Source organism: Embiotoca jacksoni, unplaced genomic scaffold, assembly GCF_022577435.1.
Source record: "Embiotoca jacksoni isolate LCO1_2020_lvr unplaced genomic scaffold, fEmbJac1.0.p SCAF_2, whole genome shotgun sequence".
Taxonomy (NCBI): Eukaryota; Metazoa; Chordata; class Actinopteri; family Embiotocidae; genus Embiotoca; species Embiotoca jacksoni.
In genome coordinates this window covers 6,107,144-6,223,142 of record NW_027185340.1, presented here as the reverse complement: position 1 = coordinate 6,223,142, position 115,999 = coordinate 6,107,144, and the positions used below count along the sequence as shown (strand labels likewise).

The 115,999-nt window shown below is 41.8% G+C and overlaps 6 protein-coding genes and 1 long non-coding RNA gene across 24 annotated transcripts; 2 read left to right on the top strand and 5 right to left on the bottom strand.

Moving 5' to 3' along the window:
• Positions 1–27,883: 27,883 nt before the first annotated feature.
• kctd12.1 (potassium channel tetramerisation domain containing 12.1) lies at positions 27,884–30,221 on the bottom strand. Its single transcript, XM_069154241.1, has one exon. It carries the CDS (start codon positions 30,155–30,157, stop codon positions 29,291–29,293), a length of 867 nt encoding a protein of 288 aa, XP_069010342.1. The 5' UTR covers positions 30,158–30,221; the 3' UTR covers positions 27,884–29,290.
• A 2,441-nt stretch (positions 30,222–32,662) lies between these two features.
• On the top strand, positions 32,663–35,985 carry acod1 (aconitate decarboxylase 1). The gene is given in 6 exon segments (XM_069154237.1): positions 32,663–32,714; positions 32,890–33,051; positions 33,564–33,653; positions 33,750–33,949; positions 34,643–35,118; positions 35,121–35,985. Coding segments are annotated over 6 exon segments (1,422 nt in total). The 5' UTR covers positions 32,663–32,702; the 3' UTR covers positions 35,603–35,985.
• LOC138201092 (uncharacterized) lies at positions 33,856–35,235 on the bottom strand. The gene is made up of 3 exons (XR_011178463.1): positions 35,148–35,235; positions 34,068–34,160; positions 33,856–33,931 (listed from the first exon to the last, which is right to left on the bottom strand). It is a non-coding gene; the product is annotated as an uncharacterized lncRNA (long non-coding RNA).
• LOC138201090 (glutamine amidotransferase-like class 1 domain-containing protein 3, mitochondrial) lies at positions 35,955–38,558 on the bottom strand. Its single transcript, XM_069154240.1, has 4 exons — positions 38,328–38,558; positions 37,294–37,465; positions 36,896–37,094; positions 35,955–36,485 (listed from the first exon to the last, which is right to left on the bottom strand). The coding sequence occupies exons 1-4, from the start codon at positions 38,520–38,522 to the stop codon at positions 36,290–36,292; spliced, it is 762 nt and encodes a 253-aa protein (XP_069010341.1). The 5' UTR covers positions 38,523–38,558; the 3' UTR covers positions 35,955–36,289.
• An 830-nt stretch (positions 38,559–39,388) lies between these two features.
• Positions 39,389–44,021, top strand: cln5 (CLN5 intracellular trafficking protein). The gene is made up of 4 exons (XM_069154239.1): positions 39,389–39,583; positions 40,506–40,680; positions 41,268–41,493; positions 42,084–44,021. Exons 1-4 carry the CDS (start codon positions 39,480–39,482, stop codon positions 42,572–42,574), a joined length of 996 nt encoding a protein of 331 aa, XP_069010340.1. The 5' UTR covers positions 39,389–39,479; the 3' UTR covers positions 42,575–44,021.
• A 764-nt stretch (positions 44,022–44,785) lies between these two features.
• Positions 44,786–51,993, bottom strand: fbxl3a (F-box and leucine-rich repeat protein 3a). Its single transcript, XM_069154238.1, has 5 exons — positions 51,679–51,993; positions 50,629–51,007; positions 50,372–50,494; positions 48,736–48,907; positions 44,786–48,246 (listed from the first exon to the last, which is right to left on the bottom strand). Exons 2-5 carry the CDS (start codon positions 51,004–51,006, stop codon positions 47,606–47,608), a joined length of 1,314 nt encoding a protein of 437 aa, XP_069010339.1. The 5' UTR covers position 51,007; positions 51,679–51,993; the 3' UTR covers positions 44,786–47,605.
• Positions 51,994–53,449: 1,456 nt separating this feature from the next.
• mycbp2 (MYC binding protein 2) lies at positions 53,450–113,444 on the bottom strand. Of its 18 annotated transcripts, none has more exons than XM_069154217.1 (85): positions 112,663–113,444; positions 110,065–110,140; positions 102,337–102,552; positions 100,249–100,402; positions 99,768–99,964; positions 98,389–98,631; positions 97,946–98,017; positions 97,726–97,822; positions 97,544–97,617; positions 95,764–95,902; positions 95,477–95,553; positions 93,853–94,057; positions 93,564–93,728; positions 93,242–93,400; positions 92,942–93,146; positions 92,652–92,797; positions 90,879–90,989; positions 90,413–90,517; positions 88,781–88,900; positions 88,540–88,621; positions 88,321–88,438; positions 87,849–88,207; positions 87,439–87,611; positions 86,950–87,075; positions 86,563–86,690; positions 86,095–86,186; positions 85,851–85,985; positions 85,627–85,710; positions 85,425–85,521; positions 85,145–85,337; positions 84,560–84,834; positions 84,228–84,449; positions 83,844–84,035; positions 82,511–82,717; positions 82,237–82,374; positions 81,915–82,093; positions 81,686–81,828; positions 81,489–81,589; positions 81,178–81,396; positions 80,851–81,073; positions 80,027–80,145; positions 79,793–79,880; positions 79,633–79,682; positions 79,354–79,526; positions 79,000–79,144; positions 78,654–78,860; positions 78,171–78,226; positions 77,980–78,095; positions 77,688–77,785; positions 76,526–76,642; positions 75,618–75,758; positions 74,232–74,309; positions 73,012–73,236; positions 71,917–72,049; positions 71,679–71,804; positions 69,890–70,075; positions 68,296–68,400; positions 65,957–67,594; positions 65,699–65,868; positions 65,334–65,581; positions 65,070–65,234; positions 64,731–64,888; positions 64,435–64,634; positions 64,101–64,250; positions 63,858–64,018; positions 63,567–63,723; positions 63,248–63,472; positions 62,791–62,856; positions 62,230–62,469; positions 61,998–62,087; positions 61,816–61,896; positions 61,456–61,722; positions 60,551–60,834; positions 60,312–60,408; positions 60,077–60,196; positions 59,882–59,983; positions 59,650–59,778; positions 59,290–59,422; positions 59,088–59,191; positions 57,888–58,076; positions 57,689–57,796; positions 57,245–57,454; positions 57,047–57,154; positions 55,982–56,147; positions 53,450–54,841 (listed from the first exon to the last, which is right to left on the bottom strand). In XM_069154217.1, the coding sequence occupies exons 1-85, from the start codon at positions 112,980–112,982 to the stop codon at positions 54,726–54,728; spliced, it is 14,412 nt and encodes a 4,803-aa protein (XP_069010318.1). In that variant the 5' UTR covers positions 112,983–113,444; the 3' UTR covers positions 53,450–54,725. The 18 variants fall into 18 exon arrangements, with proteins under 18 accessions (XP_069010318.1, XP_069010319.1, XP_069010325.1 ...); XM_069154218.1 differs by having other exon boundaries at positions 64,435–64,631; XM_069154224.1 differs by having other exon boundaries at positions 73,120–73,236.
• Positions 113,445–115,999: the final 2,555 nt, after the last annotated feature.

The following is a 115,999-nucleotide window of genomic DNA, read 5'->3' as shown; positions in this document are numbered from 1 at the left end:
AAAGTGCTGTTATACTCTCAATTAACAAGAGGGATTAAAGAACATGCACTTTAAGTAAATCCGTAAATTTCCGGCACATCGGGATGAATCTGTTGAGGCTCTTCTTCATTCACAGTAGGATAGTTTTTAACTTTAACCTGAAAAAGGTGCAGCAAATCAATAAATCATTAAAATGTAAAACAAAAAAAGGCGTGTGGTTTCAAACATGTAGATGACATGACTGTAAAAACACAACTTTTACAGTAATTGTAATGCCTTCATGTAAGCTGTGATTAAGTTGCCAATTACAGCTCTACAGGGTAAATGATGACTGCCCTGGCTTGGTTTAATCACAGCACACATCTGCAGCTATTGGAAATAATTTGAACACATTGAGGCTGAGTGTGGTGTAAATGTAATTCATAGTAAATGTCCAATATCTTGAAAGGCCATCATGGCTGTTTGCCCTGCCACCCTGGAGGTCCATTCACCGGAACCAGGCTGCAGCTATCGTTTATAAAAACGCAACCAGCTGCATATTTATGAAGGTTGTCACGCGTGGCATGTTCACTGAAGAGGCTGCAGTACTGCTGTGACTAAAATGGATGTAGCGTTTGTTGTGCTTCATTTCTGTTGCATCAGATTTGGTGGGGTTGCCCCTGAGGTTCAAACAGGTTCAATAACATCAGCAATGACCGACTCGAATTTACAGTCTTGATTAGGCAGATTAGTAAAAATGTCAGATTTTGCTGTCGTGATATCCGTCCCATCAGTCTGTCTAATGTTCGTGAACGAATTATCTCAGGAACCCTTTTCTTCAATTTGACATAAACATTCAATTTGACTCAAGAATGTCCTGATTTGATTTTCGTGATCAAAGGTCAAAGATCGAGGTCACTGAGAGCTCAGGTCTATCCCATTTTTTTGAAGTCCATAACCCAGAAATACCTTCAAACTTTGCCACAAATGTTCATTTGAAATGAAGGATGAACTGATTAAATTTTGCTGGTTAAATGTCAGGATCACTTTGTCCTTATGTCTGTTCCATTATTGTAAATGTGATTTAATAACTCAGGAACAGAAAGGGAGATTGTGAAGGAGAGATACTGAATTGGTGACACTAATCTTTGGTATACAACTTTACACTGTGGTGATTGTATATATCTGTGGAGTTGAAGATGTATGTGACGTGCCCACCGTTTAGAGTTTGCAGCCTTGTTTTCTGTGGTGGCTACAACTTTATGTCTTATCTGAATCTGCTTTATTGGCCAATTATTTGAACAGTATGGATTCCTTCAAAGTCCCTGCCATATACAGGATATAATATGAATCAAGACAAAAATGGATATCAGCCGCAACTTGACTGGCTGGCAGAGGCGTACAACCGCAAGGTGGTAACTCTAATTTAAAACTTGTATAGAGCTTATTGATCTGTGACCTTTTGTTAAATGAGGAAATGATCAGCCGAGATCCCTGCTTGTCTTCATTATAAATGCTGACTCTAATCCCTGACTTACAAAAGGGCAAAGCTCATTCAAAAGTGACTGAACCCGATAGCAGAGGTCTGGTTTTTGTTTGTTTGTTTGTTTGTTTGTTTGTTTGTTTGTTTGTTTGTTTGTTTGTTTGTTTGTTTGTTTTAACAAGACAGGATTCCTTTGATGACTGAAGGCTTTGAAGAGGTCTGCGCTAAATTTGACACATTCACCAGAGCCGGTTCATTTTCCTCCACATGATCATTAAGCATGACTCATCATGAGCAATGCTGTCCTTTCTTCTGATCCACTGTTACAGTTTGGACAATGAAGGACATTTTTCTTCCATGTTTTCAATAGAACTGTGTCTCTGCATGGAAAGAGTCCAACAACCAACATAATTATTCATCCTAGTGCAGAAAAAAACCAGAGGAAAGCACTTTATCTTTCCTCCCGAATGCACAGAAAGACTCCATGCAGCCATGTCACAATCAGGAATAAGAACATCTGTGATTTCTCTGAACACTGATTTATTTTGTTTTTTTCTACGCAGGGGCTGAGGAAGGAAAAGTATCACTGGCGACAAGATGCATTTGAGTAGCTTTTCCAGTTGGCAGGGAAAAGAAAAGGAGCATAGAAAGGGTTACAAGGTTCTGAAATGATAAGACTGCATGGTCACAGCTGGGGCACCCTGATATGCTTGAGACTGCATTACGCCTGGGGTGACAAGGGACCAAGTTTTCTGTCCTCAAATTAATTCACCCTGTTTCAGTATTATAGCCAAGTATGAGATGGAATACTGATTCTTAGTTAAGCGTTTTCTCCTTTTTATCTGGTGGGTTTTTTTTGTGTGAGGAATAAGAACAGTGGAAAGCAGTAATTTGCAGAGACTGAATCTATCAAATTTATCCACATGTAAGACATTTTACATCCCTCACATTTTCTATTTGGAGCCTGCTGGATACTGCAGCACTATCCATTAAAGCACCTTTCAGTCTGTTGCATCTGTTTGAGCATTATCCCGACAGGAATACAGATGTGTGACAAAAGCTGCTGCAGCACATTTGGTTGCATGTCACCTTTCCACAATTATCCCTGCTCTTTTCCATTACCTTATCCTCACTTGTCACCCAGGCCTGAAGTTAATTAGAATTTTATCATAGGAAAACATAAAAAGAAAAGATGGCACACACTCAAGTCTGCCCTTTTTTTTTATGTCAGGTGATTCATTTTGACGTTCATGGACTACACACATTGCTTAACAGACAGACAGGGTAGCACAGAGGTCATGTTTGTACCGGCTACCCACAAACATCCAGACCACCGTCATACTCACATTAGCTGATGCAGAAATGTCTTTTACCACTTTAAGGTAATTATCATTTTGGCTGTTTATTACATTACACTGAGAGTGCACTGAAAAGATTATATGTGTCACAACAAAAAAATATGTAACTGCACACTAATATCTCACGTTTAACCTAAACCCTACCACTGTAGTCACAGTCCTTACCGCCTACAGTGTACCACGATAGTCTGCCAGAATTTCTACAACGTACATAGTGATATAAGATTTTGTTGGATTGCACTGATGCATGTATTTCCGTTACAGTTTATATTAGAAATAATCCCACTGAGGATTTACAGGTTCATTACATGGTTATATTAGAATTGATTAACCCTACTCTGCAAAATAAAATCAATGCTGCTCCTTGATCTCCACATGAATCAGCAACAGGTGAGGATGCTGACTTTTTGCCTGATACATGCCTGAGCTTCAGCCCCGGTCTTCCCTTCAGTCAGTAGTGGGGTAGGTAGCATAATATCATGTACAAAGCCGTTAAATGCAAATTTAAGATTATCTTGCTGGCTGATTTGAGCCAGGTGGAAACATTATAAAGTCAAATAATTGACATTTTTCATTAAGAAGGAGAAGCCTGCTTTGTTTTCACCTTTTGGCTTAAAACACATCTCCAGAAAAGTTTTATTCTCCGTGAGTTTTCTGCTTAGTGACTTCTCTGAAGAAAGAGATGTGATGATCTGTGGATGCATTCCCGCTGAAACCTAAAGATGATGACCAGACAGATAAGGTGACAGCAGCTGAAATAACTTTACTACACTGTGCAGCTCTCCCAATCACACAGGTCAGCAGACTGTATATAGTAAGCTAACACAGCACTACACCATTCACTGGGAAACTTAAGCATCCTTTGATGCTCACTGTATCTACTTAGTGTGGGAGTTTGGAAAGTTGCATTAAAATAAAAAAATATATATATTTGTTTTGTCCTTCACATGCTAAAGGCATACACAATAACCTGCATAGTATGTGTGTATTTATTTTCTAAGTTGAATACACATCTAAATTTTAGACTTTTAGCATTGGTAACGTGACCCACACAAAATGACTCTTTGCCCTACATTTGGTTGGTTGTGATCTGGTCACGCTATTCTTAACTGGGAGCAGGCAATCAACTGAGACGCTTGTTTAAACACTTTAGTTTTTGTACAGGTTGTTGAAATGAGATAGATTGTTAATTATTCACCTTTTGAAGTGCTGATAGACAGATTTTGTTACCTTTGCACAGAGTTAGACCAGCTGTTTACCCCTGTTCCAAGTCTTTATGCTGAACTAAGCTAACTTGCTGCTGAGTGTAGCCTCATATTAACAGATATGAGAGTGGTATTGATCTTATTGTGTAACTCTGGACAAGAGAGTATACGATACGATTTGATGCGATGCGTTACGATACCATACTATACCATACCATACAAAGGTACAATATTACACAATACGATACTATATTATAAAGTATGGTTTACGGATTCATGTCTTTTATCATTTCTTTACATTGAAAGTAATTTTGCATCCTTAGATTGTTCATAAGATTAAACACACAGCTACATGTCATAAGTGAGAAAGTATATATCTCCAAATTTCTAACTTTTGCTGTAACGCTCACCTTAACCTCTCTTCAGCTTGAAGCTGGGTGTCTCAGATGAAGTCTCATTAGGCAACGTAAGCGAAAATGCCTGCGGTGGTACACCAGAGACGTTAAATATTGATCTATGCTGGATATCGTAATATAAAAGTTTGAAGTATCTCAGGTTTTGTTATGCTCCATTAAAGGTTAATAGAGCAATGGAAACACTGCAATTCCAAACCTTTAGAGAAGCTACAGAACAAAATTAGTTTCTCAATGAGAAGAGAGCTTTAGTGAGACCTTGAACTTTTGTGGAAATCGTTCACCAAAGATAACGTCACTGCCACCCCCCGGAAGAACAGAGTGCATCATTTGTAAACACAGGATGGAGTATCATCAAATGAAATTATTTTCTCAGGGTTTGGAAGCGGTGCAGGCTAATGCTGTTCATATTGTCTTCTACTGTAGAGGGGGTTTTTTACTGGAAGAAAGGAAAGGACCAATTCATGTTGTACACATCCAAGTTTCTGTAAGGGAAAGTATGATGTAAAACCCATCATCCGTCCTAGTTCACGATGGTCCGTGCATACCCTCCAGTGGATGTCCAGGCACAGTCCAAAATTTGTGACTATGTGGACTGCAGGCCCTGCAAGGCCACTGACCGTGGATGCACCAGGGAAAACCAAATGATTGATTATTTTGAGATGACCCTGTGCGAGGAGATTTGCTTTTTAAATTCATCATTAAAAGAGTACAATGAGACAAATAGTGTTAAACTCCCAGCAAAACCACTTTCCTTGAATATGCCATCGTCACTTTCACAACTGCAGGTACCCACATCCACCAACCATTGCGCATCACACCCAGCGATGAGAACAATAGCACAGGTCCGTTTGGGATTGAAATATTCACTGCAGGATTTTGGAAGTGGTTTGATTTGTACATGCTTTTAATCAAAGGCCCCTTAACACAGTGGGAAGTTCCAAATTCTCCAGAAATCCTGTGCTGCGTTCGTTCACTGGGCTCAGGATGGGAAGGCAACAAACTCCAGCTCACGTCCACATAGCAGATTGTTGTTTCCCCTAAATTGTAAATTAGATTATAGACATAAAGGTAGTCTCATAGTCTTTTAAATTATTTGTTATTGAGATTTGTTTGTAGTGATTGTGAGTTTACTGCAGTTAAGCAGATGAGCACGACTGACAGAAGAGAAGCTGAGCTGTTAAATTCGTCTCAGGACAATGTCACACTCCACAAGCCTTGGGGAGATGTAGAGCGTGTTTGTGACTGTGCATGAGTGCTGCTCATTCACCGCTGGATGCAGTAATGCCAGGACCCAGCTTTGTTCCACTCTCTCTCTCTCTCTCTCGCTCTCTCTTCTCCTTTTTCTGAGTAGCCATATGGGCAACTCAGTAATCCCGTGGATAGCCTGAAGTCAACCTGAGACTGAACCATTCTGATTAACACCCACCGACAGGAAAACATTTACTGTCTTTGTTTCAAATTATTATGTAACACAGGGGAATGAATCATGACATACATTGAAGAGTATTTACTTTGCCAATTGAAGAATGTGGTCTGTGATCATTTTGCAACCTGTTAAGAGATTATGAATATAAAGAAAAAGGTCAGTGTTCACTTGTGGATTCATCTACTTTGTTCTAATCCTTCCTTTTATTTGGCCTAAAATAGGATCTATTTGTGGAGCTCCAACCACTTTAGACAGAACAGTCTGTTTGCAGATTATAAAAGCGAACTCTGCGTTTGGTGTGACAGATTTGGTTGCCAGGTTTTGACAGCCCTGATAATGCACTGGGTCATGTTTTACAGGTCTGATTACCCAACTACTTTCATGCAGAATTACAAATTTGGATAAAGATCAGCAGACATGGCAGGTATTTTAAACGAGAGGCACAGAGACTGGGAGAAGCACAGTCAACTTTACAGAGCTTCGTAGCAATTTTAAGCTCATTGTTTAGCTGTCTCGCCTGCAACTTCACTTATTTGATTCATTTGCTGATGTAGCATCATTTTGTTTCACAGCAGGAAGCTGTTTACAATGAAAAAACTCCAAAAACCCACTGCACAACTAAACAACGGGCAGACACATACAAATCAGTCTGTGAACATGGTGCAGCATTAAAGAGCTACATAGTGAGATATTTCCCTCAGGGGTTGGTAGAGACCAAAAACAGAGCTGTATGAGAGTGAACATTAGATTTATTGTGCCTTTATGCAGCTGGGAATTGGGAAAGTTCCCATTTGGGAACATCCCGCTTCCTTGTTGAGACGGTTAACATAAGGACAACAAACAGGAAACATGGTAGCCCCATGAAAATGTGCTCAGTTTTCTGCTGTCAGGATACAGAAAAGTGACAAACAACACCGTCATCATCCATATGACTCAGGCTCAGAGCCGGTAGCTCACTAATTGTTAGGTTGGTGGTTAAATCCTCGGGTAAGACACTGAACAATGAATTGCTCCTGATGGCAGCATGGCAGCTCTGTGCCATTGGTGTGTGAATCTATTTGTCTGGGTCCATGGGAAACACTGTAAAGCGCTTTGAGAGCATTGAGGTTATAAAGCGCGATATAAGTGGAGACCATTTACCATATACAGTGATGAAATGGAGCTCAGAAGGTCAATATTATTTGTACACTACATTCCCACATGGTTTGATGTACTGCCCTAACAAAGCAAGCAAACTAGTCTAAGCTAAACCAAGTCTGTTTTTTTCACCTTATTTTCAGAGCAAATACATTTCTACCTTTCACCACAAACATTCCAATGTGAAGTGACATTAAAACTTCTTAAAGCTTTAAAAAAAAAAAAAAAAAAAAAAAAAACTCGCACTTGGTGGGATATTCAGTTTTACCTCTCGAAGGTCTGAACTTGCTCATGAACTCATGACCATATATTCATCAGGTTTCTAGAGACACAGCTGAAAGCAATGATAAAGTTACTCAATAACTGCTGAGCAACTGTTTGCAAGATATAAACTTAAAAAGTGATAATGCAATGTTTTGCTCACAATTGGTTCCTGTTGTCCCAAAAGTGCCAAAAGAGGGAAAAATCTCAGCTATTGCAGGTTTAAAGCACACTCAGTCACACAAGAAAGAACCCAACTCCCCTCTTTTTTTTTTTCTTTTTTTTTTGTCTTTTGATAAAAAGCTATTAGTCACTTAAAAAAGAAATGTCTCAATCTTGATTCAGATGTCTTTTTTCAACAACACAGTCAGAGCTCCTTGTAGGATTATCCCTACAGCGACGCTCAGTGAAAGATAATGCTGTGGAGTGTGGGACAGATTAGTTTGATTTGCGATAAAAGGAGCACACAGATCAGATTGTATTTCTTCTTTCTTCTGGTCTAAAAAGCTCCAAAAACCCGAGAAATGCAGTTTCGGTCACATTGTTCCACGTCAGGATCCGAGGGATTTTTTTTATTTTTAAAGTTTTGAGTTAGCGTGGAAAAAAAAATGTTTTGATGGTGTGTAAAGACCAGACTGATGACACATCAGTTTGAACCATATTTTTACTTACACAAAGCAATACTTTATGTGCCTGACAGTGACTCTGCTGCCTGACATAGATGAGCTGTCTACACCACATGTACGGCCGTTTTTAGACATCAACATGAACTTTGTTCTCTCTATTCCACTCTAGAATGCAGCACCACGTCAGGGTTTGACTCTGGTTGATGCCAGGCTCCTGCTCTTTCATCTTTGACATATTGATCCTTTCAAAGTCTCTCTTTTGACCTACGATTGGTTGTACTTTATACCTTTTTTACAGAGCTTTAAATGCCCATGCCCTCCAGGTAAAAAAGGATTTCTTCCTCTGACAATAAAACTTTATTTTCTGTGCTGGCTGTCCATTTTGTGGAAGAATCCTCACACAAACGATACAGATATGGTCACTAGTTAATCGGTCATGGCAGTCAATGATTTCTGACCGTGTGAAATAAAAAGTAAAAAATCAACATACTCAATTGAGCCACAGGTACTGATTTCAGGAAAACTGTCACAATGTGTGTAGATAAAAGCAGATACCTTCTTCATCATGTGCTTAATTCTACTCCAGTTCTTTAAACGATCTCCTAACTTGCTGAATTTGCCTCTCATCGCATTGACTTTGCGTCTCCACGTAGAAACATGAGCCTGAGGAGTGAATAGACTTCTGAAAAGGCGACAGGCCGGTCGAGATGGGACTTTATTGTTGCCACTGCTGCAAGCGGGCAATATTTTATCTGAAAAGCAACACTAGAACGTGAAGCTGTCAGTCCAGTCTTTTGTTTGTGGTCCATTCAACACCATTATCTCCTTTGCAGAGCTGTAATTACTGTATGGTGAATAGCTTTCCAGAAACCATCATTTCCTGCACTGTAAGCTCCTTGTTTTGTTCGCCCTACAACAGAGGAGCAGAGCTATTGTCAATATATTGATATTAACAATTTTCATGGGGGCATCACTGGAGAAGGGTTTGTGCATGCGCCATACACAAAGAATGAAAAAGGACATCAATGAGAAATTTGGGGATGAAAGAGTCGAGGCGGTCTCTGGCATATCGAACAAAAGGAGACCGTATGATGAGCATGATAGTGCATGATGTGCACCCAAAGGGTCTGATTTAAGACTTATTTTATTTGGAAAAAAAACTATTTTTTTAGACATTTCTACTGTCAGACCTTCTGTAATTTCATTTGGAGTTACAGGCTACAAATGGGTGAGTCCAACCTTCCCGGGCTTTTGCCCTGCAGTCCCAGGCGTATGGGTCGATGATACGCCAGCTGCTATCTTCTTCATACTTGACTGCAGGCCCAGGGGGAATGAAGATGGAGCTGGAACAGAATGCTCTTCAGGGATTCCTCCACAGCTAAATCCCAGATCGACAATTTGTTTGTTTTGGATGAATGCTCATCATTCATTTTGACCCTCTGAAGCCTCTCTGTGGAGATAGGAAATGAAATTCCAATAACTCATATCCTTTGTTATTTAACATAAACACAAAAGTTTTGCCATTCTCCAATGAATGCGAAACTAAATGACAGATTTTCCATATTCAGGGCAAAGGTAAATCATGTGCCCATTGTTGTGTTTTATTCATATGGAATGCCCTGTCTGATGAATTAATGTTCCCAAGATCATGCGTCTTAATTAACCCTTTAATTAACCCTTTAACTAACCCTTTAAGCCCAATTGGGGGCCAGGGACTAGACTATTATTAAAATATGGACATATATACTGATATTTACACATCTGAACAAATCTCACAAGTGTTCCCTTTATTATTAATTTTTTTTTAATTATTATTATTTTTTATTGTGGTTGCAGAGATATACTCTTTTTATAATTTTTGAGCAGAAGCCTAAAAAATAGGTGTGTTTTTAAAGGGTTAAACCCTGGTGCAGACACGAATTCATGTTAAAGCCCTCTACCAGACTCACTCTGTTTGCTTTCTTGCTGATAGACTTGACCACAAATTCCACAGTTGGGAAATGACAAACAAGATTGTGCTCAGACCACCAGTTGTCCTCTGGTTATATCCTTCTCCGTTATTACCTGTTTGCAGTTCAGCCATTACCTCTGTACACAGAGCAGAGAGAGAAGCTGAGCTTATTAGAGTGTTTGGTTTGTTAACTTGCTAATGGCCTGGGTGTTTGCTCTAGGTTATCATGAAAACATCACTTATGCCCATTTGTCTCTAAACTTAATTTCATGCTCTCCTGAGCTGATACTTTATGTCCTCAGGAGGTGGAGATATGAGGGATTGAGCAGAGTGGATCATTCGTGTGCCACGCATGCTACATGTGGATGTACTGTTTGTGGAAAAACACTTTGAAGAAAGACCTGGACCAACAAAAGTATCCTCGAAGTCGGTTATTGTGGTAGAAATTGTATTTCTTCCACTTGTATCCTTGACACCCAGTACTGAACACAGTATACCAGTAGCCAGCTATTTATAGAAGAGAGTTGTGTACATGATGTACAGTGCTTACTATCTCTTTATAGGATGGGACTTCATGTGGAGATCAATAGAAATATGTTTCAGTGATATTTTACATCTGAGAACTTAATTTTGTGTGCAATTTGAAACTGGGAGTTTGATTTTATATTTGTTTCATTAAACAGTTCATTTAATAAGCTGATGTACCGATGAGAGGGTAAGTTAGAAAAATGAATGTGTACCATGAGACATGTCCTTCATTATGGAATTTTTTTTCAGTTTTAAATAAATGTTCTAAATGTTATATGCTTTCCGGTTCATCATTACATGCATCTCCTCAATGGGAATTCAGACTGCACCACTTTAAATCTTCATACTCTGCGTAGCTTCCTCATAGGTGTTGTGGTTACCATAGATGCAATGTTTCAATCTTGGGAGATTGTTTGACTTTCCATTTTTAGCAAAATATTAACAGTTTTTTTGCAATCCCTCCAGCACTATTTCCAGTATTCACCACCTCAGCTGTCTGACAATCTGCAGGCTGCAGTGAAACATCTCTAACTTCAGCTGGATTCTCGCCCTCTGATATTAGTTTCTGTCGAGAAACATTCCCGTGGCTCAATTCAAATCATTTTGGAGAATAATCCCTTTTCCTTAATTAACAACACCACCAAGCTTGGCAGTTTTTTTGATAAACACCCGTGTCTCACTGTAATGCAAGCCACTTGAGGATGTCAAACTGAGCATTTTTCTCTGAACCACTGATTGATTTCCAGGGGCTTTGGCTCTTTAGAGCTTCACAGCCATCACACTGGCTATTTCAAGCTTTCAGATCTCACTGGTCGTGGACATAATTGGAGTTATATATTTCCAGTACTTCTCAAACAATGAACCCTTATTCACAGAGGATAACTATTTGTCTGCATTGTTTAAGTAACTTTTGGATCATAACTGTTCAACCTTCGATTAAAATGTGCCCATTTACATGTCATGTCATTTAGTAAATCCAAAATTTAAAGTTTAAAAGTTTACATGTGTGGTATTACAGATGGGTTATGTGCTGGACTATGTTTTACCTGATTGCAGTGACTTCCCGAAGCCTTCAGTGGTTGCAACCTCGTGTTGATGACAAAACCCAGCAAAGAAACAGTCACAATCAAACTCTGAAATCACAAGCTAATGTATTTAGACTTTCAGTTTTGTACACAGTAAACATATAAGATTAAGGGTTAACTGATGAGTGGTCATCATATGTTGTTACTTTCAGACAGAGTCAGTTTGTGTCTTTATGTAAAGCCAAGCTAACTGTCTGTAAAAGCTTAGATTTAACTTATAGATATGAGAATGAAGTCAATCTTCTCATCTAACTCCCAGCAGGAAATAATTATTCTCAAATTGTCAAACCATCCCTTTAAAACACAAAAAGAAGTCATGTAATCCATATTTTATTGTGTGTCAGATGTACTCTTTTTTTCTTTATTCAAAGTGTGCGGATGATCTTAGGCAAACTGATGTTGTGTTTTTATGTTGCTTCTTTTTTGTGCTCATTAATCCTCCTGTGCCCTTTAGTAATCTCTCCCAGCCAGTCTGATTTCCTGACTAAGGAGTGGCAGCTGTTGACCTCTACTACAGAGATAGATTTAACTCTAACTGATTTAAGAGCGGTTGATTTAAAAAATGTTTTGCAGCTGTAAGTCATGCCAAAGCAGATATCTGATGATTCACCAGTTGGATCACAGCTGCTGTATAGGCTGCATTTCCTACGAAACACCACCCTCGGTCTTTCTGTCAAACCCTCTCCAATATAATCAGTAATCAATATCACTAATATGCTATCCCATCAGGACTCATCCTGCCTTCAGAATATCTTACACTGGGTCTATGGCTGCCCAGGTGGGGGGAGATTAGCTGCCAAGTGAGCAGGATGAGGCTACCCTGGGTGAAGCTGGTTCTTTACTTGAGTCCTTTATGGGGTGGTGGGAGGCTGAATGAAAAACCTGCTTTTGTTGAAGATCAGAGCACAACTGGGGCATCAGGGTACAGGCACGATCTGCACTCTGGTACGAGTGAGAAAGAAAGAACAAAATACAGGAAAGAATAGATCCTCTTCCCACAAATGGGATTTCTTTCACTCTGTTGCATCTGAAACCGGCATGTTTGTCTGCCAGCAAAATGATTGCTTTCATCTCAGAAAGGTTTTGCCACCTCAAAAATTGCATCAATATCTTTTCAAATCATGTTCAAAGCAGGCATAAATCAATATACAATATTCAGCATGTACCAAACCGCATTACAACTGCGCTTACGCGCTGAGTGTCAATTACTTTCCTCATTTGTTGGCACTACCGTCAGGCCCTTACATAATTTCTTTATTATATAATTGTTCTTGTTTCCTAATGGCGTTACAGGAGAGGGAGCCAAACTGGCAGCCAAGTACCAGTCAGCTCCGATTATACCTGTAATTTAAATTCAGCATAAATATCCCATCATGATCCAAAGACAACACACGATATCATTGCTCATTGCTGATATCATGTCGCTGCAGTATAGGATTCGGTTCTGGATGACTCATTTAATCTGAACCCACCTTTGCATTTCAGCATCATGTTTTGGAGTTATCGCCCCACCATTCTTAATCCATATTTCATGGCTGAGTGTGTGAAGGATCAAGACTTTCTCAACATGAAACGATTCCTTGTAACTACCAAAAGAGATGCTGGGAAATGTGTTAAATATAAAAGAAGAGGGATTTTTTTCCCCCCTCATTATCACAGGACTCTCGCTTTAGAAGATGATTTTGAGATTCCCCCACCTCATTTAAAGAAAAAGAAAGACTAAAGTGGCTTTGAATTAGCAATGTTGCTAACAAAATGTGTCTGGTAGAAATCTTTGAAGAAACTAAATTTAATGGCAGCAATATGAGCGAAAATTTGAAGGAAAAAAAAAGAAAAGAAAGGAGATGAAACAACATGACATGATTGTCTACAACTATCCGGGAGGATTGTCGGAAGCAGAGGCCGGTAATTAGGTCTGCGTAAATTCAATTGACTTCCTCACCAATTCAAGCAAGCATTAGTTGTAAGGGTTGAACTGCACATCACATGGGTCAGTCTATTGGAAGTGGATATTCATTTAGGTTGAAACACCAACTGTCTCCTCTAACTGAGCTGTTGTCAACACTTAAACAGGGCCAGAGTTCGAACGAGGACCACGGCTCCTGCAGGAGCTACACAGTACACAGTTTGCACAGTCTACCGCCAAACAAACAACAACACTGCTGCTGGATGCACACGTGCACAGAAATGCAGCAGTGTGCATACATTCAGAGTAATATGTATGTTGCTGAAAATCAGGTGACATCACCAAAAAGTGATATGAAATAGCTGATATGAGTTTATCTTAAAAGAAAAGTGTCACACATGACATAAAACAATCACTTTTATATTTATTTGTTTTTGATTGAGGTTTCATTTTTAGTATTATATGTCTTAAAGAAATAGTTTATTGGGAAGTACGCTTATACTTGCTGCCCTGTTGAGAGTTTTTTTTTTTTAAGTCTTGGCTCAAGATTTTAGCCTGTTTAGATATATGCCGAATTAGCTATTGGAGGTTTCTGTTTGCAGTTTATTAATGGATGTACAGACGAGTATAACAGTATCACTTCAACACTAAAGAAAGGTTGCAAATGTGAAAAGTTCTGGAGTTATGAGAAACATCTTTTTTCTAAGTGGATGTATGGAGTTCATAGTTGACCGACGTCGGAGATAAGGACTCACTTTGAAAGTGTAAGTATTGAAAATATGTATGTTATGTAGTTGTGTTCAGATTCACTCAAGTACTATAATACACTGACATGTAGTTTTAACTTATTTATATGGGACGGCAACTGAAGACTACTTTCTGCTGATTATTTTCTTGATTAATCAATTCATTGTTTATTTTTTAAAAGGCTCAAAACATGGTGATGAAGCCACAATGTTTATTTTGGTCCAAACTCACAACTATTAAAAAATATATTTGAAAAGGAAAACATGCAACATTTCTCACATTCAAACACAGATGCAGGAACCATGAAAGTATAACATATCAATATTTCTAGACACTGTTTAGTCATTTCATCTACAACAAAGCATAATATTTAATAAGCTTATGATTAAGTCTGTATGAATAAATGTAAACCTCGGAGTAAAATGTGCATTTCCCTCTGAATTATCGCAAATATAAATTGAAAATGAAATACTTATATACTTATACCTCCAATCACCCTGCAAATGTCTCTTTAAGTACAGTAACTGAGCATATATTTAGTTATCTTCTACCACTGATGATAGCACCCTATTGTTATCACCTCCTTGCCGCCCCTTCAGCTCTCCCCCATCTCAGTGAATAAATTACAGATCATACTGTGAATAGCTTTCATTGGGACTCTTTTCTCAGTGAAACATCCCAAAGACTGAGTCAAAAGAATCTGAATCGCCACCAGCTCAAGACGAAGTTACAATTTTGGATGAGCCTTGTAGAAATGCAGTGATATGGAGTCGGTGTAAAAAAAATAAAAAAAAAACACTTCAGGATTGCTGTCTCAATCACTCATGTCAATCGTGAAGGACCATATAGATTAAGTCTATATTTTCTTTAATGTCCTGCTTGCAAACTGATTCCTACAGAATCCGCAGGACCCCGATGCTTTTTTTCCTTTGAAAGCTGTCAGAATAGATTCTAGCAATTAGTGGACCTTTGTGTCTCTACGTTTGACTGCTTCTTTTGATGAGAGAGTGAAATCACACCCTCCACGGCCCACTTGGGTGAGTAGAGAACAACAAAGGCGAGAGCTAGACGTAAATGATGAAAACCAGTGGTGCCTCAGTAGCAATGGATTTTCTGTTATTGTTGAATGTACAAAAAAATCTGGTCAAGTAGAGTTGTTCTATTGACCTAATGGGCCTGAAAAGAGCGGCGGCTGACAGACATAATTGATTCCCCATACTGGTAAGAGAAGCAGAGTGGCTTGTGACTTTTCAAAGCGAGGCTGTTTGTGTCTATTTATGGCCCCTCATCACGGTTTGCATATTATCGAGCCTCAAATCTGACAAAAAGCAATAATAGTTTTTCAAAAACATCTGTATATATCAGTGAATCATCAAAATGGAGCACATAAAGTAAATTAAGGCTGTGTTCCTTTCTTTATCTGTAATCCGAGTCTTGGCACACATTTTATCATTTATCTCCTCCCAATTTTCCCCACGCAGAAAATTTCAATTTTCCCCCTGCAGTAAACATACGATAATGGAAACACAGACTAGAGCGATCGTGAGGAGTTTGTGTTATGCTAGCTTACTTGAAATTGCTGATCGCTTATCACATCGAGCAGCAGCTCTTTTAGTTAGATACCGTAAAACTACAGCAGCTTGTGCAGGTAATGCATTCATATACTGTTTACTCCTGAATTGACAGTTTCAACAGTAACCAGCATTTTAGTTTGCCGTCTAAAGATCTTTACACACCAGGGGGTGTTTTTTTGCGTACGATTACACATGTCAATACATTTTTTTTAAACTATTGTTTTTGTCATGACTCCTTTAACACAGAGTCCAAAACCAGTCACATTTTGCGCTCCCCGTTTTCCCGCCGGGAGATCTGAGTCGATCTGATTGGAAACCCGACAATACTACATCCCGCCCACCTATGGCCATAACCTGACCGCATCACAAACCTGTCAATCAAACTGACATACCTCCAAAACACGGCTTTTTGAAGCTTGTTTTCCAAATAATGACGGGATTATTTTCAGATGGACGGACAGAAAATTATTTACAAGGTGTGACTCTAGCTAATAACACCAAAATATCTCATGGGGAAATTTTATTTTTATTTTATTTTATATGCGAATTTGAATGAGAGTAGTTGAATGGGAGTCTATGGCGCCGGAGTCTTTTTGTAACCAACCTCTAGTGGCACTCTGTGGTATCGCAGTTTAAGGCACTTCCACATCGGCCTTATTTCTAAGACCGGGAAGCTATGTCCACTTTTATATACAGTATGGCTGTAGGGCTGTGCGGGACTAGTTTTCATGTTGTTCGGCCTGTTTCTCCCATTGGCCTCGCCCACATGGTCCCTACTTGGCCCCTAGACTATACATTTAGGACAGATGTGATGCGGGGGGAAGTTTTATAAATATAAGAATTGATAGTACATAGACTATAACCCTGTCAACAGTTTTATACTTAATGTGTGACGGACCATGAAGAAAAATAAGTTCAGCTGTCACAATTTTCCGGTCTGTTAAAATAGCAGACTGATTGAAGGGGACAATACAATAATTAAATCTCCTATCCTTTTAAAAACAAAGACATCCAGTCAGGTTATCACTTCATGCCAGAAAAAAACAACCATCTCACTAGTATTTTCTGCCGCCCTGGCGTAATGTGACATTTACTCTTTCAAAAAAACCTGCCTCGACTGTGGTGTCATTTAAATGTCACTTGTCTCAGTGTGACCCCTGTTTCTTGGTAAAACATGAATGTACCGAGTGGAAGTCTTCAGGCCACCTGTCGTGCTGTCGTCATCAGCCTCAATCTGATGAATCGGTGTGCGACAAACATTTACAGCTTGGCAACATCTTCCTATTCACCTAAAGCCTATGTTAGAAAAAAAACAAGGTTCTGTTTAACTGATGTACTGAGATAATACATTTTTTTTTTTTAATTTTAAAAAATCGGTACAAAACAAGGCAAAGCCAAGAAACAAATTGATAAATGAAATAATTTAGCATTGCTTTCAGAAGAGCAGCCCTTCAAATAAAGAGTGAAATCCAAACTGGCAACGTTAATCCACAACTGGATCGAATTGGATCCAGTTGAAACGATGAAGGAGACTCTGCCTTATCGCACTCAACCTTTTAAACTTGCCACCATTTTTCATCGTGGTATTTTACTTTTGCTCCCACTTTTCATGTTACTGAGCTCTAAACAAAGATTAAAGTTATTAATTTACGCTTTTAGCCGCTGGTGTAACACAATGTCTTATTAGTGTTGACTTCAGCAGGGCTTTAGCTGTGGTGATCAATGTTTTACTTTATCACAGTCAATCACTTCGTCGGTTTCAACAGCAGCCGTACGGCTGTCTGACAGACCCGAGCTGCTGTTCTGGTGCTCTCTAGGAGATCCAAACAACACACTATTGTAAACAGGAGAACTTACAGCATCACAGTCAATACTCAAGGCTGAGCTCGCTGCATTCATGGACAAGATTGACATACAGTTAAAAGTTTCTCTGTGAGAGACGGCTCGGGTGCTGTAAAATAAGAAACACCATGATGTCTGCGGCTCGACTTACGAAACCTCCAAAGATCCAAAGTCCATTAATAAAAAATAAGACTAGCATTATTCTATGTTTTTATGTCAATTAAATGCCAGAAAAACACCTCAATATCTCAATACTCTCAACTTTGCCAAAAGCCCACGTATTCTGACTTAAACCTTTAATAAATGATCATACATCATGCATAGAAGGATAATTTAATTTTTTTGTTTGGTCTTCACTGGGTTCTTTGTAAAATATAGAATATCACCACCCTTATCCTTTAACTATTCAATCCTTGATATGCCAGGAAATGTTGCTGATATCCAGCTTTTAGATTAATAAAGACATTAAATAGTGCAAAGAATTTTTTTTGTCCAAAGAAAAAAGAGAGACACATCAATGAAATCTCTAACTACTGAACATGCTAATAGCGTTGTGAGTCCCATGTGTTGGCACTTCTTAAATCGTTCTTTAAATATTTTTGATCATTTTTAGTCATTTATTTCTCTCTTTGTATCTAACATAGGTTATATAAAGGTTTTTATTTATCAGTGTCATTATAATATAGTGATACTGTTATGCAAGCTAAAGCTGAAATTTCCACGCTTGCATTTCAAAAATGCGGAAGAAGGACAACTACTGTTGAGACTGTGAAAGAAAATTGCATTTATTATTCGACTATACACTTAGCAGATGGAAATAACACTTGAATTACACAGGGAAATCACTTGTCTCTTATTTTCCAGGACACGATATAATTTACAGCTACTCACAGGCATACTCACAAGCCCAGGCCTGTGTCACTCATCATGTTATACCCCTCATTCAATGAGTTTCAGGAATTATTTTGGACAAGGGAGAGAGAATATTGAATGTGGCACATGCATTATGTGGAACATGCCATCCAAATATATCCCAAAAAAAGGAAAAGGTTCCCTGGTGTGATGCTCCTCTGACACGTCAAAATAACTCCACTGATGCTTGCCAGAACAGGCAGTCTAAGCTTTGCCTCGAGGATGAAGTTTCAGTGGCAGAACATTTGATTTGGATTCTCTGTCGAACCCAAAATCGTCTCTATGGCTCTTTCGAAATCTCAAAATCCAGCAACATTGATAAGCTTATATGTTTGCATTTTGTCTGAGGAGCGGCTTCGACAACGTCCTTCGAACTGATGATTTTATATCTCCTTCTGTAACCAATACAGGCCGTGTCATACGTGTTAATTGGCGGAACAAAAGAAGACTGTTATTGCAGTATGTGCATGTATGAGATACGACATTTGAAAAATAAAAGCTGTGTGCATTGAAGGGAGCCTGTTCGACCTAGTTGTCTAATCAAGCTCTAACCTGTAAACAAGTCCTGCAGAAGAGGCGGACAGCTGTCAGGAAAGAGTCAAGCAGATGTTAGATGTTTGCCATTTTCTAAGCCAGTGTTTCTGTAGCTCTTTTATCATCGTCACTGCTTGTTCCAGAACATAGAAACAGTCCCTGCTGTGATCTCACATGTGACACCGGGTACTGATGCATTAGTGCAGCTGAAAACAGTTCCCTTCTTTTAATGCCGGCTTTGATGGATGTCTCTCGCCTGTCTGTCAAAACACAGGTCCTCCGAGGCAACTCTTCTTTTTACCTGGAATATGTGTAAAAATTAAAGGGAAATATCCCCCAAAAGAATCTAGATTCCACCTGTATTGTGTCCCCATTGGCTGATATTGACTCAGCGTGTGTTACATAATATCTGTAGGGGCTTCCATCAACTCCTACAATGTTTATTCTGCTGCTACAAATAGAGGATTGTCAGCCAGTGTGTAGATGAACAATGCAGCACAGCTTAAAGCACGCTGGATGAAATCACCTGTGAAATGGCATGTACAAATTTTTTTTTTTTTTTAATTTATTTATTTTTTTACCGCTGTTTCTTGCTTTGAATCTGTTATGACAGAAACAGACATTTATTTCTTTTTATCTCTGAAGCCCAGCTGTCTCTGTGGTTGTATGGGCTTCTGAGAGTGCTGTTGTGGTTTGTACCCGTAAGACTCATATCCTCTTAATGTTTCCTCATTTTTATCTATTATAGTTTGCAATAACATGCGATACCCCAGCCTTTCTGTTCTGACTGTTGACTGAAGCGAACTCTACATGTTACAGGGAAAGAAATTGATAAGATGGTCCTAATTTGTTTAGCCCTGCAGCCTTTTTCTCTATAGTATTTATTTCACTGTGTTTATTTAGAAATACAAGGAAGAATGGCCATTCAATAAAATCAGAAGAAAATAGAGTGCAACGGTTTGGGAAGAAATTTCAAAGAAAAACACCCTCTGCAAGAAATGTGCTTTTTCTGACAGCTTTGAATTATTTACTTTAGTCAAGAATGTATGTTGTATCTCTGAATGACAGCTCTGCTGCAGTTCTGAGATTTGAGTAGTTTTAGTTGAGGTCACAAATCACTGCAGTCACAACCCGTTTTTTCCCAAGGCATCAAATACTACAGTTTTGTCAAAGCCCAGAAACACACAAGCCACCTCATGTTTAGGCTCCAAAACTACTTGGTTATAGTTAGGAAAAGTTCATGGTTTAGGTAAAGTGATTTTATGTAACTCACTCGTACTTTACTTAAGTTAAATGTGTTACGTAACTCACTTGAAAAAAAAAGTTGGCACACTTTAAAATGTACATAAAAACAGAATGCGTTGTTTTGTAAATAATGTAAACCCATTTTTAATTTAAAATAGACCACATACAACATATCAAATGTTGAAACTGAGAAATTTTATTTTTTTTAGGAAAAAATATATCCTTATTTTGCATTAAATGAGAGCAACACGGCACAAAAAAGTTGGGACAGGAGCAGGCTTACCACTGTGTTTCATCACCTGTTCTTCTATCAACACTTTGTAAAGGTCTGACAACTAGTTGCCGGAGTTTTGAAAGTGAAAAATATATCCATGATAGCTTTCTCATGGACTCACACACCAGTCACCCGGTTGTAAGTCGTTTGATTCATCCAACCACCCCGATCTCCTCCGTACACAGACTTTGTTACTCTTTTTACTCCGTCACATTACCACCTGCTATGACTCTGATGTTCACAGTACCAACACCAAAAGGCACTATGTGAGTATCTCTCCGATGCTAATGGCTTTGACATAACACCAGTGTTTGACTCCCTGGGAATGAGAACTGCCAGTCCAGCAGTTGTCCAATGAAAGAAAATAATCCTGTGGAAATTCCCTGGAAAACAGAAGTACAGCTATAGTACATGCTCACAGGATTATATATAGAGACAGGGTTATGTTTGTGTTTGAATCCAATCTGGAAGTTCAGTTTTTGGCCTTGTTTGTTCAGATGCAAGTAATCTCCACACAATATTTTCAACAAACTTATTGCTGAACGGCTTTTACTTCACACCACAAATAATCAGTTTGCATCTGTCAGCTTTTGCGGAAGATTCTGGCCTCAGCATTCTGCCCGACAGAAATGTGCAAACCCAAACAAAACAGAGAAGATGGCCGTTCTTAATCACATAATAATTATATGTTTCCTCTCCATGAAAACCAACCAGATTTTGGCAGTGTTACATGTCAAAATTATTTGGAATCAGTGCCAAAATGATCATTTGGAATCTATGTTAACCACCCCACATTACATCCGTGGGGTTTTTGTATTTTCCAGGACACTTCTGCTGCTAGAATCCATCTATACAGGCCGTTACAATATTTTATTTTATCCAATTCATTGAAAACGATTTAGCAGTGTAGTGTCGAAGAGCGGGAGCTCAACAAGTGACTGATTTAAAGACTCTAGACCCCTGGTTATTTACTCGTGGTTTTGTTTTAAAGGAATAGAGTGAATGATGGCTCTGTCCAAAGGAGAGAAAATCTACCTCCCAGCACCTTGAAGCTCAGTGATTAGTTTTACTCTACACATAAAGTGCTAAATTAATGCGTAATAACATCGCAATGGGCGACTGACTTTCTGACTTTGGCCCACGACACCTCGGGAAGGCTCAACAGCAGTCCTGGTGTCCCACAACTACTCCCCTCAGTACTCACGCCACTCCTGCGCTACCTGTTTTACATCTAATTGATTGACGTGCTGTATCTTGTTTGTTTTTCTTGTACAAAACCACAATGTATAAACAGCAATTGTCTGGTTTATGGGGTGTCATGTTCTGAAATATTCCTCGGCCGACTCCAGGTATATTCGAGTTATATCTTTATGCTAAGCTGAGTTAACCAGCAGCTTGTACCAGCTACATGTGTACTATGCAGATAGAAGAGTGGCATTGATTATGTAATTTAACCCTCAGCGAGACAGAGAATACACCACTTACCTCAGTCCTTGGTACGCTGTCTATGCTTGTTTTCAACTTAAATGGCTGTAAAGGAAACACAGGATACTGTGGTTCCTTTAGCAACCTGTAATTTGAATTATTTCTGCCAAAGTATCACATGCGGCGAATGTTGAATTGGGCGCAAAGTATAGTTGACAGTCCATTTCAGAGTAGCTGTGAGCAGCTCAGATGGATTTTCTGAGGTGAAAGAAAAGCTTTTCAGAACATATTGTAATGTATGCATATAGAGCTGTTGCTGCACTGCTTTACTCATGTGTCCTGTCCTTGCTGTCCTTGAATCAAGGCTATTTCTAAACTCAGACGTAAGCATCTGACTTGATCATTTGTCCCTTTTAGAGTTATTATTTGTGCTTCTGCACCCTGTAATTCTCTCTCTTATACACAAAATTGCTTCCTTCCAAAACCAAGCCACATGTGGAAAACCTGAAACCAGACCAGTGGCGAGGAAATAACCAATCCTCTGAGTTCATGTAAATACCAACGGAATGGCAACCACATTCATGCAGACATAACTCTGTCATTGTGGACTGATTCTACTCACACAAGGTGAATCAAACAACTTCAAACAACCTCCCAGATTCAAAGAGAATCATATTGTACTGTTTCCTAATATTACATGATACACATTTTTAACAGTACATCATGTAAGCACCATTTTTGCTTTTTCCCCAAAACAAGAGAGGGAAATATATTCAATGCCTCCTTGCACTCAAGAGAAGACATTTTATTTGAGAAAATGAGTCACATAATTATGACCATAGTTAAAAAGTTTACACAGTAAATTCAACATTTACAGACGGTAGAAATATAAAGCATAACGGGTATCAGCAATAAGGTGCAGCCTCACATGAATTCAAACTGTGCAGAACCTTGAGCAGATAACAAACACTGTGCCTGGTTAAAAGGAAAACATGATTTGTATTAACCGAGGGAAAGCAGAAAAAACTGAAATGAAAGGCCACCATGAGTCGATTGGCCCGTGTATATGTAAGGAGGCTTTTACAGAAGTGTATAGCAGCTCTTGAAAGAGCATTTTCTCTTTAATGATGGCAATTTTCTAAAGAACCGAGCTGCCATGGAAGGTGGGAGGTTTAATGGCCGTGCGAATGAACAGAGCAGCACCTCAGCTCAGGTGATCGGGGCACAGTTGCATCTGCTGATCAGAAATTGTGGCATTTGTAATAATGTATCAGGAAAAAGAGTCTAAAATTAAAACAGCAAGCAGTGATGTACGGGCCCTCGCACTCCCGCGCACCGCCTCCCCGAAGCCGTCTCCCCGACGTGCAGCGCGTGAGGGGCCGCGTATCCCCGCTTAAAGGTGCTATTTTTTGTCTCGTTTCCAGTCTCCAGCAGGGGGCGCTGGCGAGCCGTTTGGCCACGCCCACTCGCAAAACACATCAGATGTATCGTCTCACCACGCCGGACGTATGTCACACGTTTTGTGAGGTTTCAAGCATCCGTTGACCTTGAACATCAACTTCCTGTGTCACTGTGAGACATCCAACTTTGCCGCATCTTCACGGCGACGCCCATTGACAAAGTCCAACGAATGTCTCAATATATCATCAACTATGATTAGGTTATTGTGACCTGTTCATGTGATCAACCAGCTCGACGTAAAATGTGAAAGTATGAAAAGTGTCATTTCCAGTGGCCAACAGGGGGCGCTATGACTATGAGCGAATATTACCCCACAGGAGTCTTCAGGGCGGGGCTGTTATCATACCTGTGATGTTTGGAGAAGGTCGGTCCATGTACATAAGATTTAAAGCAACTCGTAGTTTCATGGAGAGACGCTCAAAATGGCCGCTTCTTACGGGCACACACATCTACGAAAACGAATTATTTTGATAACTTTTAATCCCAAACATTTTATCTATCCATATAACCTAAATTCAAGTCGGGGCGACAAAATCCCTCGGAGGAGTTCGACAAAGTACAACGTGTCAGAATCACCCAAAATGGCGACTAAATTCAAAATGGTGGACTTCCTGTCGAGTTGACGTAACGGTGCAATGTAACTTTTTTGTGCGTCGAGGTGTGATACACGCGTCCACCGGATTTCGTGAATTTAGGTAAATGTGGCCGCTGGGGCATCTCTTTAGGGGGCGCTCTCGAGCCATTTGGCCGCGCCCACTCGCGACTCCACTAGAATACGACATTTTTCGCCAGGAGACATACGTGTATCTACTTTCATGAGTTTATGAATATGATAAAGCCTCCAAAAAGGCAAATCACTTTACGTAAGAGCGACTAGCGACGAACGACTAAGAACATTTTTACGAAAAACAATAGGGCTTTTGCACCGATGCTCGGGCCCTAATAAGACTGCCTCGCACATTAGAAATCGATATTCTATGCAATGTGCTGTAAGTGACATCATTTGCCACATGTGAGATGTGCTTAGTCCGGTGCTACCGGTGTTATAGAAATAACCTGTAATAGCCTCACGTTGCTTTTTAAACTATTGGAGCAGCTTTTAACCAATTGGCATTGACCGCCACATGGCGTATGTTGCGTGGCAACAAGCTACAAACAACAGCTCCGTCTTATATTTCTCAATATTTGCTTGCTACAACTGTTGGTATCGCTTCATTTAGCTCCACCACCATCAATGAACTACATTTAAAACAAACGCTTGACTTCAACGTTATCACACAGCCACTCCCGCTGGTCACTGATCGGCTAAGCAGACCTTCAAAGGGTTTCCAGACTATAATCACAGCAAAAACTGAAATTGTGAGCAGCAGGTGGGCGGAGCCAGGTTATGAGATTGAGGTTTTACATGAATTATTCATAATGAAACATCCTTTTTTTTTTTTTTTAATTAGTAATTTACTGACTAAAGTTGATCAACTTTTTTCATCCTTCTGTATTTGCAGAGCATCCTGGTGACCAGGTGTTTGAGGTGCCCGTCATATAACCACAATATCCCCAGTCTGATTTAACAGACCTTTGCTGCATGTCATATCTCCTCTCCCACTTCTCATTTCCTGTCTGCATCTCCTCAGTTGTCCAATCAATGCTATAACGCAGTGAAAAATATCATGTTTGAGTGTGTACACAAACAAGTGAACTCTATATAAAATATACACATTCACATACTTTTGCTCCTCTCTGCGCTGATTAGAGAGAACATTGACAACATTTAATGATTTCGTTTTTTAATAAACGGTTGATGCACATCGTACATTTAAAGCTCACTGTGGTTAAAACGCAAAGTAAATGTACAATATATTTGATAGATTACCTAATACTGAACTCACTGATGGATTTTCTTGTTGCTCCTGGGCTCCGTTACCACCATCCACAGCCTTTTTATTCCGTGAAACAGTATAATGTTATGCTTTTACACACTGTGGGAACTATCCTCCTATGAGCACTGACTGAAGCATATCCCCCGTTGTGAAGTCAAGTTTAAAATGTATTTCAGACTCCGAATTTAATTAGAATAATGAAGCCTTTGGTCTGGAGTTGCTGTTGTGATGTGCTAATGAAACCGACTTTGATCTCAAATAACTCAGGGAGCTGAAACGCATCCTGGACGGACGCACCGAATTCAAACAGCCGTGATGTGCTGGGGTTCGTGACAGGGAGCTGAATGCAAAGCATGCGCAGAGAGGAGAGTAAATATTACCAGAAGAAATATTAGGAATATGAGATAAAGAAGAGCAGCAGCAGTGGTTGACAATCAAAAGTCAGTTTGATGAGGAGTTTGACTCACACAGCCACCTCCTTTGTTCTCCATCATCACCCACCCTGAAATACCCGACAACCAATTTATTGTATTTCCATTTTACGGTGTTAAGGTAAAACACTCATGGGACTTGTTGTCATTCATGTTCGCTATATCATCCTGTCGTATTTATTGTCCTCAGCACTCAAGGAACTTACAGTCAGAACAATACATTTATAGTCAAATGTTGTGATTTATATATACAAATAATTACCCATTTAAAAGTTGCGACTAAATATTAAAGCAGTCCAGCTTGAATGAAGTTTCAGAATGTAAAGCTACATATATAACATCACAGTGGAGAGTAGTTAAAAAAAAAAAAAACTTGTCCTGTTGGATTCTCATTCAGTTCTTATCATTTAATTCAAATTACAGCTAATAGGCGTCCCCAGGGAGGTATTAAATATCTCTCTCTCTCTCTCTCTCTCTCTCTCTAAACAGCCTGAAATGTATTTAAGTGAACAATAGGATTGGATGTGCATGTGTTGCAGCAGCTTGAACGTTCTGTTCAGCAATGAATGAAAGTCTTTACTGCACATGTTTGAGTGGGTTTCCACCCACAGTCCACAAACAGGCAAGTGTTGCAGAGCCTCTAAATTGCTCATACCGCACCGTGTGTAAATGTGGGTGTCAGTCGGTCATTGTTTATAGGCTGATATCGGTGACGGACTGGTGACTAATCCAGAATGTTTCCCTGCAGTCAATCTAAAGAAAGCTGGTTCAGACAACAACAAAGTAATCTTTATTGTCTGGTGTGTTTTCTACACTTGTGACTACTTTTAAATTTCATCAGGGAGAACTGGACCTTGCAAGACCATTAGTTGCATTCAAATTTAAATCGTTAAAATATTCTTCCATTGAACAAAAGTGGGATTGTGTGGACATTTTTTAGGATATATCTTGTCCTGATTTTTTTCAGTTTTTTTGGACAGCGATGTTCGTCGGCTCACGAGAAGCGAATGCCAAACAAAACATCTCGCCACGCTCAATTCTTCATTGCCGTAGATTTTCTGAAGCATTTCAGGGGACTCTGTTTCAGATTTTCTAAATTTGACACAAAATCTGGAGTGCACCCTCTGCGCGAGTCCATGGTGAAATTGCAAATGCGCACAGACCACTAGCCACAAATACGTGTGTAACTCAGGAGCTAATGTTGCTCACGCAATGTAACTTACTTACTCCCAAAGATTGTAGCTTCCTTCTGCTCCGTGCATTTCATTGTTCTCCACTTTGTTCAAGCGCAACAGAAACAGTCTCAGAACTTTTTGATCCACCCTCGTACATGAAGACATGTGACAATATCTAGGCTACTGAGTCACAAACGTGAGTTATATAATGTCACTGCAGATTTCTGTGAAGAATCATCTCAGTTACTGCAACTGTTGCTTCCGTGTTGTGTCGCTCAGCTGGATTATGCACAGTCATTTAGGCTGCCTCTTGTCTGTTCATTCAAATTAGATAGGCCAACATTTCTAAGCTTCCTGAATATACTAAAACAATAAGACCAGTTCAAGATCCCAAGTAAAGTAAGTCCTTAAGTATTAGACAGCTAAACTGGAATTAGGCAAGCAAACATAAATACAAAAACTTGCATAGATCCTTTTCTTCTCCATTTATCAATTTGTTAGTTTCAAATAAGCTCGCCAAGCCTGAATTTAAGATGGCATTGCTTGGTTATAATTAGGGTGGGTTCACATCCTCTATCACGTTCATTTCCATCTCATTTGTTGTCCTGCTATTGATGTGCATGCAAAGCTTAATTTAACTCAATTAAAGTGTTTAAATATAATTTTTTTCACAGGAGACCTTTTGACTCCTGGCTGTAGGAAAGGCTCAGCTGTTAGTGGCTTAGTTCTGTTCGCATGCGTCAGTAAGCAGTGACAGTGAGGCGACCTGCAGGAGCCTCAGACTGAGGCAGCTAAATGGAATCCAGCCATCTTTGATTTTTTTTTTTACATTTTTTTTTTTTACATTGTGTTTTTCCAGCTGTGACATGTCTAAAGAAAATGCCTACTTAGATCATCATCAGTTGCACTCATTCTGAGCCATTTATCTACTTATAAGTGATCCCTATGCCAAATATCATTTTACGACACATTTTTTTTCCAACTTTGTAAGGCCAAATTGAACCAGACTGATGCCTTTAGCACATGAAACCCAGAGATGCTCCCTCTGAGAGGATGTACCCGGACCCCTACTGAGGTTGTGCCACTTTAAGCCCCTGATGTCCTACAATCCCACAACTGGCTTTGAATGTAAAACTCCTATTTTCCATGTGTGTTTAGAATGAAAGGCATAATCCAGGACTGGCTGCACACTGACCGGTCAAATAATTCTGCTCTCACAGCGCAGAGGTGCACCAATCGCCTCTCCATTCATTTACAGTCCCTGGCAGACTGAACCCTCCTATTTGTGTGCAGCTGGACCCTTTCATTATTTACACTTGAAATGATAATGACATGATGTGTGCACAGCTGCACTATTTGCATCCACGCTGCATGCAGCCGAATTTGTATGACAAACTGGATAGGTGGAGACGGCTCCTCCGGCAATATTTACATGCTAACTATATTCAGTTTTGGAGGTTTTCTGCTGGTGTGATTTAATAACAGGGCGATGGTGAATACAAAATAGGCGCAATGCCATGAAATGGCATTTTACAAGACTGATACACTGAATCGGAGCCAAGGAAAGTTCACAGTCGGGATTTTGCAAGTCATTTGCCGGCACAATGGCGAGTACTGTACAGACACTACTCTGTAATGTGTAGCTTCTCCGGCGTTGAAACAGTGTGACAAATTTTGTTGAGCTGGCAGCTGCAGTGCCAGGATAGGGTGAGATTTCTGGATAGGGCAGCTCTCTTTGAGGCTGACTCTTTGATTCCCCACTGAGTGAGGTTTAAAAGGTTGGAGGGAGATGAATACCAGGATTTTGTTCTTCTGTAGACTTTGTACAGATGTTCGGAGGAATGCAGGATGATTGGCAAAGGGGCTGAGAATAACAGAGTAGAAGATTTTATTTTCGTCCGAACAAAGTTTATAACAAACACAACTCTACCAACACTCTACGTATACACGTACAATCATGTCAGTGATAGAACTGCTATAGGAGCCTATTAGATAATACAAAACTCTGCCAAACGACTGCTCAAGCGAGCCTAGAAGTTACAATGACACTGAATAATAATCGCTGCTTGTCTGTTTCTGGATGCCACTCAATTCACACAGCGCTGAGTCAGATATGACTGAAACATTGACATGCAGTTCAATGAGATGGAGATGACAGCATTTTATTGGTGTTCACCACAGAACAAGAACAGGGTTTTGGATCAGTGTGTTTACTCAAACTATGCTCTGCTCACTTGCAACATCCAAACTGCACATTCTTCTCCTGACACTTGGTGAAAATGTTGGTTAGTCTATACTGGGGCCATTTTGTCTAATTGGCTATAAGGGGTCACTGTTTTGCAGCCACTCCACCTTAAGAAAGGTTATCAACACAGCAAATGCACTACTTTTTTAAAGACATTCCCCTCTAGATTATGAAGTGTATATTTACATCAGTATGACATGAATATTGGTTATTCCCGACAGAACACATATTCAGTGTAGCTTGTCCATATTTTGTCCTCGTTTGGGTCATTGCTGGTGTAGGCACAGGTGCCTGTGGAGCTGCAGGCCACCATGTGGAAGCCCGCCTCTGTCAGCTTGTCAAACGCCTGCTCTAGAAAATTATACTTCAGGTAGTAGCGGGACGTGTACCTCTCCGGCGGCCTGTCCGGGTCTCTGCTCTCATTCAGCGTGTCCCCAAACACTTCTTTAGCCAGAGACGTCTTCCCGCAAACCGTGATGCGCGCCACTCTCCTGAACTTGGCATCAGTTTGGATGTCTCTGCCAATAGTGTACGAGCCGCGGTATCCTATCGTGATATAGCCCGACTTTCTAGAGTCCAGAGAGGGGGAGCGCATGGCCCCGCTGACAGACATGGTGCGTAAAGTCTCCATGGCGCCAGAGGAGCCGCACTGCTGCGCGCCTTCTTCTGTGTCGCTCTGGATGATCTCCTCACTGATCGAATTGTCTTTACTCACCCGGGGACTGAGGCGTTTTGCAAGGTCCCGCAGCTGGAAAAAGTCAGCCTCCCTCTGCAGCCGACTTTTCTCGGGGAAGTAGTCCGGGAGGACCAAGTTCAGGTCTCGGAGGTAATCGAGGATGTAGCGGAACAAGAAACCGTCCCTGTCCAAGAAGAAGCGCCCTTTGCTGTCTCTCGCCAACTCCTTCGGTGATTTCTTGATGAACATGTTCCACAGGAGCGAGTCAGGCACGGCGATCAGAGTTTTGTGTCTGGTGACATAAACCTGTCCGCCAACATTCAACTCAATAATCTCTGAAAACGGGGCGGCCGGGTCGCCGCAGGTGGACACTCCGCGCTCTGGATCAGCCAATGCCATGTTCTCTGAGACGCTGTACTGATGTGGGATCAGTGGTAACACTGAGGAACTGAGTGGCAGCGGCACGCTTATGAAGCCTGGGCTTATCGCGTGCGGATGTGCGCGTGCGTAAAGGGGGAGGTTGACTGCTAAATTAACATTTAACTATTAAGTGACTGTCTTGTCAAAAGTACCTTTGCATCTCTCTCTCTCTCTCTCTCTCTCTCTCTCTCTCTCTCTCTCTCTCTCTCTCTCTTTCTTACATGAGCACGTTCATAAAAATGGAAATAGAGAGAGAGAGAGAGAGAGAAGGTGTGAAGGTGGCATTTACTTCCTCGTGGCCGAACTGGCATCGATATCAAAGTAGCACATCCTCTATTGATTGTTTAATTAATCAGATTAATTCTGTTGGGATTTTTGAATACAGATAGAAAAGTAAAGCAGAGAGCATGCAGCTGGTCGAAGTTATTCCTTTGAACAAATGGCTGGAAAATATGGAAATAGTGACACCCATTGCAAACCAGATGGAAATGCAGCCAGTTTTTAACACAAACACACACAAAAACACACACGCACACACACACAATGGCTGTAATTAGTCCTCTAAAAGATAAATGAATAAGCGCATGCACCCTGAAGCAGTTCACTGACCACTTATTATTTGTTTCATTTTGTTATTTTATTTTATATATATATATGTATGAATATATATATGTATATACATGCATATATACATATATATATATACATACATACATGCATATATACATACATACATACATACATACATACATACATACATACATGCATATATACATGTATATACATACATATACATACATATATGTGCAGTCGTTTCAGACCCCTTAACTTTTTATTTAGTTCTCATTGATTAGGTTTACTTTCAAAATATACACTGTCATTTTTCCATTTATAATACATTCAAAAATCTTCAACAAACAAAGTGGTTTGACTTTGGCATTATGTGTAACTGAATGTATATTATTGGGGAGAAACCCAATTTTATCCATTTAAAATTAAATCAACAACACTACAAAGATACAAACACAATATAAAAAAACATAAAACATAACTACTAATCCTAAATCTCACTTTAACCTCGAAAAAAGTCTTAACCCCGAAATATGTTTTACCTTTTTTGTCCACAAAGATCTCATTATGTCTCATTATGTGTTATGAATTTCTAGAGCTTCTAGATTATATTGTGTGAAATACACTGATCAGTCATTATGAAATGTGATAAAAACAAAAAACATACACACAAATCTAAATCATCAATTGAGTGTATTAAATGTAGATATCAGTTCAGTTGAGGACAAGGTTCATTGAAGTCACATTCTGTTGTTAGTTTGGGAGTTAGACCATGAATTTGATAATGTTCTTCTCCACTCAACACAAAACACCAGCTGACACAGCCTGGAGGCTGTCCTCCAGTCAGGGTTGATCTGTGCTTCATTAGTATGGCGTAACTACTTTTACCGTTACGGGGAGCTTTTCTGCCTGAATTGGAGAGGAAATGCCAGACGGGAACGAGGGAGGCTGACAGGACTTTTAACAAGTCACGCTGTGATTACACGGTCAACTTCTTAAACTCTTGGGCAACAAGGATGCCACCAGAGAGGATAACTGACATATATTATGTCACTTTCAGTTGAGAAATACTGTTTGAAAATGAGTTGATAAGTCAAATGAATACATTTTAGGGGTTTATGTGTGGTTTCAAAAACACAAAACAAACAGTTGAGAGGAAACAAATTGTGAAAATTATGAATGAAGGCTCTGACGTGCAACTAAGTGTAATAGTAGGATTAATCTTGTTTTACTGTGGGTCTTTTTAGAAGATCTAATTTACCACTTAATTTCACTGGAATATTTATTAATAATTTTCTGTTTGCATGCAGACTGGACTGGATGCAGATGTGGGTTTGCAGATTTTTAGAACTTAGTAAACTCTTTGTAATATCACAACTGAGGTCAGAGCTGCTGCTTTGTAATTATCATTTTCTCTGCTGTTTAGTCAGACGCTCTTCATCATGTGATTGTCAGTTAGGGAGTTGTTTGAGAGCCATGTCATTTCCCTGTTCAAAACTCCCCATTGCAGAGAGCTGAAATTCCCTAGTCTGTCATCTTAATCAGAAACAGGTTGTGAAAGAGAGACGATAAACATTTTAACCAAGATATTAGACTCAAAATAATGTTCTGTGCCACTTTTGGAATGTTAATCTTACCGGATGAAGAAAAGCCAACAAAATACGACCGAGATTCACCATTTTTAGACTGGATTTGTACTTCTTATTCTGGGATTTTCTTAATAACACACAGACCCTCCTTAAAATGAAAAACCTAGAGGTTTGGTGGATTGCCCAATCCAGTGAGAATCAGTGCAAATGGGAAGATGGCATGCAGTCATTGTGAAAGTTCCTACTTCTCGTCATGGTGACTTTTAGCCACTTTGGAAATTTGGTGCTCAGACAGACAAATTCAGCTATAAAATGCAACTGCACTTGGATGTTTTACCACTTGGAGAGCTTGTCGTGATAGAACAATGCTGCGCAAGGTATTGCCGTTTTCTTTTAATGCTGAAATGTTTTCACTTTACTGTATGAGATTTTACTTAAGGCGCCTTTTGGAGAGTATTTTTTAGATATAAAGACATGCAACTTTTGTTGAGGTCTTTTTAGAGGTTTGCATCTTCTGGCGTCATCCTGACTGTCCCTGTTTCACCTTTGCAGGGTATTACAGAGAGCTTTGGAGCTGCGATTTATACCCTCAACACCGCTCAGCTGACAGATGGTGTGATTAACAGGAGCAAAAGGATGATGCTGGACACACTTGGTGTCGGGCTGTTGGGAACCAGGACAGCTGTCTTCAACAAGGCTCTTCAGTACAGCCAGGTACAGTTAACTGGTCGACCGGATTGGAAACGCATTCAAATGCAAGCACTTCACATCATTATACAAAAAGAACCGATGAAAGATTGAATTTTGACTCAAGTAATATAAAAAAAAGAAAAGAAAATATCATTTGTTAAATTAATTGCAAATACTAATAATATTTCAGCGCTACATATACTGCACATACATCAGTATTTTCATTGTTGGTTTGACATCTTAAGGAAATCTTCATTTGTCCTCATAAAAAGTTGTTTGTTTGAGAAATGCTAATCTTGTGATTGAAAGATTTAGGTGACAAATCCTCCTAATTGAATTAAGCCTGCCTTAGGTTTGGACATTGTTTGCAACCGTGATTATTTAAATCCTTCTCTTGACAGGTTGATGATTACTCATGTGTGTCTTCTTCACAAGGCCAGTTTGCACATATAATCCCCTTTATGCTGCCTTTTGTTTTTGATGGAAATCAAACTCCTCAGTACAGAGCACACTCATATTCATTTGTCTGTTGGCAGATGTTCACATCCGACAAGAGGAGCAGCGTTTGGGGAAAATCTGAGATAATTCTCCCTCCTCATTATGCTGCATTTGTCAATGGCATCGCAGTAAGTTTGGTCAAATAAAAGAATCATAATATGGGAGAAACAAACATGATTCAGCTCCAGTTTGATCCCCGGCTTTGTCTCACTGTCTAATCTCAGGTACATTCGATGGATTTTGATGACACTTGGCACCCTGCGACTCATCCCTCAGGAGCTGTGCTGCCTGCGCTGCTGGCCCTGGCGGAGACGCTGCCCAGCCAGCCCTCCGGTCTGGACCTGCTGCTGGCCTTCAATGTCGGCATCGAGGTGCAGGGAAGACTGATGAGGTTCTCCACGGAGGCCTACAACATCCCCGAAAGGTGAGAAACACAAACAACCATTTGAGCTTTGGAGCAAGTTAATGTGTCATGTGTCTTGACCGGTTGTACACCAGAAATGCTTGAGCATTAAAGAGCCAAAATAAAGTACAACACCTACCTCTAGTGGTATGAAGCCACGAAGATCGTTTCGGTTTTGGTCCATTCATTTTTAAGAATGAACATGAAGCTCTCTCCTCTCAGCTTTCATTCACTAGAAAGTTGTTTCAGTGAAAAACAGTCACAGCAAAGTGTGAAGGTTATTCAAGAAGAGAGAAGCAGCAATTACATTTTTCAAAAATACAAAAGAAATGGCGAAAAAGTTTAGGTAGAAGTGAATAAAACAGGTTAACCATAAGTATCACAAGTGAGACTCTTACTAAAAGTATTAAATAATCTGCATGTTATTTTCTCCATTTATTAATTACTCGTTCTATAAAATGTCAGAATAATTTTTTTTTTTTTAAATAAGTCACTGTTCCTCTTCGACACAATGTGAAGTCTTCAAATTTTGAGCACCAACTGCTCCAAACTCAACAGATCTTGTTTATGTGGAGCTTATTGGCAATTTTTCATGTAAAACATCATTAATAATTCACTAATTATTATCTGTCAATCAATTAATTAATTGATGAAGTAAACCATCATTAAACATGATCAGATCCTAAAGTTTTGGTCCTCTATTTATTCTCTCAGGTTCCACCCTCCCAGTGTTGTTGGCGTGATGGGGAGCGCTGCAGCCTCGGCGAAGCTCCTCGGTCTGTCCCCTGAACAGTGCAGTCATGCTCTGGCCATCGCAGCCTCCTCTGCTGGGGCTCCGCTGGCCAACACGGCCACACAGACCAAACCTCTCCACATAGGAAACGCTGCTCGGAGAGGCCTGGAGGCAGCCCTGCTGGCCCAGGCGGGACTGGAGGGAAATCCGGCCATACTGGACATGAACTGCGGGTTTGGGGTTTACTACAAAGACTACAGCCCCTCAGCGATGGCAGATTCTACTTCTGGTGCCTTTAGGTGGATCCTGGAAGATCAGGATGTGGCGTTCAAGCGCATCCCAGCTCACCTGGGGATGCACTGGGTGGTGGATGCAGCTCTAGCAGCCCGCGCAAACCTTCAAAACACAGCCGGGCACTTTGACTCGAACCGGATCCGACGCGTCACGCTTCGAGTGCCTCCTCCAAGTACATTAACTGCCCCTTACCCGCCACAGAGCACCAAGCCAGGCACTCGTTCCAGTTCAACGCCTGCTCCGCTCTGCTGGACGACAACGTGACGGTGGCTTCCTTCAGCGACGCTCTGATCCGGCGGCCTGCTCTGAAGGAGCTCCTCTCCAAAGTGACGGTGGAGACACCCGAAGACAACCAACCCAGCTTCGACAAGATGTACTGTGAGGTTGAGGTAGAAACAGACCAGGGGCTGAGTTATGCAGCCAGGTGCAATACCTTTTATGGCCACTGGAGGAAGCCACTGAGTCAGGAGCACCTGGTGGAGAAGTTCAGCGTTAACGCTTCCTCTGTGTTGTGCACAGACGGGGTGGATGGGGTGATCGACGTGGTCGGAAACATTGAGAGGCAGAGAGGATGCTCAGTGTTGAGTTCCTATCTGAGGATGACAAGTCATCCACATGAGCAGCACCACCGCACGATGATGTTGTAACTTCATACAGTATTTCATGAAAGCGTTGTATATTTCAAGAGATGAAGGGTGAAGTAACTGTAATGTGGAGCGGTGCAGTGATGAGCACTGTGGCAGCACACCGAGAAGGTTGCGGGTTCGAGCCTGGGCCTGTCTGTGTGGATGCACATGTTCTCCCTGCCTGTGTGAGTTCCTTCTGGCTTCCTCCTATCTGAAGACATGCATGTCAGGTTAATTGGTGATTGCGAAAGACAGTGATGGGCCTTCATTTATGTACTTGACTGATGACCTGTCTAGATTGTACCCTGCCTTTGCCCAAATTGAGCTATTTTACACAAGTTTTTTTTTTCTTCTGTGGTACTGAAATAAAGTGACCTGAAAGAGGGAATTTTTTTCACACTTTATTACATTGTACTTTTTTTTTGTACAATACTATCACCTGCTGCTGATTCTGTAAAACTTGATTAACACCGATATCATCAGACGGAGCAACTGCGTCAAAATGTAATGCAGTAAAACAGATTTTAGTCAATTATTTGATATAGCTGAACAAAAAAAAATCGGAACATACAAACATGTCTATTTCAAGGTGAATCTAAGTGCTTTTAATCACGGTGTTATCAGCTGAGCAGGCAACTACAGCAAAGCTTTCTAAAACGACAGCTCGCAGTTCTTTTTTTTCTCGCCATCTTTTGAGTTTCAGTTGAATCAGGCAAGTTTCAGGACGCCCTGCACCATCGTTCCGATTCCATCAAATATCTCGTGGATCGGGGCGTTGCACATGAAGGCAGAGGTGGTGACCAGCTTGTTCTTTTCATCCACGTGGCTCTCAGAGACGCTCTTGTTCACGTGTTTGCAGCCCAGCTGGTTGATGGCTGCTGCAGTGTCAGTCGTGTCTGGATACCTCGAGAGAGGGAAAAAAAACAAAAAACAAAAACAACACCAAACAATGTTTAGATGCTTGAATAAAATTTAGCAAATTCTGGTTTTATTAGCTTTGGACATTGGTCATATTGACGAGGTAAGACTGTAAAAGGAAGCTGAAGGTGAGATTCAATTTTTTTTAAATGACTTGAAAACTTGAAATGTTTGCTTCTTGTTCACACACTCCTTCACACTAAAGCATCGGCCAGGACATGTTGCCAGGAGCATTTTTTTAAGCGCTTGAAGATCCAATAATCTTTAAAGCGTGTGTCATGAGAGAGAGAGAGAAAACAAAAACAAATGGAGTGGTCAAAGTTGTCATATTGACACAGGCTGTAATAAATGGGGAGACTTAACAAGGGTGCTTAAAAAAAAAAAGTTGAGACTCACTTGTCGTCCTTTTCTATGCCGACGGTGACCTCGCACCCTGGAAACACCTTGGCAGCCAGGACGGGGGAGATGCAGCAGAGGCCGATGGGTTTGCCCTCACTATGGAACGCCTGCAGAGCGGCCTTGACCTCGTCGTTAACAGAGCAGTCCTTCCCCTGCACCGCCCACGTACAGAGGTTCTTCGCTGCCCCGAAACCACCTGAAACAACACAAAAAATGAGGAAGAGCCCAGATTTAATCTTACTTTCACTTCCTGGACAGACATCTGTTTGGAGGGTAAAGAAATGCAGAAGTCAAGCGCTCGATCAGATTTAGGTACTTAACGGTCACCGAGGTTCACTGAACGAGTGAAAGACGCAAGAACACGAGAGGACGACGGCGTGTCGTCATGAACAAACCTGGCAATATGACAGCGTCGTGGTCTTTGACGCTGAGTTTGGACAGATCCTGGATGTTTCCACGGGCCAGCCTGGCGCTCTCCACCAACACGTTCCTCTTCTCCTGAGATGGTTCGCCTTTCAGGTGATCCACCACATGCATCTGGTCGATGTTGGGGGCGAACATGTTCACCTGCAGGCCATGAAAGCAGAGCTCTTTTTATAACAGTAAAAAAAACATTAAAAAAAAACAACGTTTAACACAAATAATTCAACATTTATGTGCCGACGTGTTTTCACATCCATCGGCATCATTTCTTCACATTTCATAGCGGGACTGGATACAGTTTGCACATATCTGTGATTCAATTCTTCCAAGTCAAAAAGAAACCAGTGTCATCTTTCATAAGACAAATGACATCACTTCGGGCCTTTCACAGGAAAGTGAACGTTTAAGTAAAGTTTACTAGCAAATATCCACAATGTGAATTGGATGAAAACTCTCATTTAAAAAAGACATCTGCGATTACATTTTGACTTGGCAGAATATAAATTTAATATGTTTCCAAGTTTCTCTGGAATTATTTGAAATTAGTAGTTCAAATTTTGATTCGATTTTTTTTTGCATGTTTAACCATTTTTAACCAAGTCAACTTTTTGTTTGTTTTTAGACACAAACTATGACTCGAAGCAGAGAACCTTTTAAATACCTTAAAACATATCTTTGCATTTTTTTTTTTTAATCAACTGCTTTGTGTATAAGCCTTCAAAGTGCAGGAATGAGGAACCACTTAGAGGTCAGAGGCCTGTCTGACGGCGCCCAGATCCTTGCAGCATCCGTTAAGAATAACGTCACGCTCTCTCAATGAAAACCGTGAGAAAAGAAGGAAAAACTACCGAGGATGTTGCATTTGTAACAGGCAAACACTACTCATCATAAAGTTTTACAGAGGATCTCACGCGCTTTCTTCAGCTCCCCTCCCTCGCGCACACCAAACTACGCGCGCGCGCGCCGCACCGCGTGCGCCTTGCAGATCTGAGCCGCCCGGACTTACACTGGCACCTCCTCGGCTCAGGTGGACCAGAACAGCGGAGGCCTCGTGGATCTCACTGCCGTCATAAACTCCGCAGCCCGCCAGCACCACAGCCACGCGCTTAGCCATCTGTGCCGAGTAATAACTCTTCTTCACGGTCTGAACGCTGCGCAATGTCAGTGAGTTGCGGCCGCAGTGGTGGAGCAGGGTGAGCATGGCGGACTGTCAGCTGAGAGGACGCCTCCCCCTTGTGTTGTTTTTTTTTGTTTGTTTGTTTGTTTTGCTGCTTCTTCTTCTGCCCTTTAAAAACAGTGTTCAGGCTTCTCAGTGCGTCACCGCCATCTGGTGGCTGAGCTCGGAGCACTGCAAGCATCCTCACAGGCCAGTCCGAGTTCCTAAAGGTTCATTCAAATGAGCAAAAACAAATGGCACCAGATTCGATCATATTTTTTATTTTCACCTAAACTGAGACATATTTTGTCTCAACTTCAGATAGCCGACCTTCGATCTTCTTGAATTTATTATCTAAAATAAATTCACAATTTATTTTTTAACAAATTTCCTGGATTGAATTATGCCATTAAAATATCTGTTGTCAAGATTTACAATATTGTGGCTTCAATTTTCAATAAATAGAATGACAAAATGGTATTTATATTGTTGTAACTATTTATTAATCAACAATAATTTATTGTTACTGTTATTATATTGTAAAGATTGTTATTCAGTTAAAGGAATGGAAAAAAAATAATGAAAGGAGTAAAGAAAAACATGTTGATGAAGAAGAATAATGTGACTTGGTAATGCATACATACATAAAATAAAATATTTATAATTTGAATTTGAATAAAGAAGCATTAAAAATTAAATTGTACTTGAGCCTGTATTGAATGTATTTTCCTACATTCATTTATTCCCGTTTATTTATATTACGATATATTTTTTTTAATATTTTTGTTATTACGCTTATTCCCGCAATTATACGATAACTTATTATACTTGTTATATTGACATCTTCTTGTCTGTCGTTGTCATGTGATTTTTTTTTTTTTTTTTTTTTTTGCAGCAACAAAACCACGTGACCAGAAATGACTAAGTCACTTCAGAGGGGAGGAATCATGTGAAGGCAATCATCCTAACTTCTGCTGTTTTGAGTGTCTCGGAGGCTTCAACATGTCTCGCAAGGACATTTTTCTGTGTTTGAACTTGCTCCTGGTTCTCGGTGTCGCTGCAGCGTTCAGGGTGGAAGGAGCGCAGCGGTGGCCGGTGCCCTACAGGTAACAACACGACACCTGGTCCCGTGGAGCCCTTAAATCACGTGACGGAACATCAAATCGTCCGTCCGAAGAAACTGAAGGTGTTTGCGATCGAGTCTTAAGAATATGAAGCGCGTTTAGTTTGCAATGTCTACAACTGTTTCAGCGAACTGATCGAAAGAAACGGGCAACTTGCGGACATGCGTCCCGGTGCATTCACGTGACTTTACAAACGTTGGACTCGGGAGCTTCTGGCTGCGTGACCGTGTGAGAAATCTAACTTCAGAGCTGTGTGGTTTTGTGCAGCAACATTTTTTTTTAAAGATTACAATAGTTGGTGTTGTTCGTAATTTTTAATATGACAGATTTGATTCCCATTAAAGGATGTAAACAATCGTTTTGATTCACAAAATAGTTACACTAAGCTATGTATACTATATAAATATGAAAATGTCACTTTCTTTTTTTAAAAAGCTGTTGTCATGGGTGTCTGGGATCTTTTATCACCACGCTCTTTTCATCAAATGTTTTAAGTACAGTCTATTTTCTTTCTTTTTTTTTTTTTTTTAATTTGTACGAAAATACATTTTAACAGACAACAAACAAATAACTTTGCACGAGTGATCAGTATCAAAATGTAGCTTCTGCTTGTCAAACGTAGGCCTTAAATATCAAGTTTCTGTTTTGTTTTCTCAACCCTAAGACATACAGCAGAAACGGCACATGCAGACCACGAAAACATAAAAACATCTGAAGCGGTGGTTTTGGAGGAAAAGCTGCAATAAAAGACCTGAACTCCAATAATGTGCACGTGACGGAGAATAACTGAGTCGCATTAAGGTTTAAGGGGAATAATCGGTGTAATTATGTAGGAAAAATATTTGATTATGATCATTGGAAAAACAGAAGGGTACTTAAAACGTACTCCTCGTGTCATCGGCAGGCGCTTCGACCGTCGGCCTGCTGCGGACCCCTACTGTGAAGCTCTCTACCCGTTCTGTCCCACCGGGGACGGGGACGGACGGATCCCCGACATGAAAGACGGCGACGTCGTCTCGGTCTATCGGCTGCAGACGCCCGTGTGGGAATTCAAGTACGGAGATTTGCTGGGGAAATTTGTAAGTGCGTGAATCCTTGTCGTTTTCAAATAAGGACCGCGTGACGAGGTCGGGGAGGGTTCGGCCTCCCAAAGTCCGGAGAACCGCGTCAAACAAACCCGGTGACGCTGATGTTCGACACACAACACCACGTTTGGCTTCATCATTATGAATGACGCGTGTTGCAGTTCAGACGAAGACTCTGATCTTTTATTTTGAAGATCCTGTAAATCTCTAGATTACTTTTGCCCATTATTTTATTGGTTGTTTTGATTTAAAAGAACTGTGGTTGCAAGGTAAAGTAACACACTATTTCTGGATCAGGATCCTGCTCTAAAAACCACATAAGTGAAATATAGTAAATCCCGCTCCGTTTTGTCTGAGAACATTTTGACAGATTTTGTCAGAGGGAAATAGATTTAAAATCTGAAGATGAATTGGGACAGACATCCGTTGTGGTGTTTGATATTATCCTCTGAAAGTGAAATGTAGACACTTCCGCGCTGCGGGTAATTAAATATAGCGCGACTGTTAAAATGGCAAACGCAGCTGTGTGTCGTGCGCACACGCGTACGAATGCCAGCAGAACGTCTGTGTTCGCTTCACAGCACATCATGCATGATGCCGTCGGCTTCGGCAGCGCGGGGACGGGGGCCAACTACACCGTGGAGTGGTACGAGCTGTTTCAGCTGGGCAACTGCACCTTCCCTCACCTCAGACCGGAGCACGACGCACCTTTCTGGTGCAACCAGGGCGCCGCCTGCTTCTTCCGGGGCATCGACGACCTCCACTGGGCGCAGAACGGCACCTTGGAGAAAATAGGAGAAGTCAGTGGTAAGATCTGGCGTCTTTGCTCCTAAAAGCCAAATATCTCGCCTAACGTCATCAAGAGGACGAGGATGATAATTATCTGCATTTTTTTTTTTTTATATATATATATATATATATATATATATATATATATATATATATATATATAAAATTGTCAAGAAATCCCATGCATTTTTTTTTTCCACACTGCGTGTTGTTATTCACTCGGGCGCTGTTCTACCGGGGTTCATCTGATTCCAGGACTACAGGATTCACACTGAACCAACTAGCCCGCCAATCCTATCTCTCTGTACGCAGATGACGGCTTCCTCTATTTGCACGCTTGGTCTTTCTCAGTAACCGCCTGTTTGTGGAATATGAAGCATTGTCCAAAGCAGCCAGTTTAAAAGCGGTTTTACATTTTAGAATTTAGAAATCCAATTAGCTTCGAGAAGACCTGACAGCTAAGGCGGCTTCACCGAGGAATTCATGGCTTGGGTGTAGATAATGGATCGCCCTGTTGCTACGGCAACGTGAACGGACTTACTTTTCTCCAGAAAACGCTTTTTTTTTTTTTTTTTTGGCATTGAAATCATTTTACGTTTCTCCTCCAGGGCGTCAGTTCAACGACGTGGCCCGCTGGATGCAGGACGACAACGAGACCGGAATCTACTACGAGACCTGGACGGTCCGCTCCGACCCCGGCCCCAACGCCACGGTGTGGTTCGAGTCGTACGACTGTTCCCAGTTTGTCCACCGCACGTACGGGAAACTGACGGCGCTGGGAGCCAAACTGTCCAGCCGGTCGCAGACCAACTACACCAAGATCTACCTGTACAGCGGCGAGCCCACGTACCTCGGCAACGACAGCGCCATATTTCAACAGCCCGCTCTCAAAAATCTGGCGGCGGACATCCGTAACTTCTACCACGCGTTCAGGCCGCACCAGTCGCTCGTAGACTTCACCATCAGTCTGCTGGAGGCTTATAAGAAGGTCGTGTTGGACAAAAGCTTCTACCTCTACTACAACTTTGAGTACTGGCATCTGCCGATGAAACCTCCGTACGTGCAGATTACATACGAAGAGGTGCCTTTACCAGTTTAAAGGGGAACGTGGTGGGTTTTTATTTGCCGTCGTTCTGTTTTTTATCACCGAAACACTCGTGTTGAAGCACGTTGGACACACTTCTATCCTCGTCGAATATTTGAAAAATGGATTTTAAAAGAAAATATTTTGACGTTTGCTTCGTTCATATCTGTGTTTTTCTTAGCTTGCGGTTTTCTTCTTCACTGCCTTTGTTGGTGCGTTGTTAAAATATGATCCTCAAATTGTGAGCCAACATGAAGCAGAACTCCTTAAAATGTAAAACTTTAACATTCACGACACTGTGACAACTTGGCAAACTCCGCGTGCTGGTGAAGATCATATGATTGAAAGCTGCGTGGGACCTTGTGATGAGATTATTTTTTACCTATTGAACAAAATATTTGTTAGATTTTGATATTTCTTTCTGTCGATTGCGTCGTTGACTAATTCCCTGTCCTTTTCTGTAAGTGCATCTTTCAAATGTGTCCGAGGTGAATGTCTTTCTTTATTAACATTCATGATTTCTGCAGCACAGTTTAAAACAACAGAGCTTTTTAAAACTGTAGTATTCTAGTGGAGCCGCGAGTGGGTGTGGCCAAATGGCTCGCTGGCACCCCATAAACGGACGCGGCTACGTTTTTCTACACGCTACGAAATTCGGCGGACGTGTGTGTCACACCGAGATGTGCAAAAAAGTTCCAACGCGCCATTACGTCAGCTCAGCAGGAAGTTCGCCGTTTTGAATTTAGTTGCCATTTTTGGCGATTCGCACATGTTGCACGTTAACGAACTCCTCCTACAGATTTTGTCGGACCGACTTGAAATCGAGTCTGTGCCCTCTTAACATGTTTGTAATTAAAAGTTATCAAAATAGTACGTTTTCGTCGATCGCTGCGCCCGTGGCGTGGCGGCCAAAAAAGTGACCCAAAAGTCACGCCGTTCAAAAAATGACTTGATTTATTTAAGCTGAGAGGCAGCAGTGCTACCCGCTTCACCATCTATCTTCCCAGGAGTTGGACAGCATTGTGACAAATCTTTGGCTCAGTGCAACCTATAACTCCACCGCCCATAAATGTTCATTCAAATGCGACCGAAACTGCGGCCGACATTCTTTGGATAGCAGATATACGTGTTTTCAAGACCGTCGGTTGAGTCGCCGGAAAATCTGAGTGAACTCCGTGAAATACTTTCTCCTGCCGCAACTTGCTTCCCGGCACCGAAGATAGTCCAGTGACACCTCTTCAGAGCTGGAAACGACCTCGTGTAAGACACGGTTTCGAGCTCCGCTCAGGTATTACACACGGTTTATGGAGGGAGAGTCCCCTTAATAATCCACACGGTTCACGGTGGGTGAATCCCTCTCAGGGTAAGCCACACGTTTGGGTTTGTACATGCAGTCATACTAATATCAAACCAAAGGTTAACAACAATACAAAATAAAAATTATTATAAAAATCCCCCAAAAGAGACTTTTTTTTTTTTCACATTTCAGACAACATGCTATAGTATGACAGTGGTGCAGTGGTTAGAGCAGTTGCCTCAGTGAGAAGTAACTTGAGGCATGAATGTCTTTTCAGAAAAAGGTCGTACTACAAAAAGTGATAAAAAAAAAAAAAAATCATCCAAAACATCCAAAGTATGTCGTCCAAAATATTCAAAGAAAAGTCATACTATAGCATGTCCAAAAAGTGACCCAAAATAAAAAAAATTTACATAGTATATAGTACATAGTATATAGTATAGCCAGGGCGATGGGGCTAGGTTTGACGTTTTGCCGTGACACAGGAAGTTGATGTTTAAGGTCAAACGATGCTCCAAACCTCATGAAACATGCGTCAGGCACCAACTTTCATGAGTTTCTGAAGATGTTAAAGCCGCCAAATAAAGGCGATTTTTTTTTTTTTTTAAGCAGACTAAGGAACGAGATCGAGAAAAAAAAAGTGAAAACTGCAAGCGGGAATACGCGCATGCTGCACGTCGGGGAGCCCCGATCCCCTGGATCCCCAGCGGGCGAGGGCCCGCATATCAATGCTTGCAGTTTTAATTTTCAAATATGTTTTTACTTTTATTTCCAATGCAAAAACGTTTTGAATTCAAATGCATAAAGTTTAATTACATCTTTAAAACTGCATAGACTTCATATATTTTATTTAACTGCCCCTTATATGCATTGCTTTAACTGTTAAATTATGGCAGGGGAAATAATGAAATGGAAAAAGTACAAAGAGGTACATTCACAAATCTTTATTACTGTATAAGATTGCATGTCCAAAACAATGATTTGAATTTCGAGACGGGTGACCGGTAAATCAAAGCAGACAAAAGCATTTGTCGTACAGAAGCACAACTAAAGGACAGCATCTTCAACACCAGTAAACTTGGAGCACTCTCTAAACAAAAGGAGGTTAAAACAACAATTACTGACAAGAGGCATGATTTATGATGAAAAATAATTTCCCCTCTCAACCTGCCTTTGTTGCGCGAAACATGTTTTACTGATCCAGTTCAATCTGCCAATCAAAGACAAGAGGAAAGTGATTAAAGCCGGTGTTGATACACTCTCGGTGAACATAGGTGAAGAGGCTCCGCTTCAGAGCGCCCGTTTACCGCACGAACTCCGACAACTAAGCAGAAGATATGTAACTGCACCGTCACGATGTTGACGTACACGGACGCAGCACAGGTAGATATCTACTTCAATGATAAAGAGACCAACGCGAAGAAGAACCTCGGTTAGTTCAAGCCAATAATGCGAAGGAACATTTGCGCATCCTGCGATGAGTGTTTTGCTTCTAAGCCGGCGCGAAACAACTTGATGAAAGGAATGAAGTCTGGCAGAAAAAAAAAAAAAAAAAACATTGACATACAGTGTTGTTGTATATTTGTGCTATATTTTTTATGAAAATATATGTTTTGACAAATTGCTTACCTTAAATACAATTAACTATTCAAAAAAGGTTTGATTGTTATTTTGAAAGCAGTTGCTGAATATTTGAAGTGTCTTCCAGCCGTTTTGGCCAATTTTGACATTTCTTAAGTTCACGCAGGTTTAGCGTGACCCCTTAAGGCTGCAAATTCTTTAGTCTTGCTAGAAAATAAATCACCTAAAACACAATTTAAGACAGAAGACATGATTTGTTGAAACAAAAACCCCCCAAAAAAACACGGGTAACAAGAGGTGTACGTCCCAAAACAAAGAAATACAGAAAACTCTTGCTGCTGGTCTGCTTGCTGGTTGCTTCTTTTGTATAAACTGAAAAACACAAATCAATTACAAAAGCAGTATCCATATCAATAAATTACACACCTTAACTTCTCTAGTGACTACAGTATGAAAAAGATCCATCTAGTAAAGGATCACTCGCGCTCTGGTTTTATAAAAGACGCAATCCATTGATTAAGGAAACTTCAAACCCTAGCAGGGGGTGAAATAAAGAAATAAGTACATTTCTATTCATATGAAATCAAACACACAGCGTTTTATATACAGATGTATTTGACTTCCTTCTTACACTCATCTGACTTGCCAAATCTCTTTTGATTGAAATGACTGCATGTTTCAGGGACAAGCCGCAGCTGGAAAGACGGTTGTTGATGGTGACAGCGCTGCCCCCTCCTGGACGTACGACGCTATGACGCCATACGGGCCATAGGCGGGCTAACAGGAGGGCAGATAGCGGATGATACAAATGAAACCTATATAGGAAATATATTTATTTAATGCACCTGAGGAAAAAAACAAAAGGGTGAGCTTTGTGTTCCCGGCATGCATTGTAAGCCAATAGCCGCAGAGACGAGTCTGTTGAACGATTATGAAGCAATCTGAGCACGACGGGTGGAGACTCACTGACGTCTACCTTCAAATTCAGACATTTCTGTGCACTATTTATATTCACGTAGAATTATTAATGATTGTTTTTCCTTCGTAGATAAAGCTCTATTACTTCCATATTACTTGGTATCTGACTGAGCAGAGCCCCCAGTGCAGTATAAATATCCATCATTCGAGTCTTTGTTTTATTTGGCTATAAGGACTCATTTGTCCTGACTATCATTTGGTATTCATATAAGGTGCTTAATAAATCTAGGACTGTACAAAAAAAACCTTCTTTTGCTGAAACGGAGACAAGAAGTTGTTCGAGCCAATAAATGTGTGATGCAGGAAAGAAAGAAATCGATGATATCAATCAACACTGTACACCGACACGTCACAAATATAGAGACCTATGTACAGATTTCTGTTTCTCTCCGACAACTTCTAACATTACCGACAATCATGTTCTGCGATGTACGACTGAGGAGGGAAAGCACGATGTCGTCGACACTACCGCTGATCTCCTGTTTAAATTAGAACGAGGTGTAGGGCCCAGCCACGTTTCACCTCCACGTTACACCCGGCAAAACCCCTTCCGTCACGTCCTATATACAAATAACAATGCGGCCATTTGGAAACCTCCAAAGCCGCATCGTGTTAAGAGTGCAGGAGCCGCCATCTTCGACTGGATTGAAGTCGGCCAAGTGGTAACAACATGCAATCGTGCACCTCGTCGTCCCAATTTACTCCGTAATGTTTTCTTTAAAAAAAAAAAAAAAACCTGACATCAAAACCCATGCATACACATGTACGTACGTACACACACACACACACACACACACACATAGAGATCTTTCGCAATATGGTTTATCATAACCAGGCTACAATGTCAATATAACTCAATGGGCAGTTATAAAAATTGCTTCTTTTTTGTTGTCAGATATTTCCACCTGATGAAGGAGGAAGCCGGCTCGCTGGGTTTTGTCTCCGGATGAGGCGAAGCAGATTTCCAGTCCATTTTTTCTTTGTAGTGTTTGCGTGACGTGATAAAAGTATACAGGTGCCACATTACATCCCTGCCCTAAACTCCACGGAGGAGATCAGCGAGTTTATGGCCTCCATGTTGACATCAAAACATTCCACCGCAGCTGAGCATTTAAAGGCTTTTCAACGCGAACACGGAGGCCATGAAGATTCTGCACCGCAAACTTCGTGTGCTGAACTCTGGCTTTGCTTTACCAGGTCGGCATCATGTCCGGGAACCAGACCCGGCCCAGGTGCTTCGACACCTCCCAGTGAATCTCATCCAGGGAGTATTTGTGATCTGGAATCAGCACCTCCTCCATGATGGACAGCTGGGACAGCCGCCGGCCACACATTTTAACGAACTCCACAAACGCGCTGCACGACACCTCGCACTCGCCCAGGCCGATGGCTGACAGCTGAGTGCAGTGCTTCGCAATGCGGATCAGCTCCTCGTCCAGAGGACGCAGGCCGTTGGCGCACACGACCAGCTCCACCAGACGCGGGCAGTGCAGGCCGACTCGGCCCAGGACCTCCTTGCTGACCGAGCGGCCGAAGTAGAGGTGCGTGACGGGGACCTCCTCGTTGAAGAAAGGGCCGAACTCATCCTCGTAGACGAAGAAGTACATGACCAGGTTGAATTTGGGCGAGTGTCGCACCATGGCGTCCCAGCTGCTCTTCTTGATGCTGTGGAAGTGCTGGCCGGGGTTCTCGTTCACCACGTCGATGCGCAAGTGTTCCAGGTGGACGTGTTTTTCCGAGGAGAGGGCCAGCAGGAGCTCGTCGCTCAGGAGGTGGTAGTTCAGCGCGAGCTCTCGCAGCCCGTGACACTGGTCCGCCACACACAGGATCCCTGAAAGCACGGACAGATCGTTTCTTTTAACGCAAATCAGCAGCAAACCCCGTTCTTGACGATCCAAAAATCAAGTCCAAAAAAATATGTGGGAATATTAATGAGGGGAAATAAATGATTGCCAAAAAAAAAAATGGTCCACTATATTTGTATGACAAGCTGCGTGTGAATCACCAGTCTTAATCTTAGCTGACAATTGAAAGCTGTTCCAGGAAAATGTTTGTAAGACGGAACAACAGCGTAACCACATAACGGCTAATTCTTCAGCGTAAGAAATGAAAACAGAAAAATTACAGGTCAGTGAAGGGAAAACAAAGTTTTATGACTTAAAAGAGGAAACATTTGTCTGAAACATGTAGGCATGACTTTAAACTATTTTCTTCTGAATGTTAACAAACCGCACAAAAAGGAAAGGAAAACAAAACAAAACACACGAGACCCGCTTCCACCAATTTCCTCAAATCATCATCAACGCGAGTCTGACTGTACCTGCGGGGGAGACGTGAGGGCAGCTGCTCATCTTCAGCAGTTTCAGCGTGTCGCTGTTGTTTGCCACCAACACCTTCAGAGACGGATCATCAACCGGCGTGTCGTCGATCTTCAGCGAGGACAACGATTTGGAGTTGACAAACACCACGGTCAGCGCTGAGATGAAATGAGACTGCGGAGGGACGAACAAGACGGCGAATTATAATACGCCAAGAGCCCGTCAGCACTTCCAGACATGTCTGTTGACGTCAGTATGGTTTGTGCACACGACCAACCATTTTTTTGATTTTTTTTTTTTTTTTTTTTTTTTTTTTTTTTTAGCATTTAATCATGAAGATGTAACATTATCAGTAACAACAAACAATTCTTGGTGCCATTCCTACCGATATGTAATGACCGGCACCAGATTAGAGACTTTTTTTTTTTATCAGATGTGGTAAACAAGTTGAGCATGGAGAGCTATCAGGGTGTGTTGAGCCTCCGTGCACTGCATGAGGACATCCAGTATGATAATTGCAGAATGCATAATCCATGTGCGTTAAAAACTGTACCTTGATTACAACATAAACTGTATGTAAATATTTGGCCATGTTGCTTGAGCATCAGCTGCTGACTTAACAACCAACTGCACACCTAGACCATCATATTTCTGGGTTTAACGGAGGAATCTAACAAGTTAATGACCATAAAATGAGATTAAAGCACACTTCTACCTTAAAACTTGCGTATGTACGTAAAACTAAAGATAACATAGTCGAACTAAACGGCCCTGCGATAAAATCTGCCTTCATGCAGTTTTGAATGGAAACTGTTCGCTTCTGGAGTGTTTCTGGAGAAAACATATAGTGAAATCTCCAGTTTTTTCCCATAAACGTAAAAAAAACTATGTGTCCCTACTGTTGACATCCTCTTTGATTTGTATTTGATTAACTGTGTCCTCTGAGACAAGTGAGTTGCTTTGGAAACATGGCATAAAATGTGTGAGGTTTGGCTTCATTACATTAAAGGAAAATAGATCATTTTAAAAGCTTTCATTGGGAGAAGTCACAAGGAAAAGTGCTCGGGACAACTGATTAGGCCAAATGATGTTTAGTCAATCTGCAGCTCCTTCATCAAGAAAGAAAGAATCAGTAAACTACACAGAAAAACATGATCAGTACTATCCTGGTACAACATTATCACTTGTTTGCAGTAACAGATAAAGCCTCTAAAGACTGCGTTAGGCTTATGTTGACCATGTCCTGCCTATTGTGGGAGCGCAAAGACTGTCCACACGTACGTGTCAAGTTTCCAGTGTCTGTGATGACAACATTTTCAGTCATTAAATAAGTCTTCCCAGGTCACTGTGATGTTCAAGAGTTCCTAAAACAACCTCAGTTTTCCACAAAGAAAGACAAACTAGCACTTGGCTTCGGAAGTAATTCCAAATTTGTCCTTGACCATGCAGAAGGACAAACACTGCGTTTCAACAAAAATGCTCACACATAATTTGATAATAGCACAGTGGGATTGTATTAAAGCTGCATGAAAAAAATGAGAACGTGAACTATAACAAGAAGAACTCTTCTTATTTTCCTTGCAAATCGAATGAATGGACTATAAAGACCCGCAGCCCTCGTGTTAAAGTTAATCATACCTTTGGGACCTCCATGAAACTGGGCCTGGCCGTCGAGATCAGCCCCAAAGTCTTCAGGGAGCAGTTCACCAACTGTGAGAGAATGTCACATGCCGCCTCTGCAGACTCGGTGCTGCTGTCCACCTGACAAGTGCAAACAAAGATTTCGTATCATTTCAGGAACGTTAAAAACAACATTTAAAAACCGGACGGTGCCAGTAAGTTGTAAAGATTTAGGCCCAGAATCGGGACGGAGACGGCAGCTCTTCTAGCTTCACCTTGAAGCTGACGTACTGCAGGTGGTTGGAGTGCCTCTTGATGATCTGCTTGATGAGGTCTGGGTGCGTGGCTTTCAGGTACGAGCTAGCTGGCTGATTGAGCTCAAACTCAAAGCATCTCCACAGCTCCGGCATGTGAAAAGCCTGGTTCCACCGGCGGCACACCTCGGAGGCGTAGGCCCGGTCCAGCAGCGGCAGGTACTGGAAGATGTGCAGCAGGAGCTCCTGAGGCACATGTGCCCAGTCAATGTCGGGGGACTCGCAGGCCGCCACTTCCTCAGACTCCTCGCTCATCTTCCGCACCTTCTTGCAAGCCTCCGGTGGGCTCTTACTGGAGGAGCCGTTGCTGCCCTCCTCTCCTCCTTTAATCCGCTTCATCCTGAAAAAAAATGGACATAACAAGCTTTTTTTTTTTTTATAGTCCAGCATGTATAATATTAATTGATAAGTTGTTTTGTTTCGAGGTTCCTGTTGTTTTAACTCTGTTGAAGGCAATAAAGCATTATTTCTTAGGTGCAAATTTAGATAGATATAATTACTTTATTAATGCCGCAAGGGGACTTTTTTTATTATTATTATTATTTTTTTTTTTAAATGTATGGATATAAAGTTTGGACTTTAAGATAATACAATTCATCACGTCTACAAGAGTGTTTTTTTTCCCTGGAGACCAAACAATACATTATTTTAATTGAAGGTAAATCTTGCGTAAATCACATCACAAATCACGTTTCTGGACGACGACCACCACAGAAACAGAATATCTCTTCAAATGTTTTACTCAAACTAGTTTTTACCGGACTAAGATTTATGAATGAGTTAAAAAAAAAAAAAAAAAAGATATACACACATTATGCAGCAGGACCATTTGAAATCACGTCGAACAGCTGTGCGTGAAGAAGAAAGCGTTTACATAACTCACCAAGTTAACCAACGTAACTGTCAGCTAAGTTAACGTCGGCTTTTCCTTTTTCTTTAATTATCAACGTAAACTGCCCATAAAGCGAGGTGAGCGACACCGTTATTCGTGCGGAGCTCTCGGCTGCCTACCTTGTTGTTTATACACCGAGCTGTTTGCAGGGAAAAATAAAAAAAAATAAAAAAAATCCGACCGCTGACTTCCAACGCTTTCAGCCCGGGCCCGCGCCGGAAAAGCTCATCCGCACCAACCGGGGAACACGCATCGGAACACGGGGGACGGAGCCGTTCGACGGTCGGGAACGAGTAGAAAAATAAATTTAAAAAAAAATATTTTCAATGGAAGAAACTTGACAGGAGCTGGCACCTCCGCCCCGGGTTGACCTAATTCCCTCGCGGGAGTTGTGGGCTCCCCCCCCCCCACACCTGAACCTGAAATGGCGAAGTGTTGTTGTGTTGAAAGCGGTGCATCATGGGAAACGTAATGTGAAATGGCTGTTTGGTCGGTCAAGATCGTCTGTGTGCGAAGAAGATTCACCAGACAGTTAAAAAATAAAAAATAAAAAAAATAAATAAAAAATACACACATCCTGTCCTGGTTTTGCTGAAGTCTTTTTAAGATCAACATAAACATATATAAATAGGTTTATTCCAACGAATGGCTCATAACATTTAACCTAAAAAAAAAAAAATTACAAAAAATTAAAAACTACTGTATATACTGTGCATTTTATATTTAATATTTTTTACTGCTATTTTATTGCTTTTTTTTATTATTCTATTATTATCTTATTGCTTCCTGTATGCTGCTGTAGCGAAAAAAAATTCCCCTTGGGGATTAATAAAGCAACTACCTAACCTAACCTAACCTAACATGCGTGAAATATACTCACAGTTCAAATGATAAAACAGTCCGAGAAAAATTACCTCTTTTTAATTACAAGTTACCATGTAATACAAAGGCCTTTTTTATTTTTGTATTTGCCATGAACCCTACAATGTGCCTTGGATTGTGTTGAAGGACACTTGCATTTTACATTTTGGACTGAGGCCATATTCCAAGCCTGCAAAAATCTCTGAACAAGATTAAATAAGCACAATATACCTGGAGTATCCATAGAGCATCTGAATGTGAACACAAGAAAGACCTAGCAGTGCTTTCACGCCTTTGGCTGTATAGAAAAATATTTGGAGATTTGTATGATTAAAATGGAAAGAAAAAAAAAAAAGAAAAAAAATGTATCATCTACTTTAAACTCTCAAAACCAAAGAAATACTTTGCCTCATGCCTCAGTTGCCATCATTTTTGTAAGTATATGTAATATTATTTACTGTGTATCTGCATCAACCTGCTGATTATGAAACTATTCCCAGCTGCAAACTGCTGCGAACCTCAATGCAGGAGAAACTAACCAGCAGTCTAACGTCTAAAGTATTAAACTACAGGAGAGGCTGAGATTAAAGATGTATGTCTGTATGTATGGCTGAAATTTACCATCTGAGTACGAGATATCCCAAACCTGTGTGTCAATTACTTGTTTTACACATATGGTTTCTACAACAGCTACAGATTGTCACAAATAGGAACCGCTTGACTTCCCAATTTATTACAAGTCATAAAAATATGAGCTAAATGATCTTTAAAATGCAAATACTTGAACTTTCCTCCTGGTACATACGGACCATGTCAACACTGCCACTGCATATGAATTTTAGCAACAAACACCAGAGAATACATTTTGAATTCCCAATTTAGCACTGAAAAGCTCTATTTCCATTTTCCTGCTCTTTGCCGATATCTATGAGGGTTTCATTTTCTCAATAACGGTATTTACATATTTATAGAAACCATGTAGGTAGTTTCATGGAAATATCACCACTCATTAAGGGATGACACGGTGTATACTTTGCGAAACAGAGAACCTGGTTTATTACCATTCAACTCCATCCACCACAGATATTACAGAGCAGATTCACAAGTATTAAGCTTTTTTATTTAACAGCAGCTGCTTTTTTTCCACACTCTGTTCCCCTGACCCCCCCAATCCCAACTGCCTCCTACTAGGGAAAAGCATTACAGGTGCACAATTTTATTTGGTGTGAAGACTGGCCCCTCAAACCGTTCAGCTGTAATCAGTCTCACAGTGAGGTTTTTTTTTTTGTATTCCTGTAGGATTTGGTGCTTTTTTTCTTCTTTTTTTTTAACCGAACTGCAAAAACAGGATTTACATCCACCACTGTTCACTGCAGGCGCCAGTCTCCTCCTTCTCATTTCCAGACAACAGAAGAGCTCTGACATTTAGAAGAGGGGAAAATACGACTGTCTACTGTATAAAAATGTACAGTGGCTTTATTGACATACATTCCATAGGTTAAACAGCTGCAAAATAGGAGGCACACCCAGTATTGCACTTCATTAAAAGTTCTGGCTCAAAACATAACCCAGAATATCAAACAAAACTGAAGTGAAGAGTAGCAACTTCGGAATACAGCTATTTTGAATAGTATCATTATATACAAGATTAGATAAATCGTACACTATTTTCCTCCCAAACAATATTCTTAACAGTCTTATCAACCAACTCATCTTTTTTTGTCCGTCAACCCATGATGCACTTGACAGTGGAGAATACTGTACAAGATTACGAAAAAAGTTTACATAAACAATATTTTAAATTTATAGTTAGGAAGCTGGAAATACGGCCCGTTCCTTTTTTTTTTTTTTTTTTTTTTTTTTTAAACCCACGCTGATCCACTGTTGCCTTTAAGCAAATTTATTTCATATTCAATGTTTAATCTTGTATTGTTACACTTCAGTGATCGGGAGGTGTGCAACGTCTATAGAAGCCGAGGGAATACAACGGCCGCATGCAAACACGTCACAAGTTATCTTCTTTTTTTGTTTTTCTTCTTTTTTTTGTTTTTAAATCCATTGTTCTTTTTTCAATTCAGGTTACTCTGAATCCAAAGGAGCTACAGCTCGTGCCCGTAGCAGAGCCCGGATACTGATGTTGGTATGAGAGCAGACCTGAGGACTCTTGGCGTGGAGCAGAAACCTGGTCCAGTGTCCAGGAGACTTGACAAAACAAGAGTCAAGCTTGGCGGCTGAGCTCAGCAGCAGCAGCAGCAGCCAGAAATCACAGTAGACAAACTGGTTTTCAGTAAAAGTCTCATGTTGTTTAGAAGGTGTGGGCATTCCTGCACACCCCACAGCCCAGAGCAAACTCTTCCCCTGTCGGTGGATGGACCACATGCAAAGGGCATTCAGTGCCCTCCAGCTGCTTGCCTTTGGGCCCTGTGACAGAAGGACAATAATTACATCACCATTAATTTTCCTTTAAGTAAAATCATTTTCTATTTGGGACCATACAACAAAAATTGGGGAGGTCAGACAAAGGGTGAGTTAAGTATTTTTTAATTTTTACTCAAGGGAGGGTAGTCTGTTGTTGGGACAGCGGGGGAGGAGGCTTTTTATCTCAGGATTTTATATTTGTAATGTATTCTGGGGTTAAATTATTAAATTCTTCAAGTATTAGCACTAGAGATGTTACAAAAACTCATATTTTGTCGATGACAAAATTTGGAAAACCTGCCTGTTCTTATAGGGTACTGGAGATATCATAGATACCGGAGATCCTGGACAAGAAGAATGTGTGTAATAGTGGCAGCAAGTGCAGATGCAGCAAAAATGACTACTGTGACTGGCAAGACCAAGAATCATATATAGAGTTTTTTTGCATTCGAGTAGAATGAGAAGGGAAAAATTATAGACGACCGAAAGCCCAAATGCAAATATGCAGATAAGAGACAGGTGTCTGGATTTGTACACAGAATTCAAGGTGAGTAAGTTTCAGTTTTTAGATATATATTTACATGCTCACATCCTGAAGTATCACTGTCATTGTTTGTGAATCACAAAAGCTGAAAGAAATGCCCCACGTAATGTCCACAGAAGCAGTTAAAGGTCATAACGTGAGCTGGATGGTTAGCAGACTACTGTCATTAAAATAACATTGTGAAACTTTTTTTCTTTTTTTTTTTAAATAAAAGTTTACATCAAAAATACACTCATTTGATTAATCAATTATTTTTGGTATTAAATTTGGGATTGAAAATCCTAGTATTAAATGGTATCATGACATCCTTAGTCAGCACTAAAACATTAGGCACCTCGGCTCTGTTCAACAGGCTGTTGCAGGCCTGACGGTTCTTGCAGCTCTTTATATGAAAAAAATTCAAAATTTGTTTTATTATATATATATATTTCAGATAGAGGGGAGTAATTCAGTTTTATATAATCAAGAAGATAAAACTAATAACACTGGAAAGAGGTTTGATTTCTCCTCCGTGCCCACTACGATCCTTTTCATACAGTCGCTAAAGTCTCAGTAAAAGTCTGAATAAAGAAAGTCCAATGAATAGAATCACTAAGTACCTGCAGGACAATGTGGCAGCTCCTCCTTGGGGACACTGGTCATCCTCTGGAAGTCATCGTGGCAGGCATTACAGAAGTGTGTGGTGCCAAAGCAGAAGAAAACAGCCACAGAGCAGCAGTACCGGCATTTATACTCCAGGAAGTCTGTGCCATGCTTGGAGCACATCTGATGAATGAACACAGGAGATACACAAAATGATTAGATTTTGTTATATTAGTACAGATGAGCACCATTTTCAAGGAATAGTTTGACATTTTGGGAAATTCTGCTCTAGTTGAGAAGTCATGCAATTCCCTGTGAAACCAAAACTCATTGTTATACGCCTTCGTTTTCTTAACAGATTGAATAAGATATAGTCTCACTTTGCCTGATTTATCTCCACCAGGCTGTGACAGCGCTGCAGAATGGTCTGACTACAGCCATATATCACTGTGATACAGAGGAAAACAACACTCTGTTTGTACTCCTCTAAACAGTCGTCTTGGGAGGCGTTAAGGCCTGAATGCAGCTTTACAAAATAGTGTCAGGGGGAACATTTGGACAGGTCAGGCGAGCCTTGTCAATAAAATGGCTAAATTCCTTCAAAAACAAATTAAAAACCGAGCAGCCCTGCCTTGCAGCACAATTCAAATATTTGTCAGAAGTTGCCATTTTGTTCAGAGGTTGTTGGTTTTTCACATTATGACGGGGATTTTTAAAAACGGTAACAACCAGAGCGCAGAAGGGCGGGAGACTGTTGACTGAAATTGTCAGCCAATGGCAGGTTTATACCAACAGTCTACATCCAGTGACTCAAACCAAACAATATATAACATGTTAATTGATGAACTTTAGAGATGAAGTTTGGTTGATTTTAGTACTTTTGACAGAGCAAGACAAGTTGTTTCCCCTGTTTACAGTCTTTATGCAAAGCTAAGCTAACCAGCGGCTGCCTATTGCTTCATACTGAGCCTTCAGACACAATCGTCTCATAAAAACTCTCAACAAGAAAGCAAACAACTGTCATACTATTCAATTGAAGTGCTTCTCGTACAGCAAGATTCTCACGGGTATCATTTACCCACCTGAGCCCGAGAGACATCTGAGCATGCTCCACAGATCAGCTCACTGGGGTCGTAGTCATCTCCCTGTCCTGCCTCCGCATCACAGCGAGCCTCTCCTCCAAAATATGCCTGGAAATGGGGACACCATTAATTCTCTCATCCTCTATGACATTTAAAAAAAAAAAAAAACATCTCTCAGATATATAATCTATAAGGTACCTTCTTGCACTTGTAGCAGACGTAGTATGCATATCTGTTCATGGCAAAGCCTGCAGGGTCATTGTGGAAGCGTGCTCCTGGTGTGGTTATTGCCTCACTCTTGTGCAGACCCTCATACTCCAGCCTCATCAGAGCCTTCCTCCTCACATCCTCATAGAGCTCCTTGATGGGATCGAGCAGGTCCTTGATCACAGAGTGATTGATTTTGTTCTGCACACAATGAAACAAACAAAGCAGCACATTTTCATCAAGGTGTTTCTGTTGGGTTTACTGCATGCGTGTCACAAAGCTGATTATGAACAAAGCCGGACAGGACATGGAGCTTTTTCAACAAAGCGTTCAAACAAACAACACAATCAAGTTTGAGGTGTGGTGCAATCAGTTTTCAGCCTCTTTGTTGTTGGGTTAATCCTTCAAACTCGAGGGAGGCAGGTGACATCGTACCTTGCAAATGGGACACAACATGAACCCAAATGTGATTCGGGGCCCGAGCCAGCGATTTTCGAGAACACGACGGGTGCACTGAAGGTGGAACACGTGAGTGCAGTCCAGCTGGAAACAGATCAAACGGTTAAACAGTTAAAGGAGAACAAATTCAAACTCTAGAGGTGAAATTCTTTAAAGTGCCTGTATTTAGAGCTACCTGTACTGCAGGAGCAGCAGAGAGGGCTTCGGTGAAGCAGATCATGCACATGTCATCTGCATCCTGCTTCAGACAGCCAGTGTTTTTGTCACAGCCGTGCAGACATGGAAGGCAGGCCTCCTCATTCTTGACTCCTCCACATGGGTGTCCACAGGGATGAGTCTTACTGCAGGCCAGTTTAGCGTACTCCTGAGAGGGCGTGAAAAGAGCTGGTGACGCTTAGGAACTCCAGAGCGTTATTTTCATTACAAATTACTCTGCAGTATTTCATCTCTAAATTAATACACTAATAAATACACTTCTCTACGGAGCTCTACAACAACTAATACGTGTCTTGTGTAAAGACTTATTTAACTCTCTGAAAGGGGTGTACAACACCTCATCCATTATTTATAAAGCTCACCTCAGATTATTCTTTTTGAGACGATTAATTCCCAGTGCACAGTGGAGGATTTTCAAATCTTAAACAATTTTAAAAACGCGAGAGACCACAGTCATCACAACAGATTAAACAGATTTCTAATATTTGAATCATAAGAATGCACACATCAGTTGTTTCAGTCAGAGGAATGTCCACACACTGGGTGTTTATACTAAACTTTTTCAGAGTGGTGATTGCTGGGGCTTGAGATGTCTCAGAGACTCATGTAATCAAACATGACTTCTGACTTCAGCTGCTTGCACTGATGCGTGCTATATTTTGCACCAAAAAACAAAATTGGAGAAAAGAAAATTTTATGAAGTCATGGCTCACAAGGTAGTAAGATTAGCAACTAATGTTGTGCCAGTTTCAGGAAGTTTAGGGTCCTGAATGTGAGAACATCAAATTGATCTCCTCAGAAAAAAGACAAATCAAAATTGATTCAGATTATTTTTTTTGATAAAGTGTATTTATAGCTAATTCATTAAAATAAAAAAAATGCCTTTTAAGAAAATGACAGAAGTATTTGTGGTACGAATGGTTATAATATAAAAATTCTCTATCGTGTCCTCGGTTTCACTATTTTGTTTGTTTGTATTTGTGTTTCATTTTGTTTGTGTGCATACTCCATACTTGCAGGCATTTTGTGAAATAAAAACAAAATATTTTGACATTATTTTTAATGCTTCAAAAATGGACACCACAGACTACCTGCACAGACTACACATACAGATAAATGTAGTGTCCAAGTTTTTCATGTCATGGTTATCACTCAGTACCTGGCAGTCTGGGTCTGAGCAGACGCTTCCCACTGCAGACAGCTCCGTCCCATTCCTTGTGCCACAGAACCTGCAGGCGTCCGAGCTGCTGGAGGCTGGTTTACCTACAAGAATATGAGGCAGGTCAGAACAGTAGAAAGCCTGTCATAAATTTACTGTCATGACCATGTACAATATTACTGAGCAAAATTCACTATGTTACCTGTGTGCTCTCTGAACTCCACCATGGCCTTCATGGTCTTTGAATCAGCCAGAGCCATGAGCCAGAAGAGCTTGGTCCTCCCACAGCCTTCATGGAGATCCACCTTTATGGCCTCCTCTTCCTCTTTAAACACCTGAAGCAGGCATGAAAATAAGACCGAGCACATTGACGGAACAACATCCACCTCCTTAAGAAGAATGGGCAACAACAAAGGCTGCTTATGAGAGGGTGACATATTCTCTGTTGAATAATAAAACAATTGTCTGTCATTTTAAACCACACAGGACTCCTTCTTTTCCACAATATTTTTATAAAATGTTTCCAATTACACATATCCAGGCTTAAAAAAATAAACCTCACCTGTCTCTGGTGAGAGCGTGTGCGTCGGTGCAGGTGGAGGAAGCGGTCACAGTCGGTGCACAGGTTGCCACACATGTTACACAGGATGATGGCTGCCGTCTCGCCGTCGTCATGGTTGTCGCACATGGGCTGTGGATAGAAGAGGAGGAAATCAATTATTATTATAGTATATATAAATATAATTACTATAGTTTCACACAGTGTAGACCTTGGCTATCTATTTAATCCTCACCATCTGCTTCTGCTGTCCGTCTTTGCCCATCCAGCGCCCAGAGGACAGCCTGTCCACGTGATCCTGGTCCAGCACACACAGTGATGCCAAGGCCAGCCATAGCTAAGACACAGAACAGGGAATATCACATGATAGTAAATATACAGTCTTTTTCAAATAAAGATACATGTTCTGCTTATGAGAAAATCCTCATACCCTTGTCGTTGCGATACAGCGAACAGGAGACCGATGCTCCTCCTCCATTTTGGTCAGGGCTATGATGGTCTCAGCAATTGCATTTTTGGTGACTCTGGACCAGGCATCTGAGAGGTGACCCTAAAAACGGCACATAACTGTGTTAGAGGTCCTTTTTCCAATGCCGTCATAATTGCAGCAAATCTACGACAATGATGATGAATGAGGTTCATCGCGAAAAACTCCAAGAACTTACAGCTGCCATGTCTTTAACCAGCTTTATGATGATCTCAGCGATCTGTGGAGGAGTGGAGCCTTTCATCCACCAGTGGCTCTCCCCTCTGCGGATGTAGCTGAGCACAACAGGAAAAGGCAACATGCGTACAAATGTAAGAAAATAAACATATTCCACAAACTATATCTGAGTGAAATTGTGTTATGGCTTTGGCAAAAATCAAATTTTTGAGCATCCCGACAGGCCGAACAGAAACTCACCTGGAGTTGAAGATCATGGGCAGCGTGACGGTGGTGACCCCTTTGCCTGCAGCCATGCCGGCTGTGCCAGAGATGGTGGTGCCTTTGGCTTTCAGCTGCACAGTGAGCGCTTTTGCGATGCAGCCCAGGAACATGTCGAGGATGCCCAGTTTGTTCCAGTCCCCCTTCTCGGTGGAGTGAATGATGTCACTGATGTCTGCTGGGGGCAGGGCCTTCACCCCGATGATGCTGGCTAGACGCACCGGCGTCACCTCCGGTAGGACACGTCTGAGCAGTGACGTCACCTAAGAAGAGGTAACGTAAGAAATATTTTTAATAATCCCACAGGATACTTACCTTAACATGTACACAGAAAAAAAATATGTTTTTAAAACCTATTATTTGAACGTAATTGACTCTAAACCATAAATCAATTTAAAGGGACAACATCTTGATACAAATTGGATCTTTGTCAGGTCTCTATAATAAGACAATGTCTCACTGATTTTAATTCTTCATGACCACGATGTGGCCAACAGCGATTGGCTGAAGTTAGTTGCTGGATGCTTGGAAACATTTACAGTCTGGAGGATTCAAGGAGGTTTATTGCCATTCCAGACAAGCTGGTACATGAAGGGAACGAAATTCAGGTCTCCAAACCGTCTAACTCAAAGATCAACATGCATAGCATGTTTGGCGCTGAGGAGCAATATTTTGACGAAAGCATCCCCATTTTGAATATGGCACATAAAAAGACACACATGCATGTATGCAGGCACACGTGTAATGTGATGCATTACCGCAACTACAATAGCGCTATTCTACCGACTGCCAGTTGGTGGCGGTATGAACATAAACTTGTTCACATCAAAGCCCCACAGAGTTCCTTTAAACACTACTTTAGATGTGTTTACATGCTCTCCTACCTGTCTCTGTACTCGAGGGGAAGCTGTGTGCAGCAGAGAAAACAGGTCTTGCATGAGTGTGAGCTGCTGAGCGAGGTACTGGCGCCCGACATTGGAGCCACTCAGCGCCAGGACCATGGAGAGGAGCTCGAAGCAGTAAGCGTCTGAGGAGGCGTCATCGTCGCTGGGCTGAGAGTTGGCGTTCTCCTTGCTGGAGATGGCATGTTCCCACTCCTCCCTCACACGCGTGGCCTCCATACGGATGGCCTGGACGATGTGCGCACACACCTTGGAAATGGGATACATCCATTAGGTTAGATGGCAGAGATTGTCATGTTTTACCATTAGTTGATGTTTGGAGGTCACTGCTGAATGCTTTACCTGCTTCTGCAGGTTGGTCAGTTTGCTCCTGCTGAAAATGATTCCCACCATGTGCTCTTTGAGGTCTGCATCAGATGGTACCTATTCACAAACATGCATAAAGGAAATGTGCAAAACGTTAGAGTCAAGGTCATTAAATATGAGTTGGTTGAACAGAGCGGTTAAATGATCAGAGTGCGGACCTTGTCTTCTCCCTCGGGAGATGAAAGTAGGTTCTTCTCCTCCTGCTCTGGAGTCGGCTCCGCATCTCCACAGATTAGTTTTCCAAAAACCTAAATGTACGCAGACAAATATTAACGGAAAGGTTTACAAGAAATTACAGCTGTTTTTAACCACATTTAATATCTGCAAACAGAGAGTATGAGAGGAGAAAATACGTTGTCAGGTGGAATAAGGCACATGAATGAAGCAGACCTGTGAGGTGATCAGGCGGAAAACTCTCAGAGTCTCAGCTTCACAGTTCTTCTGCTGGGCCATGCTGGCTGAGATTTGTCCCAGTATCTTGATGCTCTCGCCCTCTTTCCAACCGAGCACCTTCACCTGACGCACCCTCAGGGTATTTTCAGGCCCTTTCAGTTCCACCTTGATCACATGATGATCTCCTCCAGGGAGCTCACTTGTCACCCAGCCCATGTGCCGCGAGTCGAGGTCGACCTGTGACAGAAAGGCAGAGGGATGTTCCTAGCGCTCTGCCTGTAAATCTTGTAAATCTTATACAGACTAATTTAATGGTTTATTATTTATGTGTCCCTCGTCTCAACGCAATATAATTTGAAAGATTGAATAATTAATTGATTGCTTTCTCTGCTTTATGTAGCACAGAAAAAAAAGAAACACCACAGAGGCTGCCTGCCTCCTGTTGCACAAACATTCAAGACTTTTAAAAACATTCATTAAACTACAAATTACTCTGGTTATACTTTATCCCCATGTTTTTTGAGTCATTCATTGTGAAGCCAAAGAAAATGTCCATACCTGTTTGATTCTGCAGAGGTCCTCTATTGCTTTTCCACACAGGAATGTCACCGATGTCACTTTGTTCTATAGGTATTAAAAAAAAAAAAAGTAAGTTAAATGCACTGAAAACCTATACACACATATATCTGGCATCATAATTGTCATCAATTCCACTTTGACTTAAATTTGACATTTACACTGCAAGGCCCGGGACACACAGGCTGCGTGGCGTGTGCGTAACCTCGCCCGCACTGCACGGCTGCAGCTCGCTTGCGTGTTTGTTTGAGAGCCGACATGTGATGAGTTGTAACCGAAAAGCAGGTAAGTGATTTCTGTTAACATGGTCGCCAAAATAAAAACACGCCATGCAGCAACAGGTGACTCGCACGCCACGCAGGCCCAGGTGTCCCAGGCCTAACAAGCACAGCTTGATCCCGTAGTGACTGAATAGCCTGGTTGGCTGTTGCTTCCTTACCCCGATGTCTCTGGAGTTGTCCACATGAACGGACACCTTGGAGGCGTTGATGCCTTTCACACAGCTGATGGTGATGCTCTTGGTTTTGTTTTTGTCCTCATCTCCAGACTCCCAGAAGGTCTCCGTGGAGCCGTCTGTTAGGCTGCCGATCATAGCGGGGCGACTGGACGTCTTGATGTCTACGACGCTGGTCAGGTCCTTCAAACAGGTAACCAGGCAGAGATCCTATATGACGACACACACATTTGCATCAGGTTAGTGCACAACAGAACAGTTAATAAAAGTCAAATCACTGCTGAGTAAGAGGTTGCTTCCTTGCCTGGCTCATTGCTTCGTAGCCAGACTGCACACTGATGTTGAAGCTCTCCTCACTGTCTCCATCATCTGACTTGGACAAGATGTTGTTAATGTGATGGAAAACGTTGCTCTGGTGGAGGAACTGGTGGTCGGACTGCTTGAACTTGAGACTCCAGCACCTAAAAGAATGACGCACAACCATTTATTTCACATTAAATGCTAATGAAGCTCAGAATTGGTAAAAATACAGAAGGAAGAAACATGAAAGTGTTTGTGACAGTAAACGGGCTCCTATTTCAACCAGAAACTGTACCTGAGAGCCATCTGCTGTAATGAGCTGCCACTGGGAAGTGACATCATGAGATCAGAGATGGTCTGAAGGAGGCGGTGGAAGGTGTGGGGGAGAGGATGAGCTGCTTCTCCGGCAATAACGATGTCAGACAGAGGATGTTCACAAACACCGAGGTCCCGTTCCTGTGTAGAGATGTTCAGAATTAGAAAATACAACAGAGCAGAAGTAAAGCTACATGCTCCTTAACTATAAGCTGCTCATCACCTGTTCTACGTTTTCTTTGTTCCCCTTGTTCTCATCATCTTCCTCATCCTCAGGTTCAAAGGGTGATGGCGTGAGAGATGCTACAAAATGCCAGAGAATGTCATGCAGGGAGGTGGTCTGGATCACATTGCACAGCAGCCAGTTGAATGCCTAACAGAGACATAAAGAGAAAATTGCATTAATTAGTCTCATTATCAAAACACTTTAGCTGATTCATTACACAAAACTCAGCCAATTAACTGCTGATGATCCCTCAACACTGCTTTATAATTGGCAATAATTAAAGCAAGACAAAGCGATGGGATTCAGGATATTGTAGTGTAGACAGCTGTACCTCCATGGCAAACACCCTGCAGGCAGACTTCCTCAGTGCATGCTTCATGGCCACCTCCAGGCCCTCAAGGTCGTGGTGCTGGATAACAAAGGCCAGGACAGGCCATTGGAAGTTCCTCTCCCCCTTACTGAGCGAGCCGTGGGCCGAGATCAGTCGCGACAGCTCAGGAGACGGGTGCCGTAACAGGGAAGAACCAACTTCTTTACAGAGGACAGAGGAGGTTAATATTAGAAATAATGATGCCACTTACACTGAAAGTATCAATAATCATTTGTCAACAGATTAAATGTGATTACCTGCATCCCCACTATGAACCCTGCGCCTGGGCACAGCTTTGACCCGAGCTGGACAAGGTGAGTGTTGCTTGTCGTACTCAGATGCTACGACTGAGTACGACCTCTGAAACACGGTGCGCTTAGCGGTGTCACTGTCTGTGATCGGGCTGGTCTCAAGACTAAAGGACAGAATGTGAAGACAGACACAGATTAGTCAAGTTTACCCTCCAACTTGATGTCTGTGGATCGTATAAACAGTAGAAGGTGATGCAGCAAAAAGATCTGCAATTTACTCACCCTGTAAATACAGTAGTGCAGGAAAATTTAAGTAATTAAAGACCATGTTTAAAGATGCGTTACCTGGGGGGCATTGATTTCATGTTGCTCTCTGGTTCCTCAAACACATTGGGGCAGGCGTCAGGCGTGACTGAAATATAGGGCGCAGGAACAGATGTTGAGCGCAAATACCTCATCTCATCTTGGAAAAGATTATCATCTTGGTAGGCCCCAAAGTTCTCTTGTTGCCTGGAGGATGAGAGGAGAATGAAAGAGACTCAGATCATTGTGACATAGTACTGCGAGATTTGAAAGTGACAGCTTATTATTAACTGAGCTTGTAACTACCTAGCTAGTGTCTGTAGGTAGAGGCAGCCCATTTTATTAGGGAGTTCTTCCGACACGCCCTCCTTCAGGCTGGGCAGCAGCTGGGAGTGAAGGGGCCGCGGAGGGTGGTGGCACAGCATGCTGGGTTCAGCCGCGCTGCTGAGGGACAGCAGGAACAACGCGTTGGCCCGGATCACCTGGTGGGCCTCCATAGTTGGCAGCGCCCTCGGGGTCTTCACCTGCAGGGGCTTCTTCCTCGACTGCTTCACCTGGCACAGAACATGCAGATTGGGTTTGTTTCAAGTGGTCCACAAAGTCCGAATGATGTTAGAAACTGAAAAGAGGGACGACGATTTAAACACTGAAGGCTTGCGGCGGTGAGCTACCTTTTCCCTGGCAGCAGTCTGTTTCTCTCTGAGGTATTTCTCCCGACAACGATCGCACACCAAATACCAGGTGCTGCCTCCGATGCCTCCATCTCCACAGTTTCCAGCCCAACCACCGCAAAAGTGGCCAATACTGTTGTAGCCCTGGCCCCCGGCATAGCGACCACAGCCTATCATGGAAATACAAGGGAGGGGCATTAAGAACCAGAGAACAGTAACAGTAATAGAAAGCATGCTAAAAGAGCCTTGGACTCTTACCTGGGTGAGCCTGTCTCATGTGGTAGGTGACAGGGTAAGGGTGAGACTCCCCGCACAGCTCACAGATAGTGTCTTTCTCTGGTCCACCCATGGCGAGCTGCGCCATCTCCCCAAACAGATTCCCTCTTGGACGCACCTCTGCCTTCTCCCGTTTCTTCTTCTCCTTCTTTGCCTTTTTACTGTCTTTCTCGTGTTCCTTCTTCTTTAAGATGGCACTGGACCCCGGGCTGGGGAAGATCATGTTCTGAGTGGCCGCCTTGATGGTGGCCATTGAAATGTCCTCCCAGAATGCTACCAAATGCTGTAGTGTTAACGGTAAAATTGACTTTGCCCTCATAGAGGGATGAGAAGTCATCTCGTAGGAAATGGCCTCTCCTTTTCCGTCCTCACACTTCTCTGGCAGTGGAGGTTCCTTCAGCATAGATAATACCTTGTTTTTGTTGATGCTGCCCATTTTGGAGATGTCTGGGCCGTGCGGAGAAATATTGAACATGTTAAGTGCAGAGGAAATCTCTAAGGAGTGGCGGTTCTTTAACTTGCTCTCTTTCTCCTCAGCGCCCTGTCCTCCCAGGGAGCTGCGAATGGGGGCGTGCTCTTTGGTTAAGTCTGGGTTGAACTTGAGGAAGGAGGAGCAGGCCATGGCGTCATGGACGATGCCCTCGTGCCACAGGAATGCTGCGAAGACGGCGCGAGCACATTCAGCCACGGAGGGTGACATGGCCTGTTTGGCTGGCTCCGTGACCCTTGATGTACTCTCACCTTTAAACAGAGGCCCAGATTTGTCCTTCTTAGGGCGGGTGTGTCGACTGGAGGCTTTCCGGCTGACTTTGGGTGATGAGCGGCTCTCCTGTTCCTCCTTGACAGGGGCTTTGCCGATGCTAAAGTGCACCTTCGATGATCCCTCTTCAGCATTTTGGACCTCCACGTTCTCGTCATTGCCGTCCTCGTTAGTGAGGAGAGCACTCGAGGTGCAGACCTCCACTACTTCACTATGGAGGTTCTCTTGGGTTACATGTGGAGAAGGAACACGGTTCTCTGCATTACTGATCACTCCTTTATTTGGATCTTTAGGAGACAGTTTGGGTTTAGGGGAGGTAGATCTGCCCCTCAGTGGCTCAGTGAGGGGAACCTTCTTCTTTCTGAGTGTGTCTGGGTCCAGAGTGTAGGAGTCTGATTTGGACCTCTCTCTGGGAGGATCCAGCCGAGCCTTGGATGAAGGGCTAACTTTAGGTGGGAGGTTCTTGTCATTGTGGGCTGAGGAAGAGTGTTGGGAGGACGTGCTGGAGGGACTAGATCTACCTGAGGACGACACGCCTTTCTGTTTGGGAGAGGAGGAGCGAGAGCCAGGATTTGGGGATTCAGCCCGATTTCCTGGGGTCCTACCGTCTGCCTTTAGAGCCTGCAGAGTGTTGTGATTTGGGGAGTGGGAGCGGCTGTGAGAGTCGGACCTAAGCTTGGCCGTGTCTGATCGCAGGATGAGGGCCTCGCTAGCTGACAGTCCACCCTCACTTGTCTTCGTCCTGCTCTGTTCAGAGGAGCGGCTGCCCCGAGTCTCCTGTTTGGGTGAGCGGTTCTCCTGACGGTGTTTGGAGGACGGGGACATGGGCCGAGCACCGGACATCAGATTCCCTCGTTCACCTAAACATTAACAATTCAAACATAGTTACACCACACAGCAGGGCGTCATCAGCGGTAAGAGTGTTACTGTAACTGAACATCTGAGTGAAAATGTCATGTAAGGAAGATTCAGTCAGTAAAATGAAATGAAGGGCAGAGAGACACCTATAGTCCCAAAGGTGAAATATGTTATACCTTGTAAAGAAAATGACAGTGAGTGACAGATCAGACTTTTACTTGACTAGCTGTGTGCTAGGTCAAAGCTTTGTCTGGTACCAGACAAGCTCTGATGTGGATGAGGATACCTAGTGGACCATGGAAGCGCTGATGAAAAATGGATACCAGCCCAGTCCTGGGACCACTTCTATAATACTGGATTTAGCCTCTGTATTAACCAGAAACCAGACAACTACTCTCGCGACTGAAGACATCATAAAGATGTCTGAAAGTCAAATCATAGCTTCTAAATTTGACCTACTTTTAACCTCAATTTGAAATCACGTGTCTCAAGCAACAGGTACTAATCTCAGTTTTTCCACTCTATATTATAATGTGTTCAAACGCATAAAAAAATTTTGGAAGGTTAGCACAAACACAAGATGCCTAAAAAGTTATTCATGAGCTTAAGAACAAAGATCTCTGCAGAAAAGACTGTTATTTGTTGAGTTCCTACCCCACCCTCTGTTCAGTCTGAGGGAGGCATGCATGCTGTGATTACCCACCCTTTTGCCTTAGAGCGAGAGATGAGAGAGCAGTACCATGCCCAGCCACGGACACACTGCTTTTGTGCACACGCTCGCGAGAAGCAAGGCTGCGTGATGAACCATCTACAGCGGAAAACAGTGGAGCAGGTAAACAAACAAGATAGGGAATGCAAGGAGGCCGCCACAGAGAGAAAGGAAAGGAAGAAAAGAGAGAGGCAATGGGGTCAAGTCAAGAGGGTGGAATAGAAAAAGGGGAAAAAGTACGGCACGTTAGAGTAATGGGAAGTCAACAGGCAGAGAAACCGATAGTCGTGAAGAAAGTAAAACTTATAGAAGACGTCATTGAGCCCTTCAAGTGTCACGGAGGAAAAAAAAGTATTTTTGTACACATTTTAGGAATTTGTGCCCCCTCCTTTCTAGCAGAGGGCAGCAAACACCTTTGGCTGAATTTTTAAAGTAAACAACAAAGAAAGCATGTATGAGGTGCTGCAGGACCCTGAAGCCGACTTTGAATTAATATTCTCAGTATCATCCAAGTTTGTCAAGAAAAATAGTCTGTTATCTTGTAAAAACAGGTTAAAGGGATCTCAAAGATGAGTGTTGCTTTAACAGTCAAAACTTGAAGTCCACATATCTCCAATAACAAAAAAAGAACTGTACAAATCCATAAATGCAAGATGACTAATAGCATAAAGATGAACTCTTTATGCATGATCTGTTTTTTTTCTTCAATTATTTAGTTTTTTCCCCTGACACCTCCAGGGCTCCATAAGAAAATACACAACCAGGTAAAACAATGAAAATAGACAGAAAGTAGCAATGAAGAAGGAGATACTGACAGGGAGAGAGAGGGCTATACAGGCTGAAAAAGATAAACAGATATTGTGGATGCTATTGGAAAATAACTGCGGTGCGTTTGTATATGAATTCTCCAGTTGAAATATAACAAACTAGGCATTTATGTAATGTGTAATACCATTAGTTAATGACTGATGTGATTTATTTCTGTTTTAGCAGGTTATTGTTGACAATAAACACAATTTACTATTGTAAACAAACTGCTCAGACCACCGTTGTTTACTTTTGCCCTGGGCTGGTTGAGGCGGAGAATGAAACAAGGTGCTGTTTGAGGATGGAAGATGCAGATCTAAAGTTAAAGCAGCAATGAAGAAGATGAAGAAGATGAAGAGGGTAAAAGGCACGCCGAACAAGAGAGCAAGCAGAGCAAGCATAAATTAAGCAGCTCAGCCTATTACTTGAGCGCATGGCAAAAATATCCAAGATATTTAGTCTAGTATTAAAGTTTGAAAAATCTTGTTTTGAAAAACAAACAAAAACACCTGTCAATGCATATTGTTTTGCAGGCAATGTCAGCTGACATGTGCTTTTAAGAAACAAGATTTTAACACTGAATAATAGACCTGTTGGCCTGTAAAGGATATTTCTGCAGTGTGGAGAATAACTGCACCCTCACATGTAACGCATCACTCCTGCCTCACTCCCAGAAAATATGATATATAATGAACAGAAGAGAAACCAGGGAAAAAAGTTTGGGAGGAGACGGATCAATACCCGATCAAGCAAGCGCTGTCAGAAAGCAGGACAGACTTACTCAGAAGCTGTGGTTGTGGCTGAGACAGTTGGGAGGGGGATTGTCCAAACACAAATGGGCTGTGGACAAGGGAAGAGGAGGAGGAGGAGGGAGGTTGGGCAGCTTGCTCAAATACGGAGGAAGAGGGGGCTGCTGAGAGGAAGGGCCCAGACTGAATGGAATTCAGTATGGCACTCAACCGGTCACCTGCAAACATGGAGACAGAGGAAGGGGAAAAACTACAGCTTACACTACGGTTTGAGGATTCCAACCATTCAGTCATCTCCCACAAGAGGAGCTATTATGGGCATCGTAGAAGTCTTATTTTGAGCCCTGAATTAAGGGTGTAAACTCAAACGACTACATATCTGCCAAATTATGTGTCTTGATTGGTAGATTCGTCAGACACAAAAATATTCAGGAGGAATTGCTACCCGTTTGCTCAAAGGTGATATTAAAAAGAACAAAGGCTTCCCTCTCTTCACATCACAAACCGTTTTAACTTCTCCCAAGCGTAACTACCATCAATAAGCTCTACGTGCAAGCAGCCATTGAGAGATCTTGCCTGTGTTAATGCCAGCCACACTGACAGCAGTTTAAACAAGAAAGCAGTCACACAGAAGGCTTGGTGGCATGTTTGCATTCAGCATAGCAAACAGACTGAGGGGCATTTTCATTACCCTCTGGACTAGAGTTGGGCTAAAGTAAAGCTTACACACAGATTTACATTTAGCAAGTTAAATGCAATCAGATTTGTGTTTGGCCTCACTGTATGTGGCTCACCTTAAACATGGAGACACGTGAAATGACATTTATATTTGTTCTGCACTGTGATGGCAATTGACTAACTTTGTACTGTATTGTGTATATCAGCGGGGCTTAGTATCCCACCAGATCAACCTCCTTTTAAAGAGAAGTGAGGAAGGAAAGAAGCAGTTTGAGAGAAACCAGGCATGATACTGCAGAAAGGCACGGAAACAATTTTGGCAACCATTCATTGATGGTGTAGCAAAATTAGTAGGTCAAGTCAGGTGATGTTCACAGTACTCTACCATATGTTGAAGAAAACTGTGATTATGTAAATGATCCAATGTTTTCTTAGTAATCAAGGCAACATAGTGGAAAGGGTGAGAGAGGTGTTCAGAGCCACCCAACTGTAAACAAAGCCCATAGTAGTCCAAATGACCAGAAGCACACTGACTGGCCCATGCACGCACACATATGCCTGACATTGCAGATGTGAGGCATGAAATTACAACAGTAGAAACAAAACAACAACAAAACAAAGAAAACATGCATAAACAATAAGAGGTGATAGATCAATGACAGATGGAACCTGTGACTTCAAATAGACTCATATTAGATCACATATACATAGAGGAGATAGTGGTGGAAATTGTAGAAGTTATTTTCCGAGTCATACTTTATTTTGCATAAAGAATAAAGTACACTTGCTAGAGCAATTATATGCATAGATTAGTTATATCTTTTAATATATGTGGAAAAAATAAAGAACTAGCATGTCAACCAATTTATACAGTTAAAATGGGTGATGCAACAACTGTCTTGGTCAAAAGACCCGGAGAAGTCATTTGACGTATGTTACAATAAAAGAGGGAATAGTGAAGATACAGGAGCAGAGTGAAGTATTAAGTGAGAAGTACAAATCAGAAATATTACTTAAAGTCTTTGACTACAACCTGAGGGCTCCATAATTAAACTATTATGAACACCAAAAGAAAGTGATGTGCAGATTATGTATGTTCTTGAATTGTCTATCACAATTAACTCTACACCGAGTTGGCCTCACCTTTGTTGTTGGAGATGCCATAGTCAAAGCCCTGTGCTCCATTTGAGGAGGTGGCTCTGTTGAAGGCCTGCACAGAGAAGGGGCTAGGTGGTGGGGTCTGGTTCCCATGCTCAAGCAATGCTTGTTCTGCAAAATTAGATCATAGCATCGTATCACATTTTGTGGTTTCAAGATTTTCACCACTGACTTTAAATCTAGGTTCGGAGCCAGCAGACAGTCAGGTCGAGCTGTGGCTTACCATCATCGTGGCGAAGGTACTGGTTTCCACCGCGGTCCCTGGCCAATGACCAGGCCTCTCCTTCATCACTCTCACAGAACTCCACTACACTGTTTTTATCCAGCTGCACCCAGGTTCCCTCTGAGTTGACCACCTGATACACAAACAACACTCTTTATCTGTACTCACACACACACACACAACACATTGGCACACATTGTCAATCATCATCTATGAAAGCTATAATCCATATTTGCCCACTCTACATCCAGTTTATTACTGCACATACGAAACCATGACACAAACTCCTCTACAGAAGATCACTGACATGCAAGCATTCAACCCATCTGATTGACACATACAAAAGACACAGCAGCAGATCACAGGAAATTGATTTTGTGTATCAGCAGATACTGCTGGGCAAAACTGATGTAGCTGAAATAAAAAAAAAAAAAAAACTTACTCTAAGAAAGGGGAAGCTTATTGAAAGGTAAATGCATGAAGTTGTTTTTTCTCAACTCCCTGAAATATTATCATTTTGGAAAAACAGACACAGATGGAAGTATTAGTATGTGCAGGCTGCATCTCCCAGATCCACACAGGGCATTCGAGTACAGGAAACCATTGAACAGCATGACACACCACAGCAGCCAATGACAGGTCATAACCAAAAGAGGGGAAGGCTCCACATCACCAGGCCAAAGATGTTCAAAAGTATATTGACAGAATTGTTACAAGTGCAAGAAAAAGGTACAGTGAAGGCACAGAAAGTCTCCAGCATTTTGTGATCAAACTTCCTGAGAAGTCTCGAGGCAGCTGATTATGACACCCTGAAACTGCAATGGATTTATAGAAAAACTGAAATTAGTAAGTGAGAAAGCACCCAAAAAAATGTTGCAGCCACAGGAGTTGACAAGACCTCAAAACAAGTGGAAAGATAGAGAACACACACCCACACCCAGAAGCAGCTGATGTATTTCCCTTTAAAAGAGAGGTTACATTTTAAGGCCAAAACCTACTAGAAGTCATCTGTAGTGCATTACGAGATTCAAACAGACTGAATTATTCCGCTCCAGCCACAAAAAACACAGTGCATTATTTGGGGTGAGTGCGTACCTCGCCTATGGCCTTGACCTTGTTGCCAAGTACTAACATTCCAATGGGGATACCCCTAAGGTTTGGACAGCTTCTGATGTTGTGACCAGAGGGGCCGGTCTTCACTACCTTATAAAGCCCCGGGCCGCCGCCCTGCCCTGCCCTGTTCTGCACCCGAATGGGGGCCTCGTGGGAAGGGCAGCTGCTCACCTCCTTTACGTTCTCCTCCGACTGGCCCCTGACCTCCTGCAAGAGTTAAGAGCACGGATTAGTCAGAATACAGCAACACAGCAGGATCCAAAAATGTACAAGACCAGCGCAAGGCTCGGTTTACTAAGCCCTCAGATATCATGGTTAAAAGCTGATGGCAGCAGTGTATCAGGGATTTGCTGTAAAAAGTAGCTCAGCCAAACTTCCCTGTATAACAGATTTTATAAAAGTGATAATATTACGCTTTTCCAAGGATAAACGAGTATATTTCTCATAACAAGAAAACAAAAACCACCTCGAGATGAGCTGTGTCCTCTTAAACTAGTTCACCATTCGGGGAAAGATGTTTATTAGCTTTCTTGCCAAGAGTTTGATAAGAAAATTGATGCCACTAACTTATCGGCCCAATAAAAAGCTATAAACAGCAGCCGGTTAGCTTAGCTTGACACAAAGACCTGAACGGAAGTAAGCATATCCATCCTCAACAACCCGAAAGTGAATTTTTTCGCCCCCAAATATTCACTTTTTGATATAGTTTAAGATCAAAGTACTCTCAATAGACACAACATAAGAAATCAACATTCGATTCAACACTGTAGTGATGCATTTAAACAACCAATAGACAGCGGACCTACTCAAATTAACAACAGTTTTCACTCCTTTTCATACAGTCTAAAGGGAGGCATGCTATGACACACATGGATACAGGACTACATATGGCAAGCCTTTCAAACAAGACCTCATGCAACAAACGACATTAGTATTGACCCCATGCAACAAACAAGCTTCAACAGTAATTACTTAAAATTCCAAATGTGATTACTGCAGTGGTCTACAGGAGCAGAAGCCGCTGATGTACTGTATGATACTGTACACACAATCATGCAACTAGAGTTTCACCTCTAATGCTTGAAATTAACACTGTGGGAGGACTACAAAGTCACAAGGGGTTCAAGAGGACGAGTAGAGTAACAGATAGACGATTAGCTATGGGGCAGTCAAACTATTTATCCCTCCTTCAGACAACTCACCTGTGGTGGAAATATAGTTAAGGGGGTCCACGACAAAAAGCCGATATCCCTGACTCCTTGGCTAGCGTTAAAGACATTCTGAGCAACAGATTGTGAGACAGTCAAGAAACAGTAGACGACTCGAGAGAGGAGAGAAAACAGGAAGGGGGGAGGTGCTCGTGTATTTTTTTGGAAGAAAAAAAAATTGGCTTGGTTCTTCTGGATTTTTTTAAGGATAAGTATTTCAGAAAGTGAATAATATAGAACAGATTCTGACTGACGTCAGACAGGCCGGTTAGTTGTGGAGCACTGATAAAAGGGTGAATACAGGCAAAGCCTGAGAAATGTTTGAAAACTTTACAATAAGTGTAGAATCAAATGCATAAAAAAAATAAATAAATATATATATATATATATATATACCAAAACCCGGTTACAGGGGCATCGAAAGTTCACACCAAACACCTTAAGGTCATTATTTCCAAATCCATGACCAAATGACTTCAAAAAAATAAAAAGGAAAATACATATAAAGAAGAAACTTCCAAAAAAATTCCCCACTTGGATGATGTAGTGTGTCATGCTGTTCAGACAGAGACCTTACATGGAAGCCTCCTAGCACCTGAAGCATCCCAGTGCAGAGGTGGAGTTGAAGAGCAGCAGAGGCACAATTTTCCACTGAGACCTTTTGTGGACCATTATATTTGCTTCATGACAGAAAACCACCATCTTTCAGATACTTTCCCTGGTAATGCAGCACTCATTGCTCAAATTATACCCAGTCAATTCCTCATCTGATTCGGCTGCGTATCGTGGCGGTTTTTAGGGCATGGAGCAAAATGTGGGAGAAACCCTTGTTATCACATGCTACAGTGTGCAACTGCTTATGAACAGAATGTGAGTGAGGCAATGAGGAAATGAAGACTCAACAGTGCATACTAACCATTCACCACAGGATGTAATTGCTCCTTAACATTTTTCCTTGTCTGTCAATCCTTGCTTTGGGGGTTCACGTTAATGCACTGACCATACTACCTCGCGGTGTGCGCGTTTAAAAGTGTCCATCTCAACACATGATGGTCATGTTATGGTCAGCTATTTGCCTTCAAAAGAGAGTTAATGCATGCACACTCCCAGCTGCTGTTCCGTTGCACAGTGTGTTAGTGAGAATTTCATACTCAGTGTTGCTCAGATCGATATTTCATGCAAGAGAACACCCCGACAGTTGGACTCTGATGAATTACCATGCTTCAAGGACATTTGGGGAGTGGGTGCCGAACACAAGTAAGTCCTTGAAAACCCATTATCATTAACCAGCACAGATGAGCTCTTCCCCAAATGCACAGTGCAGGAGCCGCTTATTATCAAATCGAGTGGCGACTACTTGGCAGGCCTTCTTCTACTTACGTCGGCTGGGACCAGTAGGCTCCTGCCCAGGTGCTGGTTAAAAGACAGGCACCAGGCTTCAGTGTACCCATTCATGCTGGGAACATACTTCTTTACTGTTTCATCATTGAGCCTGAGCCACACACCATCATCATTGTGGATCTAAGGGAAAACAAGCAACAGAGCAGAGCACAGCACAGCCATGCCGTCCTGTTACTAAGGAAACAGGAGGGGAACACAGGCACACACTCTCTCACACACTCTCTCTCTCACACACTCTCTCTCTCACACACACACTCTCTCACACACTCTCTCTCTCTCTTTCTTTCACACACACACACACACACACACACACACACACACACACACACACACACACACACACACACACACACACAGTACCCCTCTGAGGCTGCAGGAATGTTTTTTTGAAAAACACATTCAGCTTATAGCAGAATGTGAGGAAACCATACCGGCTAGAAAATGTCCCTACCGCTATTACCAAAGGATGGGAGTGCAGATATTGTGCAGGACGGGCAAATCTACTCATCAATCATTAAGTACGTAATCATTAAGTGCAATCATGAGGTAAGCTCCTATTTTAATTGTGGATTCAAATGCATCACCTCCTCTGGATTTTGAAGGAAGGTGTTCAAGCTTTTCATGTAGCCTCAGAGTGTCTTGGAAGAGTATGAAGCAACATAAAGTAAGAGCAACAAATTTATCAAGTAGTAATCATTATTGAGAGAGGTAATTACAGAAAATATATAGAAATAATCTATCAAAAAATACTACTCTGATTGAAATAAGTATGATTCTGTCCTCATTGATCTAAAGAAGAAACAGAAAAAGAATAAAAGTGGATACTTGTGCTCCAGCTAGGATACTTATAACATGACTGATAATCTGCCTGGTCTAGAGTCAATTACCTCGTCAATGAAAGTGATGGTGCCATTGACATGCACTATGCCTATCTGTTCACTCTGCAGGGAGGGGTGACTACGCACACGCAGGCCTGCGCTGTCCTTGGACACAAATTTGCGGACCTGAGAGAAGCAGAGGGGAGATGGAGACCGTGAGCGGCAGGAGCAAAGAACAGAAAGAAAAAAAAAAGAACGACAAGAAGTGCAGCAGGAGGAGAAAGAAGAGGAAGCAGGACAAGTTGACGGTGGGAGATAGCATGCGTTAACCCACACAGAGAGAGCCTGCTTCCAAGTACACACATACACACAGCAAAAGGTGGGGAAACGTAAGGAGCTCCATTTTCAGTAGCACCAGTTTGAAGTTTGTTTTAACTTATAGACTGGTGCATGGAAAAACTTGGAACAGATGTTCCAAAAGAGTTCACACAACAGTGATTAAATGCACACATTGTTGCTTGTTTCCCCATTGTGGATCGCAAAATCATAAGGCAACAAGTCCCAAAATGATGATGACTCCAACAAGCCTCTTTTCTGCATCTGACACAATTTCTTTCTTTTAAGTATTAATCAATTACTGTTGCTTGAATAGATTACGAGGCTGAAATACAGTAACATCACTCGGTATGTTTACGTGCGCACTACAACCCGAGTAGCATGAACAACCAGACTCACAATATTCAGCCTTAATATATGACCTTGTCTAGTTACGGGCAGCATACTAGAAAGTGTGTTTGTTTGCACATTTAAAAGATTGAAGTGGCATCACTGGAGGAGGATTTATTCACTTATATCCCCAATATCTTGTACTGGACTGACAGCCTACAGTTAGTTTTTATGTCCATTGCTGGTTATGGACCTGCAATTGTTTTGTTGGTTTATTTTTTTGTCACAACAGCAAACCAAACCAAAACTGCAAAAAGCTGTGCAGAGGAGCAAAACATTTTTTTAATTCTTAGTTGGAAAGGAACTACTAAAAAACCCTTTCACATTGCAGGGAGCTCCTTGTTTCAGAAAGCATATCAAAAAAACTCAGCGGTGTTGACATGATGGGAGAAACCTTTTCAGGTCTCTGTTTTATTTGATGGGTGATTGAAAGCATACATGCATTGTATACGTGTATTGAAGAGCATGTTCATGCCCTGGTTGGTCAATCAAAAGGAGAACTCACCTTGCTAGGCTGGGGCTCAGCCTTTGGTTTGACCATCTGAGTTCCAGGCGGTATCATGCCTTTGGGAGGGTCTTTGACTTCTACCTCCAAACCAGCGTCTAAAAGAAAAAACGATTTACAGCTCAAAATTGTAAAAGATGATGGAGCATTGTCAATTCTGAATGTTCATGTGTGTCAGTAGCAAATGCATCGTGTTACGTCACGTGGTGGAGCTTAGAAGGTTGGTGATAGTTGTCAGTGCACACCCTGTATTCCCTGTCTGGGAAATACACAGGCGTTTAAATTAACATACCTATTTCAATTCCATCGATGGTAACGTGGATTGTGTAGAGGCCGACTGCTCCTGGAGTCCAGTTGGCACTGTAAGTTCCATCAGTGTTGGCACGGATGAGCATATTTTCACTGGGTCTGTAAGGGGAATGATCAATAAGTAGACCGCATCTCACTGGAAAATGTGTTTTGTTTCAGCATTATCTCGCTTACCTCTTTGGGGTGGGGGAGGCAAAGCGCAGCTCTTCAAAGGAGTAGTTTTCATATGCCTAAAAGAGACACAGAGAGGGAGTATGAAGGCAATCGCAGATCTTCAGTACTTTAAAGTTAAAGTGTATTGGTTCTTTAAAGTTCAGCCATTAGTTTATATTCCCTGTTAGTCTTTTCTTATAAAGATTCATTGCATTAAAATTGCATGACTTCATTTTACCTAGGCAGAGGCCACATAATGTTAAATCTGAAACTGCAAAACGTACAAACAACAAGCAGCACACCCGTAAACTTCACAGCTGCTAAAGCTGACAATATAGACATCTCATACTTTCATTTTCTTTTCGGTGGCACAGAAATCCATCTACTGCACATCAAGCTATCCGACAATGAGCAAACAGCTCTCCCTTGTGGAGAATCTGTACCCTACTAAATGTAGACAAGTGAGTTAAAGAGTGAGTGAGGTGCCAGTTACACAATGCTGACCTTCATCATGGTAATAGCAATGTATCGAGCTTCTTTCACAATCATGGGCTCATACGTGGCCTCCAGTTTGGGCATCGGCAGACCCCCAAAGGTCAGGTCAGGGCCAGAGGAAGAAGGGGAAGAGCTTCCAGGTAGCCGCTGCAGCTTCTTCACGTTCTCTTGCTGCATTGACTTCTTTTGTGAAACAGGCACAGCCTTTACCTCCACCTAGACATGAAACAGATAATAAACAAGTCAGAAAGGTCTGACAGTGGTAAAATAGCGAGCAACAGCGTTAATAAACTACTTCGGAGAGTTGGCATTAACGACAAAATTGCATTTCATTTCTGTTGGAAGTTATCCTGACCTTCATGTTAGGAACATGAACCACATCTCCATACTGGTCTTTGGTCTGTACGACCACTGTAGTTGGCCACCCACAGCGAATATCATCTTTGTTCAGAATCAGCGATGTCTTCTGAGGGTCTGCGTAAGAGTCTGGCTGCAGCCACCTGGATGGAAGAAAAATAATGAGTAGAAAACATCTAATTTGTAATGATGCCTGGAAATACTAGCCAAAACCTAAACTGCAGGGCCAAAACAAATATACAATCTCCAACTTTCACATGTTCCACATTTCTTACTTGGCTCTTGTGAGGTAATATTAAACTAGGATTATTAGAAGACAACCACAGCTGTCTGGATCTGCGCAACGACATACCTAGCCAGACGTCCTCCACTTGAGGTCTGTACACAGGTGATGAAATCCTCAAGGAAAGAGTGCTCATTGGTTTGAAGGTGCAGGGGCAGATTACCCTCCAGAGCCTCCAGGATGGTGGGAGAGTGAGACAAGGCCAAGCCTTTCCCCAGGATCCCTGAGTGGGCCTTACACACCTGGTTGAGGGCACAGGAGATACAAATCTAAAAAAGTTGACTGCTGAGGAAATATATAATATAATCCTTTTCACAAGAACAAAGATACATTTTAAGGATGGCATACTTGAAGTGAGGCTTCCTCCAGAATCTCAAGGTCCTCCTCCAATTCGTTGCCTGGAATTAAAAAAAGATGAGGAAAACACATGAATGAGTCACTAAAATCACATTGAAAAATGTATCATGGAAAAGCCATTGCAAATATCCTTATGCACTATTTTCCATACCAATAGGGAGGGCCAGGTCTTTCTTCATCAGAGCTGCAGCACACACGCTGCCAAGGTAGGCCAACTCCTTCTCCAATTGGATGATACCCTAAAATGTCCAAAATGCTTAGTCAGAAAGATTATTCTTACATTTTATAAACGTAATACAGAGCGCAGTTTCACCACAAGATCAGGAGACTCAAGATAGAAATGACCATTAACCAGAAAGACAGAGGACAAAAGGAGAGTCTGTACCTCATCAGCACCAGGGTTGAATTCATATCCCACAGCCACACACTTGAAGCCATAGAAGCAAGCTTTCTCATCTTTCACGTAGTCTGAGGCTGTCTCCAGGGAAAACAGAACTTCGTTTCCTGAAAGAAGAGCAGAAAGGGCAGAAAAACACAGTGAGCAATCTAAAACAACATCTGGGTAGAGTTCTGTAAATAATAATTGGTAAACTAATGGCTGCCTGATGTGGCAGGTGGCTCAGTCAAGCATCATTAAGGGGAATAAACCACCAACTATATGAGAGCAATTACGACGAATGAGCTACAGCTGGCTTGTAAGAATAGATGTTGGATTTACAGTGGTGTCACCACATAATTAGAGCTTATTTATACAATGAGTTTTATCATAAATACTGTTAGTGCTCTCGTGATAAACATGCTTAAAAACAGTCCTGATACAGAAGATGCATGTCCCTGTTTTTCCAGCAATGTATTGGCCCTGCCTTTCTGCCCTTTGTGGCATTTTGGGGATATTCCTGTAGCGAGTTCCCCTGTCAGGAATATAAGTAGTAAGTAAAATAAGGACATTTATTATTTGTCATTTATATAATACCACTTTTGTGTCTATTCTTGTCAGTTCATTGAAATGTAGTGTAAATTTGTGGCATTAAAGACAAATAGGAAGCAATGTGAGCTGTTTCTAACTAGATTCTACATAAGGCTGATTATGTCTACAAGTCTTCTGGCTTTTGACCTTTGGGACTTTTTGTAATTTTGCAAAGCAGTAGCACTGTCATATTGTTTGAAGCTGTACATCCAATTAAAGTCAAAGTGCCGTCCTTTTCTTACCTGGCAGCACAAGGACGGTGGTCGGCCAGCCTGATGCACCCGAGAACTTCTTGAGTTCGGTCCAGGTGTTGATGGTGTCGTGGATCAAGGGTTTCCCTCCTAGGTTGGACAGGTGGAGCGTTCGGCTGGGGATGAGCAGACGCAGGACGTCCTCCGGCTGTGCAGTGCCACACTGTGGATCAAACTCAATGGTGGTCCAACGAACACAGTCTGGGAATGATACCTGAGGAAAGATCAGACAGAATGAGGAGAGTTACAACGTAAATGATACAAGTGTCTCTTACTCAGATGCTTTGGAAGCAGCTGCTACGCATAACGAGACCTTACCCTGTACTGAGTGACACCAGCTTGTTTGTAAGGGTGGTCACTCTCGATCACAGAGTAGTGGTTTGAGGTGGTACAAGCTGACAGGCCCTGCTCTGGCTGGTTGCCAGTGGTGCTGTCTGTTGACTGGTTGGGGTTGAAGGTTGGCGGGGCATATTTTTGGTTGAGTGCAGAGACAGCAGGTAGCAACTCTTGAACAAGTCCAAAGACCTCAACAGCAGCCTGGAGGAGGAAGGGGAGCCATTTTACCACACATAAGTCACATCAGTTTAGCGGCGCAAGATGGAGGATTTACTGTCCTGGTTTGAACTTACCTTAGGTACAGATGCAGCCACGGGGCCGATGTAGGCCAGGATAAGAGGCAGGAGCATCGAGAACAGGCTGGACGAACTTAGTAGCTCTGGAATATCATCCACTGCAGACCGGACAGGACAGAGATAAAAGTGAAGAGAGGTAGCACAGATCCAGTTTCAGCATGAGTGTCTACAGCAATTACCAATGCTGTGCTTACCATCAACAGCAAATGCCCTGTGAAGGAGGTCCTTTGCAGCTCTGACCACAGCGCTGACCACAGACAGAGCTCTGCTACAGTTTTTGTCCTCCTCATTGGCTTTGCTCAGCAGCTGAGACTGGAGGTCCCCGTCATACTCACTCCTTCAGCCACAACATAAACTCAAGTCAGAAAACAAAAACAAATACTTCCGATATGAAATATGAGAAAGTGCTGGCTTTGTGCATACCTGTAGTAGAGAATCTGTGGGATCTGTCCTCTGGTCTGGTTCGTCCCATTACTACTTAAGCTGCAGGTGCTGAAGGTGAAAGACACACCATCAGAGCACTGCACTGTGGTCATGCCTCCGTCCCCATTCGCCGTCCGGCTGCCGTAGTTTCGTAATCGGACAGCATACTTCACCCCTTCCTGCAACAGAATAAATTAATTCAGAAAGTTACACATTTTAACCACAACTACAGCAGCACGAGACTGGGGAAAGTTAGTAGTTAAAGATCTTCGTATCTTGATAGCAAACTAAACACATATTAATCTGTGGAGAGCTTATGTACCTTGAGTGGCACAGCCTTGTCCAGGCGAATCTCAGCAATATCACTGGGAGAATCATCAGTGCTGTAGGTGCCCTTCACCAGCTCCAGAGACGTCCACCTGTGAGAATGTGCAGAGTCCCCTGGGTGCTCTGTCTGCGCCTGAAGGATGAGTGAGCAGAAGTTTAAAAAAAAAAAATGGGCTAATTGAAAACTGGTCAAGAAACAGCAAAACACAGTAATTATGGAAAAGAAAAAAAAAAGTGAAAAAAGTGAAAAATGATTTATGATCACTTACGTCATCAGCCAGCACCTCCAGTTCATATTCATGTATACCCCCTCCTCCATAGACGCAGACGCCTACTAGCACAATGCCTGGCTTATCCACTGTCAGACAGATGGCATCCGGAGAGCCATTGCCCGTGTTCCAACTGCGGCCCTGGCTGGTTTTGGTGAAGCGGTTCGGAGATGCTTTCACGGAGTGAAGCGAGTTAAGCCCATCAACCTGAAAAACCCATACACACCAACAAATGTAGCCACACATTGCAAAAGTAATACATAACCACACAGGGTTAATGAGCAAATTTGACAAGGAATACCCACATTTTATGAAAACAAATCACTATTACTGTACTCAAAAATTTGTATGTATACCACAAGGGGGCAATATTAAGGCTAAAACATTAAAAGTGCAGTGCATATCAGATATTGCTGTACAAATAATACATATCTAAAGGTGAAGGCCAGTTATGCATGTTATTTAGACAAATGGTTGACCTCTATTATATAAAATGCAATTAACTGAAACAATGTCTCATGTCATCTCATGCTTGGCATGTATTAGGTAATAAGAAATACTGCTATTTATATCTGTGTGCTGACTACAGAGAGCTAGACACAGCTGCAATAGCAACCCTCCAGGTGCTCTGGGGAGGAAGAGGTGTTACCGTGACAACAGACTGGGGAGAAAAACAGTGGTGTCGAAGGCTGCCGTCAAGTGACGTTACTATGGTAACAAGAGCTGGAGTCCTGACTGCAGTACACGGATATGAACAGAGAAAGTGATGATAATTAAATAAAGTGTGAGAGAGGGAGGGCGACAGACATCGGCCTCTCCCACTTAATGACTCAGCATATCGTGAAGACAATACAGAAAACACAAAAGGGGCACCTTTATGTTACTGTTTTCTGGCAACAGTAAAGGCACCATGTCTGTCACTGTGAAAAGTTACTTCAATAACAACGGAGCATTCAGTAAACAGATAAGAAGAGGAATGTAGAAGGGCATGGTCTCAGTGACAGATCTCAACTAAAACCTATAAAGCTGTACTGTGACCGTTCTGATTTAAGCAGATTTGGGGGTGGACACAATTGTGATCCAAGCTGTTTGGCAAACAACAATGTATGTGACAGACAAAAATTATTACAATGTGGAAGCCCAGGCCAGAGACAACAAACGTTAAAAAAAAAAAAAGTAATAATGGATGACAGTTCTGTTTCTGAAAACAGAGTTCGACAAGAGCACACAAAGAGATCATGATGATTAAGTGTGTGCCAAAGACAAGCCCTTCAGCCTTCGCTTACAGGCATCTCGTGTGTTGCGTGAGTAGTAGTAAGTATAAGTGTGTTACCTCAGAGCCCAGGGCGGAGGCAGTAAGCTCAGAGACAATTGAGGCCAGCAGGCCACAGGTGTTGGAGACCAGGTGTGGAGAGAACAGCTCCACCTCCTTCCTCAAACTCTTCCTCACTGGCAGCACCACAATCACCAGCATTTTCTCCAGTACTTCACGGAAACTGGTCATGCCCATCAGGTTCTCCTCAGTCTAGGAGTAAGACAGAAGACACATTTCGTATTTAATTTTTCACTAAATTAGCTGTGACCATTATCATGTGTTGAGAATAACTGTTAAATACAACCATGCTCTCATTTAGTAACATTTCTTGGGTCACTGACTGCCCCCATAAGCACTAGTTTTGGAGGTGCAAATGATGTCAAAGAAGTCCCAGAAACTCACATGGCTTAGTTTCTCCATGTGGGCCACCAGCAGGGGGAAACGGTGAGCAAGGGCAGAGTCATTCTCTGTGCTGACTTGTTTGACCAGCGAACGCAGCAGAACTTCGCCATCATATGCAATAGGCAGGATGGATGTCAACTTCACAGAGGTGTTACACAGGGCTGACATTACGGCTGCCAGCAGACGGCTGCTGGATGTGCGAAAATTGGCTTCGGCAATGTCCTGAGATACAGGGAGAACAATAATGAAAGTCTGATTTTGGTGTCTGTCATTAAAACTCTTGCTTATTTATTTAATCCAACTGCTTTACAAGTAGTATGGAATCATCCTACCTGGTCCAGGCAGTTGAGCAGATCACAGAGGCAAGCCCACTGCAGAGCTGGGGTTGGGTAGAAGGAGTGGAAGCAGGCAGTGAAGGTGTTGTGGCACTCCTGCAGCACAGCTTCTAGCAGGGTGAGAGGCTGAGACAAGTAACCCTGGGGGTCGTTGTCCAGCTTGGTCAGGCAGTTGTCCATGCCTTCGGACAGGATCTTCTTCAGCAGACTGCGTGTCTTTCCCACGCACTCTGCCAGCTTGCTCGACTCCTCCACCACAGCTTTGGCGCTGGCTAAAAATCAAACAACGGATAGAAAAGAAGAACAATTCGATATAGGAACAGAAGACAACATAGTTCAAATGAAATTGATTTTTTGAAATAAACACTTCCTGCAACTTACCTAAACAACTGAAGAGGAAAAAGCACCATAACTGCTTTATTTATTCACCTTTTAGATGTTTTATAAGTATTAAGGTATTTGACTAGTTTGGTTAGTCATGTAATATCAAGTAGTAGTTTGAGTAGGAGAGTGAATTTCTTGTTGCAAAAAAGAGCCATCCTGTCAGTGATAAAGAGCTGTTTAAGTTCTGCGTGTTCCTACCAGCAATGGGGAAGATCTCACAGATGTAGACCCTGAGCAGGCGGAGGCAGCATGTGCCAACAAAACGCAGTCTCTCCAGGTCCAGCAGGGTGGCTGTGTACTGGAAACCCTTCAGCCCCCGCAGCTCCTCCACACCCAAAACCAAGGTGGTCCAGCTCCAGTGAAGGATACTCAGCAAAGATTCAAAACACTCCTACAGATACACAGTCACACAGGGTCATACACAGCTCTTTAAATTAAAATTTTAAAAAAGTATTCAAAACATAGAGACTGTACTTACCACTGAGACTGTACGGGCGAAGGAGCGCTTGAGGATATGGACTGGTTCACTGGTCTGTTGTTTTCCTTTAGATGCATTGCCATCATTTGAAGGAAGCCTGATGTTAAAACATAAAAGGAAAAATCAAAATCATTTACTTGACGAGCCTCCAGACAGAACAGGCCCGCATCACTTTGAACTAAATGTAAGGTATTTCACTTGCCTGTAAAGCAGCTGAGGTATTTGACCAGCATTAACATCAGTGCCGTTGTTTGACTTCTTGGAGCTTTTGAACTGAAAGACCACACTAAAAAGGAAAAAGACAAATCAAGACAGGTGTGACTAATACTGTCCTTTAAATATTAACATGTAATGAGACAAATGGAGACATTTGAAAGAAAATGTAAGATGTATTGATTCATTCCCTAGATTGTAAATTATTTTTACCCGTCATCAGTAGTGATGGTAGCCTGTCCATGGGAACCACAGTCACTGCTGGGACCAGACACTCGGGCCCACGCCACATACCACCAGCCAAGCTGCAGCAACACTGGCTCATCAAACATCATAGCATATTTCTCCCTAAAAATAAAGAGACACAAATGAAGATCACTTTTTTTCTTTCCAAAAATAGCTTCGGGAACATGAGAGAAACACCATTTTCACATGATAAACATAGACACAAGTGTACCTGGCAGCACAGTCATAAGCCAGTACATCTGTCTCCGCCAGCAGATCACCGTCTGTCTCATGGTCACCCCCGTCAGGTCCCAGCTCAAACAGCTGCACAACAACACAAGTGGATTCATATTCTGTAAACGTTTATAATTTATAACAAGGATCCCACTTAATTAAATCCGTCTTATCCTCAAGTGGTACTTCATTAATTTTAGGAAGCTTATCTATTACAATGTAAATTATTCCAGCTCTGCATTCAGCTTTTTACTCATTTTGTGTTTCTGCAAAATATCTTGTAATATTTGCAGCATAAACTGAATAATATTTCAACACAGGCTATGGATTAAATGTCAGTCCTGGTATAAAGCAAATCACAAAAGAATAGGATTACAGATGAAAAAGTACTTTCAGTCAACCACAAACAAATCAAAAATTGAAAAAAAAATGTCTCCTTTTAAAAATGCGTGAAAGGACTGCACACCTTGATCTTGGCAGTGTACTCCCCTCGTCCCCCGAACAGGCCAAGCCCACCCAGCAGGATGTCCGCATCAGCACAGAAGCGGATGGCCTCAACAGAGTGGGCTGAGTAGCCCCAACCACCACCGTGACCTACAACATCACACATGCTCAATAAGACTATGCGCACTACAAAGAAGCTCAGTTGTTTATCCATTATGACAATTTATTTGGCTGTTTACTAAGACAGATAATTAGCTCATGTGAACTGAATATTACATATTAAGCAGCTTTGACTAAAAACATAAAACGTTATCTAGCTTGTTATTGTGAGAACATTAATTCAAGCATTTAATAGTCCAAGGTATGTCCCATCTCCTTGTAATGTATTATATACAAAGAGCCCACTAACTCTCGAAGCGGTTCACGACGCTGTAGTCCTCCTTGGAATAGACCTTCATCACTGCCTGAGTTTCCTCCTCCGCGCTGGCTACGCCCATTTTCAGCTCCTGCATGACCGCTAATGTATCCAGGCACCCTAAGAGAAAACCGCAGTATACTTCCTATTTAATAATGAATGACAACCAACAAAAATTTTCACAACAGTCATGCAAACGCATCATGTCTGGCTACGTTCAAGTCAGTTTTCTATGAAAAATTTGACAACAGCTGGTAATCTAAAACGTAAGAAGCCACAGATGTCTTATAAAACAAACGTAGAACAATATCTCAAACAACTTATATTGATCACCATTTTGATTGGAGGTTTCACTTCCTTTTTCCTGTGTGATGTCTACGTCATTTGTGTTGTAGTAATCATGTACATTAGACATTTACAAAAAATGCATGTGGCATATAAGCCTTATGACACCGTTGCTAAATGGCTAGCAAACAAGATTACCAAGGATGTGTAGCGCCCCGTGAGAGCGAGTGGTGGTTGCGTGTGATCCTGAAGGCAGCGCGAGCTCTGGACTGAGGATGCTACAGCGGGACTGTAGATCTGTTACAGAGGGCATCCTGGCATCAGCTATCACAGCATTGTAGCACCACATCTCTCTTGATGCTGGCAGGAACCTGGACACACACAGAGAGCAAAGGACAGGAATGATACCAGGAAAGGATTAAGAATTAGTAAAAAAGAAAAATACAATCTTATCTACAGAAGAGTTTAATTAAATCTTTAAACCTAGGGATGAATTCTGATAATTAACCCTGAGAGATAAATGGAATATTAAATTATACAAACGCATGGTTAACAGTAATTAAACCAACATGTTCCAGTGTATTCCTCTACATAGTCCTTGGACTGACCTCCATATGACATCATACACAGGGTCCAAACACAGGCCAAATCCCTGCAGGTCCTCCTGCTCAGAGTCATTGAAGGTTCTGCAGCTTCCATCCATTTTGTTGATCAACAAGCATTTAAAAGGAGGTGGCTCGGACACAGAGGAGGGCACAAGGCCAATGATGTGTTTGCTGGCAAAGATCTCCGAAGTAGATAGGACATGGGAGTTGATAAGAGCCTCATCGATCCGCAGGAACGTCTGGTCCCCGCTGGCACCGATCCACGTCGCCTTTCGTCCATATTTGGCACCAATATTAGGCATCGGTGATGGCTTGGCATTCCAGTAGGGCATGTCCAGGATGGGTCGGCCCAACTGCCCTTTCTGGAAAGAGAGGAAACATAATAACACTCAAGTTTTCGACTCAAAGATTAAAAGACATCTGTAGTCTTTGAAAAAACAGTTTTCACAGATTGTATCATAAATGTTTTTCTCACCGAGAAGCTGCCAAATGTGAAGACCTGCCCATCCATGAGGAGAACGGCTGTGTGGTTACTGCCTGCTGTGACCTGGACACTCGGACCTGGAAGGGCCTGCACCAGAGTTGGGGAGCCCCTAGAAAGAAAAAAATATTTTTGGTTGTATTTTATTTTAATATATTTAAACTAATTGTGTTCATATGAAAATGCATCACGTTAACTTAATCAGCAAAGTACCTGGAGTTGACATCTGCATGTCCAAGCTGCCCATGTTGGCCATAACCAAACGAGTACACATCTCCGTTCTCCATCAGCACCACTGTAAACCAACATAATCATGACTGTTAACTTCCTCAATTTCTTTTCTTCAAGGTCAAGGCCACTCTTGTGGGTAGCTTCAAAAATATTCTTGAAACATTGTGCAAACAACGCAAATTCAGTGACAGACCAGAAGCAACCATGAGGGAAAAGAACCTACCTGAGTGGTGAAACCCGCAGCTGACCTGCACAGCTCGCAGCTCGCAGTCAAATCTCACTGCCCCTGGGGGGTAGGTGGTAATTTTGCTGGCATCCTTCTCTCCGCGCTCACTGCTGCCGTCTACGAGGCAAACACTAAAGTCAGCACATTTGAGTAGAGAACGGATAGAGTGAAGTTTAGCAGCAGCTTTAGACCGCCGAGGGGGACGTCTCTGCACAGTCCTGGAAAACAGAGCTGGAAGTAAAAGAGGGCTCGAAAGAAAACGGGGAGAAAAACAGGAGGAGGCATGCTAAAATAGAAAGGAGGGACTAACACCTCTATAACAAAGGCTTTTGGCAACCAGTCCTATTACAGATTAATTTTTTTTTACGTCTAAGTTCAATGAGGAAAAGTGAGTCTGGTTTATCCTGAGCCCTGCAAGAGGCCATCGTAGTGTTGTGTGAGTGGATAAAGTTGGACAGTGCACCATGCATTACAGTAAACATAATGACCATCAAGACTTTTTTGGACCAGGAACCAGTTCATTGTGGTTTACCTCTGTAACCGATGTCAGTCAGATGAGATAGCAGCTTTGGATTTCAATAATTCCCACTAAATGTAAACTAAATATTCCCTGGCTCATGGCCCAAATATCCAAAGGGTAGTGTTGACAGTTTAGCTCATGGACATAACTCGCAAAGTTGGTGAGTGCAAAGAAGTGCTCTTAGGGAAGAACAGGAACAACAGTATTGCCAGTGGTGTGGATTCATTCATGACTGTTAAACCATGAAGAAAGATGCTCAAGATCCAAGCATGGACCCAAAAAACAACCCCGCCTTACAACTTTGCAAGAACTACAGTGAACGGTTCTACAAAGCAAAGTTATAAAGCAAAGAATAGTAGCGTCAGTTCCTTAAATGACAGTAAAGAGGAAACCACCTGCTCTTCCGAAATACGATACAGTGTCATCATTGTTGCCCCAGTGCGAGTCGAGAATGTTCCCAGAATATACGTGTTTAGGAGATGAGCAACAAGGGCACAGAGTCCTTAAAGCAGGCACCAAAAATCAGGCCCAAACAGTAACGTCCAGCAGAAGTCTCAAACCAGACAGAAAACTTACAACAGCAGCAGTTCCCTGAATAATAAAAGCTGTAACAGTTACGTTATCGTGTCTTCTGTAGGATTGTCTTGGTTTCTTTGTATAAAAAAGAAAATATACTTCTTCACAACTCCAATTTTTAAACAAGGACATTGATCTCTACTTCTGTCTAAAGTTGGCAAAGCATACATCCTACTGCAAGGATTAGAATCACTTAAACCAGAAAATAAATTGGCAAAACAGATCAAAAGTTTATAGTTTCTCGGTCTTTTCTTCCAGTTTTAAATGAATTAATGCAAGATTAAATTAATCCAATTTAAAAGGTAATCAGCCTGATGAGAGTGGTCTTTAACAGAGTCTAAAAACTATGCGGTCATTTTCCCCCTGAGTCACAGTGAGCCAGCAGGCTGCATTGTTTGTTACCATGAGAGCTGAGGACCACATAACAGTCCTGCCTTCAGAGAGTAAGAGGAGAGGTGGGCGGGACAGCCAGATTGGGAGGTGAGTCAAAAGGGGTGTCTCTGCACCCGTTGAGTTAGTGAAGACCGTAGTACCTTTGTGCTTGTCCCGTTTATGCCTTAGTGCCTGAAGGGGTCTTATTCTGGCTAGGGCCTGCTCACGCTGGTTCATAAAAATGGGACCAGGAAAAACAAGGGGGCCTGGGGGAGAAAGAAACTTTCACATGCATGCACAATGCTCACAAATGGGAAAGAACACATGATAATGCTACACCACAACAATGCGCACACGCACACACACACACACACACACACTGAAAAATTATATAGACACAAGCAAGGGGGAAGTCACCAAAGCACAACACCGGAAAGTAATCTGAAATTAAAACGAGATGGACATACTGTTTGTAGTTTTAGCCAATTCATTACTCCCATCCCAGTTGCCACAAGTCTGCCTGTGGCTATGTTGAATGGTCTACCACAGAAATCTCTCCGTATCCCAAAAAAAACACACAGTTCTTCCCTGAACACGGGTTTCCGCCTGTCTAGCTCGGATCCATACCTCTTCCCTCCTCCAACCTATGCCGGCGGTTGATCCTCTGTCGTTTCTCCTCCTGACGGATCTGAATGTGCTCCTCGATGTTCACTCCTGGAGGGGGAGGGACAGGCACAGCTGAAAACACAAAAAGGCCGCAGGTACAGACAGCCCAGATAGGATGCAGGAGGAGGAGGAGGAGGAGAAGGAGGAGAAGGAGGAGGAAGGAAGGCAAAGCAGAGCAGAACAAAACAAGACACACATCAATGAATGATGGAGACGTGATGGAGAAGCAATGACTCTGCACAACACGAAGATTATAACACAGAATGAGCGACGACACGTTAGCGAAATACTGTGTTCAAGCAAATGCAACAGACAGTGTGATATATGCAGCGCAAGCACAGCGCTGGCACAGCTCGGAAGGATATATAGCACACACCCCCTGTATCAAGACGGATATGAAGAACATTTTGCTGCTGCTATCACATCACATATGTGCATGAGATTTTAACATGCATATGATTTGACAAACATTGTGGCTTTAAGTGACATGTAAACACAATGTGAGTGGTGATTCGGCTAAAATTAATATATTGTGTGATGCAATAAGGATGGGCCACAAACAGCCCTATTTTTATGAAGGCACAACGAACAGCGCAAGTAGAACTCAAACTGTTTCATGTTGTTTTTAACTATGTAAATGGAGGTTCATTCAAATGAAGCAGCACAAACTGAGCTGTTGGTGTTTTGATGGAAAAATCCCTGAGACATCTGAGAACGACAGTTTCTGAAGCGTCAATCTGCCACAAGAGAAACCTAATGATGTGAGCAGCAATGACAGAATAATTATTGTAAGCAGTGCAAATAAACTATTTAAATTAATCACTCTCCAACCAGTAAATGTGTTTAAATCATTGTCAAAAAATTATCAATATGGTTAAAGCAGGAACACTATTTATCTATCTTTCAAAAAGAGGTATTTTTACAGCACCTACTAATCGTAACTTTATAAATACCTTTTTCATCCGCTCATTAAATCCCTGCAGACATCTGAGAGCAGCAGGACAGAGTTGACAAAACTACAGTTTCTAATTAGATAACTGCCACTGTTGAGCCATTGAACAGTGTGATCCACTGTGTTTACCTTGACTAAATCACCTTGAAATGACACCAGGCTGCTGCAGAATAACCTCTCATCAGACCGGTCCATTACGACTTGGCATTTTGTTGGAGGATGGCAAATTAAAGTGGCTCATCAGTCCTGTTTGTCACTGACTCCGTTCAAACTGTCTTTTTTAAGAAATGTGGAGTTTCATGTTAAATCTGGACATGTTTAATGATGCAGGTGCTGCTGTCACAATTTATGGAATAATGTTTCGAATTCAAGATACAGCGGAATTAAAATTGAAATAGCATCCAACTGATGAAAATCCTACACATGAACAGCTTCTTCGTCATTTTTTATAAAGAATTTTGATCATCATTGTAAAAATAAAATAAAAACCAGGACCACCTGCTTTTTTCTGCAAATGTATCTGTGTGTCACTGTGATTGGCACAGCCATTTCAGAGCGATGAGACCAGTAATGTGACATGCTGAGTGTGTATTGGTTAATCTGCATACCCTCTCATCTATATTCCATTTCTCCCATCCGCTTTACACTTTGCAGTGCTACACATACATGAAAAAATATTGCATGTGTGATTGGAAGACGTCCACTGTCAGTGTGCCCAAGACCTACTTCCTTGCGTTTGTCGTTGTGCATGCATAATTCATACAAGGTTTCAGTTGGCATACCTAGCAGCAGGTCCAATGGAATCATCTCCTTCACAGCATCAAAGATGCCTCTCTGCCTGGCCTCCTGACCATCCAGCTCCCTGGCACAGGCCTTGCAGCAGCCACATGCTGAACAGCCAGACTCTCCAGACCCACAACCACAGATACTGATCGACAGACAAATACACAGACAGAAAAAATATTTAGAATATGATATACAATTTAGCCACGTAGTGGTTAAAATGAGTTTTGGGTTCCACACAAATTCTGTACAGATACAATCTTCACCCCTTCCACTTGTCGTGACTTACCCTCCTGGTACTCTATCTGGCCGTCCACTACTGACACAGCTGGCACCGTAGCCTGTGCAGTCTCCACACACCGTGCAAACCATGCACTGGTCCAACTTCCACTTGTGCATGCCTGGCTGGCACATCATGCTCTTCTCTTCCTTCTCCTCCAGCTCATCCTCCAGGTCTTCATCCATGGCTGTGGCCATACTCTCCACACCAAACGCTACAACAAATACGCATACACAGGAACGCCATCAGACTGGGCAGAGCACAAAGCCAATGCAAGTCTCCATATAGAGTATGTTATTGTCGGCTCACCTTTCCCTGCCTGGCTCATGGCTCCAGTGTCTCTACCACACTGGCCTTTGTTGTTCACTCCAAAGGTCCACACTTCACCATTCTTGGTCAGGACACATGTATGAGCCTTACCCATGGCAACCTGAGTTACAAAGTGCCCTTTGAGGTCTGTCACCTGGCCTGTGAGGAGAAAAGGTTTCAAAAGTAAATATGAATAATTACAAAGTCTTGAATCTGTTTTTATCAAATTAAAGCAGACGATGGCAAGAAACTCCTAAAATATCTCAGAAAAAAATATCCCCGGAGCTGAGGACTTGAAAGAGCTCTGTCCCTGTCAACTCACAGGTGCTGTCACTGTAAATAGCATCTTTGCCAAACATGTAGAGCTCTCCATCCTTGGTGACGATGCTGCTGCTGCCATTGTTGCACGCTGTATAAACAGCTGTCTTGGTCTCTAATTTGATCATCTTCTTGGGCTTGTACGGCTTGGGCTGTCTGCGACTTTTAGCTGCAAAGGAAAATAACAGACATCACCTTTCGTTCTTCAACTTGGTTGGCTTTGATTCAGAGTTGAACAAAGACTGACGAGAATAAGTTGTCGAATGTTTGCAGATAATTTGAAAAGGTCTTACTGGACTCCCCATCCTCTCCTTTGCTGGCCGAGCCAGTAAAGAACACACTTCCATCCTCAGCTACCAGCAGCGCATGAGATCCATCATGGCCGACTGAGAACTGCATAATCTTCGGCGACTTTGTGACGGGCAATTCTACCCACTTTCCTGCCGATGGGCCACCCTGCTTTATGCCCAGGCTCTGGTATTTCCCTGTGTAGTAAATCTGAGAGAAAGACGGGGAGAGATGTTCAAACGCACGCCAGATGACAGTATTAGTGGACATTTCTGAAGAGTTGAGCATCTATTGTGTGTACCTGCGTGCGTGTTGTTGGACTGTGCCTAAACAAAAGTTTAGCCTTTGTGGCAGGATGCCCACTGTGCCAAAAAATGCTTTTTAAGAAATGAAGGGAGGACCCTGTGCTTTCGATGCCCAGCTTTTGTCAGTGTGAAAACAGTCTTGGCCCATTTCTATGCTTTAGAAGGACGTGTGGTGATACACGTCCAGTCTGCTTCAAGAGTTGAGAGAATTTCAACAACTCAAATCATCTGACTTTTATTAAGTGGATAATAGCTTGTAAGCCATAACCAGCGGGCCTTTGACATTTGTCTATAATATCACATGCCCCTGCCCAAATGTCCAGTTCAAGTGATGAGAGAACTTTGTGCCAAGATACAAGTCGGTTGCTCCTATTTTTACCCATCCAGCTGGTGTGTGTTCAGGTAATCTGTAGATAAAGTGCGGCGCGAGATTAGGCCTCAACGCAGACATTGAAATGTGCAACAGGCGACTGCCCTAGACTGCTATCTACAAAAGAAGCGCACTGCACCACACCTACAGTAAAAGGCACAAACAGCCACACCCTGCAACACACCCCAAACCACCTACATAGTTCTGCTCTCATTTAGATAATATGTGATAAATGTGAAAAAAAAAAAAAAAAAAATTCAACAAAGCATTGTACCAGAACAGGGACAGGGCCCTTACTTTGCTAGTTTACAAAGATCCTGCTGTTTAACAGAGTCAAACACAATATTTAGGATGTTTCATCTACCTTTTTTAAAAATTTGTGTTAATACTGTTTTATGTTTGGGTTTCTACTTGTATCCAAATGCTGGTAAATGCAGTGTCCTCTGCTGTGTTTCCCAGGAAGCTGACATTGCACTGAAGGCAAGAGCCTTTGCTTAGCTGGGGGAAATACTCTGACGACATGCGGTAAATTAAGCAGGGATGCCACTTTATAGGCCTTATGCACGCATTTAACCATTAACAAGGGCTGGGTCCAGAGCACAAAAAAAACCCACAATAATTCTAGATATTTAAGACAATTGAGCTAAAAGGGAAACCACATATTTCTAAAACATAAAACATGTCTTACTATAAGGCCTAATGCAGCCTGGTCTTGGAAAATCTGACTGTGGCTAACTATATACAGATGTTATGAACAACGGGAATGTTAATGTAGTACGATGAGCTTCATGTGGTCACTGTGAGGGGAGAAAACATGTAGCTTTCTACAACACAGGTTTGCCCTCTAAAATGTGTGATCTGTCATTAGCAAGACAAAAGCACTTAAGCTCAGCAGCTGAAGCTGTGCGAGCTTTCATTTTTGGTTAAACATTTTAGACACACCACCACTCTCACCTTTCCCGAGGCAGTTTTCATCAGAGCAAACTCCCTGCCTGCTCCAAGCAACGCTGCTTCTTCATCAAAGCCTGTGCCTGAGAGAACATACTATTTAGAGGCAAATACACAAGGAGACAAGGTTGGACAGTACACTGCTTTTTACATCCTCTGTGTTTTCAACAGTTGCTGACACATTTTCCACCTTGTAGAAAAACATACAAACAGCATGAAGTGGCTGTATCAGGTGTACAAAAAGCATATGACAATGACAACCCACAAATATTAGAGCATTTTGAATCACTTACTGATGATGTGCAGATCCTTCTCCAGGTCAAAGAGAGAGATGCCGCAGGCGTGCAGACATTTCCTTGCCAGCTTCAGCTGCAGTTCCTGCTGCAGGGCCGGGTCTGAACTCATAGTATAGATCCGCACCACAAAACCATCCTGCAGGAGTCAGGGCCAAGAGGAGGAAACAGCGATTAGTTCCATGACACAACATTGCAACAGTGTGGACACGTATCCCTTGCTTCAGTCATTACAACTGGGCCTCATCCCCAAAACATATACGTATAACTAATGTGCCGCATTAACATATTAATTGCAACTTAATTAGGCTGATGGATAACCCACCGACAAGGGCTGCCATATGTTTGGGTCAATCTATCGAGGGTGTGGCTCGGTATTAGAAAATAAGTATTAAAAGCCTATTTATGTCAACAACAGCATGAAGGGAGAGATGTCTCCATAGCTCCATATTTGACTTAATGCAGAGCGCATCACATATAGCAAACTTAAAACCCCCGCCTTGTCAGTGCATATCGCATAAGAGATGCTAAGACTGCTGGAGATGTGACCGAAACTGACACTCTACAGAGAAGGAGAAGAGTAAAAGATAGGGGAACATCAAAGGAAATAATAAAGAGATCAGAGGGATATAAAAAAATGTATGAAGGGTTGCATTGGGCTGGGCTGGTTTTCTCGGTGTGGTGTTGATGGCAGACTCATCTGCTGTGCTTCCCTTCCAGCAGCGCAGAGCACATGCGCCTGTGAAATCATCAAATTGTGCCTGTAAATTGGTGTGGGCAGCGGTTGCATCTGCTGGCCACTCACTAAAAATGCATGCAGCTTCTGAAAGCTCTCCCATCCTCCGCCCATATAGTATGCCGCCCGCCCGCCGCCCCCCCCCCCCCCTTGATTAGCCCAGAAACAGCCTCGCTGCTACAGAGGATGTATGGTTCCACAAACTCCCCTCCCCCACTCACATTACAGAGTGCTTATGCAGATAACTGCTCGTGAGATTAAGCTCTCTGGAGAATACCCACATGTGGTGCCACTGCCCTCGCTGCCACACCCACACCCACACACACACAACGCACACACACGATACACACAAGCCCAGACACAGCTACATCCCCCTCTTTGGCACAGCTGGTGATCAGCTGAGGATCCTTCTTAGAGTGAGGGAGTGACAGATGCTTCCCGGGGCAAGTCAAGAGGAACAACAAACCTCATTTCAACTAACAAAAAAAAGGGAAATCACACATAATAAGAGACAGAGAGTTTGCTCAGCTGCAAACATGATAAATAAAAACAACATTGTGGAGCTGGAGGATTTGATTGCACTCGAGTGTGTATACAGATTACCAAGAGGATAACCATGTATAATGATGGTGTCAGTATCTTTTTCATTTCTCTTCAAGTCAGACAACTTGGCACAAAATCTGGAGAGACTTCTCTGTGATTGACTCTATCAGAGTAAAACTTAACTGCTGGGATGTAGTTCAGGGTGACAAAATCAGTGACTATGGAAGGAAGTCCAACAATACTGAAATTTCACAATAAAAGCATGTAAGTGCATAATAAAGCCAGCTTCCTACACATGTTTGCGGCAGACGTAGCCAGTACAGCAGTTTTTTTCTGCAGTTATTTATGCGTGTAGGGAACTCCTGATCTCACTGAGAACTTCCCCTGTTGAAACCGTTTTCATTTTAAAGTTAACATTTTTCTTTTTTTGAGGAGACCAAGACAGATGAGGCACTTTACTATTGAGTCGATGAAGAGCTTAAGCAGCAACATTAAACTTACATCTTTGCAGGCAGCGATCTGGTTGATGAACTCCCCATCTGTGAAGATGATGTTCTGTCCGTCTGAATGTTGACCTGCAAAAAGAGAAGCAACGGTGAATATACCTTGTATTTTATTAGAGGGAATATTAAACTCAAAGGAGGTGTTTTTGATACCAGCTAACAAAAGTGTTTTCTCAGCACCTGGCATGGTGACCGTCCCCTCGTGCTCCAGAGTCTCAGGGTTGATCTTGATGGCCGACATACTGTGGTTACTCGTATCCCGATACAACAAGTACCCCTGAAGACACAACACCAACGCTGCTGATGATCTACTGTCATAATCTACAATTCCTAATGTAAACTCAACAGCTGACTTAACGGAATCATTTGTATACGTCTCAATTGAATCTCCTCTACTTACCTGAGCAAAGCCCAGCCATGATCTTTTCTCCTTTCGATTCCTGATTCGGGACGTGGAGTTGTACACGTGGCCCTGTGGGGTATCACATACATGTGAGCCAACAAAAACACGTGCCGACAAGCCCTAATTAAAATCTGGCAAATGATAAAGCACCAGATAAACACTGGTGTTTAATGTTGGCAAAATAACATATCCAAGTCATCGGGAAAACATTCAGAATTAAAGCAGCATTGTGGTTTTCTTAAGCCAAAACATTAATGTTTTATGAGCTAAAAAAAAAAAAAAAAAAAAAAAAAAACTCTTGATATTAATAATAGTTTATTTTTCTTAAGAATGAGTAAAAAATTTATGAAAGTACATATTTCAGTTTTTGAAAATTGAAAATTTGGGCATAGAGGGAAACCGTTGGACTGAGATGGCATACAGCTCAGCGTGTTACATACCCTGACAGTACCACTGTATCCAGAGCCCACTTTGTAGAGTCCATCTTTGCAGAGCAAGTACAGGAAGGACCCATCAGTCTGTAGAAGACAGCGCTCATCTTCATCGATGGCCACTTCTTTTAGGACCCACTTGTTCATGAGAGCCGCACGTTTGATCCCATTTCCAAACCAATCCTGGATTTGAATCTTTCCCACCAGGACAGCCTGCACACTCCTCTGTAGTGCATTCAGTATGGTGGGTACCTGGTGACATTTAGGAAGAAGAGCTCTAAAAAGTAAGAACTCTTGCTGATTGAGTCAAAGTCTGATATTAGTAATTGAGACCGTGGTTACCTGTATATTTGCCCTACTTTGATTCCATCTCAATCCATTTTCACGCACACTCATTTCCATGGCAGCAATTACACACACCAATGATCTCACCGTTTACACACAAGCAAACAAAAGCCGACACACACAAAGGCATGCACAGCATGAAAGCCCACACTTCTCGGCATCCTGCCTGCCATTGTGATGATTCACAATCCAGTCAATACCTAAAAGATACAGAAGCAGGAGCAAAACACAGACCTGTGTCTGTGATGGATGAAACATGTGCGCCTACGTATTCCCTCTACAACCCTGATACAGTGTAAGAATTCTATTGATATGCAGGTAAAGGTGAGACATGGTTTTTAGTCACAAAGCCTTCCCACTATTTAGTACTGACTGTTTAAGTTATAAAAGATTTTGCAAGAACGGTTTTGATACAAAACAGACACAATAAAAAAAGAAAGAGAGGAGACAGAGAGGACAAACAAGAAATGGAAGCAAACAGCTAATTGGCGGAAGAATGCAGTCAGGGTAACATAATCAAACAGGAGGATTGGAGCGGCTTGACATTTTCCAAAACTCAATTTTGCTGCCCACACACTGCTCCGAGTCTCTCTGCACGAAGCAACCAAAGGTTGCTTTATCCACCCCAAATTGCACTTTGGTGATCAAAAGCATTTTTACTAATCTTGAAGGAAAACTTGAATGAAGTAAAGAAAGACACACATTCCATGGCGAAGCTTGTTTAGAAAGCATAATTCAAATTCAAGGGATGTAAAAGTTGTCTTTCCAAGCTTGCGCTTTACCAAATACAACCACCTGGATCACGTAAAAATCTTCTTCCAAGACAAAAGCTGTTCAAAGTCACTATTACAGATGCAGGTGATCAGTACGAACTAAGATTGTAACACCTGATTCAAAGAAAATAGCTAAAATGGAAAGCACGGTGCGGGCTGATATTGATCATACTTTGTTTTTGCCAGATATGCAAAATAAAGATAAAAACACCGACAATACGACAGTCAAGGCGCTACATTAAGCGTGCTTTATTTGAATTGGTGAATTACCTGTATTGTCTGGCAGGCGTGGCTGCCATTATTGGTGAGGATTGCAGAGACGGCCTGCAGGATTTTGCCTGTGTCTCCCCAGGCCACCACCAGACTGAAGAGGCAGGCGCAGGACAGGGCAGTGATGGCCTGTCCTGTCGGGTCATTGGACCCTGTGCTGCGCACCGTGGTCTCCAGCAGCAGCTGGAACAGAGACTCTGACAAGGCAAGTAGGTGGTGGAGAGGTTAGGCATTTGTAAAAAGAGTAAACTAGGCGTGCTGTATATGAAACAAAACATTAGAAACAAACTGCAAATCTAATACAACACCGCAACTATCTACTGCCTCAAAACAACCATTACATCGTAACAATATGTCTTTGACAGGGTCAATTAAATAACATTTTTAGCTTCACAAAGACAAGTTGTTGCACGGCTATTGCGTTGGAGTGACTTGGAGTGTACGCATGCACCAAATAAATTCTTTTTTTTTTTAGCTTTACCTAGCACATCAGGAGGCTCAGTCTGGAAGCCCTCAGGCTGTTGTCCCTGCAGCATGTCCAACAAGGCCTGCAGGCTGCGCAGGCACAGTAAAGGGTGAGAGAACCGGGTCTCTTTTATCAGCTCAAAGACCCCACACAGGCCGATGCCGATGATCTGCAGACACACAGAAAGAGGCACATTTCGATCAGCTCATGAACGTCACACTGCCGGACTAGTTGTGATGCCTTTTTCTACCGCAAATGTACAAACATTGCACAAATATAGTCAACAAGAAATCTCTGTCTTTAACATATTGATGTTTACTTTTAATAGCATGGCCTCATCACACTGTAGTAAAACAATCTACATTCGGTTAGCAGTCAACGGTATACGAATAGCCAACATTATCATTTCGTATAATGACAGTCCCACTTGGCTGTGTGGAGAAGAGAGGCATGCAAAGGAGTCTGGCCTAGAAAAGGATGCCAATCTCTCTCCCCCTCTCTGTATCAGCGGGCTTGTTATTGAATCAAATAAGTCTCTGCTGTCCTTTCCTATCATAGTGAACAATTTGTTTTGTAACAGTGAACGCTCAGTATTAGTGTGTAACTAATACTGAAAAGTACAAAAGATACTGCCATATGAAAAAATAAACAATACACAAAAACTGAATCGGTATAATTTAACACATAGGTAACAGATGTTGCAGATCTTAAAAATAATACCGTTAAAAAATTTAAAAAAAATACTTCATCAAGGCTTACAGTCACTTTGTCAGTGTTACTTTTTTGAAACGCAGACACAGCAAAGATTCTCACCATATGGTTTGTTCGCAACTGTTAGTAGGCGGAGATTAAAACTAACTACCCCCCCCCCCCCCCAAAAAAAAAAAAAAAAAAAAAAATATATATATATATATGTGTGTTTAACATCAGTGGCTCATTTAATTTTTCTGAAAGAGGATCAAATTCTACAGCCTTCTCAGTTTACCATAATGAGCTCGCAAATTAAACCTAACCATCTGCAACAGTTCTGTGATTAGCTGCTTACCAGCACCGTGGTGAACAGCAAGCACGCATACAGTTGTTCAACGATTGTGTTGTCACACTGTAAAAAGGTTTGTCCTGTTGTAGTAACACAGAGTGCATGACAGACAAGAGCACGTAGGGCATAATTCAGGTAATTTGATGGCATCATCATCTGCTGCCTCACTTGCATGACAAGCAGGTAAATCCTCAGATTCGTTATCGTGCTGCTACCATAAAGCAGCAGCCTTTCACCGTTTCAGCAAACACCCATAATGTTAACCCTTCATCTTTGCAACTGGCCTGCCTCTGCCCACCTATGGCTCACAGATTTAGTCTTCGCTGTGATTATAGCCTGGAAACCCTGTACATATTAAAGTTTAAATAGCCACTCTGAAGGGCAGACAAATCAGCGAACAGAGGGGGGGGGGGGGGGGGCCAAGTGTGATTAACGTTGAAATAAAACATATGGTATATTGTGGTTAAAGCTGATTGGTTAGAGGCTGTTCCAAGGAAAAGAACCGGAAGTCTACACCCTATTGGGTGTAATGACTGGAAATTATTTCTAATGTAGCGTGACCTACCAGGCCTACTGTATACTATACAAGGAGTAAATGTTGGTCTGGTAATACCAGGCTAGTAAAGTCCAAGATAATTGCCCTGCCTCTCATAATACAGCATTTATAGGAATAGGTCTACGTGACAGTGCATTTTAATTTCATAAGAATTTTCTGTTGTGCATACAGCATACTACAGATTTTGAAAGCAGAATTAGACAACATTATTACAGATAAAGAAAAATGTACTTGGTTCCAAGGTGTTGTGCACATTGTGATTAAAAAGTGACAGCGTAAGACAGAGAAAGATAAGATAATCTTCAGGCACACAAAGAAGAAGGAGGGGTTGGGGAAAATCCTCACAAGATGGGGGTTTCAAACCTTTTGTAAGGAAAAAAAAAAAAAAAAAAAGAATGCGCCTTAAAAGGAGCAGTGCATCTCGAAAATCCCCTGAGAGCAAAGGCTGTCTCCTGCCGAGCGCAGCTAACCACCACATAAGCAGCCAGTACAACTCCCCTGCTCGTACCTTTGGCAGCTTCACGGCTGGCTCGCGGTACTCTTCCTCCTCTTCGCTGTCTGAGTCGCCGCTCTGCACCGAGCTCCTGGAGGCCAGCGCTAGGGAGGCCTCTCTCTGCTGCCAGTCCAGCACGCAGTGCCGCACGTTGCAGTAGACATTGAACGCAGATGGGTTGCTGTGCAGCTTGATGTCCGGCACGCAGAGGGCTCCATCGAGACTCTCGGCCTGCGGGGAAAAACAGCAGAGAGAGGTGGTTAAGCAAACCCAGCGGAACCTTTTCATGGTGATCACAAGTATGATATCATTTGGTGCATCAATAAGCTATTCAGCACAACACACAGTCATTTATAAACAGCAATGTCAGTTCTGTATGTGAAGATTCAGTTCCCTTAGTCCACAAAACAAATAACCCTCATTTTAAATGCTGACGTCTTTTTACTGAAATGCTATTTTGTAAAAGCACTTTGAAGGCACAATTTAAAAAAAAAGGAAAAAAAAGCAGTTGATCATTTTCATGGTGTCACTTGGACAGGCAGGTAATTCATCCATTTTGGTTCGCGTCTGTCGACTGATTATGACTCATGCAGTTATTTAAGAGGCAATTTAGAGTACACCCACTGATGATACCCCTAACCAAAGGACATGCCTGCTGACCACAACAAGTGGAGCAATTTCTCATCCCGGTTTACAAGAAGAGTCACGTCACAGACGAATATAAACCTGAGGAACTCTGAGCAGGTGTTATCTGTTACATTTCAACTGAAACGAAACGATAAAATCACAACAGGTTGAGAGTGTTTAACCTCTGTTGAACACAAGTCTTTTTATAATTAGTTCTATCATTGACGTCATGTCTAGTCAGTGACACAGCTGTGAAAACAAATAACTCCTCTTTTTGCTTTGGACTCTCTCCTCAGGACTCTCATTTTTATCCACACTGGACAAATGTTTCCCCATTTCGAGATAATTTTTTTCCTGTTACAAAATAAATTGCCCAATATTCAGCAAATCCAGTCAACAAAAATTAGTTCGAAAACCATTTAGCTTAAGCTGAATTTAAGTAAAATCACATTGTACTAAAGATATTTACTAAAAAACAAACACTAGGATGAAGATTCACCACAGTTCTTTCAGTTGACAGGAGAGAAGTGGAATGAACAAATCCAAAACGTTGGCTTTGCCCATTTGAATTTTGTCCCTCTGTTGAAATGTTTCTGGTGAATCTCCAAAATGAAGGTTTGAGGATTCAAGTCTAGTATGCTGTGCAGATTGTAAAAACATGAAACAAACTTGCCACTTCTCGTAGCCGCTGATGTAAATGACAGCCAATATTTATCTGGCTTCCTCCCACAGTCTAGAAACATCTATGTTAGATTAATTATTGATTCTAAATTGGCCAAATGTGTAAATGTCTTTTACTGTTGGCCCTGTGATGGACTTGGGACCTCTCCACGGTATTACCTATCTTTACCCAAAGTCAGCTGAGATAGACTCAAGCCCCCTATTGACCCTGTTTAGGGTAAAGTGGGTACAAATAATAGATGGCTGTAGATTTTTCCAAAATATCTATTTCGGGTAAAAAAAAAAAATTCATCATGAACAGATGTGTATATTGTAACACAATGCATTGAATTTATCACGAAGGATAAATTCACACAAATCACTGTTCTCTGTATCACATGGTTGGATGGACTTCCTTACTATCAAAATGAAATATCCATCTCATGTTATTCATTTATAAAGCTCTACTATTGAAGCCCCCAAAGTACCTCCCATCTTTTCTCTTATTTAAATCTAGTAACTCCAGCACACGATCCAGTAACCACTTCACCTGAGATATCCCTGAAATATGCACTAATGTTGGCAGAACTGGTTTCAAGTCATTTCTAAATGGAACAAACTTCAAACAGCCCTCAGTCTGATATTTCTCTTAGAGATTTTAAAGCCTTATTATTTGATGCTTTTATGAGCCTTGTAACGGTATCAATTAATTTCCTACTTGTGTATAGTTGTGTTGTTTTGTTTGCCGATTGTGCTCTTGTGAGTCTATTTTGTTCACAAGTTTCACTTTCAAAAGACATCACTATCTCAATGCAACTTCCTGATGAAGTAAAGTTGAATCATTTTCAGAACTATCACAAGGTTCAACCCTCCTCTTGAACTGTGTTGCACTAAGAGGTGTTTGTAACATCTAGTCCACCCTCATTGATATAAATGAGCCAGTGGGGCGAATTTACAATAATATCCTTAGCTTAAGCTCTTAAATTTAAATAATCATTACAATTAGAGACACAGTCCACAGAGAAACTAAATGAACTAACTAACGGATAAGCTTTCTCCATCCCACCAAGTGAGACATTTTTAACTACAGTCCTGAGGCAACCTCTAGAGAATCACATTGATCGATTGTGCCTCTCTTGCAGTGTTGCGCTTTTGGCATCACAGTCACGGAGGGTGATGTCATCTGTTTGGTGGGGGGGCGGGGGCAGGGGCGGAGGGGGGTCATTCATTCTCAGCTCAAACCAGTGGGGAGGATATTAGCTCCCCTCTCATCTAACAGTGCTGTCTACTGCTCTCTAGTCTTCCCACTACAGTAGTTTCCGTGACCAAGTGACTGTACAGAATTAACAAACGAGCACACTGCCTGTACTTAACACCATTTAGAGCACAGAAACGCTATGATAGCGTAAACTCATGCAGCAATGGAGGGAAAAAAATATTTCTTTGGAGATGACTGCAAAACAAAAGGGTGAGGTAAAGGCCAAAATCCTGGAAGCTGAGCACGTGATAGGAAACTCAGGGTTTCTGGGTTGTATGTACAAGGACAGTCCCTACTAAATTCCTGTCTGACTGATCTGCTGTCTAATATATTATATTCTTTATTCAATATTTAGTTTGTCTCTATTGATGGGAAACAGTTTAAACACAAATCAATACAAATTCTAAGGGAAAATAAATATGAGAGGATTTATTTTTATTGGACCCAACATTCATGTGATAAAATGAGATATTTCTGTTAGATAATTTCGGTTTCTGTTTTTCGTATTTAAAAAAATAAAATAAAAATAAAGAGTACTATGATCACAGGTTAAAGGCAACACATGTAATCCACAATTACCCAAAGGGTGCTGGGCCACCAGCATCTGAAGCCCCAGATTCAACATGCATTCACTAAAGAATATGTACTGAAACTAGACCAAAATTGGTTGCGTCTCCTCATGCTATGTTCTATTAAAAATATTTGTAAATACAGGAATAAAATTGGCTTACTGCAGTAATTAATCATCTGAATGTACTTAATGTTTGTATGTTTAAAAAGCTGGAAACCAGGCATTCGCTTTTGTTTGCCGAAACTGAAAATATGGTTGCCACTTTTAGTCACTGTATTTTTTGAGTAATTAGGAATCAATTTTCACATTTGTTTGTGATGTTGAAAAATTTCTCAAACTGTTTTAGTCACACTCTAACCACTTACTTTTCTTCGACATCATCTTCAAACTGTGCACACGAAAGTAAATGCAGCAACACATGTGCAGCATTGAAGTGTTCCAGTTCTGACTCTTACAGCAATATTCAAATATCACTGTGAAATGTGAAAAATATGAAATATTTATTTGTTTGTTTTGCTGTCCTTATTTTCCATATGTTAAAAAGTGGTTGCCAAGGATGGCAACAAAGGGCCACAAATTGGTTGCCAATTTCTCAAAATGGTTGCCAATGGCAACCTGGCAGCTGTTACTGTCAAGTGCCGGCTATCCAAGTCTTTCCAGCTCACACAGGCCCTGATGTTCATGAACAGGGTGAATTGACATGTTAACGCAATTGACCATTTTAGACTACTTTTTACACTACGTCAGTTCGGTTTGTTACATGAGGATGAAACACAGGGTCTTTGCACTCACAAAGTGAAAACTGTATTTGACGTCACATCATCAGAAACATCATTACAAGCTATGTCATGATGCACATGAGAAAAGGCACATCCAAGTATGCAAAGCCCATTGATCTGCTGATGTTTGTGGTTTTCTGCTCACTTTGTGATAGCACTAACCCATGACCCAAACCCACTGCTCATGTGATAGTTTCCTTTTGTATTTCTGTCTGCACTCAGCTGATGACTTTATGGCCATCTAAAAGCCTTAGAAAAAGCTGCTACAGACTCCTGATCACGCTTAAAAGACAGCTACACATTTTAGCTGGCTGGCTTTATGGAAAAATATAAAAAACATGAATAAAAGTACTGTCTTCCAGAGCAGAGGCTTCAACAGAGGGACTGTTAGTTTGCACCACCATGGCAAACGAGTTAAATACGAAATTTACTCGGCAAATATTGAAATGACTAAAATTAATTCAATAATCACTCATGATGTTAGAAAAGACCATGACTGTCTGTACAAAGACTTGAGCTTTGACTATAATTTGCCAATGTGTTTGCGCCTCTTCGGTATTAGTGTTACATTCATGTCACAGAGCTGAGTATCTGTTCCTCTGAAAGATAACTATGCAGAAATGTTTGAAAAACCTTGAGGGTTGTTTTTCAGAATCTTCAACGACTCTTAATCATCTGGATGAAAACCACTTCTGACCTTTGCACAAAAAAAACAAAAAAATTCTACCCATTCTTGTGAATCTGTTTCCTATCAAGGTAGCAACCATTTTACATCACAACTTGTCACAACTTGGAAAATAGGCCATTTTTAATTGTTCACTATATTGAATATTTTCTCCAGACCATTCACTAAGTGTTTTTAAATAACCTGGTGGGTTTTACAAGCATTGCTATGCATTTATATTCCAGATTGCTTAACTGTGACTCGAGTGTCACACTATGTCAATACGTGAGAGGCACAGACTGGGGTCACTAGCCCTGCTATTTACCAATGGCAAAAAAACGATTATACAACAATCGATATGATCTATATTGATTCTGTCTTTTTCAGAAGTTAAAAAAAGAGACAGAGGGTCTATATTAGGAGGCGCTGGGCCATTCAGAGTGGGTCGTGTATGTGTGCCTGAAATAAAAGTTGAGGGAAGAAAAAGTCCTTTTACTTTTATTTTGAGGTCTACATAATTTCCACTGTTGTGCTTTTACTTTGAAGGACATGCACTTCCCATGTGGCAGTGCGTGTATAGAAGCCATTGCTGTTTCTTTTTGTTATCATTATTGCAGTTTTTGGCTTATTTCATGTTTTAAACAGTGCACGAAGGCATTGTGAATCCCTGCCATCTTTTTTGCTGATCAAATCCAAGTAAAAATATAAAATATGTGGGTCTTGACTCAGCTGATGGTTGAGACTGCTCTATAGGATTGTATGATACATGATCTTGATACACTGCACCTATGTGTTTTGTCATATGTAATAATTTCCCTCCCTCCTTTGCAGGCATAATGTCCTGTGTGCTACATTTACCACCTGATATTTATTTCAGTCTAAAACCAATTACATATATATATATGCAGCCATGATGCATTAGAAGCTGATGTTAATAATCAATTCAAATGCAGTAGTGATATTTATATAGCACAATAACAAGGGAGGACATGGAAGTCAGGGTGGTGGATGTGCGTGTAATTGCTCAACCTTCAACACCAAAGTCCAAGGCTCAGATTGTTTTTTTTTTTTCCTCTAACATTTTTAAATTATGACTACAATCTTTTTTTTTAACCGTTTTCAGCAGCAGCAGCAGCCACCTGACCTTCCCAAGCACAAGTATTATTGAAATAACCACTAGTTTGCAGACACTACAGTTTGAATATTCTGATACACAGAAGAGAAATAATCTGGGCGGTACTGAATTCCCTCTAAATTATGTCATGCTAATGCAGAATAGCTGCATATGGATTACATTTTTTTTGTAGAAATTTAAAATTTTTGGTATGTTTAAGATATGTAAGCATCTCATTCTGTCAATTCAGTTACTTTACTTATTCAAAATGGGGCAATCAATGCAAAGAGGCACACACTCCTAAATTAAAACCTAAAAAGCATAAAAGTATAAAGTGCATAGTACAAGCAAGCGCTACGGCTGATGCACATCAGTGAGTGGTGGTGTATGTGTGGAGGGTTCCCAGAAGGTTTTATGGTAGGCTGGTCACAGCATGAATTACTCATTTGATAAAGTATTCCCAGGTACTTGGTATCTGCCAACTGACTTGGTGAAGAATCACTTTCACTTCCGCTGTTGGGTTTTTTTCTTGATATATTATAGACTATAAAGACATTGCATGGATTTTTGATGGTATTCTTTGGACTGCAGCATTTTGCAGCATTACATTGTTATTCTAATTACAGTGTTTAAAAGAAGACCAATCACACGCGTCTGCCTGTACACAAGGCGTTACATCACCCTCTTCATTAGGATAATAAGTGTTTATGCTGCCTTTTGTTGTCACTCTACTTTCACATTTATAAGCACACAAGCAGACAAAGGGGAGAAGAAGAGCTTTCAAACCACACACTTGTCTGACTATACTAGTGTCAAAGGCGTGACAGAGCAAGAGGGAGCACAACACATACAAATACAGCATGACTGTCCGTGTAGCAACCCACGTTTTTACGCCTGCCTGCCAGCCAGTCAGCCAGCCTTGCCTGCCACTCAGTTTTCTGTCTTTAAAGAAAATCCTGTGATGTTGCAGAACGTCAAATCTCTGAACAAGTCAAGTTGAAGAGAAATTATCTGACGAGCCCATTCTATGTCAAGTTTCTTGTCTGGAACAATTTTGAGGTGAAAGATGACAAAGTCAAAATAGAGCCCGTGTGTCCTTCTCTGATACTAACACATTAATCTCTCTCGTCTCTGCCTGCCAGCAGCAGGAAAATCCAAATTCAGACTCTCAAAAAAACAAAAAGGGGGTGGGGGGAGGGACTACACTCTCAAGAGAAAAACAGAAAGGAAATGACTCAGTATAATGTAAGGGAATTGTGGTTGTTGTCGCAGCTTCAGAATCAACTATGATGGCCCTGCAAAGTCTGCATCACAGGCAAAAGCACCACCTCATCCTCCGATGCCGGCTAGGTTCCCTCTTTGGATGAAGGAGATGGATGCAGGCAACTGTTGCCGTGGAGATGTGGAACACATTAGGTCGCTCGGCAACAGGCCATCATGCACAAGTCAGAGCCACTCCCATGTGTCTCGCATTCTGCCTATCCACCTCTCCAGCTTCATGTGTGGATGGGCTCACTGGCACCTGACCAACGCCACCAATGAGAGCAGGGTTTCTGCCAAACACCGTCAGGATTGCAAAGACTAACCTCGTCTTTAATCTTATCCTCAATCTGTTAAGCTCATTCAGTAGATTCCAACTAGCTGTAAGGATTAATCAGTGCAAAACATAAGGCGGTGACAGTTGCAAATTAAATCTGACAGTCATGTTTTCAATAGTAGAAGGGAAATAAATTAAATACCTCATGTACACATTGACGTTTGAGAAATGCATTAAGAAGGAATTTTGGGCATGATTACATCCCACTAATAAATATGTCTCCTGCTTGTGATTTAAAATGTTTAACATGGTGTTATGTCTTGTGTATTTATCAAGACATTTACAATTTAGGTAATATGATGAATATTGTTTCAAACAAAAAGCCCTCATACAGCATAGCTTTGATCTTATCACCCCTTTTAAACATATGTGTTTAAAGACATACAAATATAAATACAGCAACAGTAGGTTCACGTAGAAGTGAAAGTGCAATATAGTGCCATCGCTGGTTAAGAAAGTAAAGCATCTCTTACCTTTGTTCTTGATTTGACTTTTGACTTGATCTTCTGTCGCCTTTTCAGTTTCTTCTTACTCAAAGCCTTCTTTCCCCTGGAAGCACACAGTAAAACACTATTACATTAGGCAGACGCTTTTGGCCAAAGTGATTTACAGACAGTAGGTGCATTCATTCATACCAGATCGAAGCAAGAGCTAGATTTCATATGAAATTGTGAGTCTATTCCTGTTAATCAAATGAGAAAAGAATGTTTACCACTACAGTAATAATGGTTAGAGCTTTTTTTTTTTTTTTTTTTTAAGAAATAGCATAACAGTTAATGCATTTGGTTATATTATCACAAGCCCTTATTATCTAATATTGTTATGACGTGAGGAGAAAAGGAGGTAAAACATATTTTCACTAACCCTTTCTTCAAATTATTTAGGTTTTAAAACCTTGAATCCATTCCACATGTCTTTAAACAGCAGTCACTTTCACTTTCATTTTCAGTCAAGTTTCAATCTTATGCAGCTCGCAAAGTACAGTTCCTTTCAAGTACAATAAACTCTACCTAACGGTCATGAGTGTGGTAGTAGATTTGCATTTAGTGTTCCACATTTCGTTATAGTTCCAAAACAAGCACACAATTGACCTTTTGACAGTTTTGAACTCTCAATGAAATCCGTGTTTGACATTGGCTTTTTATTGTCAGTTTCACTGACATGTCTTGCTGTCAATACGAGGAACTACGGGCCACAAATGGACAACAAAACCATTACTATACACAGACAAGCAATACATCTTCAATCTGCTGTTGATTTGCCATGTTAAAAGTGTTAGAAGTGCATCCTAAGCAACTTTTTGCTCAATAATGATTTTTTTTTTTTTTAAATATATTTCACGACTGCCTTTTACAGTTTGTAAGGGCTGGGATAGTGAGTGAGTCTTACCGATCAAAATACTTAATTATTTTATCATATAATGATATGAGACTCGAAATTCTGTTAGATTTAGAAATGCTACATCGTGATATGGCACAAGTGTTGTCTTTTCCTGGTTTAAAGGGTTAAATTACAGTAAAGTGATGTCATTTTCGGGGTTTACCCAACAATTCTATTATTCGCCTTTACCAACTCAGTTATCGTATCCAAATTACTGAAAATTATTTATCAAAAATCTCCAATAGTGATTCCTACAATTTTGTTGCAACGTTGACAGAAAGATATTTGGTCAAAAATATTGTAAGATTTGATTTTGTTCATATCACCGAGGCCCAACATCAGGTGCCACAGAAATGTCTATATCCGATTTTTACAATTGGATGGGGAGGTGGGGGGGGGGGGGGGGGCTTCCAAAACAGTTTCCTAAAGCTTAAATATTTCTTTCTGAGTACAGATAAACCACAAAAAAAAAAAAAAAAGATGGGTGTCAGACAGGAGGGTGGTTCAAAAATAACATGGCCTTTAAAGGTTGAAGTAGTTATTGATCTTGCTTCCCTCTTGTTCTTTAATATAGAACAATAACACGTGAGTTTGTGCGCGAGGATGCAGCAGTGATCCGGCTACTCAGACTGACTGACAGACAGACTGACAGACTGACTGACAGACAGGCCGACTGGAATGACGTAACTGTATTTACCCGGTAATGCCAGAAAAGCAACACGACTTTTATCCTCCACGCTTCCCCCCCCCAACAAACACAATCCTCACCCAAACACAGTCTCCGAGACGTTTCTGCACAGGAGCAATAATGCCGCAATTTCGTTTCGTTTCGTTTCGTTTCGTGCTCAGCCAGGATTTCTTTCTCTCCCGTGTTTTCCTGTTGGAAATCAGGATTTTATTTTTTTTTTTATTTTTTTTTTTTAAAAAAAGACGGTCGACGCTCCTCGGCGACGTCAGCTCGGCTCACAGTGACGCCGTCGGGGCCTAAACACACGTACACAGCTCTATTATAAATGACCAGGTGTCGTTCAATAAATAAATAAATAAATAAAAAAAATAAGGGTGACAACCCGAAGCACCGAAGGTTTCAAAAATATTGAAGAATAAAAGAAATTTAAAAGTAAAAATAAAAACGTGTCTCACAGGGGCGGTGTGTTTGTTTACGTTCAGCTGGGTGGCACCCCGTTACAAACGGACAAAAACTGCTGTTGTGACAGTTAGCCAGTTAGCTTTGCGTTGTTTTGTTTTTTTTACTAAAAACCTACAGTAGTTTACTAGTATTATCATCATGTTATGTTATGGCTCTTTTGTGTGTTTTTTTTTTTGTAGCTAACTAAACCCCAAAAAAAAAAAATAAACCACACCAGGGTTGAACTAACTGTTAGCTTCAAGCTAAGGAAGTCACAGCCCAACGTTGCTACCTTAGCGAGCTGACCCCGCAAAGCAAAGTGTAGGAGTTCCTGGCTTTTCGTCCGAACTCGTATGATATATAAAAAAATAAAAAATAAAAGTCAAGACTAGCCTATAAGCCACATAAAATAAAAAAATAAAATAGTTATACGTGATAGCGAGCGGCTGCTCCCTGACGCACCGCTGACCAGCGGTTCGTGTTAGCTTACGGTCGTTAGCCCAGTTAGCTCCGCTAAATGACAGACCTCTCCAAGATGTCTTCGTTTCTCACGCCGACTCACCTTCCTTGATTTATCCCTTGCTCTTTATCGTTGATGGCGGTGGTGTAAATCCGTCTGTATCTCTCCGCCAGGGCTCGTCCCGAGAGTAAAAGCTGGTACCGAGTCCGACAGTCCGACAGGGCTCCGGAGGGCGTCGGGCAGGGACCCATACCCGGACCCGTGGCGGAGGAGAGATCGGCTCCTGCTCCAGAAATGACCCTGACACCCAGCCCCATCGACGGCGATAAGGAGGGCAGGATCCCTCCTCCACCTCCACCAACACCACCTCCACCTCCGCCACCACCGGCGGCGGCGGCGGCCGCTGCCGCAGCACACATCATCGTTTGGCAGAACAATGCATATATCACACAACGGATATCACAGCCAGATGAAGTCCAGCCATCAGACGCAATCCTACTCGTCGTTTAAATCCGCCGCACGTCACATCACTTGTCCGCTCCGACCTGCAGAAATACACCGCTTTTAGCATCCGCGGTCCTCCTCCGGAGGTGGGAGGTTTATTATCGGCGCAAAATTGGGGAGCCGATCCGCTGGTGCGACGTTATCGGCCGCGCGGCGTCAGCAACGGTGTCTTTGCCTCCCGGGGAATCGAGGATATCTCAAGCCATAACGACGTTTCTCACGGAAAAGCAGAAACGGCACCGTTCATTTCCACAAAAATCGCCGCGTCGTGATTCGGTTTTATTCGCTCCTCGGATATTTCTTGACCCCGGAGAGGCAGCACCCTCAGTTGGGCTGCCATCTTAGCTCCATCATCCCTCCCCTCCCTGAGTCTTGCGTCGCGAGCATTGCCGGGATATTTTCATACGACTATAAAAAAAAAAAAAAAAAAAAAAAAAAAAAAACCCTGAGCGATGCAATCATTGATTTATTTCATCCATTACCTCTCTGTGTGCAATTATTCTGATGCGCGGGTTGTTGTTGTTTTTTTTGTTGTTGTTGTTTTTTTTAAAATGCAGATCGACATTTGCGGAGGTGAAAAGACAGCAATCGGAGAGATAGGAAATAGATGGGCTGTTTTGCACACTGTGCACAGTTGGAAATCTGGACATTTAATTTGCAGAAGTCCATCCGGCAAGGGCCCCTCCCAGTTTGATCTAAAATTGGCACGCAGAGATACTTTTCAAAGCGGGCAAATGCTTTGTTGTTCACAAAAAAAACAAAAAAAGGACATTGGAAAGGAGAACTGTATTATTTTAAAACTGCTTTGATTTTACATGCCTCATCACTGTCAGAGTTCATTAGTACTTTCTCCTCCAGTGACCTCTGCGTAACTGAAAGCTGCCCTTTCATCTCAGACATACCTTCTTGAACTTCTCCTTACCCTTTGATTTGATAATTACCTTATTTGATTATTGATCCTCTCACTGCTCAACCGATATGCATATGATGGCAAATTATATGTTTATTTCTGCTTAAAAATCAAACTGCAAGGAAATACTGAAGTAATGCAAAATCCAGGTTATGACTATGATAATATTTGCATTTTCACCATCTGACAGGGGCGACACAAGGGTGCAGGAGGAGCAAAGATACTGCAGGGGGGGGGGACTGTGTTGGGTAACATCAGTCAAAATGGCAGTTAAGGCCAAAACACACTGCAGTGTAAAGGTGAACATGAAAAACAGATGCAGGCAGTGCAAATTTCACATAAATTTCCATATGTATGTGCATATTACGCTGCATGTGTGTGAACGTATACTTTGCAAATGCATTTTTATAATGCTTTATTCTGCAGGATCCAATCTAATCTAATGTCATCTTTTTAATTGGTGGTGTAAATGTATGTATACTTGGATTTGCTTTCGTATTTATTGAGAGAGAGAGAGAGATGGACATGTACACAGGCCCCAGTGGTGCTTTATTGGCTGCGAGGCATCGCAATGGCCCAATGACAAGAGAGGGGTCGGTCTATAGTCTCTTCTCATAGCAACCCAGGAAGCATTCAGGGATAATCATGCGCAGAATCGGACTGCCAGCATGTATCAGTGATGATAAAGCTGAAAGACCGTGCTGTGAGAGTTTTCATGTGAGATATTGGAAGTGAAAAGCAGCTCAGTTAAAGTGTATTGTAGTAGTCCTGGCGGTCTGTAAAAAAAAAAAAAAAAAATGAAGAAGGACTTGGCATTGAATTGTGTAATCTGAAGACGCAGCCACATCCAGAGGCTGCTCGCTTAACCCCTGGTTGTCTCAGCTCTGTCCAGTTAGAACAAATGGAGGGAGGAGGGGTGTGCTATATAGGACAAAATGCTGCCATGGGTCAAGCAACAAACATGAGCAGAGCTGGCAGGGAGGAAATCCAGTTGCAATACACGCATCCAGGAATGGGGCTGGTATAAAAGAGTACTGTAAATAGGTTGTTATATTGTGTGCAACTCTGGTATCTGAAGCGTTCAAGCAACTAACTGGAAAGAACTGTGTCAGCCTGTACTTTCAATTTATTGTCAGGAACAGGGCAGTTTCTGTCAGCATTGCTTATTAGAGGGCTGGTGGACACACATTTCCGTGTGTTGTCAAGATGTTTTGTTTCAGTGTTTTCTATTAACTCATTCAGAATGTCATTGATCTGTAAAACTGAAGGCTTATTTATGTGTCTAATAGCAAGAAATTGTGTTTCACTACAAGACTGGGGAGCTCAATAGTTGATTGTCCACACATAGGCACTGTCCTGCCCCATTTATGGTTGGATGAAACTATGAAAGTACTGATCTTGACAGACCGGTTCTGGTCAAGTAGGCCAGATTATATCAATTGCATAAATTTATTAATCTTAATTTTAGAACCGCAAAGCATTCAAACTGCCTGCTTTTCTTAGTAACGGAGCAGTACTAGATGTCACAAGATCAAGAGGCTTATATTTATGTTGACAAGAGATTTGTAAAAAGAAATCATGTAAAATTATTGGTGTAACCTAGTAGGGAAGATTTAAGCAATTGTCAGGGGTCCAAGTATTTTTGTTGGAGCGCTGGATTTGGCCCACTGGCTGCTGTTTTCCTATCACAGCTCTTCCTTCTGTCTGTTTTGTATTGACTTTCATTCTGTTTCTTTCATTCAACATATTAGAACAGGTCATACTTATTTCTGCTCCTCTGACTAAGTGAGCGTAAATTCATCAGAACTTGTCTTGCCCTGGGCAATATGTTGTGTTTATTTATTTTTAATAGAGTTATGCAGCCATCATTGTCATTTATATCATTGAAGCTCCAGCGCCACCCAATGTACACTGCCAAAATGAATTGAAGGCCTCCCAAGCAGTTCCACAATGACGACCAACATGTTTGCATGTTGCCAGCTCAGTTCAAGAGAATTGATGGTGGCTGAAGAGTGCTTTTTCTTT

Bases quoted from the DNA above. Each gene is read 5' to 3' on its own strand.
- LOC138201090 (XM_069154240.1), bottom strand. From the start codon at position 38,522: ATGCTCACCCTGCTCCACCACTGCGGCCGCAACTCACTGACATTGCGC. The intron at 37,466-38,327 runs GTAAGTCCGGGC...CATGGCCTGCAG, and splicing joins TGAGCCGAGGAGGTGCCAGT to GTGAACATGTTCGCCCCCAA. The intron at 36,486-36,895 runs GTGAGTCTCAAC...CCCTCTCTCGAG, and splicing joins GGCATAGAAAAGGACGACAA to GTATCCAGACACGACTGACA.
- fbxl3a (XM_069154238.1), bottom strand. From the start codon at position 51,006: ATGAAGCGGATTAAAGGAGGAGAGGAGGGCAGCAACGGCTCCTCCAGT. The intron at 48,908-50,371 runs GTATGATTAACT...GTCCCTCCGCAG, and splicing joins GTTTCATGGAGGTCCCAAAG to TCTCATTTCATCTCAGCGCT. The intron at 48,247-48,735 runs GTACAGTCAGAC...CCGTGCTTTCAG, and splicing joins CCCTCACGTCTCCCCCGCAG to GGATCCTGTGTGTGGCGGAC.
- cln5 (XM_069154239.1), top strand. From the start codon at position 39,480: ATGTCTCGCAAGGACATTTTTCTGTGTTTGAACTTGCTCCTGGTTCTC. The intron at 39,584-40,505 runs GTAACAACACGA...TGTCATCGGCAG, and splicing joins CGGTGGCCGGTGCCCTACAG to GCGCTTCGACCGTCGGCCTG. The intron at 41,494-42,083 runs GTAAGATCTGGC...TTTCTCCTCCAG, and splicing joins GAAAATAGGAGAAGTCAGTG to GGCGTCAGTTCAACGACGTG.
- mycbp2 (XM_069154217.1), bottom strand. From the start codon at position 112,982: ATGATGTGTGCTGCGGCAGCGGCCGCCGCCGCCGCCGGTGGTGGCGGA. The intron at 84,450-84,559 runs GTAGGATGATTC...CCTGTATCTCAG, and splicing joins TGCTCAACTGCCTGGACCAG to GACATTGCCGAAGCCAATTT. The intron at 63,724-63,857 runs GTACAGTTTCTG...TCATTCTTTTAG, and splicing joins TTACAGCAGATGGCTCTCAG to GTGCTGGAGTCTCAAGTTCA.
- kctd12.1 (XM_069154241.1), bottom strand. From the start codon at position 30,157: ATGGCATTGGCTGATCCAGAGCGCGGAGTGTCCACCTGCGGCGACCCG.